The sequence below is a fragment of the Bombina bombina genome, chromosome 3 (assembly GCF_027579735.1).
Source record: "Bombina bombina isolate aBomBom1 chromosome 3, aBomBom1.pri, whole genome shotgun sequence".
Taxonomy (NCBI): domain Eukaryota; kingdom Metazoa; phylum Chordata; class Amphibia; order Anura; family Bombinatoridae; genus Bombina; species Bombina bombina.
In genome coordinates, this window is record NC_069501.1 from 1,181,145,377 (window position 1) to 1,181,289,555 (window position 144,179).

The following is a 144,179-nucleotide window of genomic DNA, read 5'->3' on the forward strand; positions in this document are numbered from 1 at the left end:
CCTAAATCCTGCATTTAACAAGATCTAATGGTATGAGTGCCACAGCTTATGGTTTCACCAAGACCATATAGAATACAGCATTTTCAAAATCCATAAGTACAGCTGACTGATGGGAACATTTGTACACTATATTGGAAGTGGTGCTCTTGGTTGGGGAAAATGGGGGAAACACAAACAAACATATGTCACCCTTTTAAAAGTACTTTTCTTCATCTAGCCATCTACCCAGATCATTAATTTACAATTTTGAATTCACTGAATTATTTTTGTTTACACATTTACAAATATGATTCTTTAAAAAGTGAACTCTTAATTTCTGCAATTGTCTGTTCCTTTTTAGGACATTTTGACCTTACTACTGATTATTCACATCTTTCTACAGACTTTGAGACTGAGACCTTTACGGAAGTCACCAATCCACCATTTAACCTTTAAATTATTGTTTAGTCAGTTCAGGGCCCTTCCTTTCAGCCACTGCATGCTGTTGTCATCATTTAGTTGTCATCTTCCTTTACAAAAAGATAATCAGAACTCCATATTTTGTTTTCTAAATCTCCTTTTTTTAACAAAACTGTAGTCTACCTCATTACTTGTCAGGTCAATGTAATCAAGTGCTGAGGGTCTGTTTGGGTGTTTGTGTCTGAGTGTGTTTCTTTGCGTGTCTGCTAGAGTGTCTATGTGTGAATCCTTATGTGTGAGTGTGTGTGTTTCACTGTATGAGTGTGTCTGTGTGTTTGTATGTTACTACCTTTACAACGTTTTCAAGTTTAAATAGACACTTAAGAATAAAGTGCATATACGTTTTAGTCACTTGGTCAAAAATTGCACATGTCAAAGGGGGGGGGGGGCCCTGATCAATGGTTAAGTCAGGGGCCCCACAATTTCTAGTGGCGGCCCTGACTGTTACACACACAGTCACACACACACACACACAAACACTGTTATACACAGTCACATACACACACAGTCACACACAGTTACACACACACAAACACTGTCACACAGTCATATACACACACACACAGTTACACACACAATTAAGCACACACAGTTACACACACGCACACACAGTTACACACCCACAAACACTGTCACACACAGTCAAACACACAGAAACACTGTCACACACACAAACACTGTTACACACACAGTCACACACACACACTATCACACACACAAACACTGTTACACACACAGTCACACACACACAGTCACACAAACAAACACTGTCACACACAAGCACTGTTACACACACAGTTACACACACTGTCACACACACACAGTTACACACAAACACTGTCACACACACAGTCACATGCAGACAAACATATCAGCTTGAGCTTACACCACTTTTCACAAAACTTCCAGTGAAGTGAAAGAAAGTCATAGAAAAAGGGAGTGGGCATAGAAACATGTCAGATTAAACCAGTGATTTGCAACCTTTTTTTTTGCCGTGGCACACTTTTTTACATTAAAAAATCCTGCGGCACAGTACCATCCCAACATTTTACAAAATCACACATTGTAGCCTAATACAGGATATATATATATACATGCACACTGTACTGTGCTGTCATGTCATGCCTCCTACAAACTATACATGACATACTGACATTCATTCACAATAATAATGATTGTCTGTGAATGAATGTCAATGTCATGGTTGTAAATGATGCCTAATGAGCCTGTGACATACCTCCCAATATTTCAAAAATTTGAAAAAGGGACACCCCTGCACTGTTGTCAGTCTGCCACGGCACACCTGAGGATCACTGACGGCACACTGGTTGAAAAACACTGGATTAAACAACCAATGAGAAGCAGTATTTAATAATGTAAGCAGGAAAGATTACAACTTAAAACAGTAGGTATTGGAGGGAACTAGCACAAGTAAGTTTACAAGCTAAATACATAAATTCAGAACAGCAACACAAAGGACCTGTACTAGTCTCTGCAAAGGACCTTTATTATTTTCTGCAATCAAAAAACAACAAAACCCTCAAACATATCTCTTGAAAATTAATATAAGCAAATCACTTAATTTGTTCTTAATTAAAGGGACACTGAACCCAAATGATTCTTTCGTGATTCAGATAGAGCATGCAATTTTAAGCAACTTTCTAATTTACTCCTATTATCAATTTTTCTTCGTTCTCTTGCTATCTTTATTTGAAAAAGAAGGCATCTAAGCTTTTTTTCTTGGATCAGGACTCTGGACAGCACTTTTTTATTGGTGGATAAATTTATCCACCAATCAGCAAGGACAACCCAAGTTGTTCAACAAAAATGGGCCGGCATCTAAACTTACATTCTTGCATTTTAAATAAAGATACCAAGAGAATAAATAAAAATTGATAATAGGAGTAAATTAGAAAGTTGCTTAAAATTTCATGCTCTGTCTGAATCACAAAAGAAAAAATTTGGGTTCAGTGTCCCTTTAATGTAGAAAGCCTGTTCTATCCTTGTTTATTGCCATCTGTGGAGTGAGCAGTCTGCAAGTGTCAGTTCCGCACTGGGGCAGTGAGAAGGGGGAGGTGACTGCAAATGTGCAGTTCCTAAGAAGCTGAAAAACAGTTTTAGGAAGGCTGGGGGCGGGGCTATTTTATATTCCCAGCAATAATCTAACACGGGGACCAAAAAAATAAAAATAAATGCCCAGTCCACACATTTTTCTGTCTCAGCAGAAAGCTCTATGTTAATGGCTGGACCCACATCTGCCTCTTTGCGCCCCCCCGAAAGGATACAAGAAACTGCTTCAACAGTATCACAAACTCTTTACACATTTTGCAAATTCCTACCTTAGTTGCAGATCGAATGCCCTGACTTGCTATCCCTCTGCACTTACAGCGCAAACTAGGCATGTGCACTCTCTTGGCTGCGTGCGCACTCCTAAGAGGTAACACCCACCTCCTCCCAGTTCTCAGACTTCAGAGCAGTACATACTAGAGCTAGACAAACAAGACTGTTAGCTGCTGACTCACAGCACGATTTCCCTCCCCATTCCTCCACGGTCCAACCCCCTCCTGCTAGTAACCTTTAAAAAAAAATGAATATTTACTCTGCTGTGCTGAGTGCTGTGCAGCGGTCGTTAGGTTCAGGAGAGCTGCCGGGACATGAGCAGTTATTTCCGGGACCCGGGACATACCACTTCATTCTGGGGCTGTCCCGGTGATACCGGGGCAGGTGGCAACCCTACACGTATACCAAGTAAATGTGAAACAAGTAACTTTGTGATGAAACTATTAAGGTTGAATCTGCATAAAATACATTATCTTGCACAGGTCAGCATTCTGCAGAGAATCCGGCCTGCTGACCATAAATTGATAGACCTACAGACACCAGCATAGTAACAGACTGCACATACTATTGGTGTATAAAATAAAGTAGTTGGTCTTTTCCTACTTCAAGATGTTTTACAAACACATTTGCAAGAACTATTTTCCTTTGTGTGTACACATATATTTGCCTTGAAAACCTCATCCAAGCTATATCTGGAATAACTCAAAGGAATTCCAATCATAGAGAAAGCAGGAAGCTGGAAGAAAATTACACTTCCCTGCTTGATGAGCACAATTTTTCTTTGATAAAACACTGAACTTTATAAAATACACTTTAAAATAACTAGACACACATGAATGCCTGTTTAATGTCAAGATTCAGGGTGTCCATACTTTGTTTTTAACTCACATGGTGCATAGCCATCTTAGCTTCAGTTCCTCACATCTCCTTCCTTTCAAAGGTAAGCTGAGACTCTATGTGTCTGACAGCAACTCCAGACTCCTCCTCTGCCACAGAGTCTCACCGACTAAAGGTGCAATAGTCATATTTATGCTAAGGGGAGCTAAATAACACCAAAGCAATCCACACAAAATTGTAATAAAGCACCATTTGTACCACATAGTGCAGGGTGATCACACAGCAGGACCACTTACAGGCTTGCATTTAGTCTATTGTAGGAAGTGTTACTGCCCATTATAAGAGGATCTCACTGTCCCTCTAACCAGACTGTGCTGCAGCAGCTTTTACCAGCAGCAGCAATGTTTATTGAAGCATGTCTGCTCTCTGTCTAGTGGGAACTTAGTTCCTCCTGCAAAAATAGTGCAGGAACTCCGTTCCCATGCGTTCCCGCTCGACTTGACCCCTGTGTGTGTGTTGATCTATTTATTAAACATTTTTTGGTCCTATATATTTTAAACATTGTTCCTGTTTGTTTGTGATGTTCATTTAAATTCCACACCTATATTACAGGGTCTGCAGTGCAGCATTTAAAGAATTTTATGGATGCAAATTAAAAGGGTCTGATTTCTGCTGACCCCACCTTATAATAAAATGAGAATGTCTTAGTTCAAAGGTTTATTTATCTAGAAAGTGCAAAGTACAATTGTAAGAATATAAGATATTGCAGTTTTTTCCACAACATAGTTTCACAGAATTCTTCTACATGTCGTTAATTTTAATATGCCCTTATGTGACATAAAAATGTTTTTTTTTTATTGTTAGGTGGTTTAATTTCCACATCAAACTCACTAGAAAGATCATTTTATTGTTTATTTTTTAATGTATATCTTTAATGAGGTCTTAGTAACAATATTATATTGAAGCATGAAATATATATTAGTATTTCTCTATATAAAAAGATTACTGTTTTTTTTTTTAATTAAAACGTACATATATGATATTGAAATTATATATAAATTATTTGTGTGATTTAAATAATATTTAGGTATTTTACATATTTTAAAAGTATTTTACCACAAATCTTTGTTAATTAAAAAGACATTGTTAACATGTCTATGTGTTTATCTAAAAGAGGACATTTTAAAATGTATATATACTGTATATATTTTTTATTTACACTGCATGTTTCTGGCCTAAATTATTTTTTCCTGACACATTTGCAGTGGCCTATGCTCCTCCGGTAAAGCAGAGGCCATTGTGTTCACCAGCCAGTGATTAGTAGGAAGTGCCAACAAATAATGCAGTATCAGTTTCAATTAAAACCACTTTACAGAACATTTGTTTCAGGCAATGTTTTAGACATGTGTAAATGCATAATAGAAAATGCTGACATTCCTTTATGACTTCCTTGTGAACTGAGAGAAAATGTTCACACCTCCCATTGACTTCAACGGGAGCAAAGAACAACCATTAAATTACAGTAAATCAATTGTGAAACAATAAATCTAAAATGAGTAGTACCACTGTGAAACTAAGGGTCCGATTATCTAAACCTCACCAGATCAGAGGTGGTTTTCATGCTGAAGGGGCTGTCGTGGTGGAATTATTGTAAAAAAGGGGCAGTTCCTGCTAGTGGCGAGATGGCTTCTATACAAAGTAATGGAGCAAAATGGAAAGGTAGCAGGGGGGCACTTTAAAAAGTAAATCCTAAAACCAATATAAATCACATTACGCTACTTTCTGCATATAGCATCTTACAATTGCTTCTACTTTCGTGCACATGTTTTTTTTTATTAGGGTATTAAGTATTTTGAGTATTTTGAGAAAAGCTTGCCAGCTTCTAACTGGTGAGAAAAAACAGTGAGATCTGCAGTGCATAAATCTTTACAGAATTACTCTGCAATTTAAGAGACAATTTCATATACGCCCCTGGAAGGCTTATGTTCATAAAAATAGGTATAAGGTGCGCTAGGACCTAAAGAAACCAAACTCCCCTTAAATGACAATATCCCTATAAATGTCACAAGTAGGCTATAGAAAAGTAAAAGAGAATAAGGGAAGCGCTATAACAAAGCCAAAGGTTCCAATCACTTAAAATAATTATACATTTATTAAAACATACATATATATATATATATATATATATCTTACATAAAAGGGACGTCTCCCCAGATATCACTGTATAAAATAGTTTAAAATCAGACACTAAAACGGTTGAAATTATGTATGGACTGCTACAATAAAATCTATGTGCACTTTGTATATGGCTCTATCAAAAACAATAAGTTCAGTATATAGTCACTTATATTTCGAATACAGTCCAAGAGAATATAGAAAGTTATGCCACCAAGCTGCCAATAAAAAATGAGGTAGAAATGCCAATCAGAAGTTCTCTGAAAAATCCACAATTCTTTATGTGAGATTGATACCCAGCGTTATATCAGAGGTAATAAGAGTTAAGTTCTAGGCAATTTACTTTACCCACGATCTCCTGATCGTATATGGTTCACCTTCCCTATTCGGTATCCTCCTCGAGTGGCTCCGACTGGGGCTTCTCGGCGTCTGACGTCACTGAATAGAGTTCCGGTAAGAGGAAAGCAGCCAGAACTTTGCACTTCTTGTAAACTTCACAGGTACGGTTCTCTCACATCCACCCTGCACTTAGTGCTTGATGCACGCAAGGGTATAGACAAATCTTGTAGAACGGTGGGCACTGTGGTGAATATTCAAACTTCATTCAAACCACATGCCATAACAGATACTCCAATTCGGAAAACAAAGTTCCAATACTATAACCCGGGTTAAGATTAGAAAATCCAAAAGGTATAGATATATTGCAAATAATACATGCCAAAAGTGTAGTCCTGCCAACACAGCCGACGCGTTTCGCCCACTTATGGGCTTTATCAAGATAGTGATGGCAAGTCTGGATCTCTTTATTTAAAGGGGTATCTTCAATTTGATTGGTGCTGGTTTAGATTGACAATCTCTTTTAAGGTGGTATTTTGCTCTATCTGCAGCTTCTTCTTCTTAAGGTGGTATTTTGATATTTCAAAAGTGCAACATAGATAGACCTTAGTGCATCTATACAATTATAATTGCTCTATTTCACAATGGAAATCCTAAATTGATTATCTATTCCCCATAGGGATGAACTTAGATACGTTTATGGTGATAGTTCAAATATATTCTAAATCTCATGTATCAAACATATACAAATATAGATACAGCTAGTATATAACTAGCATTAAAAGTGCATACATATAAATATAAATATAAAGTTTATTTGTGATAGTCTTAAAAGTGCTACGTGAATAAATAAAAACAGATAAAAAAACATAATTTATGCTTACCTGATAAATTTATTTCTCTTGTAGTGTATCCAGTCCACGGATCATCCATTACTTATGGGATATTAACTCCTCCCCAACAGGAAGTGCAAGAGGATTCACCCAGCAGAGCTGCTATATAGCTCCTCCCCTAACTGCCATTACCAGTCATTCGACCGAAAACATGCAGAGAAAGGAAAACCATAGGGTACAGTGGTGACTGTAGTTTAATGGAAAAATTACCTGCCTTAAAGTGACAGGGCGGGCCGTGGACTGGATACACTACAAGAGAAATAAATTTATCAGGTAAGCATAAATTATGTTTTCTCTTGTTAAGTGTATCCAGTCCACGGATCATCCATTACTTATGGGATACCAATACCAAAGCTAAAGTACACGGATGACGGGAGGGACAGGCAGGCTCTTTATACGGAAGGAACCACTGCCTGAAGAACCTTTCTCCCAAAAACAGCCTCCGAAGAAACAAAAGTGTCAAATTTGTAAAATTTGGAAAAAGTATGAAGAGAAGACCAAGTTGCAGCCTTGCAAATCTGTTCAACAGAAGCCTCATTCTTAAAGGCCCAAGTGGAAGCCACAGCTCTAGTAGAATGTGCTGTAATTCTTTCAGGAGGCTGCTGTCCAGCAGTCTCATAGGCTAACCGTATTATGCTACGAAGCCAAAAGGAGAGAGAGGTAGCCGAAGCTTTTTGACCTCTCCTCTGACCAGAATAAACGACAAACAGGGAAGACGTTTGTCGAAAATCCTTAGTTGCCTGTAGATAAAATCTCAGGGCACGGACTACATCTAGATTGTGTAGCAGACGTTCCTTTTTCGAAGAAGGATTAGGACACAAAGATGTAACCACAATCTCTTGATTGATATTCCTGTTAGTGACCACCTTAGGTAGGAACCCAGGTTTAGTACGCAGAACTACCTTGTCTGAATGAAAAATCAGATAAGGAGAATCACAATGTAAGGCAGATAACTCAGAGACTCTTCGAGCCGAGGAAATCGCCATTAAAAACAGAACTTTCCAAGATAACAACTTGATATCAATGGAATGAAGGGGTTCAAACGGAACCCCCTGTAAAACATTAAGAACTAAGTTCAAACTCCATGGTGGAGCAACAGTTTTAAACACAGGCTTGATCCTAGCTAAAGCCTGACAAAAAGCTTGAACGTCCGGAACTTCTGACAGACGTTTGTGTAAAAGAATGGACAGAGCTGAAATCTGTCCCTTTAAGGAACTAGCGGATAAACCCTTTTCTAAACCTTCTTGTAGAAAAGACAATATCCTCGGAATCCTAACCTTACTCCATGAGTAACTCTTGGATTCGCACCAATATAAGTATTTGCGCCATATCTTATGGTAAATCTTTCTGGTAACAGGCTTCCTAGCCTGTATTAAGGTATCAATAACTGACTCAGAAAAACCACGTTTTGATAAAATCAAGCGTTCAATTTCCAAGCAGTCAGCTTCAGAGAAATTAGATTTTGATGTTTGAAGGGACCCTGGATCAGAAGGTCCTGTTTCAGAGGTAGCGACCAAGGTGGACAGGATGACATGTCCACTAGATCTGCATACCAAGTCCTGCGTGGCCATGCAGGCGCTATTAGAATCACTGATGCTCTCTCCTGTTTGATTCTGGCAATCAATCGAGGAAGCATCGGGAAGGGTGGAAACACATAAGCCATCCCGAAGGTCCAAGGTGCTGTCAAAGCATCTATCAGAACCGCTCCCGGATCCCTGGATCTGGACCCGTAACGAGGAAGCTTGGCGTTCTGTCGAGACGCCATGAGATCTATCTCTGGTTTGCCCCAACGTCGAAGTATTTGGGCAAAGACCTCCGGATGAAGTTCCCACTCCCCCAGATGAAAAGTCTGATGACTTAAGAAATCCGCCTCCCAGTTCTCCACTCCCGGGATGTGGATTGCTGACAGGTGGCAAGAGTGAGACTCTGCCCAGCGAATTATCTTTGATACTTCCATCATTGCTAGGGAGCTTCTTGTCCCTCCCTGATGGTTGATGTAAGCTACAGTCGTGATGTTGTCCGACTGAAACCTGATGAACCCCCGAGTTGTTAACTGGGGCCAAGCCAGAAGGGCATTGAGAACTGCTCTCAATTCCAGAATGTTTATTGGTAGGAGACTCTCCTCCTGATTCCATTGTCCCTGAGCCTTCAGAGAATTCCAGACAGCGCCCCAACCTAGTAGGCTGGCGTCTGTTGTTACAATTGTCCAGTCCGGCCTGCTGAATGGCATCCCCCTGGACAGATGTGGCCGAGAAAGCCACCATAGAAGAGAATTTCTGGTCTCTTGATCCAGATTCAGAGTAGGGGACAAGTCTGAGTAATCCCCATTCCACTGACTTAGCATGCACAATTGCAGCGGTCTGAGATGTAGACGTGCAAAGGGTACTATGTCCATTGCTGCTACCATTAAGCCGATCACCTCCATGCATTGAGCTACTGACGGGTGTTGAATGGAATGAAGGACACGGCATGCATTTTGAAGCTTTGTTAACCTGTCTTCTGTCAGGTAAATCTTCATTTCTAGCGAATCTATAAGAGTCCCCAAGAAGGGAACTCTTGTGAGTGGAAAGAGAGAACTCTTCTTTTCGTTCACCTTCCATCCATGCGACCTTAGAAATGCCAGTACTAACTCTGTATGAGACTTGGCAGTTTGAAAGCTTGAAGCTTGTATCAGAATGTCGTCTAGGTACGGAGCTACCGCAATTCCTCGCGGTCTTAGTACCGCCAGAAGAGCACCCAGAACCTTTGTGAAGATTCTCGGAGCCGTAGCCAATCCGAATGGAAGAGCTACAAACTGGTAATGCCTGTCTAGAAAGGCAAACCTTAGATACCGGTAATGATCTTTGTGAATCGGTATGTGAAGGTAAGCATCCTTTAAATCCACTGTGGTCATGTACTGACCCTTTTGGATCATGGGTAAAATTGTCCGAATAGTTTCCATTTTGAACGATGGAACTCTTAGGAATTTGTTTAGGATCTTTAAATCCAAGATTGGCCTGAAAGTTCCCTCTTTTTTGGGAACCACAAACAGATTTGAGTAAAACCCTTGTCCTTGTTCCGACCGCGGAACCGGATGGATCACTCCCATTAATAAAAGATCTTGTACGCAGCGTAGAAACGCCTCTTTCTTTATTTGGTTTGTTGACAACCTTGACAGATGAAATCTCCCTCTTGGGGGAGAGAATTTGAAGTCTAGAAGGTATCCCTGAGATATGATCTCTAACGCCCAGGGATCCTGGACATCTCTTGCCCAAGCCTGGGCGAAGAGAGAAAGTCTGCCCCCCACTAGATCCGTTCCCGGATCGGGGGCCCTCGATTCATGCTGTCTTAGGGGCAGCAGCAGGTTTCCTGGCCTGCTTGCCCTTGTTCCAGGACTGGTTAGGTCTCCAGCCTTGTCTGTAGCGAGCAACAGCTCCTTCCTGTTTTGGTGCAGAGGAAGTTGATGCTGCTCCTGCTTTGAAATTACGAAAGGAACGAAAATTAGACTGTCTAGCCTTAGGTTTGGCTCTGTCTTGAGGCAGGGCATGGCCTTTACCTCCTGTAATGTCAGCGATAATTTCTTTCAACCTGGGCCCGAATAAGGTCTGCCCTTTGAAAGGTATATTAAGCAATTTAGATTTAGAAGTAACGTCAGCTGACCAGGATTTTAGCCACAGTGCTCTGCGTGCCTGAATGGCGAATCCGGAAATCTTAGCCGTAAGTTTAGTTAAATGTACTACGGCATCTGAAATAAATGAGTTAGCTAACTTAAGGGCTTTAAGCTTGTGTGTAATCTCATCTAATGGAGCTGATTCAAGTGTCTCTTCCAGAGACTCAAACCAAAATGCTGCTGCAGCCGTGACAGGCGCAATGCATGCAAGAGGATAGTGGTACGCTTAGCTAAAGTAGAAACTGCTCCCTCCACCTTAGGGACCGTTTGCCATAAGTCCCGTGTGGTGGCGTCTATTGGAAACATCTTTCTAAATATCGGAGGGGGTGAGAACGGCACACCCGGTCTATCCCACTCCTTAGTAACAATTTCAGTAAGTCTCTTAGGTATAGGAAAAACGTCAGTACTCGCCGGTACCGCAAAATATTTATCCAACCTACACATTTTCTCTGGTATTGCAACTGTGTTACAATCATTCAGAGCCGCTAACACCTCCCCTAGTAATACACGGAGGTTTTCCAGCTTAAATTTAAAATTTGAAATATCTGAATCCAGTTTGTTTGGATCAGAACCGTCACCCGCAGAATGAAGCTCTCCGTCCTCATGTTCTGCAAATTGTGACGCAGTGTCTGACATGGCCCTAATATTATCAGCGCACTCTGTTCTCACCCCAGAGTGATCACGCTTACCTCTTAGTTCTGGTAATTTAGCCAAAACTTCAGTCATAACAGTAGCCATATCCTGTAATGTGATTTGTAATGGCCGCCCAGATGTACTCGGCGCTACAATATCACGCACCTCCCGAGCGGGAGATGCAGGTACTGACACGTGAGGCGAGTTAGTCGGCATAACTCTCCCCTCGTTGTTTGGTGAAATATGTTCAATTTGTACAGATTGACTTTTATTTAAAGTAGCATCAATACAGTTAGTACATAAATTTCTATTGGGCTCCACTTTGGCTTTAGCACATATAGCACAGATATCTTCCTCTGAATCAGACATGTTTAACACACTAGCAAATAAACTAGCAACTTGGAAATACTTTTCAAGTAATTTACTATAATATGAAAACGTACTGTGCCTATAAGAAGCACAGAAAAAGTTATGACAGTTGAAAATTAATAAACTGAAAAGTTATAGCATCAAATCTTTGTAAAAAACACAATTTTAGCAAAGGATTGCTCCCATTAGCAAAGGATAACTAACCCTGATAGCAGAAAAAAAAAAATACAGAAATAAACGTTTTTTTATCACAGTCAACTACAATCTCACAGCTCTGCTGTGAGTGATTACCTCCCTCAAAACAAGTTTTGAAGACCCCTGAGTTCTGTAGAGATGAACCGGATCATGCAGGGAAGACAATAAACTTCTGACTGAATTTTTTGATGCGTAGCAAAAGCACCAAAAAAGGCCCCTCCCCCTCACACATAACAGTGAGAGAGATCAGTAAACTGTCATAAATTAAATAAAACGACTGCCAAGTGGAAAAAAATAGTGCCCAAAACATTTTTTCACCCAGTACCTCAGAAAATTAAACGATTTTACATGCCAGCAAAAAACGTTTAACATTATTAAATTGAGTGTTATTAAAAAGCCTGTTGCTAGTCCCTGCAAATTAGGCTAAAGTTTTATGCATACAGTATAATTCCAGTGAAGTGCCATTCCCCAGAATACTGAAGTGTAAAATATACATACATGACAGCCTGATACCAGTTGCTGCTACTGCATTTAAGGCTGAGTTTATATTATATCGGTATGGCAGAATTTTCTCATCAATTCCATTGTCAGAAAATAATAAGCTGCTACATACCTCTTTGCAGATTAATCTACCCGCTGTCCCCTGATCTGAAGTTTACCTCTCCTCAGATGGCCGAGAAACAGCAATATGATCTTAACTACTCCGGCTAAAATCATAGAAAAACTCAGGTAGATTCTTCTTCAAATTCTACCAGAGAAGGAATAACACACTCCGGTGCTATTATAAAATAACAAACTTTTGATTGAAGGTATGAAACTAAGTATAATCAACCACAGTCCTCTCACACATCCTATCTATTCGTTGGGTGCAAGAGAATGACTGGTAATGGCAGTTAGGGAAGGAGCTATATAGCAGCTCTGCTGGGTGAATCCTCTTGCACTTCCTGTTGGGGAGGAGTTAATATCCCATAAGTAATGGATGATCCGTGGACTGGATACACTTAACAAGAGAAATGTATATAAAACTGTGTTACTCAAATAGGAAAGGGGACAAATCTAATTCCGAATTCAGCCCTTTGGGGTATAAAGTATCATACTTATAAATGTATTCGGCCTCCCTTATTAGGAGCATTTTTTCAATATTCCCACCCCTCCAGTGATTTTTTATCTTGTGTATCCCCCAATATTTTAAATCCTTAGTGTTACCCCCGTGAACCTCCTTAAAGTGCTTGTATAAATGTGTGTCTTCTTTCTCTTTTTCTATACATAAAAGATGTTCCCTTATTCTATCCCGGAGACTTCTTTTAGTCTCTCCGAAATAGAATAAGTTACATGTGCATTTAAGTACATAAATAACATTCTTGTGGGTGCATCTTATTAATTCCTTAATTGTGATATCTTCACCTAAATTATTAATCCTGAGACTGTTTAATTTAGAACTATGTGTGCACGCTTTACAAGTGTAGCAGGGGAAATATCCTGCTATCCTCTTACCCTCCAGGTCTAACTGCTTGGTATTTCTAGTTTTATGGCGTATTTCACTAGGAGCCAAAATGGTTTTGAAATTTTTAGCTTTCTTAAAGATAAAGGTTGGTTTGTCCGCCAGCTGGTCACCTATAATATTTTCTTCCTTCAATAAGTGCCAATTTCTCTTTATAATTTTTTTAATTAGATAGTGGTCTGCATTATAGTCTGTCACAAAGGGAACAATAATTTTATCTGTTTTGATAGGTTATTTCATTCTGTAATTTAACAGGTCGTCCCTATTTTTCTTTTTCGCTTTCTGTATTGCTTCTGAGATATTATTTTCTTCATAACCCTTTACAGCGAATTTTTCTGCTAGCCTCACTACCTGCCTTTCAAAGTCCTCGACTCTTGAACAGTTCTTTCTAATACGTAGGCTCTGGCCAAAGGGGATGTTATTCTTCCATAATTGCAAATGACAGCTATCCGCATGTAGCAGATTATTGCAATCCACCTCTTTGAAATGGGTTTGTGTTTCAAATTTCTCATTTAACACCATAATCTCCAAATCTAGGAACACCACTTTTTCTTTACTGTAGTTACTTATAAATTTAAGACCGTAGTTATTAACGTTCATCTCCTCAAATAGTTTAACCAACTCTTGTTCAGGTCCCTTCCATACTATTAATAGGTCATCTATATAACGCTTATAGAGTACGAGGTTTGCACCGAGATCACTTCTATTGAAAAAATTTTCTTCCCAAACACCCATAAAGAGGTTTTCATAACTCGGTGCAAACCTCGTACCCATCGCGGTCCCTTCTATTTGTAGGAAGAATTTATTGTCAAACGCAAAATAGTTGTGCTCCAGTATATATTTAATATTATTTAAAATAATTTTTTTCTGGTCATCCTTCATATTGGGGACTTTTTCTAAATAATGTCTGACAGCATTTAGGCCATGTTCATGCTTAATTATAGTATATAATGACGACACGTCATAGGTCTCCATTATCATATCATTACTCCATTCTATCAATTTTAAAGAGTTTAAAACTTGAGTGGAGTCTTTGAGGTAAGAGTCTAGATTAGATACATAAGGTTGAAGAAATTTATCGATATATTGAGATACATTCGCTGTAATAGAGTTTATCCCAGAGACTATTGGTCTCCCCGGGGGGGGTTAACCAAGCACTTGTGGATCTTCGGTAAAAAATAAAAAATAGGGATCCTGGGGTGATCTGATGTTAAGTATGCAAACTCTTTATCATTTAAAATTCCCTTTTTGTGACCCTCTATTAAAATCGTATCCAGAATGGCTTTATATCTTTTTGTTGGATCATTTGTTAATAGTCTATAAGTTTTCTAATCGTTAAGGAGTCTGTAGGCTTCTGTCATATACTTAGTAGTGTCCATCACTACTACCCCCCCCTTGTCCGCTGGCTTTATGGTAATGTGATTGTTAGTTTGTAACTCGCTAAGAATCTCTCTTTCTTTTTTACTTTGCATACAAAGAGAGAAGCGCTCTACCAGGAACGAACAACAGCTCAGTGGCTTGTTCTATGGCGATTTACCACCCGGAAGCAGCCTCTTTTAGACTAGTGTGCTTATCACAGAAGAAAACTTTCCTGAAGTATATCAGTCTGATCCTGCCAAGTAAGGTCAGTCCAGCCCCGAAATACCAGGCAATTCTCCTCTGAACAAGGAACATGACAACCCCAGATGATCGTTTCGGCCTCCTATGGGCCTCGTCAGTGAGGTGCAGCCACATTCCTCTAAGCACACTGGGCAAGGAGTCCACGTCTGGTTTCCCCCATCACCCATAGGGAGACTTCCCCAGGGTCATAATAATTTGCATACAAAGAGAGAAGCGCTCTACCAGGAACGAACAACAGCTCAGTGGCTTGTTGTATGGCGATTTACCACCTGGAAGCAGCCTCTTTTAGACCAGTGTGCTTTTCACAGAAGAAAACTTTCCTGAAGTATATCAGTCTGATCCTGCCAAGTAAGGTCAGTCCAGCCCCGAAATACCAGGCAATTCTCCTCTGAACAAGGAACATGACAACCCCAGACGATCGTTTCGGCCTCCTATGGGCCTCGTCAGTGAGGTGCAGCCACATTCCTCTAAGCACACTGGGCAAGGAGTCCACGTTTGGTTTCCCCCATCACCCATAGGGAGACTTCCCCAGGGTCATAATAATTTGCATACAAAGAGAGAAGCGCTCTACCAGGAACGAACAACAGCTCAGTGGCTTGTTCTATGGCGATTTACCACCCGGAAGCAGCCTCTTTTAGACCAGTGTGCTTATCACAGAAGAAAACTTTCCTGAAGTATATCAGTCTGATCCTGCCAAGTAAGGTCAGTCCAGCCCCGAAATACCAGGCTATTCTCCTCTGAAAAAGGAACATGACAACCCCAGACGATCGTTTCGGCCTCCTATGGGCCTCGTCAGTGAGATGCAGCCACATTCCTCTAAGCACACTGGGCAAGGAGTCCACGTCTGGTTTCCCCCATCACCAATAGGGAGACTTCCCCAGGGTCATAATAATTTGCATACAAAGAGAGAAGCGCTCTACCAGGAACGAACAACAGCTCAGTGGCTTGTTGTATGGCGATTTACCACCCGGAAGCAGCCTCTTTTAGACCAGTGTGCTTATCACAGAAGAACACTTTCCTGAAGTATATCAGTCTGATCCTGCCAAGTAAGGTCAGTCCAGCCCCGAAATACCAGGCAATTCTCCTCTGAACAAGGAACATGACAACCCCAGACGATCGTTTCGGCGTCCTATGGGCCTCGTCAGTGAGATGCAGCCACATTCCTCTAAGCACACTGGGCAAGGAGTCCACGTCTGGTTTCCCCCATCACCCATAGGGAGACTTCCCCAGGGTCATAATAATTTGCATACAAAGAGAGAAGCGCTCTACCAGGAACGAACAACAGCTCAGTGGCTTGTTCTATGGCGATTTACCACCCGGAAGCAGCCTCTTTTAGACCAGTGTGCTTATCACAGAAGAAAACTTTCCTGAAGTATATCAGTCTGATCCTGCCAAGTAAGGTCAGTCCAGCCCCGAAATACCAGGCAATTCTCCTCTGAACAAGGAACATGACAACCCCAGACGATCGTTTCGGCCTCCTATGGGTCTCGTCAGTGAGGTGCAGCCACATTCCTCTAAGCACACTGGGCAAGGAGTCCACGTTTGGTTTCCCCCATCACCCATAGGGAGACTTCACCAGGGTCATAATAATTTGCATACAAAGAGAGAAGCGCTCTACCAGGAACGAACAACAGCTCAGTGGCTTGTTCTATGGCGATTTACCACCCGGAAGCAGCCTCTTTTAGACCAGTGTGCTTATCACAGAAGAAAACTTTCCTGAAGTATATCAGTCTGATCCTGCCAAGTAAGGTCAGTCCAGCCCCGAAATACCAGGCAATTCTCCTCTGAACAAGGAACATGACAACCCCAGACGATCGTTTCGGCCTCCTATGGGCCTCGTCAGTGAGGTGCAGCCACATTCCTCTAAGCACACTGGGCAAGGAGTCCACGTCTGGTTTCCCCCATCACCCATAGGGAGACTTCCCCAGGGTCATAATAATTTGCATACAAAGAGAGAAGCGCTCTACCAGGAACGAACAACAGCTCAGTGGCTTGTTCTATGGCGATTTACCACCCGGAAGCAGCCTCTTTTAGACCAGTGTGCTTATCACAGAAGAAAACTTTCCTGAAGTATATCAGTCTGATCCTGCCAAGTAAGGTCAGTCCAGCCCCGAAATACCAGGCAATTCTCCTCTGAACAAGGAACATGACAACCCCAGACGATCGTTTCGGCCTCCTATGGGCCTCGTCAGTGAGGTGCAGCCACATTCCTCTAAGCACACTGGGCAAGGAGTCCACGTTTGGTTTCCCCCATCACCCATAGGGAGACTTCCCCAGGGTCATAATAATTTGCATACAAAGAGAGAAGAGCTCTACCAGGAACGAACAACAGCTCAGTGGCTTGTTCTATGGCGATTTACCACCTGGAAGCAGCCTCTTTTAGACCAGTGTGCTTATCACAGAAGAAAACTTTCCTGAAGTATATCAGTCTGATCCTGCCAAGTAAGGTCAGTCCAGCCCCGAAATACCAGGCAATTCTCCTCTGAACAAGGAACATGACAACCCCAGACGATCGTTTCGGCCTCCTATGGGCCTCGTCAGTGAGGTGCAGCCACATTCCTCTAAGCACACTGGGCAAGGAGTCCACGTCTGGTTTCCCCCATCACTCATAGGGAGACTTCCCCAGGGTCATAATAATTTGCATACAAAGAGAGAAGCGCTCTACCAGGAACGAACAACAGCTCAGTGGCTTGTTCTATGGCGATTTACCACCCGGAAGCAGCCTCTTTTAGACCAGTGTGCTTATCACAGAAGAAAACTTTCCTGAAGTATATCAGTCTGATCCTGCCAAGTAAGGTCAGTCCAGCCCCGAAATACCAGGCAATTCTCCTCTGAACAAGGAACATGACAACCCCAGACGATCGTTTCGGCCTCCTATGGGCCTCGTCAGTGAGGTGCAGCCACATTCCTCTAAGCACACTGGGCAAGGAGTCCACGTTTGGTTTCCCCCATCACCCATAGGGAGACTTCCCCAGGGTCATAATAATTTGCATACAAAGAGAGAAGCGCTCTACCAGGAACGAACAACAGCTCAGTGGCTTGTTCTATGGCGATTTACCACCCGGAAGCAGCCTCTTTTAGACCAGTGTGCTTATCACAGAAGATAACTTTCCTGAAGTATATCAGTCTGATCCTGCCAAGTAAGGTCAGTCCAGCCCCGAAATACCAGGCAATTCTCCTCTGAACAAGGAACATGACAACCCCAGATGATCGTTTCGGCCTCCTATGGGCCTCGTCAGTGAGGTGCAGCCACATTCCTCTAAGCACACTGGGCAAGGAGTCCACGTCTGGTTTCCCCCATCACCCATAGGGAGACTTCCACAGGGTCATAATAATTTGCATACAAAGAGAGAAGCGCTCTACCAGGAACGAACAACAGCTCAGTGGCTTGTTCTATGGCGATTTACCACCCGGAAGCAGCCTCTTTTAGACCAGTGTGCTTATCACAGAAGAAAACTTTCCTGAAGTATATCAGTCTGATCCTGCCAAGTAAGGTAAGTCCAGCCCCGAAATACCAGGCAATTCTCCTCTGAACAAGGAACATGACAACCCCAGACGATCGTTTCGGCCTCCTATGGGCCTCGTCAGTGAGGTGCAGCCACATTCCTCTAAGCACACTGGGCAAGGAGTCCACGTTTGGTTTCCCCCATCACCCATAGGGAGACTTCCCCAGGGTCATAATAATTTGCATACAAAGAGAGAAGAGCTCTACCAGGAACGAACAACAGCTCAGTGGCTTGTTCTATGGCGATTTACCACCTGGAAGCAGCCTCTTTTAGACCAGTGTGCTTATCACAGAAGAAAACTTTCCTGAAGTATATCAGTCTGATCCTGCCAAGTAAGGTCAGTCCAGCCCCGAAATACCAGGCAATTCTCCTCTGAACAAGGAACATGACAACCCCAGACGATCGTTTCGGCCTCCTATGGGCCTCGTCAGTGAGGTGCAGCCACATTCCTCTAAGCACACTGGGCAAGGAGTCCACGTCTGGTTTCCCCCATCACTCATAGGGAGACTTCCCCAGGGTCATAATAATTTGCATACAAAGAGAGAAGCGCTCTACCAGGAACGAACAACAGCTCAGTGGCTTGTTCTATGGCGATTTACCACCCGGAAGCAGCCTCTTTTAGACCAGTGTGCTTATCACAGAAGAAAACTTTCCTGAAGTATATCAGTCTGATCCTGCCAAGTAAGGTCAGTCCAGCCCCGAAATACCAGGCAATTCTCCTCTGAACAAGGAACATGACAACCCCAGACGATCGTTTCGGCCTCCTATGGGCCTCGTCAGTGAGGTGCAGCCACATTCCTCTAAGCACACTGGGCAAGGAGTCCACGTTTGGTTTCCCCCATCACCCATAGGGAGACTTCCCCAGGGTCATAATAATTTGCATACAAAGAGAGAAGCGCTCTACCAGGAACGAACAACAGCTCAGTGGCTTGTTCTATGGCGATTTACCACCCGGAAGCAGCCTCTTTTAGACCAGTGTGCTTATCACAGAAGATAACTTTCCTGAAGTATATCAGTCTGATCCTGCCAAGTAAGGTCAGTCCAGCCCCGAAATACCAGGCAATTCTCCTCTGAACAAGGAACATGACAACCCCAGACGATCGTTTCGGCCTCCTATGGGCCTCGTCAGTGAGGTGCAGCCACATTCCTCTAAGCACACTGGGCAAGGAGTCCACGTCTGGTTTCCCCCATCACCCATAGGGAGACTTCCCCAGGGTCATAATAATTTGCATACAAAGAGAGAAGCGCTCTACCAGGAACGAACAACAGCTCAGTGGCTTGTTCTATGGCGATTTACCACCCGGAAGCAGCCTCTTTTAGACCAGTGTGCTTATCACAGAAGAAAACTTTCCTGAAGTATATCAGTCTGATCCTGCCAAGTAAGGTAAGTCCAGCCCCGAAATACCAGGCAATTCTCCTCTGAACAAGGAACATGACAACCCCAGACGATCGTTTCGGCCTCCTATGGGCCTCGTCAGTGAGGTGCAGCCACATTCCTCTAAGCACACTGGGCAAGGAGTCCACGTCTGGTTTCCCCCATCACCCATAGGGAGACTTCACCAGGGTCATAATAATTTGCATACAAAGAGAGAAGCGCTCTACCAGGAATGAACAACAGCTCAGTGGCTTGTTCTATGGCGATTTACCACCCGGAAGCAGCCTCTTTTAGACCAGTGTGCTTATCACAGAAGAAAACTTTCCTGAAGAATATCAGTCTGATCCTGCCAAGTAAGGTCAGTCCAGCCCCGAAATACCAGGCAATTCTCCTCTGAACAAGGAACATGACAACCCCAGACGATCGTTTCGGCCTCCTATGGGCCTCGTCAGTGAGGTGCAGCCACATTCCTCTAAGCACACTGGGCAAGGAGTCCACGTCTGGTTTCCCCCATCACCCATAGGGAGACTTCCCCAGGGTCATAATAATTTGCATACAAAGAGAGAAGCACTCTACCAGGAACGAACAACAGCTCAGTGGCTTGTTCTATGGCGATTTACCACCCGGAAGCAGCCTCTTTTAGACCAGTGTGCTTATCACAGAAGAAAACTTTCCTGAAGTATATCAGTCTGATCCTGCCAAGTAAGGTAAGTCCAGCCCCGAAATACCAGGCAATTCTCCTCTGAACAAGGAACATGACAACCCCAGACGATCGTTTCGGCCTCCTATGGGCCTCGTCAGTGAGGTGCAGCCACATTCCTCTAAGCACACTGGGCAAGGAGTCCACGTCTGGTTTCCCCCATCACCCATAGGGAGACTTCACCAGGGTCATAATAATTTGCATACAAAGAGAGAAGCGCTCTACCAGGAATGAACAACAGCTCAGTGGCTTGTTCTATGGCGATTTACCACCCGGAAGCAGCCTCTTTTAGACCAGTGTGCTTATCACAGAAGAAAACTTTCCTGAAGTATATCAGTCTGATCCTGCCAAGTAAGGTCAGTCCAGCCCCGAAATACCAGGCAATTCTCCTCTGAACAAGGAACATGACAACCCCAGACGATCGTTTCGGCCTCCTATGGGCCTCGTCAGTGAGGTGCAGCCACATTCCTCTAAGCACACTGGGCAAGGAGTCCACGTTTGGTTTCCCCCATCACCCATAGGGAGACTTCCCCAGGGTCATAATAATTTGCATACAAAGAGAGAAGAGCTCTACCAGGAACGAACAACAGCTCAGTGGCTTGTTCTATGGCGATTTACCACCTGGAAGCAGCCTCTTTTAGACCAGTGTGCTTATCACAGAAGAAAACTTTCCTGAAGTATATCAGTCTGATCCTGCCAAGTAAGGTCAGTCCAGCCCCGAAATACCAGGCAATTCTCCTCTGAACAAGGAACATGACAACCCCAGACGATCGTTTCGGCCTCCTATGGGCCTCGTCAGTGAGGTGCAGCCACATTCCTCTAAGCACACTGGGCAAGGAGTCCACGTCTGGTTTCCCCCATCACTCATAGGGAGACTTCCCCAGGGTCATAATAATTTGCATACAAAGAGAGAAGCGCTCTACCAGGAACGAACAACAGCTCAGTGGCTTGTTCTATGGCGATTTACCACCCGGAAGCAGCCTCTTTTAGACCAGTGTGCTTATCACAGAAGAAAACTTTCCTGAAGTATATCAGTCTGATCCTGCCAAGTAAGGTCAGTCCAGCCCCGAAATACCAGGCACTTCTCCTCTGAACAAGGAACATGACAACCCCAGACGATCGTTTCGGCCTCCTATGGGCCTCGTCAGTGAGGTGCAGCCACATTCCTCTAAGCACACTGGGCAAGGAGTCCACGTTTGGTTTCCCCCATCACCCATAGGGAGACTTCCCCAGGGTCATAATAATTTGCATACAAAGAGAGAAGCGCTCTACCAGGAACGAACAACAGCTCAGTGGCTTGTTCTATGGCGATTTACCACCCGGAAGCAGCCTCTTTTAGACCAGTGTGCTTATCACAGAAGATAACTTTCCTGAAGTATATCAGTCTGATCCTGCCAAGTAAGGTCAGTCCAGCCCCGAAATACCAGGCAATTCTCCTCTGAACAAGGAACATGACAACCCCAGATGATCGTTTCGGCCTCCTATGGGCCTCGTCAGTGAGGTGCAGCCACATTCCTCTAAGCACACTGGGCAAGGAGTCCACGTCTGGTTTCCCCCATCACCCATAGGGAGACTTCCCCAGGGTCATAATAATTTGCATACAAAGAGAGAAGCGCTCTACCAGGAACGAACAACAGCTCAGTGGCTTGTTCTATGGCGATTTACCACCCGGAAGCAGCCTCTTTTAGACCAGTGTGCTTATCACAGAAGAAAACTTTCCTGAAGTATATCAGTCTGATCCTGCCAAGTAAGGTAAGTCCAGCCCCGAAATACCAGGCAATTCTCCTCTGAACAAGGAACATGACAACCCCAGACGATCGTTTCGGCCTCCTATGGGCCTCGTCAGTGAGGTGCAGCCACATTCCTCTAAGCACACTGGGCAAGGAGTCCACGTTTGGTTTCCCCCATCACCCATAGGGAGACTTCCCCAGGGTCATAATAATTTGCATACAAAGAGAGAAGAGCTCTACCAGGAACGAACAACAGCTCAGTGGCTTGTTCTATGGCGATTTACCACCTGGAAGCAGCCTCTTTTAGACCAGTGTGCTTATCACAGAAGAAAACTTTCCTGAAGTATATCAGTCTGATCCTGCCAAGTAAGGTCAGTCCAGCCCCGAAATACCAGGCAATTCTCCTCTGAACAAGGAACATGACAACCCCAGACGATCGTTTCGGCCTCCTATGGGCCTCGTCAGTGAGGTGCAGCCACATTCCTCTAAGCACACTGGGCAAGGAGTCCACGTCTGGTTTCCCCCATCACTCATAGGGAGACTTCCCCAGGGTCATAATAATTTGCATACAAAGAGAGAAGCGCTCTACCAGGAACGAACAACAGCTCAGTGGCTTGTTCTATGGCGATTTACCACCCGGAAGCAGCCTCTTTTAGACCAGTGTGCTTATCACAGAAGAAAACTTTCCTGAAGTATATCAGTCTGATCCTGCCAAGTAAGGTCAGTCCAGCCCCGAAATACCAGGCAATTCTCCTCTGAACAAGGAACATGACAACCCCAGACGATCGTTTCGGCCTCCTATGGGCCTCGTCAGTGAGGTGCAGCCACATTCCTCTAAGCACACTGGGCAAGGAGTCCACGTTTGGTTTCCCCCATCACCCATAGGGAGACTTCCCCAGGGTCATAATAATTTGCATACAAAGAGAGAAGCGCTCTACCAGGGACGAACAACAGCTCAGTGGCTTGTTCTATGGCGATTTACCACCCGGAAGCAGCCTCTTTTAGACCAGTGTGCTTATCACAGAAGATAACTTTCCTGAAGTATATCAGTCTGATCCTGCCAAGTAAGGTCAGTCCAGCCCCGAAATACCAGGCAATTCTCCTCTGAACAAGGAACATGACAACCCCAGATGATCGTTTCGGCCTCCTATGGGCCTCGTCAGTGAGGTGCAGCCACATTCCTCTAAGCACACTGGGCAAGGAGTCCACGTCTGGTTTCCCCCATCACCCATAGGGAGACTTCCCCAGGGTCATAATAATTTGCATACAAAGAGAGAAGCGCTCTACCAGGAACGAACAACAGCTCAGTGGCTTGTTCTATGGCGATTTACCACCCGGAAGCAGCCTCTTTTAGACCAGTGTGCTTATCACAGAAGAAAACTTTCCTGAAGTATATCAGTCTGATCCTGCCAAGTAAGGTAAGTCCAGCCCCGAAATACCAGGCAATTCTCCTCTGAACAAGGAACATGACAACCCCAGACGATCGTTTCGGCCTCCTATGGGCCTCGTCAGTGAGGTGCAGCCACATTCCTCTAAGCACACTGGGCAAGGAGTCCACGTCTGGTTTCCCCCATCACACAAAGGGAGACTTCACCAGGGTCATAATAATTTGCATACAAAGAGAGAAGCGCTCTACCAGGAATGAACAACAGCTCAGTGGCTTGTTCTATGGCGATTTACCACCCGGAAGCAGCCTCTTTTAGACCAGTGTGCTTATCACAGAAGAAAACTTTCCTGAAGTATATCAGTCTGATCCTGCCAAGTAAGGTCAGTCCAGCCCCGAAATACCAGGCAATTCTCCTCTGAACAAGGAACATGACAACCCCAGACGATCGTTTCGGCCTCCTATGGGCCTCGTCAGTGAGGTGCAGCCACATTCCTCTAAGCACACTGGGCAAGGAGTCCACGTCTGGTTTCCCCCATCACCCATAGGGAGACTTCCCCAGGGTCATAATAATTTGCATACAAAGAGAGAAGCACTCTACCAGGAACGAACAACAGCTCAGTGGCTTGTTCTATGGCGATTTACCACCCGGAAGCAGCCTCTTTTAGACCAGTGTGCTTATCACAGAAGAAAACTTTCCTGAAGTATATCAGTCTGATCCTGCCAAGTAAGGTAAGTCCAGCCCTGAAATACCAGGCAATTCTCCTCTGAACAAGGAACATGACAACCCCAGACGATCGTTTCGGCCTCCTATGGGCCTCGTCAGTGAGGTGCAGCCACATTCCTCTAAGCACACTGGGCAAGGAGTCCACGTCTGGTTTCCCCCATCACCCATAGGGAGACTTCACCAGGGTCATAATAATTTGCATACAAAGAGAGAAGCGCTCTACCAGGAATGAACAACAGCTCAGTGGCTTGTTCTATGGCGATTTACCACCCGGAAGCAGCCTCTTTTAGACCAGTGTGCTTATCACAGAAGAAAACTTTCCTGAAGTATATCAGTCTGATCCTGCCAAGTAAGGTCAGTCCAGCCCCGAAATACCAGGCAATTCTCCTCTGAACAAGGAACATGACAACCCCAGACGATCGTTTCGGCCTCCTATGGGCCTCGTCAGTGAGGTGCAGCCACATTCCTCTAAGCACACTGGGCAAGGAGTCCACGTCTGGTTTCCCCCATCACCCATAGGGAGACTTCCCCAGGGTCATAATAATTTGCATACAAAGAGAGAAGCGCTCTACCAGGAACGAACAACAGCTCAGTGGCTTGTTCTATGGCGATTTACCACCCGGAAGCAGCCTCTTTTAGACCAGTGTGCTTATCACAGAAGAAAACTTTCCTGAAGTATATCAGTCTGATCCTGCCAAGTAAGGTCAGTCCAGCCCCGAAATACCAGGCAATTCTCCTCTGAACAAGGAACATGACAACCCCAGACAATCGTTTCAGCCTCCTATGGGCCTCGTCAGTGAGGTGCAGCCACTTTCCTCTAAGCACACTGGGCAATCTTATCCAGAATGGCTTTATATCTTTTTGTTTTCTTATCGTTAAGGAGTCTGTAGGCTTCTGTCATATACTTAGTAGTGTCCATCACTACTACCCCCCCCCCCCCTTGTCCGCTGGCTTTATGGTAATGTGGTTGTTAGTGTGTAACTCGCTTAGAATCTCTCTTTCTTTTTTACTGATATTCTGCTTTCTTAATTTAGGGAGATTGCATTTTCTTACATCATTTGTTACTATTTTCTCAAAGGTTTCCAAAAAATTGCCTTTGGCAAAAGTAGGGTTAAATTTAGATTTTAACTTCAGATTAGTATGTTGAAAATGATCTGTATTTTCATGGTCATTTATTACTTGTCTCTCCAAAGGGGTTTTCATGAAATATCTTTTTATAGTTAAATTTCTGACAATTTTTTTTATGTGGATATGAGTATTAAATTTACTCATCCTCACCGTGGGGGCATAGGATAATCCCAGATTTAACAGTTTCACTTGTTCACTATTTAGTTTACACTGACTTAAATTAAAAATACTTTTCTTTTCAATCTCAACTATCTTATTCTTTTGGCTATGTTTGTGTGTTCCTCCTCCTCTCTTTCCTCGTACCCTCTTTTTCTTCTTTGAGATTTTTCTAGATTGAACCTTATTGTATCTTTTGATGTGCCCTCTCTTGGAGGGCTGTAATCTAAAAAAGATTTTTCCTCAGTGGTTAAAATTTCAGTATCGGTAGGCTCAGTTCTTAGAGGAGCAAATCTGTTGTATGTTGGTGTTTGTTTCTCCTTATAATCCTGCCTATAGTCTCTTTGTCTCACAGTATTTCTGTGTCTGGGATATTCCCATTCGTTATGTCTTGAATAATTATCTCTTTGATGTGAATTATTATAATAATCATCATGGTTATATCCCTGTTGGGAATAATATCTATTTTGATACTGGTTGTACCCATAATTATTATAATTCCTGTTATAACCTCTATTGTAATAGTTGGTTCTATAATTATCCCTATTGTAATTATATCCATTCTTTCTCTCCTGAAAGTTACGCTCTTGATAGTTTCTACTATAGTTATAGGGTTGTTTGGAATTAGGGTTATCATTAGCTTTACTCGTATATGTATGTGTACCTTGCAACTTTGTACTAGTTTTCTTGCTAGTACTGTTTTGTTCCTTCTTAGATTCAGTTCTTTCTGTGCTCTCTTTAATGTCCCTTTCCATCTTGCCCCATTTTGATCGTGGGTAAAGTAAATTGCCTAGAACTTAACTCTTATTACCTCTGATATAACGCTGGGTATCAATCTCACATAAAGAATTGTTGATTTTTCAGAGAACTTCTGATTGGCATTTCTACCTCATTTTTTATTGGCAGCTTGGTGGCATAACTTTCTATATTCTCTTGGACTGTATTCGAAATATAACTGACTATATACTGAACTTATTGTTTTTGATAGAGCCATATACAAAGTGCACATAGATTTTATTGTAGCGGTCCATACATAATTTCACCCGTTTTAGTGTCTGATTTTAAACTATTTTATACAGTGATATCTGGGGAGACGTCCCTTTTATGTAAGATATATATATGTATGTTTTAATAAATGTATAATTATTTTAAGTGATTGGAACCTTTGGCTTTGTTATAGTGCTTCCCTTATTCTCTTTTACTTTTCTAAGTCTTATGTTCAGCCCATTTTTAGCAAAAACAATTACACTTTTTGTACTTATAAGTACGAATTACTATGTTTTTTTGCATATCCAGTGAACTTACGATTTACACTGTGCGTATTTAATACAATGATTTCTTGTGTAATTTACATACAAATTTAGATTTATTTTTTTTTTTATATATTTTTTTTATTGAGGTTTAGCATGATAAACATAAAACATAATACGCCTTTTTGATATAAGAAAAAGGTACAAACAAAAATGAGTGTAACAATTCGGTAGTTATACATAACAATGGTAGCAGGCTAATGACACCTCGATTTTTTTGATAGAATAGCATAAATGACCAACCTATTGGTACCAGATTTCTAGACCCAATGGGCCACAATAATACAGAGTAATTAATGACCGAGTACATAGGTCGGAAGAATCTCCTGAAGGAGAACACATATATAGTAATAGGAAGGGGGGGGATATTCAGCGGGTAAGCACCGCTATGCATATTGGGGAGGGGGTGGAGGGCGGAGCCAGATATAAATAACTATACAGATGTATTTGGGTGGTAGCTTGGTCACATATCCTAATCGTGCTAGCAAAACCAGATAGACGTGCAATGGGGATGTGCTATCTAACTGACTGTTATGGGCCATGCGTAATCATGTTGGGGGTATACAGAAGGATATTTTAGTATTAGCAAGTGGGTTAAATAATCTATTGGGAAGCCGACAATATATATTGTGCTAGTTTCTTAACTTAGGTGAGAAAGAGGGCTATATTAAGATGATTTGCTTAATATCAAATGGGGGTAGTTAGGACCTCCGGTATGTCTTTCCTGAATGTGACTTATAGGCTAGGTAAGAAGATTGCGCAAGCATAAATATAGTAAATTTAAAAAATTTAAAGGCATAGTATATGCGCCAGGAGGTGCCACTATATCGGGAGCATGTTGAACAGTGCATTATGAACAGGCACTTAGATGGATTAAGCTAGCCTAACTGGCCATGTTATCTTGTTTAGATAGTGACATCAGGTAGTAAACTTGACTTCTATGCTCATGAGATGTTATAGTCTTATCCTGCACACAAGGTCAAAACATGCTGAAACTTAATAAATAAATAATAATTCAGCACAAGTGAAATAGACTGGCAGGAGTACATAAAACATGTAACCAAGCAGCCCATCTAGCTTAGTAAATATACTAAATATTTTAAACTTATCTAAAATTGAGAATACATGAGAGAACAATAAAAAAACAGATAACATGTACTATAAGAATAGCATAACATTTAGTCGGCAGAAACATATTCCTGTAAACCTAAAAACAGTAGTGTGCCTATATAGAAAACCAGTTGCATACTGTCATATAGAGAGACTTTCTGCAGATGGCTAGTTAGTTGATTTACTGAAAAAAAAAAAAAAAAAAAAAATAATTACTGCTTAATAGCAGGATTGTGACTCCTCTGGCCATAAAAAGCGTAGTGAGTAGCAGTTTGTAACAAAAGCTGAGGATAGCCTTTAAAGGAGCATATGTATATAGATCTGGTGTAAAGGGCTTCTAGAGGGCTATTATAAACATCCATGCTATAAATAACGGTTTTTAGAAATAAGCGAAGTGGAATATGGAGTAATTACATTTAGACCAAGGGGAGTCTAATTGAATATATCTTACGCAAACTGGAATCCAGACCTATATAACTATAGCTTAGTGTCTCTGAGTTCTGCCACAATGCTACTATATATATTGATATATAAGCATGGAAGATAAGTACAAGCAGCTTAACTAGCTTACTAAACATTTAAACTACAGAGCAGATTATAGCCCTATCTTGTAATATTAAGGATCCTCTGACAAGCTAAAGTGGTGGTAGGTTAGAGTAATATGGCGCACATTGCCAATTTTAAGGAGCACTAGAATAATTAGGTTTATGAAGTGAACAAAAACAGAATAAATATCTAGCATGTAGAGCAGGAAGGCATAAACCTGTTTAGTAGCCATGTTAATGTTAGAGACCCATATTGCTATATAGATGTTCTTATAGGCTGTTATCTCTATAAGATGAAAAAGGTATCCCAAACAGTGTATATAACAAACTTTCTTTACATATTATCCACCAACTGCCCATAATACGCAGTTATTACAAGGGTCACTTTAGGTGTTAATAAGGATCCTGTCTGTACATCAAAAAAAGCTGCAACTGCAAAGGTAAATAAAAATAAATATTAAATGTAGAGCATATTCTCTATGCAGACAGGATAAATTTAGCCAGTTAGTGGAAACTCCATGGGAGACTAGAGCCTGAGTAAGCATAAGAGAGATCAGTTAAACATTTCCCAACTTGTATAAAATGTATAATAGTGGATTATTTTATATTCTCAAATATTAAACTGAAACTATAGAGGTTGGGCATTAAAATTCACATCCTCTAACTTGTATTATGTACATACAGCATAAAAAAGAACAACTATCTTCAGTATACACTCTTTACCCATAACATTTGTGTAAACCGTGGAAGCCATAGAAATCAATAAACATCAAGAGGCCCTCAATCTCTAACGTAACATGTAGAGCAATAAAAATACTATAAGGCCATAGGGCCTCTCTGTCAAAATAAGAATACATTCAGCCGATACCCAATTTGTGAGGATTATCGTCTGTATCATGGAGTGAAAGAACATCCCTTGTGGAAGAAGAAAGAGAGACAGCTTGTAGATTATGTTCCGTAATGTTGCAGATGAGAGGTTATGACAAGAAGTGCTAAGTCCCAATACCAATAGTTTAGTGGAGGAGCAGTCGTAGTAAGAAAAGCACCATGTTTGTTTTGATAGTCTCTTCACTGGGTGCATGGTAAGCTCCAACTCTAGCTCTTTGTTTGACCCGCTAGTGTTATGTATCTCCAGTCCCGTGTATTCAGGCAAGTTGTCCCCTGACCCCAGTGTGACAGCTCTATGATCAAGCTGGAGACTAACCCGCATCTTCTAGTGTAGTTTCTATCTGCTGGGGATATAGAGTCCCAGGAGCATGGCAATTCCGTTGGGGGTCCAAACTGGGGCCCTTTGACAGCACCTCCAGCAGGCAGCATGTCGGGACCATAAACGGATAAGATATTCACAGATATTGCCACCGGAGGGCCAACAGCTGCCCTTAAGATCTGTACTAGTTCCTCGTGCTGGGCATCAAGGCGATTGCAGAGAGCTCTCAGCAAATAAGTAGCTGCCTTCATGTTTAAGTTCTGGAACGGAAGGTGCCGTATTTATTTTGTAAACCCGGTCCAGCAAAGGTGTCCTGCTATAGTCCGCCGATGCGGATTGTTTAAATTATAATTCCGGCCGTGCTAACAGCTTATCGGTCCCCACTGTGTTACTCACAGAAATTTCTTCTCTGCCAATCAAAGATGGCGGGCAGTTCGCGGGCTTATCTCCCGTTCCTTTCCAGTCAAGCTGACACAATAGGATAGCTTAAGGTGTCTCCGGAGCACATTACTCACAACCGGAGGCTGTAGAAACAAGTGTCGAGGTGATAGACTATGCACCTAAGTTCCATAGTGTTATGAATTTGCGTATGCGGCTGTAGTTCCCTCTGTGTACATCAGACCAATAAAGTACTTTTAGCCACTCTAAATTAGGGCATTATCAGTGAAATACAGGTGAATAGGACCTTTAGGGCATACTTGAGAAATAGTAGGACGCTTCAATAAGTTATATAGCTCAAAAAAAAGGGTTATTTAGTCCATTTGTTCTGGGAGCTTAAGTTTTCAGCGTCTGATCAGTTCACTTGCTGGCTCCGCCCCCCCCAAATTTAGATTTTTTGATAAGTGATTTTTGATGAAGAATTTTGTTACAAATTTTGCGGGAGCGCGATAATTTAGCTCTCCAGCCCATAATATATCAAAAGATAGCGGTCCATACATAATTTCACTCGTTTTAGTGTCTGATTTTAAACTATTTTATACAGTGATATCTGGGGAGACGTCCCTTTTATGTAAGATATATATATGTATGTTTTAATAAATGTATAATTATTTTAAGTGATTGGAACCTTTGGCTTTGTTATAGCGCTTCCCTTATTCTCTTTTACTTTTCTATAGCCTACTTGTGACATTTATATTGATATTGTCATTTAAGGGGAGTTTGGTTTCTTTAGGTCCTAGCGCACCTTATACCTATTTTTATTAATATCGATTTATATCCCTTTTTTGGTTGCTGCTTCAGGCCACACTTATTGCATTTATAGGGTAGATACCTCAATATATTATTATTATTATTTCTAAAATGGAGGATCTATTTGTTTTTAGAGATAAGATCTATCTAGATGTGGATGGGGAGAGTAATACAGGGGTCCCCATGGTGGAGAGTATCTCTAACCTCTCAGATATTATGCATAATCTTGAAATTGCAATGACTAAAGAGCTCAAGCAAAAAATGGAGCTAGTTTTTTTAAACAGATATACAAATAAAGGATTAATACCCAAAGGCTTACAATTTAACAAAAGCTGCACTTTCACTTTAAGCCAGAAATTACAGGGAGAATGGTCTGATACTTTGAAAAAGGCATCAAATAATTTATTAGACATTTTGAAAAGGTCACGGAAAGAGTCCCTACAAACTATTGAAAATGAAATACTCAGTCTAAAAGAACAATTAGAGGGAATGAAGGAGGATGGAGAATTTAAAGAAAACTGAAAAGTCATTATCAATAAATTAGACAATTTAAACAAAGATTTACTAAAATCAAAATGGGGCAAGATGGAAAGGGACATTAAAGAGAGCACAGAAAGAACTGAAGCTAAGAAGGAACAAAACAGTACTAGCAAGAAAACTAGTACAAAGTTGCAAGGTACACATACATATACGAGTAAAGCTAATGATAACCCTAATTCCAAACAACCCTATAACTATAGTAGAAACTATCAAGAGCGTAACTTTCAGGAGAGAAAGAATGGATATAATTACAATAGGGATAATTATAGAACCAACTATTACAATAGAGGTTATAACAGGAATTATAATAATTATGGGTACAACCAGTATCAAAATAGATATTATTCCCAACAGGGATATAACCATGATGATTATTATAATAATTCACATCAAAGAGATAATTATTCAAGACATAACGAATGGGAATATCCCAGACACAGAAATACTGTGAGACAAAAAGACTATAGGCAGGATTATAAGGAGAAAGAAACACCAACATACAACAGATTTGCTCCTCTAAGAACTGAGCCTACCGATACTGAAATTTTAACCACTGAGGAGAAATCTTTTTTAGATTACAGCCCTCCAAGAGAGGGCACATCAAAAGATACAATAAGGTTCAATCTAGAACAATCTCAAAGAAGAAAAAGAGGGTACGAGGAAAGAGAGGAGGAGGAACACACAAACATAGCCAAAAGAATAAGATAGTTGAGATTGAAAAGAAAAGTATTTTTAATTAAGTCAGTGTAAACTAAATAGTGAACAAGAGAAACTGTTAAATCTGGGATTATCCTATGCCCCCACGGTGAGGATGAGTAAATTTAATACTCATATCCACATCAAAACAATTGTCAGAAATTTAACTATCAAAAGATATTTCATGAAAACCCCTTTGGAGAGACAAGTAATAAATGACCATGAAAATACAGATAATTTTCAACATACTAATCTGAAGTTAAAATCTAAATTTAAACCCTACTTTTGCCAAAGGCAATTTTTTGGAAACCTTTGAGAAAATAGTAACAAATGATGTAAGAAAATGCAATCTCCCTAAATTAAGAAAGCAGAATATCAGTAAAAAAGAAAGAGAGATTCTTAGTGAGTTACAAACTAACAACCACATTACCATAAAGCCAGCGGACAAGGGGGGGGGGGGTGGTAGTAGTGATGGACACTACTAAGTATATGACAGAAGCCTATAGACTCCTTAACGATAAGAAAACTTATAGGACTATTAACAAATGACCAACAAAAAGATATAAAGCCATTCTGGATAAGATTTTAATAGAGGGTCACAAAAAGGGAATTTTAAATGATAAAGAGTTTGCATACTTAACATCAGATCACCCCAGGATCCCTATTTTTTATTTTTTTTACCGAAGATCTACAAATGCTTCGTTAACCCCCCCCCGGGGGAGACCAATAGTCCTCTGGTATAAACTCTATTACAGCGAATGTATCTCAATATATCGATAAATTTCTTCAACCTTATGTATCTAATCTAGACTCTTACCTCAAAGACTCCACTCAAGTTTAAACTCTTTAAAATTGATAGAATGGAGTAATGATATGATAATGGCGACCTGTGACGTGTCGTCATTAATATACTATAATTAAGCATGAACATGGCCTAAATGCTATCAGACATTATTTAGAAAAAAAACCCAATATGAAGGATGACCAGAAAAAAAATATTTTAAATAATATTAAATATATTCTGGAGCACAACTATTTTGCGTTTGACAATAAATTCTTCCTACAAATAGAAGGGACCGCGATGGGTACGAGGTTTGCACCGAGTTATGCAAACCTCTTTATGGGTGTTTGGGAAAAAATTTTTCAATAGAAGTGATCTCGGTGCAAACCTCTTACTCTATAAGCGTTATATAGATGACCTATTAATAGTATGGAAGGGACCTGAACAAGAGTTGGTTAAACTATTTGAGGAGATGAACGTTAATAACTACAGTCTTAAATTTATAAGTAACTACAGTAAAGAAAAAGTGGTGTTCCTAGATTGGAGATTATGGTGTTAAATGAAAAATTTGAAACACAAACCCATTTCAAAGAGGTGGATTGCAATAATCTGCTACATGCGGATAGCTGTCATTTGCAATTATGGAAGAATAACATCCCCTTTGGCCAGAGCCTACGTATTAGAAAGAACTGTTCAAGAGTCGAGGACTTTGAAAGGCAGGTAGTGAGGCTAGCAGAAAAATTCGCTGTAAAGGGTTATGAAGAAAATAATATCTCAGAAGCAATACAGAGAGCGAAAAAGAAAAATAGGGACGACCTGTTAAATTACAGAATGAAATAACCTATCAAAACAGATAAAATTATTGTTCCCTTTGTGACAGACTATAATGCAGACCACTATCTAATTAAAAAAATTATAAAGAGAAATTGGCACTTATTGAAGGAAGATAATGTTATAGGTGACCAGCTGGCGGACAAACCAACCTTTATCTTTAAGAAAGCTAAAAATTTCAAAACCATTTTGGCTCCTAGTGAAATACGCCATAAAACTAGAAATACCAAGCAGTTAGACCTGGAGGGTAAGAGGATAGCAGGATATTTCCCCTGCTACACTTGTAAAGCGTGCACACATAGTTCTAAATTAAACAGTCTCAGGATTAGTAATTTAGGTGAAGATATCACAATTAAGGAATTAATAAGATGCACCCACAAGAATGTTATTTATGTACTAATATGCACATGTAACTTATTCTATTTCGGAGAGACTAAAAGAAGTCTCTGGGATAGAATAAGGGAACATCTTTTATGTATAGAAAAAGAGAAAGAAGACACACATTTATACAAGCACTTTAAGGAGGTTCACGGGGGGTAACACTAAGGATTTAAAATATTGGGGGATACACAAGATAAAAAATCACTGGAGGGGTGGGAATATTGAAAAAATGCTCCTAATAAGGGAGGCCGAATACATTTATAAGTATGATACTTTATACCCCAAAGGGCTGAATTCGGAATTAGATTTGTCCCCTTTCCTATTTGAGTAACACAGTTTTATATACATTTTTTATCTGTTTTTATTTATTCACGTAGCACTTTTAAGACTATCACAAATAAACTTTATATTTATATGTATGCACTTTTAATGCTAGTTATATACTAGCTGTATATATATTTGTATATGTTTGATACATGAGATTTAGAATATATTTGAACTATCACCATAAACGTATCTAAGTTCATGCCTATGGGGAATAGATAATCAATTTAGGATTTCCATTGTGAAATAGAGAAATTATAATTGTATAGATGCACTAAGGTCTATCTATGTTGCACTTTTGAAATATCAAAATACCACCTTAAGAAGAAGCTGCAGATAGAGCAAAATACCACCTTAAAAGAGATTGTCAATCTAAACCAGCACCAATCAAATTGAAGATACCCCTTTAAATAAAGAGATCCAGACTTGCCATCACTATCTTGATAAAGCCCATAAGTGGGTGAAACGCGTCGGCTGTGTTGGCAGGACTACACTTTTGGCATTTATTATTTGCAATATATCTACACCTTTTGGATTTTCTAATCTTAACCCGGGTTATAGTATTGGAACTTTGTTTTCCGAATTGGAGTATCTATGTTATGGCATGTGGTTTGAATGAAGTTTGAATATTCACCACAGTGCCCACCATTCTACAAGATTTGTCTATACCCTTGCGTGCATCAAGCACTAAGTGCAGGGTGGATGTGAGAGAACCGTACCTGTGAAGTTTACAAGAAGCGCAAAGTTCTGGCTGCTTTCCTCTTACCGGAACTCTATTCAGTGATGTCAGACGCCGAGAAGCCCCAGTCGGATCCACTCGAGGAGGATACTGAATAGGGAAGGTGAACCATATATGATCAGGAGATCGTGGGTAAAGTAAATTGCCTAGAACTTAACTCTTATTACCTCTGATATAACGCTGGGTATCAATCTCACATAAAGAATTGTGGATTTTTCAGAGAACTTCTGATTGGCATTTCTACCTCATTTTTTATTGGCAGCTTGGTGGCATAACTTTCTATATTCTCTTGGACTGTATTCGAAATATAACTGACTATATACTGAACTTATTGTTTTTGATAGAGCCATATACAAAGTGCACATAGATTTTATTGTAGCGGTCCATACATAATTTCACCCGTTTTAGTGTCTGATTTTAAACTATTTTATACAGTGATATCTGAGGAGACGTCCCTTTTATGTAAGATATATATATGTATGTTTTAATAAATGTATAATTATTTTAAGTGATTGGAACCTTTGGCTTTGTTATAGTGCTTCCCTTATTCTCTTTTACTTTTCTAAGTCTTATGTTCAGCCCATTTTTAGCAAAAACAATTACACTTTTTGTACTTATAAGTACGAATTACTATGTTTTTTTTGCATATCCAGTGAACTTACGATTTACACTGTGCGTATTTAATACAATGATTTCTTGTGTAATTTACATACAAATTTAGATTTTTTTGATAAGTGATTTTTGATGAAGAATTTTGTTACAAATTTTGCGGGAGCGCGATAATTTAGCTCTCCAGTCCATAATATATCAAAAGATTGTTTAATGAAGATAATTCAAAATGTATCCATCCATCCGAAAACTGGATTTCAGTTTTTTAGGGCTGTTCCTCTTCATATGGTGTGGGAACCTTAGACAGATCACTAGTAACAAAACACAAAAGGACATCTCATAGTGTAGACTGTATATTTAAAAGGAAAAATTAAATATCCCAAATGGGTAACTCACAATCAGGGTGGCACTACCAAAACAATAGTGCATGTAAGGCAGGCTGGATGTCACAGTCACCAGCGGACTTAACCACGTTGTTCTTTCTAGCGAATATAAAAGCCTCCTTTTAGGATCCCTGGAAATCAAACATAGAAGTACATGTCTGTCTATCAGGGATGTGCATTCCTTTTCGTAAATTAATAAACCAAAGAAATGTAAAGAAAATTAAAAAATGTATTTGTTTCCTTTAAATATATTTTTAAGGCTTTATACTTACCTTAATGTGCTGCAGAGAGAGCGCTAACCTCTTCTTGCCAAAGCCCTAGTCGTGCTAACAGGAGGCCTAGCACAATTGGCACCCTGCACTAACTTTAGGGCAGATTGTGGGAGACAAACCACATAGGACCATAGGATCGGATTAGCTCTCTCCAGAGCTCATTAGGGTTAGTATATAGCCACAAGTGAACTTTTCACCTGTAGCTTCTAAACATTTACATTAATTTTAACAAATACTGATGTAAATGCTTATTGAAAATTAGATTTTCCTTTTCTTTTAAACTAAACAAAAACTGAATATTTTTTTTTATTTCAGTTTTTTAGGGCTGCTCCTCTTCATATGGTGTGGGAACCTTAGACAGATCACTAGTAACAAAACACAAAAGGACATCTCATAGTGTAGACTGTGGCCTCTAGTTATCAAGGTCTGTAAAGAGCAGTTATGAAGCAGCGGTTACAAAGACCGCTGCTCCATAACCTGTCTGCATGCTCTGAGCAGGCGGACAGACATCGCCGGAAATCAACCCGATCGAGTACGATCGGGTTGATTGACACCCCCTGCTGTCGGCCTATTGGCCCTGAGTCTGCAGGGGGCGGCGTTGCACCAGCAGCTCTTGTGAGCTGCTGGGGCAATGATGAATACGGCGAGCGTATTGCTCGCCGTATTCAGCGAGGTCTGTTGGACCTGATCTGCACTGTCGGATCAGGTCTGACAGACCTTGATAACTTGGGACCTGTATATTCAAAAGGAAAAATTAAATATCCCAAATGGGCAACTTACAATCAGGGTGGCACTACCAAAACAATAGTGCATGTAAGGCAGGCTGGATGTCCCAGTCACCAGCGGACTTAACCAAGTTGTTCTTTCTGGCGAATATAAAAGCCTCCCTTTAGGATCCCTGGAAATCAAACATAGAAGTACATGTCATAGTGTAGGCTGTACTTTTATATAGTGACAAGCTCAAAAGATTCCAAGTGGGTATCTCACAATGTTGTTGGCACTATAGGAGTAATAGTGCATAAGGGCATGCTGGATATTCTAGTCTTCAGCTGACTTTCTCCTCTGGTACACTCTTCTGCTGGAGTTCCTGATTGCAGGCAAATGCCAAAATGATACATAAGCAAGAGGATAGAGAAAAAGCACCCACAAAGCACTCCAAAAGAATAAACATAAAGAGCCAATCATATTAGGTCTCAACCCACAAGAGAGAATGATAATTAAAACTAATTTTTATTATAGATAAGAGATAAAAAATAAAAAATAATTGGATACAACACCAGGGCCTTCTTCTTTCATTTTTTCTGCAGGACAGTTAAGTAAGGTCTGGTCCGACACATGTTAAAAATCTTGTTTTACAGCCCAGGTGGGGTCAGGCTAATTTTCTTTTTTTTTGTATGTCTGTACATTATTATGAACATAATATGATTTACCAGCTTGGATATGTTTAAGACACCCTGCGAGGTGAACCAAAACTGTAATGATGATATGTTTCTCTAAATTGTTGGATTATAAATAAAGAATTAAAAAAAAAAACACCATTAAAAGAAACTAAAAAAATATATATCATATGTACAGACATTAAACAAATTAAATTCTATAGTATCCAATTAAATATCAAAAAAGGCCAAATATCAGGCAAGTAAAATATGGGTAACTATCCCCATTGAACTGTGTTACACGAAACAAAAAAAGCCCCTAACTACAGCCTATCAGTGACTCATAAGCCTCCCAAGGGAGCATAATAGAATGGCGATCTGCTATATTCATGTGTAACTCCAGTGCAATACCACAATGGAAGGAGAAAATAATAAAGGAGCTGTCTAAGTTAAAGGTAACTAGATTAAAACTTTAATAAAAATTGCAATTAATAAAAATTATACAACGCGTTTCTCGGCTATCAACAGGCTGTTTTAAATTACCATCAATATTTTGGTTTTTTTACAGTGATTTTTCTAGTATAATTGATCTCTAACTCCCCTTTCGGACAATTTTATAGATTATGATTCAAGCCTGACCTCTTGCTGTGTTACCTGTGCTCTGCTGATTTTCAGGGTACTTATTTATGAAACTGTTTATGCAACAATTCTACTGGATCTTCTCTTTGTGTTGCTTCATGGTTTCTGACTGATAGTCTGGTTCCTAACTTCAGCTTTGTCCCTGACTATCCCTCTGGTGTACTGCTGTGTACTTCTATCTGCTTTCTGACTATTCTTCCACTTCCTGACTTCAGCTTGTCCCTGATCTATGCTCTCTATCCATCCTCTGCACACCTGTATCACAAGAACAGGAACCTTTACAACTTTATATCCGATTTGACGTTATCGGAAACCATGAAGCATAAGAGGGTGGAAATCCTTAAGTGTCACATTTAATGGCAATACAATCAGAATTTATTACATTGTAAAGGAATACAAATCATAACAGATATGAATAAAAGGGTAAAAAGCACCATTGGTGCAGCGGGTGCAGTGGCACCGGGCCCAAGTGCTGGGGGCCCCATAGCAGTCAGTCTATACATAGGTATGTGCAGAATGTATACAATCCTAATGCAGGGAAACCTATTAGTGCAGATCTATCTATCTGTCTGTCTATCTACCTATCTATCTATCTATCTATCTATCTGTCTGTCTATCAGGGATGTGCATTCCTTTTCGTAATATCCAAATTAATAAACCAAAGAAATGTAAAGAAAATTAAAAAATGTATTTGTTTCCTTTAAATATATTTTTAAGGCTTTATACTTACCTTAATGTGCTGCAGAGAGAGCGCTAACCTCTTCTTGCCAAAGCCCTAGTCGTGCTAACAGGAGGCCTAACGCAATTGGCACCCTGCACTAACTTTAGGGCAGGTCATGGGAGACAAACCACATAGGACCATTAAGGTAGGAAAATTCTGATTGGCTGATGGAATCAGCCAATCAGAATCAAGTTCAATCCGATTGGCTGATCCAATCAGCCAGTCAGATTGAGCTTGCATTCTATTGGCTGATCGGAACAGCCAATAGAATGCAAGCTCAATCTGATTGGCTGATCGGATCAGCCAATCGGATTGAACTTGATTCTGATTGGCTGATTCCATCAGCCAATCAGAATTTTCCTACCTTAATTCCGATTGGCTGATAGAATCCTATCAGCCAATCGGAATTCAAGGGACGCCATCTTGGATGACGTCCCTTAAAGGAACCGTCATTCTTCAGTTGGACGTCGTCGGAAGAAGATTGATCCGCGCTGGAGGTCTTCACGATGGAGCCGTTCCTCATCGGATGAAGATAGAAGATGCCGCTTGGATCAAGATGGTTGCCGGTCTGGATCGCCTCTTCTTCCCGGATAGGATGAAGACTTTGGAGCCTCTTCTGGACCTCTTCAGCCGCAGGATTATGGATCGCCAGCCCCCGCTTGGGTTGGATGAAGATTTTGGAGCCAGGACCGATCGGTGATACCCGGTGAGGTGAAGATAAGGTAGGAAGATCTTCAGGGGCTTAGTGTTAGGTTTATTTAAGGGGGGTTTGGGTTAGATTAGGGGTATGTGGGTGGTGGGTTGTAATGTTGGGGGGGGGTTATTGTATGTGTTTTTTTACAGGCAAAAGAGCTGAATTTCTTGGGGCATGCCCCGCAAAGGGCCCTGTTCAGGGCTGGTAAGGTAAAAGAGCTTTGAACTTTTGTAATTTAGAATAGGGTAGGGCATTTTTTTATTTTGGGGGGCTTTGTAATTTCATTAGGGGGCTTAGAGTAGGTGTAATTAGTTTAAAATTGTTGTAATATTTTTCTAATGTTTGTAAATATTTTTTTATTTTTTGTAACTTAGTTCTTTTTTATTTTTTGTACTTTAGTTAGTTTATTTAATTGTAGTTATTTGTAGGTATTGTATTTAATTAATGTACTGATAGTGCAGTGTTAGGTTTAATTGTAGGTAATTGTAGGTATTTTATTTAATTAATTTATTGATAGTGTAGTGTTAGGTTTAATTATAGATAATTGTAGGTATTGTATTTAATTTATTTATTGATAGTGTAGTGTTAGGTTTAATTGTAACTTAGGTTATGATTTATTTTACAAGTAATTTTGTAATTATTTGAACTATTTTAGCTATTAAATAGTTCTTAACTATTTAATAGCTATTGTACCTGGTTAAAATAAATACAAAGTTACCTGTAGAATAAATATAAATCCTAAAATAGCTATAATATAATTATAATTTATATTGTAGCTATATTAGGGTTTATTTTACAGGTAAGTATTTCGCTTTAAATAGGAATAATTTATTTAATAATAGTTAATTTATTTTGTTAGATTTAAATTATATTTAACTTAGGGGGGTGTTAGGGTTAGGGTTAGACTTAGCTTTAGGGGTTAATCCATTTATTACAGTAGCGGCGAGATTAGGTCGGCAGATTAGGGGTTAATAATTAAAGTTAGGTGTCGGCGATGTTAGGGAGGGCAGATTAGGGATTAATACTATTTATTATAGGGTTATTGAGGCGGGAGTGAGGCTGATTAGGGGTTAATAACTTTATTATAGTAGTGGTGCGGTCCACTCGGCAGATTAGGGGTTAATAAGTGTAGGCAGGTGGAGGCAACATTGAGGGGGGCAGATTAGGGGTTAATAAATATAATATAGGGGTCGGCGGTGTTAGGGGCAGCAGATTAGGGGTACATAAGTATAACGTAGGTGGTGGTCGGCAGATTAGGGGTTAAAAAAATTTAATAGAGTGGGGGGACCTCGGTTTAGGGGTACATAGGTAGTTTATGGGTGTTAGTGTACTTTAGAGCACAGTAGTTAAGAGCTTTATAAACTGGCGTTAGCCCAGAAAGCTCTTAACTACTGACTTTTTTCTGCGACTGGAGTTTTGTCGTTAGATTTCTAACGCTCACTTCAGCCAAGACTCTAAATACCGGCGTTAGAAAGATCCCATTGAAAAGATAGGATACGCAATTGACGTAAGGGGATCTGCGGTATGGAAAAGTCGCGGCTGAAAAGTGAGCGTTAGACCCTTTAATGACTGAAATACCAGAGGGTGGTAAAAACCAGTGTTAGGAGCCTCTAACGCTGGTTTTGACGGCTACTGCCCAACTCTAAATCTAGGCCATACGCCTAGATTTAGAGTTCTGCGGCCAAAGGGGTGCATTAGCTACGCTGGCTTTTTTCTGGCCGCACCTTTTAAATACCGCTGGTATTTAGAGTTCACAGAATGGCTGCGTTAGGCTCCAAAAAAGGAGCGTATAGCATATTTACCGCAACTTCAAATCTCGATACCAGCGGTGCTTACGGACGCGGCCAGCTTCAAAAACGTGCTCGTGCACGATTCCCCAATAGAAAACAATGGGGCTGTTTGAGCTGAAAAAAAACCTAACACCTGCAAAAAAGCCGCGTTCAGCTCCTAACGCAGCTCCATTGTTTTCTATGTGGAAACACTTCCTACGTCTGCACCTAACACTCTAACATGTACCCCGAGTCTAAACACCCCTAACCTTACACTTATTAACCCCTAATCTGCCGCCCCCGCTATCGCTGACCCCTGCATATTATTTTTAACCCCTAATCTGCCGCTCTGTACACCCCTGCCACCTACATTATCCCTATGTACCCCTAATCTGCTGCCCTAACATCGCCGACCCCTATATTATATTTATTAACCCCTAATCTGCCGCCCCCAACGTCGCCTCCACCTAACTACACTTATTAACCCCTAATCTGCCGACCGGACCTGAGCGCTACTATAATAAATGTATTAACCCCTAATCCGCCTCACTCCCGCCTCAATAACCCTATAATAAATAGTATTAACCCCTAATCTGCCCTCCCTAACATTGCCGACACCTAACTTCAAGTATTAACCCCTAATCTGCCGACAGGAGCTCACCGCTACTCTAATAAATTTATTAACCCCTAAAGCTAAGTCTAACTTTAACCCTAACACCCCCCTAAATTAAATATAATTTAAATCTAACGAAATAAATTAACTCTTATTAAATAAATTATTCCTATTTAAAGCTAAATACTTACCTGTAAAATAAACCCTAATATAGCTACAATATAAATTATAATTATATTATAGCTATTTTAGGATTTATATTTATTTTACAGGTAACTTTGTATTTATTTTAACCAGGTATAATAGCTATTAAATAGTTAAGAACTATTTAATAGCTAAAATAGTTAAAATAATTACAAAATTACCTGTAAAATAAATCCTAACCTAAGTTACAATTAAACCTAACACTACACTATCAATAAATAAATAAATTAAATAAAATACCTACAATTACCTACAATTAAAACTAACTCTACACTATCAATACATTAATTAAATACAATACCTACAAATAACTACAATTAAATAAACTAACTAAAGTACAAAAAATAAAAAAGAACTAAGTTACAAAAAATAAAAAAATATTTACAAACATTAGAAAAATATTACAACAATTTTAAACTAATTACACCTACTCTAAGCCCCCTAATGAAATTACAAAGCCCCCCAAAATAAAAAAATGCCCTACCCTATTCTAAATTACAAAAGTTCAAAGCTCTTTTACCTTACCAGCCCTGAACAGGGCCCTTTGCGGGGCATGCCCCAAGAAATTCAGCTCTTTTGCCTGTAAAAAAACACATACAATACCCCTCCCCAACATTACAACCCACCACCCACATACCCCTAATCTAACCCAAACCCCCCTTAAATAAACCTAACACTAAGCCCCTGAAGATCTTCCTACCTTATCTTCACCTCACCGGGTATCACCGATCGGTCCTGGCTCCAAAATCTTCATCCAACCCAAGCGGGGGCTGGCGATCCATAATCCTGCGGCTGAAGAGGTCCAGAAGAGGCTCCAAAGTCTTCATCCTATCCGGGAAGAAGAGGCGATCCAGACCGGCAACCATCTTGATCCAAGCGGCATCTTCTATCTTCATCCGATGAGGAACGGCTCCATCGTGAAGACCTCCAGCGCGGATCAATCTTCTTCCGACGACGTCTAACTGAAGAATGACGGTTCCTTTAAGGGACGTCATCCAAGATGGCGTCCCTCGAATTCCGATTGGCTGATAGGATTCTATCAGCCAATCGGAATTAAGGTAGGAAAATTCTAATTGGCTGATGGAATCAGCCCATCAGAATCAAGTTCAATCCGATTGGCTGATCCGATCAGCCAATCAGATTGAGCTCGCATTCTATTGGCTGATCGGAACAATTGGTAGGTATTTTATTTAATTTATTTATTGATAGTGTAGTGTTAGGTTTAATTGTAACTTAGGTTAGGATTTATTTTACAAGTAATTTTGTAATTATTTTAACTATTTTAGCTATTAAATAGTTCTTAACTATTTAATAGCTATTGTACCTGGTTAAAATAAATACAAAGCTACCTGTAAAATAAATATAAATCCTAAAATAGCTATAATATAATTATAATTTATAATGTAGCTATATTAGGGTTTATTTTACAGGTAAGTATTTAGCTTTAAATAGGAATAATTTATTTAATAAGAGTTAATTTATTTCGTTAGATTTAAATTATATTTAACTTAGGGGGGTGTTAGGGTTAGACTTAGCTTTAGGGGTTAATCCATTTATTACAGTAGCGGCGAGATTCGGTCGGCAGATTAGGGGTTAATAATTGAAGTTAGGTGTCGGCGATGTTAGGGAGGGCAGATTAGGGGTTAATACTATTTATTATAGGGTTATTGAGGCGGGAGTGAGGCGGATTAGGGGTTAATAACTTTATTATAGTAGCGGTGCGTTCAGCTCGGCAGATTAGGGGTTAATAAATGTAGGTAGGAGGAGGCGATGTTGAGGGGGGCAGATTAGGGGTTAATAAATATAATATAGGGGTCAGCGGTGTTAGGGCAGCAGATTAGGGGTACATAAGGATAACGCAGGTAGCGGCGCTTTGCGGTCGGCATATTAGGGGTTAATTATTGTAGGTAGCTGGCGGCGACGTTATGGGGGGCAGGTTAGGGGTTAATAAATATAATAACATAATTTATGTAAGAACTTACCTGATAAATTCATTTCTTTCATATTAGCAAGAGTCCATGAGCTAGTGACGTATGGGATATACATTCCTACCAGGTGGGGCAAAGTTTCCCAAACCTCAAAATGCCTATAAATACACCCCTCACCACACCCACAAATCAGTTTAACGAATAGCCAAGAAGTGGGGTGATAAGAAAAAAGTGCGAAAGCATAAAAAACAAGGAATTTGAATAATTGTGCTTTATACAAAAAAATCATAACCACCACAAAAAAGGGTGGGCCTCATGGACTCTTGCTAATATGAAAGAAATGAATTTATCAGGTAAGTTCTTACATAAATTATGTTTTCTTTCATGTAATTAGCAAGAGTCCATGAGCTAGTGACGTATGGGATAATGACTACCCAAGATGTGGATCTTCCATGCAAGAGTCACTAGAGAGGGAGGGATAAAATAAAGACAGCCAATTCCGCTGAAAAATAATCCACACCCAAAATAAAGTTTAAATCTTATAATGAAGAAAACTGAAATTATAAGCAGAAGAATCAAACTGAAACAGCTGCCTGAAGTATTTTTCTACCAAAAACTGCTTCAGAAGAAGAATACACATCAAAATGGTAGAATTTAGTAAAAGTATGCAAAGAAGACCAAGTTGCTGCTTTGCAAATCTGATCAATCGAAGCTTCATTCCTAAACGCCCAGGAAGTAGAAACTGACCTAGTAGAATGAGCTGTAATCCTTTGAGGCGGAGATTTACCCGACTCGACATAAGCATGATGAATTAAAGATTTCAACCAAGATGCCAAAGAAATGGCAGAGGCCTTCTGACCTTTCCTAGAACCGGAAAAGATAACAAATAGACTAGAAGTCTTTCGGAAATTCTTAGTAGCTTCAACATAATATTTCAAAGCTCTAACTACATCCAAAGAATGCAATGATCTCTCCTTAGAATTCTTAGGATTAGGACATAATGAAGGAACCACAATTTCTCTACTAATGTTGTTAGAATTCACAACCTTAGGTAAAAATTTAAAAGAAGTTCGCAACACCGCCTTATCCTGATGGAAAATCAGAAAAGGAGATTCACAAGAAAGAGCAGATAATTCAGAAACTCTTCTAGCAGAAGAGATGGCCAAAAGAAAACAAAACTTTCCAAGAAAGTAATTTAATGTCCAGTGAATGCATAGGTTCAAACGGAAGAGCTTGAAGAGCCCCCAGAACCAAATTCAAACTCCAAGGAGGAGAAATTGACTTAATAACAGGTTTTATACGAACCAAAGCTTGTACAAAACAATGAATATCAGGAAGAATAGCAATCCTTCTGTGAAAAAGAACAGAAAGAACAGAGATTTGTCCTTTCAAGGAACTTGCAGACAAACCTTTATCCAAATCATCCTGAAGAAACTGAAAAAATTCTCGGAATTCTAAAAGAATGCCAGGAAAAATGATGAGAAAGACACCAAGAAATGTAAGTCTTCCAGACTCGATAATATATCTTCCTAGATACAGATCTACGAGCCTGTAACATAGTATTAATCACAGAGTCAGAGAAACCTCTTTGACTAAGAATCAAGCGTTCAATCTCCATACCTTTAAATTTAAGGATTTGAGATCCTGATGGTAAAAAAGGACCTTGTGACAGAAGGTCTGGTCTTAACGGAAGAGTCCATGGTTGGCAAGAAGCCATGCGGACAAGATCCGTATACCAAAACCTGTGAGACCATGCTGGAGCCACCAGCAGAAAAAACGAGCATTCCTTCAAAACTTGGAGATTACTCTTGGAAGAAGAACTAGAGGCGGAAAGATATAGGCAGGATGATACTTCCAAGGAAGTGACAATGCATCCACTGCTTCTGCCTGAGGATCCCTGGATCTGGACAGATACCTGGGAAGTTTCTTGTTTAGATGAGAAGCCATCAGATCTATTTCTGGAAGTCCCCACATTTGAACAATCTGAAGAAACACCTCTGGGTGAAGAGACCACTCGCCCGGATGTAACGTTTGGCGACTGAGATAATCCGCTTTCCAATTGTCAATACCTGGGATATGAACCGCAGAGATTAGACAGGAGCTGGATTCCGCCCATACCAGTATTCGAGATACTTCTTTCATAGCCAGAGGACTGTGAGTCCCTCCTTGATGATTGATATATGCCACAGTTGTTACATTGTCTGTCTGAAAACAAATGAACGATTCTCTCTTTAGAAGAGGCCATGACTGAAGAGCTTCTGAAAATTCCAAAATATTGATTGGTAATCTCACCTCCTGAGATTTCCCAAACCCCTTGTGCTGTCAGAAACCCCCATACAGCTCCCCAACCTGTTAGACTTGCATCTGTTGAGATCACAGTCCAGGTTGGAAGAAAAAAAGAAGCCCCCTGAACTAAACGATGGTGGTCTGTATCACGTCAGAGGGTGTCGAACAATCAGTTTTAAAGATATTAAATGAGATATCTTTGTATAATCCTGGCACCACTGGTTCAGCATACAGAGCTGAAGAGGTCGCATGTGAAAATGAGCAAAGGGGAACACATCCAATGCAGCAGTCATAAGAACCTAGAATTTCCATGCATAAGGCTACCGAAGGGAATGATTGAGACTGAAGGTTTCGATAAGCTGAAACCAATTTCAGACGTCTCCTGTCCAACAGAGACAGAGTCATGGACACTGAATCTATCCGGAAATCTAAAAAAGGTTACTCTTGTCTGAGCAATCAACAAACTTTTTGGTTAATTGATCCTCCAACCATGTTCTTGAAGAAACAACACTCATAAAAAGCTGGAAAAGATCTTTCCATTGAAAATGAGCAAAGGGAATTGAATCCAATGCTGTTAAAACTTCTATGCATATATAGCAACTGAAGGAAATAATAGAGACTAAAGGTACCGACAGACGGAACCCAATACAAATTGTCCCTTGTCTGATAGAGACAAAGATAGTGACATAAACCATCTGGAAACCTAAAAAAAGGTGACCCTTGCGTGAGGAATCAAGAGCTTTTGAAAAAAGATCCTCTAACTATGTCCTGAAGAGCAAGTGAAACATATGAGATTCCGCATCCTCAGGAAATAATCTGAATGAAAACAGAAAAATGAAGAATACGCATTTATTGTATCTAAAGAAAATAAATAATGCTATCAATGACCACAAAAAGGCCGAATAGTTTGAATAAAACTCCAAAACCCAGTTCCTAGAAAAGGAACTGGAATAAAAACCCCAGAAGATTCCAGGTCTGAGCAGCGCTTGAACCCCATGGGTACCCAGCCATGCCTCAACAGTATCCAAAATATATAGGACAGAAACACAATGAAAGAAAGTGTTAGCCTTACTGGAATAAAATCAAAGAAATTTGGACAAAATAGAACCAAATAAATTTCAAAGAAGTCTTAACCTGCCCCTTACAAGCCAAGCTGGAATACGGCACGTGCATCGCAACATTAGGGAGCTAATTTCGAACCCCAATTAAAAACATGTTACTTTGGAAAGAACTCAGGATTTGTTCCTTAATAAGAAAAACCAAACTAGTATAAGCTTAAAGTTTTAGTCTTAGAACTCAATCTTGAAGCCCATAGTAACAGTTAAGAATTGAATCCAATTATAATTGATTATCTTAGAACAAAAGAAATATGGATTTTCTTTTTTTTTTTTTTTTTTTAAAAATCACAGAATTCTTCTAGCTAAAATAGCAAAAGTCATAGATTAACCCTAATTTGCGAATATATTCAATAAAATGAAGACACAAATGAAATCATTAGCATGATAGTCCAGTTTAAAGGACCAGTCAAAACAGAGGACTTGCAAAATGCAAAACAACAAGACAAATGCAACGGCACCTAGTCTAGTAAATGTTGTCCCTTAACAATGCTAAAATAAATCATGATCTGATACTTGATCTTAAAGTAAACAGAAAAAATGAAGCAATTGCAATATCACAGGACCAAGAAAAGTACCTGAAACTAAATAATTTTCCAAAAATAAGATACAACTATATAAAGGAAAATAAATACTATTTTGCTATAAAAACAATAGCATAATTAGTAGGAGTAGAGATAGCTCCAATAAATTGGAGAACCCTCCAAATTGAATTTAACTGCTGACAAAGAATATAGTTTAAAAATAAAAGAAAATTCTCAGCCTATTCCATTCCCTAGTATGGGGAATTGGAAAGAAGACCTCTGAAATCACAGAAGAAATAAAAAGGCAGAAATAGTGTCAGCTAGTCTTAAAGAACTAGTTACCTTAATATCCAAAATAATCAACACCTCTTCAACAAAGAACAAATGTACTTTAATAATAAAAAAATTATATAAAAAAGTAGATTTGTTAGTGTCAATATCTGATGAAGAGAATTTCTGAAAGAGAAAAAAACATCATCAGAGAAGGATAAATCAGTATGTTGTTGGTCATTTGAAACTTCAATAATTAAAAAAGAAGTGAAAAAGACCTAAAAATCGTATTAGAAGGCACGAAGTCAGACATAGCCTTAATCAGAAAAAATATTTCTTATAAATCTTCTAAACATTTCTTGCACTTAAGAATGGAAATGTATAAAGCATAAATACTAATGGAATCTGCATGTAAAAGTATATCATAATAACTTATTACAAACCATAGCTAAAGATAAACATTTATAACATTTAAAATAAATTAACTTAGCTTTGGTAGAACTGAAACTCAGTTAAGCATTTTTCCAGAAGTGGCTTCTGACTCAGGGACAAACGGAGACATCTTGCAATATGTAATAGAAAAAACAACATATAAAACAAAATTGATCAAATTCCTTAAATGACAGTTTCAGGAATGGGAAAAAAATGCCAGTGAACAAGCTTCTAGCAAGCAACCAGAAGCAATAAATAATGAGACTTAAATAATGTGGAGACAATTGTGACGCCCATATTTTTTAGCGCCAAAAAAGACGCCCACATTATTTGGCGCCTAAATGCTTTTGGCGCCAAAAATGACGCCACATCCGGAACGCCGACACTTTTGGCGCAAAAAAACATCAAAAAAATGACGCAACTTCCGGCGACACGTATGACGCCGGAAACAGAAAAAAAATGTTGCGCCAAAAAAGTCCGCGCCAAGAATGACACAATAAAATGAAGCATTTTCAGCCCCCGCGAGCCTAATAGCCCACAGGGAAAAAGTCAAATTTCAAGGTAAGAAAAAAATTGATTAATTCATATGCATTATCCCAAATATGAAACTGACTGTCTGAAATAAGGAATGTTGAACATCCTGAGTCAAGGCAAATAAATGTTTGAACACATATATTTAGAACTTTATATAAAAGTGCCCAACCATAGCTTAGAGTGTCACAGAAAATAAGACTTACTTACCTCAGGACACTCATCTACAAGTAGTAGAAAGCCAAACCAGTACTGAAACGAGAATCAGTAGAGGTAATGGTATATATAAGAGTATATCGTCGATCTGAAAAGGGAGGTAAGAGATTAATCTCTATGACCGATAACAGAGAACCTATGAAATAGACCCCGTAGAAGGAGATCATTGAATTCAAATAGGCAATACTCTGCTCACATCCCTCTGACATTCACTGCACGCTGAGAGGAAAACCGGGCTCCAACCTGCTGCGGAGCGCATATCAACGTAGAATCTAGCACAAACTTACTTCACCACCTCCATAGGAGGCAAAGTTTGTAAAACTGATTTGTGGGTGTGGTGAGGGGTGTATTTATAGGCATTTTGAGGTTTGGGAAACTTTGCCCCTCCTGGTAGGAATGTATATCCCATACGTCACTAGCTCATGGACTCTTGCTAATTTCATGAAAGAACTAGGGGTCGGCGGTGTTAGGGGCATCAGATTAGGGGTACATAAGTATAACGTAGGTGGCGGTCGGCAGATTAGGGTTTAAAAAAATTGAATAGAGTGGCGGTGATGTGGGGGGACCTCGGTTTAGGGGTACATAGGTAGTTTATGGGTGTTAGTGTACTTTAGAGTACAGTAGTTAAGAGCTTTATAAACCGGCGTTAGCCCAGAAAGCTCTTAACTACTGACTTTTTTCTGCGGCGGGAGTTTTGTCGTTAGATTTCTAATGCTCACTTCAGCCAAGACTCTAAATACCGGTGTTAGAAAGATCCCATTGAAAAGATAGGATATGCAATTGACGTAAGGGGATCTGCGGTATGGAAAAGTCGCGGCTGAAAAGTGAGCGTTAGACCCTTTAATGACTGACTCCAAATACCAGAGGGCGGTAAAAAACAGCGTTAGGAGCCTCTAACGCTGGTTTTGACGGCTACCGCCCAACTCTAAATCTAGGCCATAGTTTCTAATTCCAGGAAGCTCCAAGAATAAATCCTTCCATTACAAGTGTTTTATTTATGCAACAAATATATCACCCTGTATGTTCATAAGGATATATGCTTAAGGCTATTGTCAGAAGAGAAACTTCAGTGTGTCATCATTTATTCCATTTCAATACCTCAACTGCATTTTATTTTTTTATCATGGCTATCAAAACGATTACAATGTTGATTAAATAAAAATTCATATCCTGTTGGCGCAACAGTAAATGTTCCTTTTAAATGTTTAACAGACATAAACTTCCATCCCAGAGATTACGTACAAATTCCCTTCTTTTACTGTATTTATCTCCTTTAATAGGTTCCACAAGTAGTGTTAAGGAAATTCAGCACCTGGGAGCAATAGGTGTGCAAATAAAAGGGGCTCTGCACAATCCCCCAGAAATAGCGACTATGTGTAAACTTACTGTGTGCATTATGGTAGTTAGTTTTATACATAACATGACCACTAGATGGAGGTGTGATGAATAGGTAGATTGTGTACAGCAGGGGTGCCCACACATTTTTGTGTTGGGTTCTACTTTTCAAATGACCAGCTCAACGAGATCTACCCACTTAAAATGAGCCGGCTCCTAGACTTACATTTCTGCTTTTTCAAATAAAGATACCAAGAGCATGCAGACCATTTCTTACTGGGTCAACACATTCATTTGCCAGATGTCAATCAGACTTGTTCCTTTTGCATAGCACAGAAGCTTTGCCTTTACTTTTTCTATTTATTAACGCTTACCCTCTTAACTATACTATACCGCAATATCCATTGGCAGAGTATTCACTCAATCATGCTTTTGATAGGCCAAGTGTGTTTTCATTCAAAAATGTTCTAGATTGATTGGTTGAAATCGAGGCCCCTCAAGATCCAATCCTATAGCACTTTTCATGTATGACCATCAGATTGTTTAACCTGCCCTTTTACACACTGTGGTAGATTAATGGGTATCCCTAGCAACCATACTCTACTCACACTCCAGTGTTGAGATTGCGTAACTTGATCACATTATTTTGATCACATCGGCTGCGACCTACCAGCAGTGCTTTTGGGATCTAATGGTAGATCCTGATCTACCTATTGGGCACCCCTAATGTACAGGTAACTTGAGTTTGGGGGTGTGGTCTATATAGGTATTTAAAGATGAGGTCAGTGCCTGTTTAACCATACATGACTAAGGACATCTGTTCGATACATTGTTGATTTGCAGTCTGGCTCAATAAAGTACTTGTAATATTTTGAACCTTGGTGGTGCTCGTTCCACAAATAGTCATATTTGTACTCCTGGAAAAACGTCATTCTGCTCCAAAAGAGTATATGACCAGTGATTGAGCATACACACGTATACTTGTTTCTAATTGCCTTAAAGGGATAGTCTACACCAGAATTGTTATTGTTTTAAAAGATAGATAATCCCTTTATTACCCATTCCCCAGTTTTGCATAACCAACACAGGTATACAGGGAGTGCAGAATTATTAGGCAAGTTGTATTTTTGAGGATTAATTTTATTATTGAACAACAACCATGTTCTCAATGAACCCAAAAAACTCATTAATATCAAAGCTGAATAGTTTTGGAAGTAGTTTTTAGTTTGTTTTTAGTTATAGCTATTTTAGGGGGATATCTGTGTGTGCAGGTGACTATTACTGTGCATAATTATTAGGCAACTTAACAAAAAACAAATATATACCCATTTCAATTATTTATTTTTACCAGTGAAACCAATATAACATCTCAACATTCACAAATATACATTTCTGACATTCAAAAACAAAACAAAAACAAATCAGTGACCAATATAGCCACCTTTCTTTGCAAGGACACTCAAAAGCCTGCCATCCATGGATTCTGTCAGTGTTTTGATCTGTTCACCATCAACATTGCGTGCAGCAGCAACCACAGCCTCCCAGACACTGTTCAGAGAGGTGTACTGTTTTCCCTCCTTGTAAATCTCACATTTGATGATGGACCACAGGTTCTCAATGGGGTTCAGATCAGGTGAACAAGGAGGCCATGTCATTAGATTTTCTTCTTTTATACCCTTTCTTGCCAGCCACGCTGTGGAGTACTTGGACGCGTGTGATGGAGCATTGTCCTGCATGAAAATCATGTATTTCTTGAAGGATGCAGACTTCTTCCTGTACCACTGCTTGAAGAAGGTGTCTTCCAGAAACTGGCAGTAGGACTGGGAGTTGAGCTTGACTCCATCCTCAACCCGAAAAGGCCCCACAAGCTCATCTTTGATGATACCAGCCCAAACCAGTACTCCACCTCCACCTTGCTGGCGTCTGAGTAGGACTGGAGCTCTCTGTCCTTTACCAATCCAGCCACGGGCCCATCCATCTGGCCCATCAAGACTCACTCTCATTTCATCAGTCCATAAAACCTTAGAAAAATCAGTCTTGAGATATTTCTTGGCCCAGTCTTGACGTTTCAGCTTGTGTGTCTTGTTCAGTGGTGGTCGTCTTTCAGCCTTTCTTACCTTGGCCATGTCTCTGAGTATTGCACACCTTGTGCTTTTGGGCACTCCAGTGATGTTGCAGCTCTGAAATATGGCCAAACTGGTGGCAAGTGGCATCTTGGCAGCTGCACGCTTGACTTTTCTCAGTTCATGGGCAGTTATTTTGCACCTTGGTTTTTCCACACGCTTCTTGCGACCCTGTTGACTATTTTGAATGAAACGCTTGATTGTTCGATGATCACGCTTCAGAAGCTTTGCAATTTTAAGAGTGCTGCATCCCTCTGCAAGATATCTCACTATTTTTTACTTTTCTGAGCCTGTCAAGTCCTTCTTTTGACCCATTTTGCCAAAGGAAAGGAAGTTGCTTAATATTATGCACACCTGATATAGGGTGTTGATGTCATTAGACCACACCCCTTCTCATTACAGAGATGCACATCACCTAATATGCTTAATTGGTAGTAGGCTTTCAAGCCTATACAGCTTGGAGTAAGACAACATGCATAAAGAGGATGATGTGGTCAAAATACTCATTTGTCTAATAATTCTGCACACAGTGTATAAATACACTGTTTACCTCTGTGATTACCTTGTAACTAATCCTCTGCAAACTGCCCCCTTATTTCAGTCCTTTTGACAGACTTGCATTTTAGCCAATCAGTGCTGACTTCTAGGTAACTCCCTGAGCACAATGTTATCTATATGACACACATGAACTAATACCCTCTAGTGATGAAAAACTGTAAAAATATATTTGGATAAGAGGTGGCCTTCAAGGTATAAGAAATTAGCATATGAACCTTCTAGGTTTAGCTTTCAACTAAGAATACCAAGAGAACAAAGCAAAATTGGTAATAAAAGTAAATTGGAAAGTTGTTTGAAATTACACTCTATATCTGAATTATGAAAGTTTATTTTGGACTAGACTTTTCCTTTAAAAATTATATGTTCATTTGCTTGCCACATGAGCACAATGTTGACAGTTTTTTTTTAAACTCTTTTGCAGGGGTAAACTCAGAAAAATGATCTAACAAAAAGAGAATTCTATTATTACACTAAAATCACCATTTAAATGGACATTAAAGGGACACTGAACCCAATTTTTTTCTTTTGTGATTCAGATAGAGCATTTTAAGCAACTTTCTAGTTTACTCCTATTATCAAATTTTCTTCATTCTCTTGGTATCTTTATTTGAAATGCAAGAATGTAAGTTTAGATGCCGGCCCATTTTTGGTGAACAACCTGGGTTGTTCTTGCTGATTGGTTGATAAATTCACCCACCAATAAACAAGGGCTGTCCAGCAATCTGAACCAAAAAATAGCTTAGATGCCTTCTTTTTCAAATAAAGATAGCAAGAGAACAAAGAAAAAAATGATAATAGGAGTAAATTAGAAAGTTGCTTAAAATTGCATGCTCTATCTGAATCATGAAAGAAAAAAAATGGGTTCAGTGTCCCTTTAAGCACCTGTTGATTTTGTCTAGAAAAATGTGCTTTATTCAATGTTCCCAAGAGACGCCATTAAAGTTGAATCTGTAAAGTAGGTTTCAAAATGTTGCCAAAATTTCATTGACAGCATTTGCTGTTTACAGAATTCACGTTTTGGCCTCTCTAGGAAGCGTGGAACAAGCTTTACAAAAAAAAATCAAGAAAAGTTTAATGTAATTTTAAATTATACAGAATTCATCCTCCCAATATATTATTGTTTAACCCCCTCTGTCTAAGATCTACCAGGTCTACTGTGTGCACATGTGTATTCAGCATTCCAGTCACTTGTATCATTCCTGCTGTTTAAATTATATTTTGCAAAACTAATGACAGCTAGTTTCCACAAAGTTAATTTTTTAAGGTTATTTTTTATTGTTTTTAAAAAAAACAAAAACAAAGTTGTTATGTTTAAGAGGTATATCGTATGGTTTACATTAAGGATGGCCAACTAGATGCCCAGGGGTCACATGCAGCCCTTCTAGACTAGACTAGTGTTTATGACCCACAAGAAAAAACAGAAATAAGAATGTGTACCATGGTTTTTGTGTCACTAGGAAAAAAGTGGATTTAAAATAAATTGGGCTTTGTGTACTTGTGGTGTGCAGAAAACGAGCCCACATAAGAAAGAACAGTAAATGGACCATACCCTGTAACCATACCCTACTGAGAGTTACATATATATATATAATATAGAAATATCATCAATACAGGAAAGTGATTTCTATTTGCCCACATAACAAATGGCACAGCAGGGCTACAGTGACCGTCATTTATTTTGAGAAACATTAAAACCCCAAATTATTTAATTACTACAATAATGGAGGTAGCTAAAAGCTATGCAGAACACCCATTTTGAAGGATTGTCACAGTTCCTGTATAACCTCCTGCAGCTACCATAGACCTTATAAAATTTCCATGATGCCAAGAAGGACCTATCCATACAGGATCCCCTCACTTCCCTCTATGCTATGCCCAACTACCCACCCAGCTCCACTCACTCTCTGCCCAACTTCATCCCTGATATTGGGCCCCATTAATTAAGCTGCAAAAGTAGCTTCAGGAGCTCAGCCTGTAAGCGTCGCCTGAAACACTAGTTAAGTAACTGATTAACCTCTCAGTGACCTAAAATGTGGGGGAGTGAAATCATCCCGATCTGATCAGGATGGCTGACAGCCCCTGCTAGCAGGGGGCAGCATTGCACAATTCTGTCCACAACCTAAAATGTTCTTAACCTCTCCGACACCTAAAATAAGGAGGAGTGAAATCCCCCTGAACCAATCACGATGATTGACAGCCACAGCGAAGAGGGGGTGGCATTGTACAAGCAGCTCGCTTGCAGCGAGATCCAGCGAATCATGTAACTAGAGCCCATTATGTAACTCCTCTAGATATGCCATCATTTCACCCCTGAACCTCCCTAACTAAGCCAAAAGCCTCACTATCCTGTGTAATCTCTTGGAACCGTTGAGCGGTATGGCTATGTATTACAAAAGCTTTATGCTTTATGCCTAACCATGTTATATTATAGCGGAAGCACAGGTGCTGAAACATGATTATCAGTGTCAATATACATATTCTTGAATCTAAGAATCTTAGTGTCATGAGATGCAGGACACAGCATAGAAGGTACAAAACTATTTTATTGCAGAGCATAGAAGTATACAGCTTGTACAACACATCTCACTTGGTAACTGTGACATAGACAATAACAGCGCAAAAACCACGCCCCCATCCAGTGACGTCACTTCCCACTCTCATCACATCTTCCCCCTCTCCAAAGGACAGAGCATTTTTTTTAATGCATCAAATAAGAAGGTATACAAGAAGCATACAGAAATAGTTTTGTTTAGTATACAACAAATAACAAGTTAAAGAGAATATATATAAACAACATGAAATGACTTGACATCGGGGTAGACTACCCTAGTCCACAGTGACCATGGGATTATTCTGCCCATACTTACGGTCACTGCTCTAACTAGTGCTAATCCCGATATCGGGCTGGAAGTTTCACCACCCTTCCACTTGATGTCATTTTACATGAAATGTCCTCTGATACAGAAGAAGGTTATTGAGAGTCTGCTGGAAGCAGAGAAGTATCCCCACTGTGATCTTGCTGAGGGGAAGGCACACCTCTTAAAATAGGGGATCCCACCGGGAGTGGTATTGAGGCATCCATTCCCAAACTCTCAGGTACTGACTGAAGATGTCTTTGATTTCGACGTGTGACTATCCCTCCATCAGTAAGGACTACATAAGACCTTGGTTCTGGAGACCGTCCAATTACGTTGGCAGGAATCTTCCATTTCTTCTCATCATCCAGTTTAACTCTGACACTTTGCCCCACATTCAGCTCCTGCTAGGGCCTCACAGAGTGTTTCCTGTCGTAGAAGAATCGATAGCCCCTTTTAGCCTCTTCATCCCTCTTAAGGACCTCGTCCCGAGGAACAGAGCTAGTTGGCTGGAAGACACCCACAGAGGGTAAAGTGGTGCAAATCTGACGTCCTAAGATCAGCTGTGCCAGGCTAAAACCCATTGCTTGAATGGGAGTCGCCCTATAGGCCAAGAGGGCATGGTACAGCTCAGATTGCTTCAAAATGAACTTTGTTGTTTGAACTGCCCTTTCAGCCATTCCATTGGCCTACGGGTAATGTAGACGCGACGTAGAATGGACAAAATCATATTCACTGCTGAAAGAACTGAACTCAGTGGAAGCAAACTGCATTCCGTTATCACTCACTAACTCCATTGGTATGCCCCACCGGGCGAACAAGCTCTTGAGACGAGTGATAACGGCTTGACTTGTGATCTCATTCAAGGGTGCAATCTCCAAATACCTGGAATAGTAGTCAATCAAGACTAGGTACTTTTTCCTGTGCAGTTCGCACAAATCAGCAGCTATTTTGTGCCACTGGCCTGCAGGCAGTGGAGTAGAAATCAAGGGTTCCCTTCTCTGAGTAGGCCGGCGTTCCCAGCAAAAGGCACATTTTGACACATGGCTTGCAATGTCAGAACTTATCCCAGGCCACCATACTGCCATAGCTGCCCTTTCTCTGCACTTTGTAATGCCCAAGTGGCCATCATGAATCCTGCTTAACATCTCCTGCTGCATGCTAATAGGAATAACAATGCGGTCCTGGAACAGCACCAACCCACCCAGCTCTGTGAGCTGCGACATTTCTGACTGGTAAGAACTTAAAGACATCCAGGCTGCCGGCTCTCGGGCCAACCTTCTTTTATGTACTTAATAACTTCTTGAAGGTCAGCATCTAAATATGTCTCCTTTCTTATTTGCTCTAGTTTCCCTGACGAAATGGATTTGGATGCCAGAACTGAATCTACATACACTTTCACATCTGATTCCGTTGAAGATTCTTCATCAGCTGCCAGTGGGAGCCTGGAAAGTGCATCTGCCACTACCAGATGTTTCCCCGGCACATGCACTGCCTGAACGTTGAACCTGAGCAGCCTCATCAGAAGTCTCTGGCATCTAAGGGGTGTTTTGTCAATATCATAGGAGTTGATTAGAGGGACTAGAGTTTTATGGTCAGTCTTCAGACTAAATTTCTCTAAACCCACTAGGTAACGCTGGAAGTGCTCACAGGCCACAACTGCAGCCAGACACTCTTTCTCAATTTTGGTGTATTTCCACTGAGCAGCCGTCAGTGTACGGGAACAGTAGGCGATGGGCTGTAGTTTGTTCTCATTCAACTGCAGGAGGGCGGCCTCTAACCCATAACTGCTTGCATCAGCACTAACCACAGTCTTTTTAGAAGGGTCATAGAACCCCAACACTGGGGCAGACCCCAGCAGGGACTTGACCTGCACAAAAGATTCTTCCTGTGAAGTTCCCCAGACCCAGGCAACATCTTTCTTTAGCAACTCTGTGATAGGGTGTAGTATTGTGGATACACCTGGAAGGAACCTGCCCACATAATTCACAAGGCCCAATATTTGTCTCAACTCATGTACATCAGAAGGACTTTTCATCTGTTCAATAGCAAGGATTTTATCAGGGTCCAGCTTGATGCCATCCCCATTGGTAATATGCCCTTCCTAAAATGGCATTTCTCCTTATTTAATTTCAGCCCGGACTCTCTAATGGTCTGCAGCACGCAGCTCAATCACTGATCATGTTCTTCCAATATAGACCCATACACCAAAATGTCGTCCATGACGACTGCCGTGCCCTCGTGATCCCTTAGGAGAGAACTCCTCTCTGTTTGAAAAATTTCAGGAGCAGAGGATATTTCCGAAGGGGAGTCTGCAGAAGAAAAACCGACCTACCTGTATAATGAAGGTAGTCAGTTTGCGGCACTTTGGATCTAGAGGTATCTGCCAGAAGCAGCTGGAATCATCCAGTGTAGAGAAGAGCTTCCCCCCAGCCAATTTCAGAGCTATGTCTTCAAGTGTCGGCAGCACATATCTCTCTCTCTTTACCGCCTCATTCAGCCTTTTCAAGTCTACACAGATGGTTACCTTCCAGTTTTTCTTTGCAACAGGCACAATGGGGTCACACCAATCAGTTGCTTCAACAACCTCTTCAATAACTCCCATATTCTTCATACGCAGAAGTTCCTTCTCCACTTGAGGCATGAGCGGGAAAGGAATTCCACGAGGAGTGGTAATGCTGTATGGGACTGCGTCATCTTTAAGTGATATTCGGACTTGTTTGCAATTCAGTAGGCCCAATTCACCAAACATGTCTTCTGAAATCTCATTCACTCTGGCAACCAGGCCCAAACCACAGGCTGCTTTTCTGCTCAATAGGTTGTTAACACACTGACCTCTAATCACATGTACCCACATGGTGAATTTCCTCTGCTTGTACTCGCAGCTGGCAAGAAATTTTGCTGCAAATTTCCCCGCACAATCGATGCGGCCACCAGGACTTTGAACTTTTATTGTAACTTTCGCCAGCGGAGACTGTCGAGGCAGTTTTATAAATGCTGCAAGGGACATAACAGTGATGTCTGCTCCTGTGTCAATCTTAAAGGCAACTTTGGCTACCATTACAGTAAGAGTAACCCGCCAATCTTCATCTGAACCAGACCGTTCAACAACAAACCCTACAAAGGACACTTCTTGACCCTCCTAGTCACTATCCACCTGCATCTCCTTAATGTATTCAGTTTTAAACGAAACTTCAAAATGGCCCATTCGGTTTCATTTTCTACATCTTTTGTCTTTAGCAGGGCATACGACACTCTGAGCATGGGTATGGTTACACTGCGTGCAGCGAGCATGCTGAGCCCATCCGCTTCTGGGCCTATCTGTTGCCCTTGGTCTACCGCTCGCACTGTACCTTTCACTAGCAGCTCTCCTGAACTGCTGCACTTCATCCACAATACTCTCAGACCTCAGATCAGCACTTTGCTTTTTCACCAGTTCACTCTGGCGGGTCATCCTAATAACCCCATCCAATGTTAAATCAGCCTCCAACTGTAGCTTCAGTGAGATTTCAGCATCTGCAATTCCTATGACTATTCTGTCTCTGATTTGCTCCTCTTTAGCAACACCAAACTCACAGAATTCCGCTAGTTCATATAAGCTGCGCACAAATGACTCCACAGATTCTCACACACGCTGAGCACGTTTGTGAAAACAAGCCCTCTCATGAATTACATTTCTTTTGGGCACAAAGTGAGTACTGAGTTTGTTCATAACTATTTCAAAGTCAAATTCTTCCCCTTCTTGGAAAGTAAAGGCATTGAACACTGGCACCACATCTTTCCCCATAGAGTATAAAACTTAATTTATTAACTTGTTAAATAAAACTTAAACTTATTAACTTGTACTTCGCCACTCTCTTTGTCCAGCTTGGAAGCAATCCTGAAGCGTTGAAAACGCTGACGCCATGTGGGCCAAGCTGCAGGCTGAGAGAAATCAAAAGGCTCAGGTGGGGTAAACTTCAACATCCTCATTAATCAGGAAACAGAAGCGCAGGTAAGTACTTCTGACACCATGTCATGAGATGCAGGACACAGCCTAGAAGGTACAACGCTATTTTATTGCATAGAACTATACAGCTTGTACAACACATCCAACTTGGTAACTGCAACATAGACAATAACGGCCCTAAACCACGCCCCCATCCAGTGACATCACTGCCCACTCTTAGCTCATAGATTATACTGTGTTTTTAATAAAGTTTTATCTGGTCTCTGTCCAATATAGTATAAAAATAAGGGTTACATGAACAGAAAAGAGATCTGCTATGTTTCAAACAAGCAAACGCTACATGAACAGAACGAATAAATAAATAATGAATAAGTAATAAAAGCTCAAATATAACAGAGCAATTAACACAGAGCTTTTAACCATATATTAAGCAGTTTATCAATAATTCTACAACATGCTGAGCTAAACATTATATAACCATCATAAGACCTCTGAAAGCTTCAAACTCAGCATAGTCGTAAACAGAGGTATTTGAAGTAATCTATCTAAATTAGAGACTCTCCAGGAGGCTCTATTAAAAATGTTGCAACAGGAGGATGAGCAATAAAGTTTCTAGGAGGGGAAAAATATTTAATTAAATATTATTCATTTACTTCTGGCAAATTTTACATTGAGAGCTTTGTATCAGTGTATTGCCTTCATTTCTGTACACGGGAGAGACACATACATTAAAATATGCAATTTAAAAATTGTATTTAAAGTAAAAAAGTAAACCTGTAAATAAATTATGCATTAATAACACTCATTATAAAGTTCTTATTAAAAGTATGCAGCTAAATATGAATTTAAAGGGACATAAAACACACATTTTTTCTTTCGTAATTCAGTTAGAACATACAATTTTAAACAATTTTCCAATAGACTTCTATTGTTAACATGTCTTTGTTCTCTTGGTATCGTTTGTTTAAAAGTAGGGAGGGAAAGCTTAGGAGAGTGCACGTGTCTACAGCACTATATGGCTGCAGTTTTGCAACAATGTTATACATTAGCAGGTGCACTAGATGTCATATTGTACTCCAGACTTGTGCAGGCTACCGATCTCGATATCTTTTCAGCAAAGAATAATATGAGAACAAAGCAAGTTTAATAATAGAAGAATCGGAAACTTTTTAAAAATGGTATGCTCTGTCTGAATTACGAAAGAAAAAAATTAGGTTTCATATCCCCTTAAATTATACAGTAAAATGTTTATTTAAAGTATATTGAATAAAATCAAGTTTTATTCGTTCTCTTGGTATTTTTTATTTGAAAAGCAGGAATGTAGCTTTTTGGTTCAGCACCTGGGTAGCGCATGCTGATTTGTGGCCACATTCTCTATCTGAATAATGAAAGAAGAAAATTGGGTTTCATATCCCTTTAAGTTCTGTGATGAGGCTGAAAGTCAAAGTTATATTGTCCAAATGTAAATCCATTTTTGATGGATGCGATGGGTTAAATTGATATTACTGTTATAAATTGTTTAAAGGGACATGAAACTCAATTTTTTTTCTTTCATGATTCAGATAGAGAATATGATTTTAAACAACATTCCAATTTACTTCTATTATCTAATTGGCTGCATTCTTTAGATTTTTGTTGAAGAAATAGCAATGCGCATGGGTTAGCTAATCACTCGAGGCATCTATGTGCAGCCACCTATCAGCAACTACCGAGCCTATCTAGATATGCTTTTAAACAAATTATAGCAAAAGAATGAAGCACATTTGATAATAGAAGTAAATTGGAAAGCTGTTTAAAACTGCATTGTCTATCTGAATCATGAAAAAAAAAATGTGTTTCATGTGCCTTTAAGTTCTCTTTATTTTAAGCAACCAAAACCACAGCTTGTTATGGGCTCCATTCAGGAAATCCCTGTTTAAAGATTTACACATTGCTCTCTGGGAAAAATGACAAGTTCTCAACCCTTTTGTGAACTGTTTTCAGTTATCCATTTTTTACTATTATTCTATTTTCATCTAACCTATCAATATCTCATAATAAACATTGTGCTTCTGTGGATTATGTTATTATTTTCCAATAGGCATGTCAATTAATTGCTGATTCAACATTTATTGGCCTATGCATTATAGACACCAATCAGAAAGTGCTACCCAGGTTCTGAACCAAAAATGGGCCGTCTCCTATGCTTACATTCTTGCTTTTATAAAATAAAGGTACCAAGAGAATGAAGAAAAATTGATAATAGGAGTGAATTCGAAGTTGCTTAAAATTGCATGCTCTTTCTGAATCATGAAAGTTTAATTTTGACTAGACTATCCCTTTAAATAGAAATTATATTTAAAATATAAAAATAGCAAGAAAAAATAAGAAGTAATGTTACAGTATGTGGTGCAGGCCTAAAGAACAAACACTGCATATGTTTCCCTTTTTTTGTTCATTTTCAGCTGAACATGTTTTTTGTGCATTTTTTTGCATATGCAAATTATACTGGATTTCATCACTTAAAGGGACAGTTTACTCAAAAATTTTCTCCCCTTTAATTTGTTCACAATGATCTACTTTACCTGCTGGAGTGTATTAAATTGTTTACAAGTAGCTCCTTTACCCTTATATTGGCATTTGAAATTGTTGATTTAGCATGTGGTATCCCCACCTATTCTGAAAGTTTGTGGCCGCGCGTACCAGCTATAGATAAGCTTTGTAAACACAGCCAGCAGAAGAAATTACACTCCCAGTGGAGCAATAAGAGGAAACCAGACATGTTATTTAGATGCTCAGTACTCCTCACTAATGTGGCCAAGAAATGCAAAAACATGCATCTAAAGTTGTGTTGCTTTCACTATCAGGTGGGAATTGCTTGATATTTTGGGGCTGGACTGTCTTTTAGGACCAGATCAGACTAATATACTACAGGGTATTTTCCCTCTGTGATGGGTAAAGTCATGTAAAAGAGACTAATCACTACACCCTGATTGGTGTTGGCCTATTGAACAAGCACAGAATTTTCCTAGCCATTGTTCATTCTCAGGTGAGGCTGTCTTTCCTTTATCTATTTGCTAATGATAAATGTGGACAGATGCTTCAGATATGGCTATGTCAGAGACAAAATAAGCAGGTTTACATATTGGTTGGGGGGAGGGTGGTAGCAGATATTTCCAATGGAGTAATTGTTTATTGTATGGACATTGACGACTTTCAAATCTTCAGATTTTCTGTCTATAAGCTCTAAGGATCTCCATTTTTTCCTTTAAAGTTAAAATATTTTATGATTAGTGGTCTTGGTTTATGTTTTCTTGTGCGTTCTTGCTGTTCAGGTCCCAATCTGTGAGCCTACTTAGGTATGTTATTCAACAAAGGACACCAATAGAATGAAGCAAATAAGATGAAATAAGTAAACTGGAAAGTTGTTTAAAATCACATGCTCTCTCTGAATCTTGAAAGTTGAATTTTGATTTTACTGTCCCTTTAACTCCAGTCCTCATATATGACTTACATTTCAGATTCTAAGGATGTCACTACCTGAGTACAGGTGAGTCAGAGACAGTGAGTGACCAGCTGATAAGTCCAGATAGGGCCTGTAAGGGGCGCTTGAGGGTAGAACACCTTTTTAAGGATTCATTGAATGATTACCTTAGCTGAATCAAGGCATAAATAATGAAAGGACAGGTGCTAGACAAGCCCTTCCCAATGCTCCAGGTACCCCCAGGGGGGGGGGGGTATACAAAAGGCTGAGAAACAAGAACCTAGGTGACATTATGGAAGATTCTACTTGAACATACTTTTTGAGTGTTAAATGTGGTGAGTCACTATTTAATATATTTTGACAGACTTAAAGGGACATGAAACACATTTTTTTTCTTTCATGATTCAGATAGAACATGTAATTTTAAACATATGTCTAATTCGCTACTATTATTTCATTTGCTTTCTTCTTTTGGTATCCTTTGTTGAAAGAGCACTAATGCACTACTAGGAGGTAGTTAGAAACCAATGACAAGAAGCATATATGTGCAACCACCAATCAGCAGTTTCTAAGCCTACCTAGGAATACTTTTCATCAAAGGATACAACAAATAAGATATTAGAAATAAATTGGAGATCATTTTTAAATTACATGCTTTATCTTAATCATGAAAGAAAAATATTGGGTTTCATATCCCTTTAATGATTCTGAAAATGGGAACTGTTGTTTACTGTTTAGACAGTAAAATGTTTTGAAAATATCCAGGCCCTCTCCTTTTTACTAGATAATATTATTACAGATGTTTTATGAATTCTATATTTAATTAATCTATAAAATATATATTTTAATAATTTTTTAATTTGTTTCAAATATAAACTTGTTAGATGTTTGAAAATAGACGTTATTAATATTGATGTTCTATAAGTAATATAAAAAGTATTTTCTGCACAGTTTCCTCAATTCTGCATTATTATCTTTTTTTCTAATTATCTTATGTTTGCACAGTTGGTTAACATTCCCGGGCTGCACCAAGATTAATCCCATAGGTGTGTCCTAATCTAATATATTTATATAAGATATGCAAATAAATTCAGTCATACTGAATGATGCACATTTATTAACCCCTGGTTGGTATAAAATGTGACTGAAATATGTTCTTGCATCCAATCATTTATCTTGGCATTGTGAGCAGGGGTCCTTTTCTGTATATAATAAAACCGTGCAGGTTAATAATTTGCAGTTTTATTGATAGTAAATAAATCATTAAGGACTAGATTACAAGTGAAGTGCAAATAAATATTAGATCTGTTGAGCACTAACACCACTTGGGGGAATGAAAGGTAGCAGAGTCTCCTGTAATGGAGTTAAGGGATGAGCTGACAGGCTAGTGGAAAATCCCAGTGCAGTGTAGTAGCAACAATGTTGCAAAGTGAGGGGAGGTCTTAGGCTTACCTCATATAAGGGAAGTTCTGGAACAATCTGGCCTCTTCCACCTGGGATTTTTCAAGGAGAAAGTTTTGTGCCATTCTTCAAGCGAAGATGTCTCGGTCCAAGAGAATTGCTGCGGTGCCCATTCGCTTCAGGGAGTCCCCTGGGAGATCCTTGAGGAGTACACCTGTAATAGAGGAAGAGAATGAGGATGTGGTGCCACCAACTCCGGCAGAAACAAGGCCAGTATTGTCTGCTTTACCACCTAATCCTGTAATAATTAGTCCCCCACCCCCTGAGCCTGCAACCACCGGGCCCGGTACTGTTATGGTTGCGGGACAGGCGGGTGCAGTGAGCGCAGGCCCATCCAATCTGGACAGAGCTTTGGAGGCAGGCCTGGGGGCCCTCACGGCCTCCGGAATGTCTCCTGAGGCGGCGGCGGCCATTATGTGCATGTTTAAGGCCCTTACGGCCTCCGTTCTGCCTCCGGTGGTAGGCCAGGTGGAACCGGGGCCTAGCGCCCCTCATCACCAGCCTGCATTATCCCATGTGGGCCCGGGGCCTAGCAACCTTCATCAGGCAGGGCCTAGTGTTTCCCCTCATCTGGCTGGGTCCCTAGGGCCCGGCCCCAGATGCCCCATTGGTGGCTCAGTCTGCTGCTGGAGTGGGGCCTATGGGTCCTCGCCCGCTTACCGGACCGCATCAAACATTGGTGGCTCAGTCGGAGCCTGCTACTTCCAGTGCAGGCTCCGGTTGAGGCCTCGCGTCCGCCACGCCCATTTCCGGCCAGTCAGGTGACACGCGTAACGTCACTTTCGGCGCCGCGGTAGTCAGATGGCCGGAACATGGAGCGGATGGACGCGTTCCTGGGGCACGAAAGAGGCCTGGCCGGGTACTCTCCGCAGGTGAGGGGGGAGTATCCGGGCGGGCCCGCTCCGCAACACTCTGCAGCATCTGGCATTGCGAACAGGGCCAACATATTGCAGAGGGGCCGCGGCATGCAAAGGGGAAGGCTCATGGGATCCAAGGTTACCAGGCAGGCATATGGGAGAGCAAGAAGTGCATTGATGGGGCGCCAGTGGACTAACAGGGGGGGTGCCAGCAATACTTATGTACCCCAAATCGGGGAGAATGCGCTCACAGATGGGGCACAGGGCGAGTCACTACAACCAATAGCTGCAGGGGTTCAGGGAGGCAACGGACTTGTTATTGTAGGTGCTCAGAGCGTACACTCAGTCAGGGAGCGCGTGGTCAGTGCATCGCCCGCTGTTGCAGGGTCAGTGAATGAATGGAGTGGTGATATGGATGACGAGAGGGCTAGAGGGGTCCCAACTAGGGCTGGGGTCAGTACTTCTACCCCGGTTGGGGGTGGCAGGCAGTGGGGCCGCATGGCTGGCCTGGATACTCCCCTCTTGTTTGTTTCTCCTCCACAGGACATGCTGGCTGCACCGCCGAGGACAGAGGTCTCTGGTACAGCAGGAGCTGGACTATCAGTACAGCCGTCAGGAGGATCAGTGGCAGCAGCACCCGGAAAATCTACACCTTCCACATCGGCAGTTGGTGAGAGAAATTTATTTAATTTGTCACGCACCATTGACACCGACTGATTCAGACTCAGATGGTGGGAAGAAATTAGGGCTAAATAGCAAGGGGCAGCGCCGCATGTTCAAAATGTTGAAGCTGCTGGTGGCTGAGCGTAATCAGGCTAAGGGTTTAGGTAGCATGGAGCAGCCTGCGCTGCTGGCGGGGCAAAGCACTGCGTCAGCCTCTGCCGGCAGTGCTCAGGGAGGCGAGAGCGCTGCGTAGCCGCAGGACATACCAGTTAATGCCAGGAGGGTAGCTCTGCAGGGGGATTCTTATCCCTGCAAGATCCACTGCCTGCATGCGCATCTCAAACCCAAACGGTACAGAAAATTCGCAATCATAAATACGTCAATATGTTTGAGCTGTCCCTAGAGGCGCAGCGTGACAAAGAGTGTAGTGAGGATGAGGACCAAAGAAGATCCAGCGCCCAGATACATTTGAAGAGTGGAGGCAGTGCTTTAGGGTATTCTCCTCCTGCTACATTGAACAGAGGCCGGAGGCCGTGGTAGATGTAATCAAGTACGCAGAGATAATAGAATGTATCTATAATAGATACGGGGAAGGCATGTGGCGTGCTTATGATAGTGAATTTAGGAGGAAAATGGTCGGTAACCCAGTTTTGAACTTTGGGGTGAAAGACTTGGACCTGTGGTCCCTGCTCATACCAGAAAAGGAGGGGGGGGCAGGGGGATCGCTGCTGCGGACCGGGCCTCGTCAAGCGTCGGGGCAGGGAGTGTTGGAAGTACAACGAGAAGCAGTGTGACAAAGGTGCTTCCTGATCCTTTCGGCATGCCTGCATGTACTGCAGCGGTCAACACCCGGGAGTTGAGTGCCCCAAGCGGAGGGACGGCGGAGCCTTCCGTGGGGCAAAATCGGGGGGGGGCTGGACAAAAGAGCTCCAACACCCCTGAAGCTGGACACTATTAGGCCTTGGCTAGCAGCCTACCCAGATAGGGTGGCGGCTGCCAACCTATTGGCGGGGATTGGAGAAGGATTCAAGATACCAACATTGGGGTTGGTAATGGGGTCTGCCTCGCATAAGAATTTAAAGTCAGCTTATGAAATGCCGGGCGAAGTTAGGGCGAAATTGAGCAAAGAAATTGCTCTGGGGAGGTTTGCTGGTCCATTTGAACAACCTCCCATCCCTGACCTGGTTATATCACCTTTAGGGGTGGTCCCTAAAAAGGAACCAGGGAAATTCCGCCTGATTCAGCATTTGTCTTATCCAAAAGGCGGTTCCGTCAATGACGCAATAGACCCCCTGATAAGCTCGGTGTCGTACCAATCGTTTGACCATGCGTTGGAGTTGGTAGTTGCGGCGGGTCCGGGCGCGCTGCTAGCCAAAATGGACATCGAGTCTGCCTTTCGGCTACTCCCCATACACCCATCATCGTTCAGACTGATGGGGTGTAAATTCGAAGGAAATTATTTTATTGACAAATGCTTGCCCATGGGTTGCTCGCTATCGTGTGCTTATTTTGAGGAATTTAGCTCATTCTTACATTGGGCTATCATCGCGGCGGCCGGCGGGGGAATAGTCGCTCATTACCTGGATGACTTCCTGCTGGTCGGCACCGCGAATACACGCGAGTGCGATCGGCTGATCGCAGTAATGCGAGGGCTAATGTCGAAATTTGGAGTGCCACTAGCTGAGGAAAAAACACAGGGCCCCTGTACAAGGCTCACGTACTTGGGGATCGAAATTGACACTGCTGCAAGGCTATGTCGTCTTCCAACCGACAAGGTGGAAGCCATGCTCTCAGCGGTACGCAAAGCTGGGGCAGCAAGGAGCATGCCCCTGAGGGAGTTGCAGTCAGTGCTAGGCTGCGTGCAAAATTATACCCATGGGCCGCGTGTTCAACAGGAGGATGGAAGCTTTGTTTTCCACTCCTCATGGTGTACGTAAAGTGTCGGTTTCTGAGGACATGCGGGAAGACCTAAGGGTATGGGAGCACTTCCTGACAGACTTCAATGGAACGCTGCTTTGGCGCGCTCCTAGGGTTTCCAGTCAGACAGTGCACCTGCTGACGGATGCAGCTGGAGCGGTGGGTTATGGCGCTTACCTGGATGGGCAATGGAGCATAGAGCCATGGCCCCTGTCATGGGTCCAAGTCGGTCTGACAAGGAACTTGACACTACTGGAGCTCTTTCCCATAGTCGTGGCGATGGAGCTCTGGGAGCCGGCGTTAAAGGACCGGTATATCGTGTTTTGGACGGACAACGCTAGCGTTGTGTTCGCAATAAATAGGTTGTCTGCGTCGTCACCGGTAGTGGTTAGGTATTTGCGCCAGCTGGTGCTAAGGTGCTTGCAATACAATATTCAGTTTGCTGAGAGACACGTCCCCGGGGTCAACAACACCCTGGCGGACGCACTCTCAAGGTTCCAATGGGAGCAGTTTTGCAGGCTGGCTCCTAACGCAGCAGCAGTTGGCTTACCTTGTCCCCACTCTATTTGGCAGTTGGCGGGGCATGGAGGTCCATAGGGCACCTAGTGAGGGCGTCCCTGGCGCCGAATACCTGGAGAGCTTATTCACAGCACTGGGGCGAGTGGGTAAGTTATTGTCAGGAACGGGGCGCAGCGGCAGGAGAAGCCCTGAGGGATCTGTTCTTGGAGTGGCTGGCAGAGAAACACGGGCAAGGAATTTCGAAGGGCGCTATATCCAATAGGATAGCTGCTGTCTCCTTCTTTTGCAACATGTTAGAGTGGCCCAACATCACTAAGGGTTTCCTGGTGAGGCAAGTGATTAAGGGCTGGGGTAGGCTCGAAGGTAGATCGAAAGATGCGCGTGAACCAGTGACGTTTTGCAGATTAGCCAAGCTGCTGGACGCCACCGGGGGCATTTGCGTCGAACCCGGGGAAAGAGAGCTGTTTCAGTGCGCATTCTCTTTGGCATTCTTTGCTGCCCTTAGGCCGGGGGAGCTGGTCGCAGCTTCAAAGGACGCGGTTAACTTGGGTATGCAGTTGGCTCATGTCAAATGTGCGGGTGATAATTTGTTATTGTTTATCCCGCACTCAAAGACAGACCAGGATGGGAGAGGAGTGTAGGTCACTCTGACGCCCTCAGCCTCGGGAGTCTGCCCGGTTTTGAGTACAAGGGCTTATATGGTGCAGCGACCGTGAGGCCCCGTTCAGTTCTTAGTGCATTCCGACGGATCAAATCTGTCTCGGTACCAGTTCGCAGCGGTGCTCAAAAAGGTAGCGCTTGCCGCAGGCTTGGGGAACTGTAGAATCACCCCCCATTCCTTCCGAATAGGGGCTGCTACCAGCGCTGTGGCGCTGGGATGGAAGGGGGAACACATCCAGAAGTTGGGAAGATGGAGGTCCCAATGTTATAAGTCTTACGTGCGCCCGACAGCAGAGGCGTATTGGGTAATCGGGGCATGAGTAAGAAAACATGCGCTTTGCAGTTGTTCTGGTTGTGTTGTCTGTCGTTGGCTTCTGGTGATTGACTATGTAATCCGTTTTTTAGGTGTGGCTACAGGTCCTTCTCGAATCTGGATAATAGGGCACTCTTACGTGCACTGGGCGGCACTGAGGGCCCATTCTCTTCCTGAGGGGCAGCAGTTGGGTCTTCCGACGTCAAAGGCATAAATACGGTGGCTGGGCCGTAGAGGCTTACAGTGGGATGGTTTGCCTGCCCTCCTCCAGAATGTTAGACATAGATGGGGACAGCCCCACATCATCCTCCTTCACATGGGGGGAAATGATATAGGGAGTGCACCGGCTTTGGACCTCATCAATGCGATGAGGTCCGATGTCAAGTGGATCTGTACCACGTTCCCGGGGGTTAGGTTGTCTTGGTCCAACATAATCCCCCGGCTGCGTTGGAGATATTTTCCCACACCTAGAGTAGCTTATAGGGTTAGAAAAAAAGTTAACAGGGAGCTGGGTAGAGCAGTACTAGCGGTAGGGGGTTTTGTGGTCCGCCATGAACTGATCTCAGCGGACAAGAAAGGGCTGTATCGCCCGGACGGGGTGCACCTGTCCGATGAAGGGCTGGCGATCTTCTTGGCGGACCTCAAAATGGCTCTGGTTAGTAATATTTAGCGGGTGGCGGCAAGAGCCCGGTTTTTGTGGGAGTGCCTGTCTCTTGCGGCGGGAGGTCGTAGCCATCAACAATTGAGGGCGGAGTCTGCAGAGGTGACAGTCGGGCTAATGGGCGGTGGTGATGTCCTCAGGTCGTGACCCGCGGGACTGCTGGCTGAAGATCCTTTAGGACGTCCGAGCCTATTAGACGGAATGGGGTGGGGCCACATTTGCGGCCCACCCTTGGCATTTGCAATTCCACAACATCTGGCTGTGACCTCTTGTCATATGGAGCTAATAGTATAATTTTACTAGGCCTCGAATTCCGCCACAGGTTAAATATTTGAAGTGACTTCCGTTGAAGTCAAGTTAATATTTGTTAATAAATATGACCATTGTCATGGTCTTTAAATCCCAGCTATTCTGTGTCATGTGTTTATTTATAGGATAAGTAGTTATTTTAAGTGGTTTTGTAAGGGGTTGGAACTATCAAATACAGCATCAGCCCTTAGGGGAATGAAAGGTAGCAGAGTCTCCTGTAATGGAGTTAAGGGATGAGCTGACAGGCTAGTGGAAAATCCCAGTGCAGTGTAGTAGCAATAATGTTGCAAAGTGAGGGGAGGTCTTAGGCTTACCTCATATAAGGGAAGTTCTGGAACAATCTGGCCTCTTCCACCTGGGATTTTTCAAGGAGAAAGTTTCCCTCCCTTCCAACCCTATTGTTAGTGGTTATTAAGTAGTTGTTAATGCAACGTTCATGGCGTCATTCAGGCAGATGGCTTCCCGGATGGGTTGCTGGTCCTTAGATGCGAAAGGCAGGGATGGGGTTAGTTGACCTAGTCTTGGTAAGACCTTAGCCGTAATTTATTTGCTTCCTGGATAAGCATTGCTGCAGGGCTTTGCTATACCAGTGCCTTAGAGGTTGAAGCGCATCATAACATCCACGTATCTCCTAATGGCGAGAGGTCGTAGCCATCAACAATTGAGGGCGGAGTCTGCAGAGGTGACAGTCGGGCTAATGGGCGGGGGTGATGTCCTCAGGTCGTGACCTGGGGGGCCCCGCCCCGCGGGTCTGCTGGCTGAAGATCCTTTAGGACGTCCGAGCCTATTAGACGGAATGGGGTGGGGCCACATTTGTGGCCCACCCTTGGCATTTGCAATTCCACAACATCTGGCTGCGACCTCTTGTCATATGGAGCTAATAGTATCATTTTACTAGGCCTCGAATGCCGCCACAGGTTAAATATTTGAAGTGACTTCCGTTGAAGTCAAGTTAATATTTGTTAATAAATATGACCATTGTCATGGTCTTTAAATCCCAGCTATTCTGTGTCGTGTGTTTATTTATAGGATAAGTAGTTATTTTAAGTGGTTTTGTAAGGGGTTGGAACTACCAAATACAGCATCAGCCCTTATTAAATCAATAGCGCTCTCATTCTTGTGCTTATGTTACAAATTGAAAGTAAAAAAACAAACAGTGTATATCTGTCGCTGTATATCTATAGTCACACAGTGCTAAATCTTGTAATCAGTTCGGTATTAGAGGATGTTTATCTTTAAAGGGATTGGCATTCCCTGTAAAACAGGAAGCATCAAAAGCAAGGAGGAGTCTATAGTTACACTTCAAATATTTTACTGGATCTTAGCCCACACTGCATCTTCGGTACTACTAACCATCATTATGGTGGGCAATTAATAAATTTAATTATTTTACTAGTATCATCAAATAAGGGTACATTTTCATGGGCATCTATGCCGGCTGGGAATATATATTTTATGAATATATATATATATAAATATATGATGTATAGAGAGCACTCTCACTTTCAAAGTTCTTTAATGCCAGGGTGCCAGCAGGTAAGTATACAATGTAAAGGAAGGCACTCACTGGTCTTTTCATTAAATATTTATTATCAATGAAAGCGTATTCTTATATGTACCATGCTAAAATGAAATCTACATGTGTTACAAATACCCATGTGTCCCCAGTGAGTGCCTTCCTTTACATTGTATATATATAAATATATATATATATATATATATATATATATATATATATATATATATATATACAGTATATATAAAATATGGTTCTTATCACTGCCTCTCCTCCTGTGTTTCTAATTCTCACTGCCTCTACTCCTGTCTGTGTCCCTATCACTGCCTCTCCTCCTGTCTGTGTCCATATCACTGCCTCTCCTCCTGTCTGGGTCCCTATCACTGCCTCTTCCCCAATCTGGGTTCCTATCACTGCCCCTCCCCCTGTCTGGGTCCCTATCGCTGCTCCTCCCCCTGTCTGGGTCCCTATCACTGTCCCTCCCTCTGCCTTGTTTTCTGTCACTGCCCCTCCCCCTGTCTGGCTTCCTATCACTGTTCCTGCCCCTGTCTGGGTCCCTATCACTGCTTCTCCTCCTGTCTTGGTTCTTATCACTGCCTCTACTCCTGCCTGGGTCCCTATCACTACCCCTCTCCCTGTCTGGGTTCCTTTCTGCCCCCCCCCCCTCCTGCCTGGGTTCCTATCAATGCCCCTCCCCCTATCTGGCTCCCTATCACTTCCTCTCTTCCTGCCTGTGTCCCTCTCACTGCCTCTCTTCTATTGTGTATATTAAAGAGCAGCAGTTGAAGAAAGGATAAGAAAAAAATTATTCTGAAACTAATGTACATGATTGTTTAGTCCTGTCCTGGAACTCTTGCTCATTGGCTGATAGGGACAACTCACAAAGTGCTATATTTCATTCTCTTTTAGATGCAACAAAGAGGCATTTTGAGTACCATGTCCATTTAACATAAAAAATGTGCACCTTAATAAAAATGATAACAAAAAAGTGTTGTGTTTTGAAAAAATATAGGAAATCCTATCATAAGGATTAATTTAGAATATAGTTTTCTATATACAGTTATTTATATGGTGATCTATCATTGCAGAAAACCAAAAACAAATAGTCACAAAACTTAATTTCAAACAATAAACGTCATACACTTCAGTAAAACAATAGAGACCTAGATTACAAGTGGAGCATTAATGATAGCGCAGGATGCATTATTCATATTGCGGCCCTGTGTAAGAATAGCGCACAATCTGGCGTTGCGAATCAAATGTAAAAAGTTTTGCTAGAGAATGAAATAAAAAATAAAAGTAAAACAAAACACATGTATAATATATGAAAATAAAGTATATATATATATATATATATATATATAGATAGATAGATAGATAGATAGATAGATAGATAGATATATGTGTGTGTTGTACTATTAGGGTTGTTAGGTGTCCAGTATTCCACCGGACAATCCAGTATTTTAGCTGTCCAGTAAAATCTTCACAAAAATACTGGACACATAAATGGGCAGTTTTTTTAAAGTCCATGAGTGTTAGCTAAATTATATATTAAGAAGCAGTCAAGGGGGTCAAATTGCTAAGGTTTATGTTTGTTATTGGCAGCTAAACAGATAAAGTTATTGATTGGTTTGTTACTCACAGGGGTACAACTGCTAAGTTATGAAAAATATACATGGCAGAATCATAAATGGTGACTAAAGTTCAGTTTTTGTAAGGAGAGCATTGTGTGACCTGACCTATCGTGCCCTATCACCTACAGAATGCCCAGTATTTTTGAAGGGGAAAGCTGGCAACCCTATATACTGCATGTTGTATATATGCAGTAAATTGTATATATAAAATAGAGATGTGCATTTGATTTGAATCCTTCGTGAGAATCTAAATGCGGAATTAGATCTAAGAACTGTGCAAAAGATCCGAAAGGTATGAGCAGCCAATTAATTCCACATTCGACCCTCATTAAGGAACTGAATGCACATTTTTTTAAATAACAAACCTCTATTTTACGTGTGTGTATATATATATATATATATATATATATACTGTATATAATATATATATATATACATATATATATACTGTACAAACACACGTAAAATAGAGGTTTATTATTTTTTTTTTTTAAATGTTAAAAGGGATATGATGCATTACAACGTGTTGGACTGGGAAGGGCTTTAAAGATATACTGTATATATATATATAATGTATATACAGTATATATACAGTGCTTGAAATTTCAAGTGGTCCAATAGTCCCAGATGACTTAGAAATTGCAGCAGATGAGTGAACTTGTAACTTTTTCCCTCTGGGCTTTTAATCCCTAACTAGTAAACCACAGTCAGATTTTCAGGATTACATTGGGAGAGAGAGGGTAAAATAACCATGTTTACTAATCAGCAGATTATTTTACATGTGCTGCAGTTCAGATATCCTCAAATTCTGGCCTCTTAGGGAAGCCTGAGGACAGGTTTTAAGACCAGTGGTCTACAGCAGGGGTCAAGTCCAGTGGGAAAGCATGGGAATGGAGTTCCTGCACTATTTTTTGCAGGTGGAACAGAGACTAGAAACACTTTAGTAATCACTGCTACTGCTAGGGGGAGGAGCTGGATCACAGTCTGGTTAGAGGGATAGTGAGATCCTCTAGTAATGGGATGTAACACTTCATACAATACACTAAGGCCTAGATTTGGAGTTTGGCGGTAGATGGGCTGTTAACGCTACGCGGGCTTTTTTCTGGCCGCACCATAAAATTAACTCTGGTATCGAGAGTTCAAAAAAATGCTGCGTTAGGCTCCAAAAAAGGAGCGTAGAGCATTTTTACCGCAAATGCAACTCTCGATACCAGAGTTGCTTACGGACGCGGCCAGCCTCAAAAACGTGCTCGTGCACGATTCTCCCATAGGAAACAATGGGGCTGTTTGAGCTGAAAAAAAACCTAACACCTGCAAAAAAGCAGCGTTCAGCTCCTAACGCAGCCCCATTGTTTCCTATGGGGAAACACTTCCTACGTCTGCACCTAACACTCTAACATGTACCCCGAGTCTAAACACCCCTACCCTTACACTTATTAACCCCTAATCTGCCGCCCCCCGCTATCGCTGACCCCTGCATTATATTATTAACCCCTAATCTTCCGCTCCGTAAACCGCCGCAACTTACATTATCCCTATGTACCCCTAATCTGCTGCCCCTAACACCGCCGACCCCTATATTATATTTATTAACCCCTAACCTGCCCCCCACAACGTCGCCGCCAGCTACTTACAATAATTAACCCCTAATCTGCCGAGCGGACCTGAGCGCTACTATAATAAAGTTATTAACCCCTAATCCGCCTCACTAACCCTATCATAAATAGTATTAACCCCTAATCTGCCCTCCCTAACATCGCCGACACCTAACTTCAATTATTAACCCCTAATCTGACGACCGGAGCTCATCGCTACTATAATAAATGGATTAACCCCTAAAGCTAAGTCTAACCCTAACACTAACACCCCCCTAACTTAAATATAATTTAAATCTAACGAAATTAATTAACTCTTATTAAATAAATTATTCCTATTTAAAGCTAAATACTTACCTGTAAAATACATCCTAATATAGCTACAATATAAATTATAATTATATTTTAGCTATTTTAGGATTAATATTTATTTTACAGGCAACTTGGTAATTATTTTAACCAGGTACAATAGCTATTAAATAGTTAAGAACTATTTAATAGCTACATAGTTAAAATAATAACAAAATTACCTGTAAAATAAATCCTAACCTAAGTTATAATTAAACCTAACACTACCCTATCAATAAATTAATTAAATAAAATACCTACAATTACCTACAATTAACCTAACACTACACTATCAATAAATAAATTAAATACAATTGCTACAAATAACTACAATTACATAAAATAACTAAAGTACAAAAAATAAAAAAAAACTAAGTTACAAAAAATAAAAAAATATTTACAAACATAAGAAAAATTTTACAACAATTTTAAACTAATTACACCTACTCTAAGCCCCCTAATAAAATAACAAAGACCCCCAAAATAATAAAATGCCCTACCCTATTCTAAATTAATAGAGTTAAAAGCTCTTTTACCTTACCAGCCCTGAACAGGGCCCTTTGCGGGGCATGCCCCAAGAAAATCAGCTCTTTTGCCTGTAAAAAAAAACATACAATACCCCCCCCCCAACATTACAACCCACCACCCACATACCCCTAATCTAACCCAAACCCCCCTTAAATAAACCTAACACTAAGCCCCTGAAGATCTTCCTACCTTGTCTTCACCATCCAGGTATCACCGATCCGTCCTGGCATCCGGTGCTGAAGAGGTCCAGAAGAGGCTCCAAAGTCTTCCTCCTATCCGGCAAGAAGAGGACATCCGGACCGGCAAACATCTTCTCCAAGCGGCATCTTCGATCTTCTTCCATCCGGTGCGGAGCGGGTCCATCTTGAATCAGCCGACGCGGATCCATCCTCTTCTTCCGGCGTCTCCCGACGAATGACGGTTCCTTTAAGGGACGTCATCCAAGATGGCGTCCCTCGAATTCCGATTGGCTGATAGGATTCTATCAGCCAATCGGAATTAAGGTAGGAATATTCTGATTGGCTGATGGAATCAGCCAATCAGAATCAAGTTCAATCCTATTGGCTGATCCAATCAGCCAATCAGATTGAGCTTGCATTCTATTGGCTGTTCCGATCAGCCAATAGAATGCGAGCTCAATCTGATTGGCTGATTGGATCAGCCAATCGGATTGAACTTGATTCTGATTGGCTGATTCCATCAGCCAATCAGAATATTCCTACCTTAATTCCGATTGGCTGATAGAATCCTATCAGCCAATCGGAATTCGAGGGACGCCATCTTGGATGACGTCCCTTAAAGGAACCGTCATTCGTCGGGAGACGCCGGAAGAAGAGGATGGATCCGCGTCGGCTGATTCAAGATGGACCCGCTCCGCACCGGATGGAAGAAGATTGAAGATGCCGCTTGGAGAAGATGTTTGCCGGTCCGGATGTCCTCTTCTTGCCGGATAGGAGGAAGACTTTGGAGCCTCTTCTGGACCTCTTCAGCACCGGATGCCAGGACGGATCGGTGATACCTGGATGGTGAAGACAAGGTAGGAAGATCTTCAGGGGCTTAGTGTTAGGTTTATTTAAGGGGGGTTTGGGTTAGATTAGGGGTATGTGGGTGGTGGGTTGTAATGTTGGGGGGGGTATTGTATGTTTTTTTTTACAGGCAAAAGAGCTGATTTTCTTGGGGCATGCCCCGCAAAGGGCCCTGTTCAGGACTGGTAAGGTAAAAGAGCTTTTAACTCTATTAATTTAGAATAGGGTAGGGCATTTTTTTATTTTGGGGGTCTTTGTTATTTTATTAGGGGGCTTAGAGTAGGTGTAATTAGTTTAAAATTGTTGTAATATTTTTCTTATGTTTGTAAATATTTTTTTATTTTTTGTAACTTAGTTATTTTTTATTTATTGTACTTTAGTTAGTTTATGTAATTGTAGTTATTTGTAGCAATTGAATTTAATTTATTTATTGATAGTGTAGTGTTAGGTTAATTGTAGGTAATTGTAGGTATTTTATTTAATTAATTTATTGATAGGGTAGTGTTAAGTTTAATTATAACTTAGGTTAGGATTTATTTTACAGGTAATTTTGTTATTATTTTAACTAGGTAACTATTAAATAGTTCTTAACTATTTAAAGGGACAGTCTAGGCCAAAATAAACTTTCATAATTCAGATAGAGCATGTAATTTTAAACAATTTTCCAATTTACTTTTATCACCAATTTTGCTTTGTTCTCTTGGTATTCTTAGTTGAAAGCTTAACCTAGGAGGTTCATATGCTAATTTCTTAGACCTTGAAGCCCACCTCTTTCAGATTGCATTTTAACAGTTTTTCACCACTAGAGGGTGTTAGTTCACGTATTTCATATAGATAACACTGTGCTCGTGCACGAGAAGTTATCTGTGAGCAGGCACTGATTGGCTAGACTGCAAGTCTGTCAAAAGAACTGAAAAAAGGGGCAGTTTGCAGAGGCTTAGATACAAGATAATCACAAAGGTTAAAAGTATATTATTATAACTGTGTTGGTTATGCAAAACTGGGAAATGGGTAATAAAGGGATTATCTATCTTTTAAAACAATAAAAATTCTGGTGTAGACTGTCCCTTTAATAGCTATTGTACCTGGTTAAAATAATTACCAAGTTGCCTGTAAAATAAATATTAATCCTAAAATAGCTACAATATAATTATAATTTATATTGTAGCTATATTAGGATGTATTTTACAGGTAAGTATTTAGCTTTAAATAGCAATAATTTATTTAATAAGAGTTAATTAATTTCGTTAGATTTAAATTATATTTAAGTTAGGGGGGTGTTAGTGTTAGGGTTAGACTTAGCTTTAGGGGTTAATCCATTTATTATAGTAGCGATGAGCTCCGGTCGTCAGATTAGGGGTTAATAATTTAAGTTAGGTGTCGGCGATGTTAGGGAGGGCAGATTAGGGGTTAATACTATTTATGATAGGGTTAGTGAGGCGGATTAGGGGTTAATAACTTTATTATAGTAGCGCTCAGGTCCGCTCGGCAGATTAGGGGTTAATAAGTGTAGGCAGGTGTCGGCGACGTTGAGGGGGGCAGATTAGGGGTTAATAAATATAATATAGGGGTCGGCGGTGTTAGGGGCAGCAGATTAGGGGTACATAAGGATAACGTAGGTGGCGGCGCTTTGCGGTCGGCAGATTAGGGGTTAATTATTGTAAGTAGCTGGCGGCGACGTTGTGGGGGGCAGGTTAGGGGTTAATAAATATAATACAGGGGTCGGCGGGGTTAGGGGCAGCAGATTAGGGGTACATAAGTATAACGTAGGTGGCGGTCGGCAGATTAGGGGTTAAAAAAATTTAATCGAGTGGCGGCGATGTGGGGGGACCTCGGTTTAGGGGTACATAGGTAGTTTATAGGTGTTAGTGTACTTTAGGGTACAGTAGTTAAGAGCTTTATGAACCGGCGTTAGCCCAGAAAGCTCTTAACTCCTGCTTTTTTCCTGCGGCTGGAGTTTTGTCGTTAGATGTCTAACGCTCACTTCAGAAACGACTCTAAATACCGGAGTTAGAAAGATCCCATTGAAAAGATAGGATACGCAATTGACGTAAGGGGATCTGCGGTATGGAAAAGTCGCGGCTGAAAAGTGAGCATTAGACCCTTTAATCACTGACTCCAAATACCGGCGGTAGCCTAAAACCAGCGTTAGGAGCCTCTAACGCTGGTTTTCACGGCTAACGCCAAACTCCAAATCTAGGCCTAAATGTATTCAGAGGTACTGCTGTGTGATCACCCCGCACTGTGTGGAACACATGGTGCTTACATTTCTGTGTGGCTTGCTCTGGGGTTATTTAGCTCTCCTCAGCAGAAGTAGTGGGTGAGACTATGTGACAAAGGAGGAGTCTCAGGCCCAAAGGCAACCATTTAATCCTTCATTGGTTTTAATTTGCTTTCATTACCCAAAGTGTATAAATGATATACATAAAATACAGTGTGTGTAAAAAACAATATTAATTGTGAAGGGGCTGGAAGTCTTGGTGAGTTCCCACCTTTTTTTTTGTAAGATTTGACTCCTGGTCTACAGTAATGACAATTATTGTGAATTTATATATGGCAAACAACTCATTGGTTTGCTTGTTATTTCTGTGTGTCCTTTGAAAATAATATTTCTTACTTTCTGTCTTACTGAGCAATTAATTAAATTACAAATGTGTTAAAGGGACACTAAAGCCCAAAAAATTATTTTGTGATTCAGATAGAGCATGCAATTTTAAACAACTTTCTAATTTACTCCTATTATCACATTTTCTTCATTCTCTTGGTATCTTTATTTGAAAATCAAGAATGTAAGTTTAGATGCCGGCCCATTTTTGGTGAACAACCTGGGTTGTTCTTGCTGATTGGTGGATACATTTTTCACATTTGTAGGCACATTAATGTTACCAGTCTTTTAAGAGTTTGTCTATGGACACACAGAAAAACATACATATAAAATAATGTTTGCTATACAAAACAAATTAGCATTTACTGCACACATTGTTTCTCTTTTTCCTTGTTCTCATATTTCCATGGCTACAAAGAAAATTCCCAGAGACCACAAGGGAAATGCTCACATTCCTCCGACGCTATTTGAAATATATTTGCATGCTGTCATTAACCATAAAAGAAATAGGGAAATCACTGAGAAAAAGGAGAAATAAGGTTTTAAAGGGATAGTGATCTCAAAAGAAGGAAATCACAATTAAAGGGATAAACCCAATTTTTTTCTTTCATGATTCAGATAGAGCATGCAATTTTAAGCAACTTTCTAATTTACTCCTATTATCAATTTTATCCATTCTCCTTGTATCTTTATTTGAAAAAGCAGGAATGTAAGCTTAGAAGCCATTCCATTTTTTAGTTCAGGACCCTGTGTAGCGATGGCTGATTGGTGGATACACCAATCAGAAAGCACTACCCAGGTCTGAACCAAAAATGGTCCGGATCCTAATCATAGATTCCTGCTTTTCAAATAAAGATACGAGGGGAGAGAGTGTTAGCATTGAAAATAAATTTTAGAAAAGAGGTGTCATTATATTCAGATTGTATTCACACTCAACTGGTAAAATAAGTTATTGCAGGACTACCATAAGTTATTGCAGGACTACAGAAAAGTATTTGTATGTATATAGATATGTTGATATTTGTTTACGTATGTATTTGTATGTGTATAAATGTATTTATAGACATATATACACATAAATACATATGTACACATATATAGACATATATGTAAGTGCATTAGAGACCTTTGCAGTTAAGTAGATGAAAACATGTAAAAGCATATTTATTCAATATTCATATTTAATAAAGTGCTATACTGTGTATGTACTATAAATATTTTACATTCCAATGTTCTGCACATAGCAGAATATGACCTTTGTATTTTTAAAGATATATTCCTTTATATATCTGTATATATCTATACCTATATATAATTTTATATATATATATATATATATATATATATATATATATAGGTATAGATATATATTGTACCAAAATACCATCAGATATATGAAGAAATATGTATTTCTAAAAAATAAATTGAACATATTCTTCTATGAGAAGTAGACTGGAATGTGAAATATTCATATTTTCATGTCAGATATACGCACATTAGAATCTACGATCGGGTATGCGCACATTAGAATATGCGATCGGGTATGCGCACATTCGAATATGTGATTAGGTATGCACATAAGTGAATATGCGATTGGGTATATGCATATGAAAGCATGTGATCGGGTTTGCCCACGAGTAGGGTGTTAGTTTTTTTTCCACTTTTTTTCTCTATTGACTTCTATGAGGGAAGAGGTTATTGTTTGCTCGATAGTCTAAGCGCGCTAGAAGTGAGCTGTTTGTGCTCGTCGGGTTAGTGCGAGAGAGGAATCTTGTTATTTCAAATCATAATACCAGCGTAACCCGACGAACACAAAAAGTTTACTTCTAGCGCAATTAGCACTCTAGCATACGCGTTAAATAGCTCTCCACTTGTAATCAGGCCCTTCATGTCCACAAGTGCCCTCTGGGCAAACTCCCATGCTAATTTTAATTTTAGTATTTCTCAGTCTTGACACAAAGTCAGTTTTATCTCATACACAGCATATTGTTCATAAACAGCATATTGTCCATACACGGCATATATTGTTTATATACAGCATATTGTTTATACACAGCATATTGTTTATACACAGCATATTGTTCATACACAGCATATTGTTCATACGCAGCATATCATTAGTGCACTGTCAGGTCTCATACAGGATCCCTAGCTATAAAGCAAATTCTAATTGGGTCTCACACAGAATCTCTAGTCACACAGGCAATTCTAATTTGGTCAAACACAGAATCTCTAGTCACACATGCAATTCTAATTTGGTCTCACACAGAATCTCTAGTCACACAGGCAATTCTAATTTGGTCTCACACAGAATCTCTAGTCACACAGGCAATTCTAATTGGGTCTCACACAGAATCTCTAGTCACACAGGCAATTCTAATTGAGTCTCACACAGAATCTCTAGTCACACAGGCAATTCTAATTGGGTCTCACACAGAATCTCTAGTCACACAGGCAATTCTAATTGGGTCTCATACAGAATCTCTAGTCACACAGGCAATTCTAATTGGGTCTCACACAGAATCTCTAGTCACACAGGCAATTCTAATTGGGTCTCACACAGAATATCTAGTCACACAGGCAATTCTAATTGGGTCTCACACAGAATCTCTAGTCACACAGGCAATTCTAATTGGGTCTCATACAGAATCTCTAGTCACACAGGCAATTCTAATTGGGTCTCACACAGAATCTCTAGTCACACAGGCAATTCTAATTGGGTCTCACACAGAATCTCTAGTCACACAGGCAATTCTAATTGGGTCTCACACAGAATCTCTAGTCACACAGGCAATTCTAATTGGGTCTCACACAGAATCTCTAGTCACACAGGCAATTCTAATTGAGTCTCACACAGAATCTCTAGTCACACAGGCAATTCTAATTGGGTCTCACACAGAATCTCTAGCTACAGAGATATTTCTAATTGAGTCTCACACAGAATCTCTAGTCACACAGGCAATTCTAATTGTGTCTCACACAGAATCTCTAGTCACACAGGCAATTCTAATTGGGTCTCACACAGAATCTCTAGTCACACAGGCAATTCTAATTGGGTCTCACGCAGAATCTCTAGCTACAGAGACATTTCTAATTGAGTCTCACACAGAATCTCTAGTCACACAGGCAATTCTAATTTGGTCTCACACAGAATCTCTAGTCACACATGCAATTCTAATTTGGTCTCACACAGAATCTCTAGTCACACATGCAATTCTAATTTGGTCTCACACAGAATCTCTAGTCACACAGGCAATTCTAATTTGGTCTCACACAGAATCTCTAGTCACACAGGTAATTCTAATTGGGTCTCACACAGAATCTCTAGTCACACAGGCAATTCTAATTGAGTCTCACACAGAATCTCTAGTCACACAGGCAATTCTAATAGGGTCTCACACAGAATCTCTAGTCACACAGGCAATTCTAATTGGGTCTCATACAGAATCTCTAGTCACACAGGCAATTCTAATTGGGTCTCACACAGAATCTCTAGTCACACAGGCAATTCTAATTGGGTCTCACACAGAATATCTAGTCACGCAGGCAATTCTAATTGGGTCTCACACAGAATATCTAGTCACACAGGCAATTCTAATTGGGTCTCACACAGAATCTCTAGTCACACAGGCAATTCTAATTGAGTCTCACACAGAATCTCTAGTCACACAGGCAATTCTAATTGGGTCTCACACAGAATCTCTAGTCACACAGGCAATTCTAATTGGGTCTCATACAGAATCTCTAGTCACACAGGCAATTCTAATTGGGTCTCACACAGAATCTCTAGTCACACAGGCAATTCTAATTGGGTCTCACACAGAATCTCTAGTCACACAGGCAATTCTAATTGGGTCTCACACAGAATCTCTAGTCACACAGGCAATTCTAATTGAGTCTCACACAGAATCTCTAGTCACACAGGCAATTCTAATTGGGTCTCACACAGAATCTCTAGCTACAGAGACATTTCTAATTGAGTCTCACACAGAATCTCTAGTCACACAGGCAATTCTAATTGGGTCTCACACAGAATCTCTAGTCACACAGGCAATTCTAATTGGGTCTCACACAGAATCTCTAGTCACACAGGCAATTCTAATTGGGTCTCACACAGAATCTCTAGCTACAGAGACATTTCTAATTGAGTCTCACACAGAATCTCTAGTCACACAGGCAATTCTAATTGTGTCTCACACAGAATCTCTAGTCACACAGGCAATTCTAATTGGGTCTCACACAGAATCTCTAGTCACACAGGCAATTTTAATTGAGTCTCACACAGAATCTCTAGTCACACAGGCAATTCTAATTGGGTCTCACACAGAATCTCTAGTCACACAGGCAATTCTAATTGGGTCTCATACAGAATCTCTAGTCACACAGGCAATTCTAATTGGGTCTCACACAGAATCTCTAGTCACACAGGCAATTCTAATTGGGTCTCACACAGAATCTCTAGTCACACAGGCAATTCTAATTGGGTCTCACACAGAATCTCTAGTCACACAGGCAATTCTAATTGAGTCTCACACAGAATCTCTAGTCACACAGGCAATTCTAATTGGGTCTCACACAGAATCTCTAGCTACAGAGACATTTCTAATTGAGTCTCACACAGAATATCTAGTCACACAGGCAATTCTAATTGTGTCTCACACAGAATCTCTAGTCACACAGGCAATTCTAATTGGGTCTCACACAGAATCTCTAGTCACACAGGTAATTCTAATTGGGTAGCACACATAATCTCTAGTCACACAGGTAATTCTAATTGGGTCTCACACAGAATCTCTAGTCACACAGGCAATTCTAATTGGGTCTCACACAGAATCTCTAGTCACACAGGCAATTCTAATTGGGTCTCACACAGAATCTCTAGTCACATAGGCAATTCTAATTTAGTCTCACAGAGAATCTCTAGCTACAGAGACATTTCTAATTGGGTTCTCACACAGAATCTCTAGTCACACAGCAGGCAATTCTAATTGGGTCTCACACAGAATCTCTAGTCACGCAGGCAATTCTAATTGGGTCTCACACAGAATCTCTAGTCACACAGGCAATTCTAATTGAGTCTCACACAGAATCTCTAGTCACACAGGCAATTCTAATTGGGTCTCAAAAAGAATCTCTAGTCACACAGGCAATTCTAATTGGGTCTCATACAGAATCTCTAGTCACACAGGCAATTCTAATTGGGTCTCACACAGAATCTCTAGTCACACAGGCAATTCTAATTGGGTCTCACACAGAATATCTAGTCACACAGGCAATTCTAATTGGGTCTCACACAGAATATCTAGTCACACAGGCAATTCTAATTGGGTCTCACACAGAATCTCTAGTCACACAGGCAATTCTAATTGAGTCTCACACAGAATCTCTAGTCACACAGGCAATTCTAATTGGGTCTCACACAGAATCTCTAGTCACACAGGCAATTCTAATTGGGTCTCATACAGAATCTCTAGTCACACAGGCAATTCTAATTGGGTCTCACACAGAATCTCTAGTCACACAGGCAATTCTAATTGGGTCTCACACAGAATCTCTAGTCACACAGGCAATTCTAATTTAGTCTCACAGAGAATCTCTAGCTACAGAGACATTTCAAATTGGGTCTCACACAGAATCTCTAGTCACACAGGCAATTCTAATTGGGTCTCACACAGAATCTCTAGTCACACAGGCAATTCTAATTGGGTCTCACACAGAATCTCTAGTCACACAGGCAATTCTAATTGAGTCTCACACAGAATCTCTAGTCACACAGGCAATTCTAATTGGGTCTCACACAGAATCTCTAGCTACAGAGACATTTCTAATTGAGTCTCACACAGAATATCTAGTCACACAGGCAATTCTAATTGGGTCTCACACAGAATCTCTAGTCACACAGGCAATTCTAATTGTGTCTCACACAGAATCTCTAGTCACACAGGCAATTCTAATTGGGTCTCACACAGAATCTCTAGTAACACAGGCAATTCTAATTGGGTCTCACACAGAATCTCTAGCTACAGAGACATTTCTAATTGAGTCTCACACAGAATATCTAGTCACACAGGCAATTCTAATTGGGTCTCACACAGAATCTCTAGTCACACAGGCAATTCTAATTGGGTCTCACACAGAATCTCTAGTCACACAGGCAATTCTAATTGGGTCTCACACAGAATCTCTAGTCACACAGGCAATTCTAATTGGGTCTCACACAGAATCTCTAGTCACATAGGCAATTCTAATTTAGTCTCACAGAGAATCTCTAGCTACAGAGACATTTCTAATTGGGTCTCACACAGAATCTCTAGTCACACAGGCAATTCTAATTGGGTCTCACACAGAATCTCTAGTCACGCAGGCAATTCTAATTGGGTCTCACACAGAATCTCTAGTCACACAGGCAATTCTAATTGGGTCTCACACAGAATCTCTAGTCACACAGGCAATTCTAATTTGGTCTCACACAGAATCTCTAGTCACACAGGCAATTCTAATTGGGTCTCACACAGAATCTCTAGTCACACAGGCAATTCTAATTGAGTCTCACACAGAATCTCTAGTCACACAGGCAATTCTAATTGGGTCTCAAAAAGAATCTCTAGTCACACAGGCAATTCTAATTGGGTCTCATACAGAATCTCTAGTCACACAGGCAATTCTAATTGGGTCTCACACAGAATCTCTAGTCACACAGGCAATTCTAATTGGGTCTCACACAGAATATCTAGTCACACAGGCAATTCTAATTGGGTCTCACACAGAATATCTAGTCACACAGGCAATTCTAATTGGGTCTCACACAGAATCTCTAGTCACACAGGCAATTCTAATTGAGTCTCACACAGAATCTCTAGTCACACAGGCAATTCTAATTGGGTCTCACACAGAATCTCTAGTCACACAGGCAATTCTAATTGGGTCTCATACAGAATCTCTAGTCACACAGGCAATTCTAATTGGGTCTCACACAGAATCTCTAGTCACACAGGCAATTCTAATTGGGTCTCACACAGAATCTCTAGTCACACAGGCAATTCTAATTTAGTCTCACAGAGAATCTCTAGCTACAGAGACATTTCAAATTGGGTCTCACACAGAATCTCTAGTCACACAGGCAATTCTAATTGGGTCTCACACAGAATCTCTAGTCACACAGGCAATTCTAATTGGGTCTCACACAGAATCTCTAGTCACACAGGCAATTCTAATTGAGTCTCACACAGAATCTCTAGTCACACAGGCAATTCTAACTGGGTCTCACACAGAATCTCTAGCTACAGAGACATTTCTAATTGAGTCTCACACAGAATATCTAGTCACACAGGCAATTCTAATTGGGTCTCACACAGAATCTCTAGTCACACAGGCAATTCTAATTGTGTCTCACACAGAATCTCTAGTCACACAGGCAATTCTAATTGGGTCTCACACAGAATCTCTAGTAACACAGGCAATTCTAATTGGGTCTCACACAGAATCTCTAGCTACAGAGACATTTCTAATTGAGTCTCACACAGAATATCTAGTCACACAGGCAATTCTAATTGGGTCTCACACAGAATCTCTAGTCACACAGGCAATTCTAATTGGGTCTCACACAGAATCTCTAGTCACACAGGCAATTCTAATTGGGTCTCACACAGAATCTCTAGTCACACATGCAATTCTAATTTGGTCTCACACAGAATCTCTAGTCACACATGCAATTCTAATTTGGTCTCACACAGAATCTCTAGTCACACAGGCAATTCTAATTTGGTCTCACACAGAATCTCTAGTCACACGTGCAATTCTAATTTGGTCTCACACAGAATCTCTAGTCACACAGGCAATTCTAATTTGGTCTCACACAGAATCTCTAGTCACACAGGTAATTCTAATTGGGTCTCACACAGAATCTCTAGTCACACAGGCAATTCTAATTGAGTCTCAAACAGAATCTCTAGTCACACAGGCAATTCTAATTGGGTCTCATACAGAATCTCTAGTCACACAGGCAATTCTAATTGGGTCTCACACAGAATCTCTAGTAACACAGGCAATTCTAATTGGGTCTCACACAGAATCTCTAGCTACAGAGACATTTCTAATTGAGTCTCACACAGAATATCTAGTCACACAGGCAATTCTAATTGGGTCTCACACAGAATCTCTAGTCACACAGGCAATTCTAATTGGGTCTCACACAGAATCTCTAGTCACACAGGCAATTCTAATTGGGTCTCACACAGAATCTCTAGTCACACATGCAATTCTAATTTGGTCTCACACAGAATCTCTAGTCACACATGCAATTCTAATTTGGTCTCACACAGAATCTCTAGTCACACAGGCAATTCTAATTTGGTCTCACACAGAATCTCTAGTCACACGTGCAATTCTAATTTGGTCTCACACAGAATCTCTAGTCACACAGGCAATTCTAATTTGGTCTCACACAGAATCTCTAGTCACACAGGTAATTCTAATTGGGTCTCACACAGAATCTCTAGTCACACAGGCAATTCTAATTGAGTCTCAAACAGAATCTCTAGTCACACAGGCAATTCTAATTGGGTCTCATACAGAATCTCTAGTCACACAGGCAATTCTAATTGGGTCTCACACAGAATCTCTAGTCACACAGGCAATTCTAATTGGGTCTCACACAGAATATCTAGCCACACAGGCAATTCTAATTGGGTCTCATACAGAATATCTAGTCACACAGGCAATTCTAATTGGGTCTCACACAGAATCTCTAGTCACACAGGCAATTCTAATTGAGTCTCACACAGAATCTCTAGTCACACAGGCAATTCTAATTGGGTCTCACACAGAATCTCTAGTCACACAGGCAATTCTAATTGGGTCTCATACAGAATCTCTAGTCACACAGGCAATTCTAATTGGGTCTCACACAGAATCTCTAGTCACACAGGCAATTCTAATTGGGTCTCACCCAGAATCTCTAGTCACACAGGCAATTCTAATTTGGTCTCACACAGAATCTCTAGTCACACAGGCAATTCTAATTGGGTCTCACACAGAATCTCTAGTCACACAGGCAATTCTAATTGAGTCTCACACAGAATCTCTAGTCACACAGGCAATTCAAATTGGGTCTCACACAGAATCTCTAGCTACAGAGACATTTCTAATTGAGTCTCACACAGAATCTCTAGTCACACAGGCAATTCTAATTGTGTCTCACACAGAATCTCTAGTCACACAGGCAATTCTAATTGGGTCTCACACAGAATCTCTAGCTACAGAGACATTTCTAATTGAGTCTCACACAGAATCTCTAGTCACACAGGCAATTCTAATTGGGTCTCACACAGAATCTCTAGCTACAGAGACATTTCTAATTGAGTCTCACACAGAATCTCTAGTCACACAGGCAATTCTAATTGGGTCTCACACAGAATCTCTAGTCACACAGGCAATTCTAATTGGGTCTCACACAGAATCTCTAGCTACAGAGACATTTCTAATTGAGTCTCACACAGAATATCTAGTCACAAAGGCAATTCTAATTGAGTCTCACACAGAATATCTAGTCACACAGGCAATTCTAATTGGGTCTCACACAGAATCTCTAGTCACACAGGCAATTCTAATTGAGTCTCACACAGAATCTCTAGTCACACAGGCAATTCTAATTGTGTCTCACACAGAAACTCTAGTCACACAGGCAATTCTAATTGGGTCTCACACAGAATCTCTAGTCACACAGGCAATTCTAATTGGGTCTCACACAGAATCTCTAGTCACACAGGCAATTCTAATTGGGTCTCATACAGAATCTCTAGTCACACAGGCAATTCTAATTGGGTATCACACAGAATCTCTAGTCACACAGGCAATTCTAATTGGGTCTCACACAGAATCTCTAGTCACACAGGCAATTCTAATTGGGTCTCACACAGAATCTCTAGTCACACAGGCAATTCTAATTGGGTCTCACACAGAATCTCTAGTCACACAGGCAATTCTAATTGAGTCTCACACAGAATCTCTAGTCACACAGGCAATTCTAATTGGGTCTCACACAGAATCTCTAGCTACAGAGACATTTCTAATTGAGTCTCACACAGAATATCTAGTCACACAGGCAATTCTAATTGTGTGAAAGATAAAAAAAGAAGGCGCCACCATGGTGCACAATCAGATGATTCAAACACGCCAAATCTACAAGTAAGACCGTACTTACAAGCTGTATGACACTTGAGAAGTGTCACAAATGCCTTCTGGACTGTTGGGAGTCGTCCAGCTAACTCACACTGATGGATGTCAGATGTCAGAGCAACTCTGGAGCAAGGGAGCAGCGACAGGCAAACAGCATGCAGTGACCAGCCACAAGCTTAGCACCAAGCCGGATCGTCCACTTGTGTTGATGGATACACCAGTGACAGTAGATACACTATTGGATACAATGTATCAAAAGGACTCCAAATGTTAAATAAAGTTGTACAGTATATGATTGAATAAAGATGATGATTCGTGGCAAAAGTCTAGTAAAAACAAACAGACTTTATTTACAGTATAGCAGCACAACGTTTCTCGGTCTTTCCTGACCGTTTCCTCAGGTGCAATATACCAAATGATTAAAACCACGAACTTTTATTGCCGAGTTTTCGGCGTCTTCTAGAATGAACAGCGCATGCGTGGAGGTGTGACCACTACAAGAGCTACCATTGGTTGTCATTTATCCAATGTTAGACCTCTATGCGAAGTATACAGCATGGGTAAAAAACTGCCACTCGTATTATATATACAAAAATCGTGCAGGATTATATTTAACCAGCACATTTAAAAGGAGTATTTAAAATGCACATAGATGAAATAAGTATATGTACATATATGTAGTATAAATGCGAGTACGAAAATAAATGGTGATATATACAATGGGAGACTCTTAGTAGTGACACCAATCGCGCACGCAAAAAAACAAACATAAAACAAGTAAAACTAGAATATCTATCAATCAGAATACAAATAATACAATATTTGCAGAATAATACATCAAAATGTTATATACATTAGCCTAATATAAGAGACCTAAAGTTATAGATGTCTATAGCATAAAACGTAAATAAATCATTATGAAATGTACACCTAAATAAATTGTGAGACTAAATAATTAAATGGATGGTAAGGATAAAACCTAATGATAAAACATATTGTAAATGGCCATCTGTACATGTATATATGCACCTATGCACGTTTACATATCTAATAAGTAAGGCAGAAACCACAACCCATAAGGTATCCCACATGAACTAAGATATATCTATCCCTTGTCAATCATGTCATATCTATATTAGTTATCACATAAAGTACGAATAATACCTACTTGTAAAACATATTTATAAAAAATATATATGCAAAAAAAAAAAAATATCTAGCTTTACATGCATACACGTCACATATCCCATGAATATGGCTGAAACCACAACCCATAAGGCATCAAACATGGAATACGATATATCTATCCATCGCCAATCATAATATATCTATGTTTATTTCCACATAAGGCAATGGTAGTAGAAGTCACCATAAAGATACCATCAAAAATATATGTTAAAATATATTAAAAAACTAGTTAAAAGCTGCCATATCGATATTGGCATTGAGACCACCAGGGGACAGACTTTTGAGTTTCCAAATCCAAAAGGTCTCCCTCTGTCTCAAATGTAAAAACCTGTTCCTGCCCCACTTGGGTAGGATCTGTTCTAATGGGAATATAGAAAAACAATCAGTAGGTGAAGAGTGGCAAAGACTGGCATGTTTGGGAATACTATGGTTTTTGATATTGTTTTCTATGTTTCTTTTGTGTTCCCCCCACCTCTTTTTTAGGGGCCTGGAGGTCCTCCCCACGTATTGGAGTCCACATACACATTCTAATAGGTAGACAACAAAGGGAGAATCACACGTGAAATGTGAATTAATGTTAAATTTTTCTTTTGTGATAAATGAACTAAATTCAATTCTATTTGGATTTGTGAAAACACATAGGCCACAGTGTGCACGATTGCATTTATAAAAACCTGGTTTTCCTAGTAGTGTAGAATCCCTATTTTTAGGGGTAAAACCATTTATTTTGGGCTGATGTACTTTCATGACTACCTTGCTGGGTGCCAGCTTATTTTTTAAGGTGGGAGCTCTTCTGTATGTACATATTGGTTGCTTACTCAAAGTGTTGGTAAGAAATGGATCATTTTCTAGGATGTACCAATATTTTTCTAAAATGCCTTTGATCTTTTTGTGGTTGTTATTAAATTGTGTTACAAATCTAACCCCAGTATTATTAGACTCCCCGGGATTTTTGGATTTTTCTTCTTTATCGGTCACATGGTTGTCCCTTGTGTATTTAGAGAAAAAATCTTCTCTGCATTTCCTTCTGGCCTCAAGGAAGCTAGTCTCAATTAAGCTACTCGGAAAATTCTTTTCCAAAAACCTTTCTTTTAAAAGGTCAGCCTGTATATCAAAAGTTTTCAAATCAGTGCAGTTTCTGCGCAACCTACAGAACTGGTTGTATGGTATATTCTTTTTCCACGGTAAGTGGTGGTTGCTTTTGAAATTAAGATAGCTGTTTGCATCCACTGGTTTGAAAAAAGTTTTAGTAATGATGTTACCCAAATTGTCCCATTCTAATATCAAATCCAAAAAATCTATACTTGTTTCATCCATTTTGGATGAAAACTGCAGCCCCATATCATTGTCATTTAATTTATCAACAAAATTTTGAGCTTCTATAGTGCTGCCTTCCCAAATAAACAGGAGGTCATCAATGAAACGGCCATAAAAGACCAGACTCGCCACCGAGTCAGAGGAATAGATGTATCTATCCTCAAACATGCCCATAAATAAATTGGCAAAACTCGGGGCGAATCTGGTCCCCATGGCCGTTCCCTTGATCTGCAAAAAGAATTTTTCTTGATAGACAAAATAATTATTCTTAAGAACAAATAAGATACACTCCAAAAGAAATTTCCTTTGTTTCTCTGGCATATACATGTCTTGTTTTAAGTAGTATTCAATGGCATTTATGCCTAAATCATGGGCTATATTAGAATACAAAGCCGAGACATCACAAGTAAGCCATAAAAGTTTCCTGTTTTCCTTCTTAATTTTAGATATCTTATAAATGAGATCCGGAGTGTCTTGAATATATGAAGTTAGAGTGACTACTGATTTTTTTAGGAATTGATCCACATATTCGGATAAACTACATGTGAGATTACCAATACCCGAAATGATAGGCCTCCCAGGAGGATCCACCAAATTTTTGTGGATCTTTGGGAGATGGTAATAATAAGCCAAATTCGGATTAGTAGGGATTAAAAAATCCCTTTCTTTTTTAGTTAGAATACCTTCTAACCAGCCTCGGTCAACCATTTGGACCAGACTGGCCAGAAATTTATTCGTGGGATTGAAAGTAAGGATCTTATAATACTGTTTATCGTACAGAATCCTATCGGCTTCTCTTATGTAGTCTACACGATTCTGTATGATAATTCCTCCACCCTTATCCGCTTCTCTAATTATTATGTTGTTATTAGAAGCTAGTCTGGATAGGGCCTTCACTTCATAAATGTTCAAATTGGAATCTTTGGAATCTTTGGTTCTAGCTCTTGGTAGTTTTCCAAAATCTTCTAGTACTAGTTTTTGAAATAGTTCAATATTTAAACCTGCATTGGGTGGATTAAAATTAGATTTGGGCATTAGATTTGAATGTATACAATCTTCAAAAAGATCAGCATAAAGAGTATCTGGATCAAAATATATAATGTCAGTGGAAGGACGTTCACTCATGTCATTAGTTAAAATTGGTCTATGGCCTGAATCTTTTAGTTTCTTTTCACAGAAGTAACGCTGCAAAGATAGTTTGCGAACAAACTTGTTCAAATCAACAAACAAGTCAAATAAATTGTGTTGGTTTGATGGACAAAATGATAAGCCCCTATTTAAAACACAAATTTCTTCGTTGGAAAGAACATGATTGGATAGATTATATATATTCTTACTCATGCGTTTAAGTTTCTCTTTTTTGGAAGTCTTACCTCTCCCTCTGCTGCCACGTTGGCGTAAGATCTTTTTCTTGGTGTAGTGGTAGCCATTTTTTCCCCCTCTTGGGCCCTTTCTAATTGTTTTAATCTGATTGGTGCATGTCTGAGGTGTGGCGGGGTGTACATCTGTTTTTGTTCGTACTGAAAAACCTGAGATTTATTAATCTGTCTGTTTTCATCTCTTCGATGGCTATTATTGTAATTAGTTTCATTTGGTTGAACTCTAGAGTAGTTCCCATGGTGCTCGTTTTGAAACCCACGATTATTGTATTCTATCTCTTCTTCCCTATAGTGTTGTTGATTGTTATTTTGATACTGATTATATCTATATGTGTGTGGACTGTTATTAAAATCCTCTCTTTCCCAGTTAGAGGTAGAGGGTCGACCATATTCTCTATGATTGGAACTAGAAGGGGTATTATTTTGGTTTCTAAAACTCAAATTTTTCTTTTTATCTCTGGGTTTCTTATAATTAACTTTCACCCATGGTTTCTCTTGGGGTGTATCAGTTTCCAGTGGGCCACTATTGTGTTCACTTTCTAAAGTTCCCTTTTGAAAATCATATACTTTGCCTTCCAGATAATCTTTCTCATCTCTAGCTAGTTTTTTGATTTTGGTGTGTATAATTTTCTTTTGGAATGTATCTGATTTTTCTTGTACTTCTTTTATGTGTTTATTGTAGTCAGTATTAGATTCATGTTTGATTAAAATATTCTGAATCTCCTCAATATCAGACTCTGTTTTGTTCAAAAGAGTTGTTCTAAACTCAATTAGTAAATCTATGAGTTTTAGTGAACAGTCTGTCAGAGTAGCCTGCCATTTTTCAGTCAACTCTACATCTTGTTTGAAGGAACATAATTTTAAAATTCTGAGACCTCTAGGGATCTGACCTCTCTCTTTATACTTTTTAAGTGTATCTATATCCCACCAATGTCTGTGTTCATTTTTTAAGGCATCCTCTAATTTGTGGAATAATTGTACCATGGAGAGATCATCTATGATTTCATCTGACATATCTTGTATATTCTCATGGTTACTCAGGGCTTCCCTATGTTTAAGTCTCTGATCTCTGTTTTGCATAATGAATGTATTGAAAAATGGCAATTACTAGAGCAAATACGTTGATATCAGTAAATCACAATAATCTGGTAACCCAGTGATATGATATTAGTGTATAAAAATAATGATACAATAATAATAAAATAATATTGGATAAAATCACATGTGGTACATGGTGTATATATATATTCTGTAAGTGTAACAGTGCAGTAGTTGCAAACGGGATATATGAACCACTGTTCCAATTAGTGTGAAGGTATGCAAGTGTGCACACAAAAATAAATGATTTAAAATAATATATGTGTACAAAATGATGCAGTAAAAGGTATAACTACCGTATAACCAAATATATAGTGGCCGGTATAGTGATATATTATAAGTAGTCGCTAACTGGTCATACCCAAAGAACAAAAAGAATATTGAATGTGAAAAAAAACCAGTGCGCCAAATACCTGTGTATAAAAAGTGAAGATGTCAACATATCGTGTAATGCTATAATAAAAAACCCCTATGTGTAAATACGGGAGTGAACATTACAAAATAAATATACAGAGTAATAAAAAGTCCCAATCAAACCAATCTGGTCGATGGTGGTTATGTGAAATTTGGACAGTTCGTCTAGTCCATAATCCAGATACAAATGTCTGGAACAGATGGCAGGCTGCTTCTTCGAAATTCTTGTTGGTGTCCCAAGATGTTATGATCTGTAGATGTGAAAGATAAAAAAAGAAGGCGCCACCATGGTGCACAATCAGATGATTCAAACACGCCAAATGTACAAGTAAGACCGTACTTACAAGCTGTATGACACTTGAGAAGTGTCACAAATGCCTTCTGGACTGTTGGGAGTCGTCCAGCTAACTCACACTGATGGATGTCAGATGTCAGAGCAACTCTGGAGCAAGGGAGCAGCGACAGGCAAACAGCATGCAGTGACCAGCCACAAGCTTAGCACCAAGCCGGATCGTCCACTTGTGTTGATGGATACACCAGTGACAGTAGATACACTATTGGATACAATGTATCAAAAGGACTCCAAATGTTAAATAAAGTTGTACAGTATATGATTGAATAAAGATGATGATTCGTGGCAAAAGTCTAGTAAAAACAAACAGACTTTATTTACAGTATAGCAGCACAACGTTTCTCGGTCTTTCCTGACCGTTTCCTCAGGTGCAATATACCAAATGATTAAAACCACGAACTTTTATTGCCGAGTTTTCGGCGTCTTCTAGAATGAACAGCGCATGCGTGGAGGTGTGACCACTACAAGAGCTACCATTGGTTGTCATTTATCCAATGTTAGACCTCTATGCGAAGTATACAGCATGGGTAAAAAACTGCCACTCGTATTATATATACAAAAATCGTGCAGGATTATATTTAACCAGCACATTTAAAAGGAGTATTTAAAATGCACATAGATGAAATAAGTATATGTACATATATGTAGTATAAATGCGAGTACGAAAATAAATGGTGATATATACAATGGGAGACTCTTAGTAGTGACACCAATCGCGCACGCAAAAAACAAACATAAAACAAGTAAAACTAGAATATCTATCAATCAGAATACAAATAATACAATATTTGCAGAATAATACATCAAAATGTTATATACATTAGCCTAATATAAGAGACCTAAAGTTATAGATGTCTATAGCATAAAACGTAAATAAATCATTATGAAATGTACACCTAAATAAATTGTGAGACTAAATAATTAAATGGATGGTAAGGATAAAACCTAATGATAAAACATATTGTAAATGGCCATCTGTACATGTATATATGCACCTATGCACGTTTACATATCTAATAAGTAAGGCAGAAACCACAACCCATAAGGTATCCCACATGAACTAAGATATATCTATCCCTTGTCAATCATGTCATATCTATATTAGTTATCACATAAAGTACGAATAATACCTACTTGTAAAACATATTTATAAAAAATATATATGCAAAAAAAAAAAAATATCTAGCTTTACATGCATACACGTCACATATCCCATGAATATGGCTGAAACCACAACCCATAAGGCATCAAACATGGAATACGATATATCTATCCATCGCCAATCATAATATATCTATGTTTATTTCCACATAAGGCAATGGTAGTAGAAGTCACCATAAAGATACCATCAAAAATATATGTTAAAATATATTAAAAAACTAGTTAAAAGCTGCCATATCGATATTGGCATTGAGACCACCAGGGGACAGACTTTTGAGTTTCCAAATCCAAAAGGTCTCCCTCTGTCTCAAATGTAAAAACCTGTTCCTGCCCCACTTGGGTAGGATCTGTTCTAATGGGAATATAGAAAAACAATCAGTAGGTGAAGAGTGGCAAAGACTGGCATGTTTGGGAATACTATGGTTTTTGATATTGTTTTCTATGTTTCTTTTGTGTTCCCCCCACCTCTTTTTTAGGGGCCTGGAGGTCCTCCCCACGTATTGGAGTCCACATACACATTCTAATAGGTAGACAACAAAGGGAGAATCACACGTGAAATGTGAATTAATGTTAAATTTTTCTTTTGTGATAAATGAACTAAATTCAATTCTATTTGGATTTGTGAAAACACATAGGCCACAGTGTGCACGATTGCATTTATAAAAACCTGGTTTTCCTAGTAGTGTAGAATCCCTATTTTTAGGGGTAAAACCATTTATTTTGGGCTGATGTACTTTCATGACTACCTTGCTGGGTGCCAGCTTATTTTTTAAGGTGGGAGCTCTTCTGTATGTACATATTGGTTGCTTACTCAAAGTGTTGGTAAGAAATGGATCATTTTCTAGGATGTACCAATATTTTTCTAAAATGCCTTTGATCTTTTTGTGGTTGTTATTAAATTGTGTTACAAATCTAACCCCAGTATTATTAGACTCCCCGGGATTTTTGGATCTTTCTTCTTTATCGGTCACATGGTTGTCCCTTGTGTATTTAGAGAAAAAATCTTCTCTGCATTTCCTTCTGGCCTCAAGGAAGCTAGTCTCAATTAAACTACTCGGAAAATTCTTTTCCAAAAACCTTTCTTTTAAAAGGTCAGCCTGTATATCAAAAGTTTTCAAATCAGTGCAGTTTCTGCGCAACCTACAGAACTGGTTGTATGGTATATTCTTTTTCCACGGTAAGTGGTGGTTGCTTTTGAAATTAAGATAGCTGTTTGCATCCACTGGTTTGAAAAAAGTTTTAGTAATGATGTTACCCAAATTGTCCCATTCTAATATCAAATCCAAAAAATCTATACTTGTTTCATCCATTTTGGATGAAAACTGCAGCCCCATATCATTGTCATTTAATTTATCAACAAAATTTTGAGCTTCTATAGTGCTGCCTTCCCAAATAAACAGGAGGTCATCAATGAAACGGCCATAAAAGACCAGACTCGCCACCGAGTCAGAGGAATAGATGTATCTATCCTCAAACATGCCCATAAATAAATTGGCAAAACTCGGGGCGAATCTGGTCCCCATGGCCGTTCCCTTGATCTGCAAAAAGAATTTTTCTTGATAGACAAAATAATTATTCTTAAGAACAAATAAGATACACTCCAAAAGAAATTTCCTTTGTTTCTCTGGCATATACATGTCTTGTTTTAAGTAGTATTCAATGGCATTTATGCCTAAATCATGGGCTATATTAGAATACAAAGCCGAGACATCACAAGTAAGCCATAAAAGTTTCCTGTTTTCCTTCTTAATTTTGGATATCTTATAAATGAGATCCGGAGTGTCTTGAATATATGAAGTTAGAGTGACTACTGATTTTTTTAGGAATTGATCCACATATTCGGATAGACTACATGTGAGATTACCAATACCCGAAATGATAGGCCTCCCAGGAGGATCCACCAAATTTTTGTGGATCTTTGGGAGATGGTAATAATAAGCCAAATTCGGATTAGTAGGGATTAAAAAATCCCTTTCTTTTTTAGTTAGAATACCTTCTAACCAGCCTCGGTCAACCATTTGGACCAGACTGGCCAGAAATTTATTCGTGGGATTGAAAGTAAGGATCTTATAATACTGTTTATCGTACAGAATCCTATCGGCTTCTCTTATGTAGTCTACACGATTCTGTATGATAATTCCTCCACCCTTATCCGCTTCTCTAATTATTATGTTGTTATTAGAAGCTAGTCTGGATAGGGCCTTAACTTCATAAATGTTCAAATTGGAATCTTTGGAATCTTTGGTTCTAGCTCTTGGTAGTTTTCCAAAATCTTCTAGTACTAGTTTTTGAAATAGTTCAATATTTAAACCTGCATTGGGTGGATTAAAATTAGATTTGGGCATTAGATTTGAATGTATACAATCTTCAAAAAGATCAGCATAAAGAGTATCTGGATCAAAATATATAATGTCAGTGGAAGGACGTTCACTCATGTCATTAGTTAAAATTGGTCTATGGCCTGAATCTTTTAGTTTCTTTTCACAGAAGTAACGCTGCAAAGATAGTTTGCGAACAAACTTGTTCAAATCAACAAACAATTCAAATAAATTGTGTTGGTTTGATGGACAAAATGATAAGCCCCTATTTAAAACACAAATTTCTTCGTTGGAAAGAACATGATTGGATAGATTATATATATTCTTACTCATGCGTTTAAGTTTCTCTTTTTTGGAAGTCTTACCTCTCCCTCTGCTGCCACGTTGGCGTAAGATCTTTTTCTTGGTGTAGTGGTAGCCATTTTTTCCCCCTCTTGGGCCCTTTCTAATTGTTTTAATCTGATTGGTGCATGTCTGAGGTGTGGCGGGGTGTACATCTGTTTTTGTTCGTACTGAAAAACCTGAGATTTATTAATCTGTCTGTTTTCATCTCTTCGATGGCTATTATTGTAATTAGTTTCATTTGGTTGAACTCTAGAGTAGTTCCCATGAGGGGGAAAAAATGGTTTGATTGGGACTTTTTATTACTCTGTATATTTATTTTGTAATGTTCACTCCCGTATTTACACATAGGGGTTTTTTATTATAGCATTACACGATATGTTGACATCTTCACTTTTTATACACAGGTATTTGGCGCACTGGTTTTTTTTCACATTCAATATTCTTTTTGTTCTTTGGGTATGACCAGTTAGCGACTACTTATAATATATCACTATACCGGCCACTATATATTTGGTTATACGGTAGTTATACCTTTTACTGCATCATTTTGTACACATATATTATTTTAAATCATTTATTTTTGTGTGCACACTTGCATACCTTCACACTAATTGGAACAGTGGTTCATATATCCCGTTTGCAACTACTGCACTGTTACACTTACAGAATATATATATACACCATGTACCACATGTGATTTTATCCAATATTTTTTTATTATTATTGTATCACATCATTATATTTTTATACACTAATATCATATCACTGGGTTACCAGATTATTGTGATTTACTGATATCAACGTATTTGCTCTAGTAATTGCCATTTTTCAATACATTCATTATGCAAAACAGAGATCAGAGACTTAAACATAGGGAAGCCCTGAGTAACCATGAGAATATACAAGATATGTCAGATGAAATCATAGATGATCTCTCCATGGTACAATTATTCCACAAATTAGAGGATGCCTTAAAAAATGAACACAGACATTGGTGGGATATAGATACACTTAAAAAGTATAAAGAGAGAGGTCAGATCCCTAGAGGTCTCAGAATTTTAAAATTATGTTCCTTCAAACAAGATGTAGAGTTGACTGAAAAATGGCAGGCTACTCTGACAGACTGTTCACTAAAACTCATAGATTTACTAATTGAGTTTAGAACAACTCTTTTGAACAAAACAGAGTCTGATATTGAGGAGATTCAGAATATTTTAATCAAACATGAATCTAATACTGACTACAATAAACACATAAAAGAAGTACAAGAAAAATCAGATACATTCCAAAAGAAAATTATACACACCAAAATCAAAAAACTAGCTAGAGATGAGAAAGATTATCTGGAAGGCAAAGTATATGATTTTCAAAAGGGAACTTTAGAAAGTGAACACAATAGTGGCCCACTGGAAACTGATACACCCCAAGAGAAACCATGGGTGAAAGTTAATTATAAGAAACCCAGAGATAAAAAGAAAAATTTGAGTTTTAGAAACCAAAATAATACCCCTTCTAGTTCCAATCATAGAGAATATGGTCGACCCTCTACCTCTAACTGGGAAAGAGAGGATTTTAATAACAGTCCACACACATATAGATATAATCAGTATCAAAATAACAATCAACAACACTATAGGGAAGAAGAGATAGAATACAATAATCGTGGGTTTCAAAACGAGCACCATGGGAACTACTCTAGAGTTCAACCAAATGAAACTAATTACAATAATAGCCATCGAAGAGATGAAAACAGACAGATTAATAAATCTCAGGTTTTTCAGTACGAACAAAAACAGATGTACACCCCGCCACACCTCAGACATGCACCAATCAGATTAAAACAATTAGAAAGGGCCCAAGAGGGGGAAAAAATGGCTACCACTACACCAAGAAAAATATCTTACGCCAACGTGGCAGCAGAGGGAGAGGTAAGACTTCCAAAAAAGAGAAACTTAAACGCATGAGTAAGAATATATATAATCTATCCAATCATGTTCTTTCCAACGAAGAAATTTGTGTTTTAAATAGGGGCTTATCATTTTGTCCATCAAACCAACACAATTTATTTGACTTGTTTGTTGATTTGAACAAGTTTGTTCGCAAACTATCTTTGCAGCGTTACTTCTGTGAAAAGAAACTAAAAGATTCAGGCCATAGACCAATTTTAACTAATGACATGAGTGAACGTCCTTCCACTGACATTATATATTTTGATCCAGATACTCTTTATGCTGATCTTTTTGAAGATTGTATACATTCAAATCTAATGCCCAAATCTAATTTTAATCCACCCAATGCAGGTTTAAATATTGAACTATTTCAAAAACTAGTACTAGAAGATTTTGGAAAACTACCAAGAGCTATAACCAAAGATTCCAAAGATTCCAATTTGAACATTTATGAAGTTAAGGCCCTATCCAGACTAGCTTCTAATAACAACATAATAATTAGAGAAGCGGATAAGGGTGGAGGAATTATCATACAGAATCGTGTAGACTACATAAGAGAAGCCGATAGGATTCTGTACGATAAACAGTATTATAAGATCCTTACTTTCAATCCCACGAATAAATTTCTGGCCAGTCTGGTCCAAATGGTTGACCGAGGCTGGTTAGAAGGTATTCTAACTAAAAAAGAAAGGGATTTTTTAATCCCTACTAATCCGAATTTGGCTTATTATTACCATCTCCCAAAGATCCACAAAAATTTGGTGGATCCTCCTGGGAGGCCTATCATTTCGGGTATTGGTAATCTCACATGTAGTTTATCCGAATATGTGGATCAATTCCTAAAAAAATCAGTAGTCACTCTAACTTCATATATTCAAGACACTCCGGATCTCATTTATAAGATATCTAAAATTAAGAAGGAAAACAGGAAACTTTTATGGCTTACTTGTGATGTCTCGGCTTTGTATTCTAATATAGCCCATGATTTAGGCATAAATGCCATTGAATACTACTTAAAACAAGACATGTATATGCCAGAGAAACAAAGGAAATTTCTTTTGGAGTGTATCTTATTTGTTCTTAAGAATAATTATTTTGTCTATCAAGAAAAATTCTTTTTGCAGATCAAGGGAACGGCCATGGGGACCAGATTCGCCCCGAGTTTTGCCAATTTATTTATGGGCATGTTTGAGGATAGATACATCTATTCCTCTGACTCGGTGGCGAGTCTGGTCTTTTATGGCCGTTTCATTGATGACCTCCTGTTTATTTGGGAAGGCAGCACTATAGAAGCTCAAAATTTTGTTGATAAATTAAATGACAATGATATGGGGCTGCAGTTTTCATCCAAAATGGATGAAACAAGTATAGATTTTTTGGATTTGATATTAGAATGGGACAATTTGGGTAACATCATTACTAAAACTTTTTTCAAACCAGTGGATGCAAACAGCTACCTTAATTTCAAAAGCAACCACCACTTACCGTGGAAAAAGAATATACCATACAACCAGTTCTGTAGGTTGCGCAGAAACTGCACTGATTTGAAAACTTTTGATATACAGGCTGACCTTTTAAAAGAAAGGTTTTTGGAAAAGAATTTTCCGAGTAGCTTAATTGAGACTAGCTTCCTTGAGGCCAGAAGGAAATGCAGAGAAGATTTTTTCTCTAAATACACAAGGGACAACCATGTGACCGATAAAGAAGAAAAATCCAAAAATCCCGGGGAGTCTAATAATACTGGGGTTAGATTTGTAACACAATTTAATAACAACCACAAAAAGATCAAAGGCATTTTAGAAAAATATTGGTACATCCTAGAAAATGATCCATTTCTTACCAACACTTTGAGTAAGCAACCAATATGTACATACAGAAGAGCTCCCACCTTAAAAAATAAGCTGGCACCCAGCAAGGTAGTCATGAAAGTACATCAGCCCAAAATAAATGGTTTTACCCCTAAAAATAGGGATTCTACACTACTAGGAAAACCAGGTTTTTATAAATGCAATCGTGCACACTGTGGCCTATGTGTTTTCACAAATCCAAATAGAATTGAATTTAGTTCATTTATCACAAAAGAAAAATTTAACATTAATTCACATTTCACGTGTGATTCTCCCTTTGTTGTCTACCTATTAGAATGTGTATGTGGACTCCAATACGTGGGGAGGACCTCCAGGCCCCTAAAAAAGAGGTGGGGGGAACACAAAAGAAACATAGAAAACAATATCAAAAACCATAGTATTCCCAAACATGCCAGTCTTTGCCACTCTTCACCTACTGATTGTTTTTCTATATTCCCATTAGAACAGATCCTACCCAAGTGGGGCAGGAACAGGTTTTTACATTTGAGACAGAGGGAGACCTTTTGGATTTGGAAACTCAAAAGTCTGTCCCCTGGTGGTCTCAATGCCAATATCGATATGGCAGCTTTTAACTAGTTTTTTAATATATTTTAACATATATTTTTGATGGTATCTTTATGGTGACTTCTACTACCATTGCCTTATGTGGAAATAAACATAGATATATTATGATTGGCGATGGATAGATATATCGTATTCCATGTTTGATGCCTTATGGGTTGTGGTTTCAGCCATATTCATGGGATATGTGACGTGTATGCATGTAAAGCTAGATATTTTTTTTTTTTGCATATATATTTTTTATAAATATGTTTTACAAGTAGGTATTATTCGTACTTTATGTGATAACTAATATAGATATGACATGATTGACAAGGGATAGATATATCTTAGTTCATGTGGGATACCTTATGGGTTGTGGTTTCTGCCTTACTTATTAGATATGTAAACGTGCATAGGTGCATATATACATGTACAGATGGCCATTTACAATATGTTTTATCATTAGGTTTTATCCTTACCATCCATTTAATTATTTAGTCTCACAATTTATTTAGGTGTACATTTCATAATGATTTATTTACGTTTTATGCTATAGACATCTATAACTTTAGGTCTCTTATATTAGGCTAATGTATATAACATTTTGATGTATTATTCTGCAAATATTGTATTATTTGTATTCTGATTGATAGATATTCTAGTTTTACTTGTTTTATGTTTGTTTTTTGCGTGCGCGATTGGTGTCACTACTAAGAGTCTCCCATTGTATATATCACCATTTATTTTCGTACTCGCATTTATACTACATATATGTACATATACTTATTTCATCTATGTGCATTTTAAATACTCCTTTTAAATGTGCTGGTTAAATATAATCCTGCACGATTTTTGTATATATAATACGAGTGGCAGTTTTTTACCCATGCTGTATACTTCGCATAGAGGTCTAACATTGGATAAATGACAACCAATGGTAGCTCTTGTAGTGGTCACACCTCCACGCATGCGCTGTTCATTCTAGAAGACGCCGAAAACTCGGCAATAAAAGTTCGTGGTTTTAATCATTTGGTATATTGCACCTGAGGAAACGGTCAGGAAAGACCGAGAAACGTTGTGCTGCTATACTGTAAATAAAGTCTGTTTGTTTTTACTAGACTTTTGCCACGAATCATCATCTTTATTCAATCATATACTGTACAACTTTATTTAACATTTGGAGTCCTTTTGATACATTGTATCCAATAGTGTATCTACTGTCACTGGTGTATCCATCAACACAAGTGGACGATCCGGCTTGGTGCTAAGCTTGTGGCTGGTCACTGCATGCTGTTTGCCTGTCGCTGCTCCCTTGCTCCAGAGTTGCTCTGACATCTGACATCCATCAGTGTGAGTTAGCTGGACGACTCCCAACAGTCCAGAAGGCATTTGTGACACTTCTCAAGTGTCATACAGCTTGTAAGTACGGTCTTACTTGTACATTTGGCGTGTTTGAATCATCTGATTGTGCACCATGGTGGCGCCTTCTTTTTTTATCTTTCACATCTACAGATCATAACATCTTGGGACACCAACAAGAATTTCGAAGAAGCAGCCTGCCATCTGTTCCAGACATTTGTATCTGGATTATGGACTAGACGAACTGTCCAAATTTCACATAACCACCATCGACCAGATTGGTTTGATTGGGACTTTTTATTACTCTGTATATTTATTTTGTAATGTTCACTCCCGTATTTACACATAGGGGTTTTTTATTATAGCATTACACGATATGTTGACATCTTCACTTTTTATACACAGGTATTTGGCGCACTGGTTTTTTTTCACATTCAATTCTAATTGTGTCTCACACAGAATCTCTAGTCACACAGGCAATTCTAATTGGGTCTCACACAGAATCTCTAGTCACACAGGCAATTCTAATTGGGTCTCACACAGAATCTCTAGCTACAGAGACATTTCTAATTGAGTCTCACACAGAATATCTAGTCACACAGGCAATTCTAATTTGGTCTCACACAGAATCTCTAGTCACACAGGTAATTCTAATTGGGTCTCACACAGAATCTCTAGTCACACAGGCAATTCTAATTGAGTCTCACACAGAATCTCTAGTCACACAGGCAATTCTAATTGGGTCTCACACAGAATCTCTAGTCACACAGGCAATTCTAATTGGGTCTCATACAGAATCTCTAGTCACACAGGCAATTCTAATTGAGTCTCACACAGAATCTCTAGTCACACAGGCAATTCTAATTGGGTCTCATACAGAATCTCTAGTCACACAGGCAATTCTAATTGGGTCTCACACAGAATCTCTAGTCACACAGGCAATTCTAATTGGGTCTCACATAGAATCTCTAGTCACACAGGCAATTCTAATTGGGTCTCACACAGAATCTCTAGTCACACAGGCAATTCTAATTGGGTCTCACACAGAATCTCTAGTCACACAGGCAATTCTAATTGAGTCTCACACAGAATCTCTAGTCACACAGGCAATTCTAATTGGGTCTCACACAGAATCTCTAGCTACAGAGACATTTCTAATTGAGTCTCACACAGAATCTCTAGTCACACAGGCAATTCTAATTGGGTCTCACACAGAATCTCTAGTCACACAGGCAATTCTAATTGTGTCTCACACAAAATCTCTAGTCACACAGGCAATTCTAATTGGGTCTCACACAGAATCTCTAGTAACACAGGCAATTCTAATTGGGTCTCACACAGAATCTCTAGCTACAGAGACATTTCTAATTGAGTCTCACACAGAATATCTAGTCACACAGGCAATTCTAATTGGGTCTCACACAGAATCTCTAGTCACACAGGCAATTCTAATTGGGTCTCACACAGAATCTCTAGTCACACAGGCAATTCTAATTGGGTCTCACACAGAATCTCTAGTCACACATGCAATTCTAATTTGGTCTCACACAGAATCTCTAGTCACACATGCAATTCTAATTTGGTCTCACACAGAATCTCTAGTCACACAGGCAATTCTAATTGGGTCTCACACAGAATATCTAGTCACACATGCAATTCTAATTTGGTCTCACACAGAATCTCTAGTCACACATGCAATTCTAATTTGGTCTCACACAGAATCTCTAGTCACACAGGCAATTCTAATTGTGTCTCACACAGAATCTCTAGTCACACAGGCAATTCTAATTTGGTCTCACACAGAATGTCTAGTCACACCTGCAATTCTAATTTGGTCTCACACAGAACCTCTAGTCACACCTGCAATTCTAATTGGGTCTCACACAGAATCTCTAGTCACACAGGCAATTCTAATTGGGTCTCACACAGAATCTCTAGTCACACAGGCAATTCTAATTGGGTCTCACACAGAATCTCTAGCTACAGAGATATTTCTAATTGAGTCTCACACAGAATATCTAGTCACACAGGCAATTCTAATTGTGTCTCACACAGAATCTCTAGTCACACAGGCAATTCTAATTGGGTCTCACACAGAATCTCTAGTCACACAGGTAATTCTAATTGGGTAGCAAACAGAATCTCTAGTCACACAGGTAATTCTAATTGGGTCTCACACAGAATCTCTAGTCACACAGTCAATTCTATTTGGGTCTCACACAGAATCTCTAGTCACACAGGCAATTCTAATTGGGTCTCACACAGAATCTCTAGTCACATAGGCAATTCTAATTTAGTTTCACAGAGAATCTCTAGCTACAGAGACATTTCTAATTGGGTCTCACACAGAATCTCTAGTCACACAGGCAATTCTAATTGGGTCTCACACAGAATCTCTAGTCACACAGGCAATTCTAATTGGGTCTCACACAGAATCTCTAGCTACAGAGACATTTCTAATTGAGTCTCACACAGAATATCTAGTCACACAGGCAATTCTAATTGGGTCTCACACAGAATCTCTAGTCACACAGGCAATTCTAATTGGGTCTCACACAGAATATCTAGTCACACATGCAATTCTAATTTGGTCTCACACAGAATCTCTAGTCACACATGCAATTCTAATTTGGTCTCACACAGAATCTCTAGTCACACAGGCAATTCTAATTGTGTCTCACACAGAATCTCTAGTCACACAGGCAATTCTAATTTGGTCTCACACAGAATGTCTAGTCACACCTGCAATTCTAATTTGGTCTCACACAGAACCTCTAGTCACACCTGCAATTCTAATTGGGTCTCACACAGAATCTCTAGTCACACAGGCAATTCTAATTGGGTCTCACACAGAATCTCTAGTCACACAGGCAATTCTAATTGGGTCTCACACAGAATCTCTAGCTACAGAGATATTTCTAATTGAGTCTCACACAGAATATCTAGTCACACAGGCAATTCTAATTGTGTCTCACACAGAATCTCTAGTCACACAGGCAATTCTAATTGGGTCTCACACAGAATCTCTAGTCACACAGGTAATTCTAATTGGGTAGCAAACAGAATCTCTAGTCACACAGGTAATTCTAATTGGGTCTCACACAGAATCTCTAGTCACACAGTCAATTCTATTTGGGTCTCACACAGAATCTCTAGTCACACAGGCAATTCTAATTGGGTCTCACACAGAATCTCTAGTCACATAGGCAATTCTAATTTAGTTTCACAGAGAATCTCTAGCTACAGAGACATTTCTAATTGGGTCTCACACAGAATCTCTAGTCACACAGGCAATTCTAATTGGGTCTCACACAGAATCTCTAGTCACACAGGCAATTCTAATTGGGTCTCACACAGAATCTCTAGCTACAGAGACATTTCTAATTGAGTCTCACACAGAATATCTAGTCACACAGGCAATTCTAATTGGGTCTCACACAGAATCTCTAGTCACACAGGCAATTCTAATTGGGTCTCACACAGAATCTCTAGTCACACAGGCAATTCTAATTTGGTCTCACACAGAATCTCTAGTCACACAGGCAATTCTAATTGGGTCTCACACAGAATCTCTAGTCACACAGGCAATTCTAATTGAGTCTCACACAGAATCTCTAGTCACACAGGCAATTCTAATTGGGTCTCACACAGAATCTCTAGTCACACAGGCAATTCTAATTGGGTCTCATACAGAATCTCTAGTCACACAGGCAATTCTAATTGGGTCTCACACAGAATCTCTAGTCACACAGGCAATTCTAATTGGGTCTCACACAGAATCTCTAGTCACAAAGGCAATTCTAATTGGGTCTCACACAGAATATCTAGTCACACAGGCAATTCTAATTGGGTCTCACACAGAATATCTAGTCACACAGGCAATTCTAATTGGGTCTCACACAGAATCTCTAGTCACACAGGCAATTCTAATTGAGTCTCACACAGAATCTCTAGTCACACAGGCAATTCTAATTGGGTCTCACACAGAATCACTAGTCACACAGGCAATTCTAATTGGGTCTCATACAGAATCTCTAGTCACACAGGCAATTCTAATTGGGTCTCACACAGAATCTCTAGTCACACAGGCAATTCTAATTGGGTCTCACACAGAATCTCTAGTCACACAGGCAATTCTAATTGGGTCTCACACAGAATCTCTAGTCACACAGGCAATTCTAATTGGGTCTCACACAGAATCTCTCGTCACACAGGCAATTCTAATTGAGTCTCACACAGAATCTCTAGTCACACAGGCAATTCTAATTGGGTCTCACACAGAATCTCTAGCTACAGAGACATTTCTAATTGAGTCTCACACAGAATATCTAGTCACACAGGCAATTCTAATTGGGTCTCACACAGAATCTCTAGTCACACAGGCAATTCTAATTGGGTCTCACACAGAATCTCTAGTCACACAGGCAATTCTAATTGGGTCTCACACAGAATCTCTAGTCACACAGGCAATTCTAATTGTGTCTCACACAGAATCTCTAGTCACACAGGCAATTATAATTGGGTCTCACACAGAATCTCTAGTAACACAGGCAATTCTAATTGGGTCTCACACAGAATCTCTAGCTACAGAGACATTTCTAATTGAGTCTCACACAGAATATCTAGTCACACAGGCAATTCTAATTGTGTCTCACACAGAATCTCTAGTCACACAGGCAATTCTAATTGGGTCTCACACAGAATCTCTAGTCACACAGGCAATTTTAATTGAGTCTCACACAGAATCTCTAGTCACACAGGCAATTCTAATTGGGTCTCACACAGAATCTCTAGTCACACAGGCAATTCTAATTGGGTCTCATACAGAATCTCTAGTCACACAGGCAATTCTAATTGGGTCTCACACAGAATCTCTAGTCACACAGGCAATTCTAATTGGGTCTCACACAGAATCTCTAGTCACACAGGCAATTCTAATTGGGTCTCACACAGAATCTCTAGTCACACAGGCAATTCTAATTGGGTCTCACACAGAATCTCTAGTCACACAGGCAATTCTAATTGAGTCTCACACAGAATTTCTAGTCACACAGGCAATTCTAATTGGGTCTCACACAGAATCTCTAGCTACAGCGACATTTCTAATTGAGTCTCACACAGAATATCTAGTCACACAGGCAATTCTAATTGTGTCTCACACAGAATCTCTAGTCACACAGGCAATTCTAATTGGGTCTCACACAGAATCTCTTGTCACACAGGCAATTCTAATTGGGTCTCACACAGAATCTCTAGCTACAGAGACATTTCTAATTGAGTCTCACACAGAATATCTAGTCACACAGGCAATTCTAATTGTGTCTCACACAGAATCTCTAGTCACACAGGTAATTCTAATTGGGTCTCACACAGAATCTCTAGTCACACAGGCAATTCTAATTGGGTCTCACACAGAATCTCTAGTCACACAGGCAATTCTAATTGGGTCTCACACAGAATCTCTAGTCACATAGGCAATTCTAATTTAGTCTCACAGAGAATCTCTAGCTACAGAGACATTTCTAATTGGGTCTCACACAGAATCTCTAGTCACACAGGCAATTCTAATTGGGTCTCACACAGAATCTCTAGTCACACAGGTAATTCTAATTGGGTCTCACACAGAATCTCTAGTCACACAGGCAATTCTAATTGGGTCTCACACAGAATCTCTAGTCACACAGGCAATTCTAATTGGGTCTCACACAGAATCTCTAGTCACACAGGCAATTCTAATTGGGTCTCACACAGAATCTCTAGCTACAGAGACATTTCTAATTGAGTCTCACACAGAATATCTAGTCACAAAGGCAATTCTAATTGAGTCTCACACAGAATATCTAGTCACACAGGCAATTCTAATTGGGTCTCACACAGAATCTCTAGTCACATAGGCAATTCTAATTTAGTCTCACAGAGAATCTCTAGCTACAGAGACATTTCTAATTGGGTCTCACACAGAATCTCTAGTCACACAGGCAATTATTATTGGTTTTCACACAGAATCTCTAGTCACACAGGCAATTCTAATTATGTCTTACACAAAGGGGCCGAATTATTAAGCTCCGAATGGAGCTTGATGTCCCTGTTTCCACGAGAGCCTTCAGGCTCAACGGAAACAGCAGTTATAAAGCAGCGGTCTAAAGACCACTGCTCCATAACTGGTCCGCCTGCTCTGAGGCTGCGGTCTGCAATCCGCCCGATCCTATACAATCTGGCTTATTGACAACCCTACTAGCGGGCGACTGGCCGCGAATCTGCAGAGGCGGCATTGCACAAGCAGTTCACCAGAACTGCTTGTGCTATAGATAAATGCCTACAACGTATGCTGTCGACATTCATCGATGTCTGTCGGACATGATACGCTGAGTGGATCATTTCGGACAGACCAATGATAAATGGCCCCAAAATCTCTAGATACACAGACAATTCTAATTGGGTAAAAGCGGACAGAGAGATGCAGGCACTACTAGGTTATTAAATATTAAAACGTACCTTTATTGTAAACATTAAAAAAACAGAAGTGTATCCCATACAGAGGGCAGACAAAGACAGTGGCAGTCTGACGCTTTTCGCGCCCCCTAGTGGCACTTCCTCATAGACTAGTGTGTATAGAGAGATCCTAATGATTTATACCCTCAGACAAAATCAATTAACCCATTCTAGGTAATACACCATATGGGACATACTAATCATATGCATCTCCTTAATTTTTTAAATGATCTATGACACAAGGTATACAAGGTATTTTTAACACATTATATTGCTTTGTACATACGAATTGTGTATCCTTGCCCTATTTGTTTCCTGTTTTTTATGGGAAAGGATTGTCCATCCTCTTTGATGAAAGTGTCCTTCTAGGCAAATGATGTTTTCTATGGGAATGATGTATTTAGTGTTGGCATTGGAATAATCTTCATGACTATGATATTCCTCCTAACCATATGATTTAGTCCTCCTGCCTGGTAACAATCATTCTTAGACACAATCTCCCTGGAGGTGTCTATTGGTATTCTATCAATTAATTTGCCAAACATATATATATATAGATTTTTCTTTAATATATTTGGCCAAACTAGCAGTCTCATTTTCTGCTACCAAAAATACTTATCCAATGCAATCTATATTTTATTATTATTGTTGTTTTTACATCACTTTCAATGTTTGTTTTTTAATTTTGAATTGGTATAGAAGGGGTTAATTGATTTTGTCTGAGGGTATAAATCATTAGGATCTCTCTATACACACTAGTCTATGAGGAAGCGCCACTAGGGGGCGCGAAATGCGTCAGGCTGCCACTGTCTTTGTCTGCCCTCTGTTTGGGATACACTTCTGTTTTTTTAATGTTTACAATAAAGGTACGTTTTAATATTTACTAACCTAGTAGTGCCTGCATCTCTCTGTCCGCTTTTGGTTTATTACGGCCTGATCAGCCATTCAGCTACGGCACTCCAAATCTCTTTGTAGCAGAGTATTCTACAATTTTTGTATTTTCCCTGTATGCACGGACCGATGGTTTTGACCGTGTTCCGGATACCCCTGTCTGCTGCAATTCTAATTGGGTCTCACACAGAATATCTAGCTACACAAACATTTTTAATTGGGCCTCACACAGAATCTCTAGCTACAGAGACATATCTAATTGGGTCTCAAACAGACGCCATTTTTTTGTCCGGTTTTGCTATCACATATACAGCGCTGCATATAAATGTGGCGCATATATTTCACCCGTCGCCTGCTATTTTTACTCCCGTAAGGCAACATAGAACCGCATCGCAAATTGGTATCACATATTCAGTGCAAGGAATTACGCAGTGAAAATGGAGAAATTTTACTTCATTTTTACCTCGCCACACATAGGCAAGCACAGCAAGCCTTGCGCTGAAAATGTGAGCACCGTAACTCCCTGAAAATAATAACTAACACCTAACGCATGCGCAATATCTATCTACCTGTCAACTGTCAACCCCCACCACAATAATTAATAAAGTATATTAATTCCTAATCCACCAACCCCCACATCACAAATCATTTAATTAACCTATTAACCTCTTATCCACCAACCCACCACAACGCTATATACCTAATAAAGTGATTAACACCTAAACCGCCATCACCCCACAACGCAATATACCTTAATAAACTATTAACCCCTAATCGCCATTCACCCACATCACAAAAAAACCTATCTAAACTATTAATCCCTAAACTGCCATCCCCCACCAAAGAAATAAACTTAATTAACCTATTAACCCCTAATATGCCAACCCCCCACAACGCATTAAACCTAATTAACCTATTAACTCCTAATCCACTAACCCCCCACAACGCAAATAACTAATTTAATTACTAAGCCCCCTAACCTAACACGCCCCTAAATTAACCCCAATTACATTAAATTAAAAAAAATACTAATTTACAATTAAATAAAAAAACTAACATTACTTTAAAAATAAAAAATGCTAAAATTAAATTAATGAGTACCTATTTGGGGGTTAGATTTAGGCTTATTTTTTGAGGTTATTTTATTTTTTAGATTAGGGATTTCATGGGCACTTGTAAAAGAACTGAATTCCCTTTTAAGGGCAGTAAAATAGCTGAATGCCCTTTTAAGGGCAATGCCCATACAAATGCCCCTTTAAGGGCAATGGGTAGTTTAGGTTTTTTGAGTGTTAGTTTGGGGGGTTTTACTGTTAGGGGGGGACGTAGTATTTTTTAGAGGTAAGAGGGACTTAGTATTTTTTAGAGGTAAAAGAGCTGTTTAACTTAGGGCAATGCCCTACAAAATGCCCTTTTAAGGGCTAATGGTAGTTTAGATTAGATTAGGGGATGTTTTTATTATGGGGGTCTTTTTTATTTTCATAGGGATTAGGTTTAATTTTTTTTATTTTTGATAATTTGGTTTATTATTTTCTGTAATGTTAGACTTTTTTATTTTTTGTAATTTTAGATTAATTTAAATTTAGTTTTTTATTTTTAAAATAATGTTAGGTTTTTTATTTTTATTGTAATTTAGTATTTTTAAATTTTAGGTAATTGGGGTTAATTTAGGGGGTGTTAGATTAGGGGGCTTAGTAATTGAATTAGTTATTTGCATTGTGGGGGGTTGGCGGTTTAGGAGTTAATAGATTTAATAGATTTATTGCGTTGTGGTGGGTTGGCGGTTTAGGGGTTAATAGATTTATTAGATTTATTGCATTGTGGGGGTTTGGCGGATTACGGGTTAAAATGTTTATAAGAAACTTTGCGATGTGGGGGTTGGTGGATTAGGGGTTAATAGGTAGATTGCGATGTGGGGGTTTGGCGGATTAGGAGTTAATACATTTATTAGTTAGATTGCTATGTGGGGGGTTGGCGGATTAGGGGTTAATACATTTATTTTTAGTTCTGATATGGGGTAATGGCGGATATAGGGGTTTTACATGTCGGATTTATTTTTGGGAGGTGGGTTGAACTTTTACGGGAGAATTTACTTTTTTTTATTTTCTGAGGCTCCGGCAGTTTCTAAAGTGCCATAAGTCACTGGCGACTCCAGAAATTTATATTTGCGCACATTTCTGGACATCGCTAGTTTATCCGGCTTACAGCAGTTTATGAACTGCCGGCGGGGTTTATGTGATTTCCCGATGTGCCGGGTGAAATTACGGGCGACGTGGGTTTCAGCAGTTACGATGAAGCTTGCGCCGTATCTCGCCCAGAATTTCTTAGTCAAATTGCAACTAACACAGTAAGTTTATTAGCAGCGTCACACAGATCCTCACTAAACAGCCACACAGGAATGCAGTATTTTCTAATTTATCCTTGCAAGATTACAGAGAAATAGCCAATAATCTTGCTGAAAAAGATGCTGTCACTTGGGGATAACTTTCACAGACACAGAGTCTCAGTTCACCATATTTCCCCAAGATAATGGCATCCCATTCATTGTTGCCATCAAAAAGGAACAAGATTATTTTATAAAGGCAAGATTATTGTTGCACATTATACAAACAATTGCAGGGAGAATAAAAAATGATTCTGCCTTGCACTGAAACTACACAGTTTACATACATTTACAGACCACACTAGAAGCTTTCATGGCTACAGCATACAGTTAAAAATAACATATATTAATACATCTGATAGTATAGGAGTTTCTGTTTACAATACTGTACTTACAAACCATGTCAGACATTCATGTATAGACACCTGCCTTCTATATTATAAAAAAAAAAATCTACCAACAAGAATTAATTCACAAAAGTTCAGTCTGCAAATTAAATGTGGAAAAGGGAATCACATCACATAGCACAGTAACACACTTGAATTAAGTAGAAAGAAGCTTTCACATACAGGTTCTGCAGGTTCTGTACAGCCAGTTTGGGACATCACAGTCTACCAGCTGCATGGATCAAGCGGTCTAACAGGAACCAGAAGATCTGCTGCTGATCTATAGAGAAGGGTCCACAGGAGGAAAAAATCCAAAGCAGATGCAAGCACTAAAATGTATTCATAAAAGCATGTAAAAACAAGCAACGTTTCATTAGCCCATGTAGATGAGTTAGAAACACATTGCTTGTTTTTTATGCTGTTATGCAGGGCCACCTTTAGCATCTTGTGTAAGACAAATTGTGGGGCCGCTCAGCCCAGCCCTCTTGTTCCCCTCCCCCTGTATGCCCTGCCTGCTGTATGGCCTGCCCTGTCCCAACATTCAATGTGTCCAATATAAACAATTCTTTATAAACTAAATGCAGAATGTTCATTGAACTTTCACAAACACTCACCCCTGGCAGTACGGGGCCCCTCTAAAGGGTGGGGCACAGGACGTGTGCCAGTCTCAGCCTGCTCAAAGGGCTGCTTTTATGAATACATTCTATGCAATGTGGCACCCTTGAGTACTTGTGATTTGTAGGCTAATCTTTAGGAGGTGGGCCATTATTTCAATAAAAGGAGCAGCCCGGGCTTTGAGTAGAGACTGAATCAAAAATAGGAGAACATTGTTTGAACCACTTATCTATGGTGGGTGGTATAAGATACACAAGAATATGTTTATATTGGACTGGACTCACATAGTTTTATATGGATTTGTAATATAATTTATTTTACCTCTTCTTATGAAGCATAAACTGTTTGTGAATGGTGCCACTTGTTTGGCTTAGTGGGAGGTTGAAAATTACCCCATCATTTCTCAGTCCTTATCTCCATAGCTGCCCCACCATACCATCAACTATTTAGCTGCACCACCCAACTTTTTCCAATGCAACACCCATGGTACACTTTCAGTCCTCAGACCCCCCCCCCCCCCGTCCAAGTCATCAATGTATGGTTAAGTAACTATTTACAACCACCAAATTCTAGAACAGACCCTAACAGGCTGGAGCTGCTATATTATTTATAAAGCTGACAACATCCTTCAACAATGTATTAAACATTATAACTGTGTATATCATTAAACTGTTCCTTATAATATTCATATAATATTTGTGTCCATTCTGTTAATTAATAAAGTCCAAGTGTTGAAAGAGCCAGTGTCTCTGAGAGAGTCCTTGTATCATCTTCTTTTCCATTTTTACTTTAATGCTAATCCTATTGAGTTTTTGAAGAAAAAAAAAAAAAAAAGCAAATAGAGGGGCCATTTATGTGCAGATCATCCAATGGTGTCTCACATAAATGGGAATTGGGTAAGTTAAGCAAAATGGGTACTCACAATTAACAAGAGCACCCTGATGTGCTAGTAGTAGCAGGCTGATATCCCAGGGTATATCAGCTCACCCACACCTGGTGTCAGGAACAGACCAGATCTTTAGATTGTATTCAAAACCAATACTATGTCCAACCAAGGAGTATATTGCTCAGAACAAAATGTGCTATCACTATGTGCTAAGTTAAAACTTATTTATTTAGAAACAAATTAAAAACATAAGCATCAAGTGATCAGGGGCTTATATAAGACCCCTTTTACATGCAATGAGTTTCTCAGCTTGTGAACAGCAGTTTCATCAGGCATTTCAGATTATTTTTTTCTATGTTATAGATTAAAAGCAGTGCAGGTCTTGGGGCATGCTTTACATGAACACAACTGCTTGAGGGTAACGATCAACTTGAAGATTACAGGTGGTTGTTAACCAATATCGGCAAAGTTATTATTTTAGTAATGGATAGCTCAGGATTATTAAATCCTGGTATTTGTGGAGCTATATTAAAGTCCCTGCCTAATAAGATAGGGGCATGTGCAAGATGCAAAAGCTTAGTTCGAAAGTTACTACGTAACTCCTTTTTGTCAGTTTGCAGTCCAACCCCCCCCCATTAAAAAAATGGGCTCTGTTCTTGCCCCACTGTGTCTACCACATACCTCATTTCCAGATCTAAGATAGTTTATGTGATTTTATAGTCAAGGTTTTTTCCAAAAGAGGATAGCTATACCTCTGGGCCTTTTACTTTTATACAGGGTGTAAATGATCTCTCACCACATTCCTGCTTTATCTTTTTTATTTTCACTGGGAGTTAGGTGAGTTTCCTCTAAAATCACTATGAGGCCGAATTATTAAAGTCTGGCGGACATGATACACTGTAGCATATCATGTCCGCCAGACATCGCTGAATGCGGACAGCATACGCTGTTGGCATTCAGCATTGCACAAGCAGTTCTAGTGAACTGCTTGTGCAATGCCGCCCCCTGCAGATTTGCGGCCAATCGGCCGCTAGCAGGGGGTGTCATTCAACCCGATCGTATTCGATCAGGTTGATTGCTGTACGCCGCTCAGAGGTCGTGGATACAGTTATGGAGCTTCTTAACTCCTGTTTCCGGCGAGCCTGAAAGCTCTCGCGGAAACAAGGCGAGTTGGCCCCATTCGGGGCATAGTAAATCGGCCCCTATGTCTGCTTTTTTAATATTTAGGCATCTCAGAATCACTTTTCTCTTTATGAGCAATGTAATGCTACTCCCTTTCCAGGAAATAATCTGCATTGATACTGCCACTATTGTATCAGCGTAAGAGACAAATAGAGAGGTACCGTCTCTAAAAACCTATTCCCCTACCTCTAATAAGAGTTTAGAATACAGGTGTACTGACAAATATTTCTGTCTGCTACTAGTTAATGTGAACACGTACAATACTAGCTTTATTATGTTACTCACGGTTTGGCACCCTCAGAGCTGCTATATTGATTGGAAAATAAACTTAAAAGTACAACGCTGTTATTGCACTTCTCCGTCTTTTAAGTATTCATGCTCCCTTTGTGTTATTGCTGTCATCCCTCAACAACACAAATATTGCACTGGTTTTGTATCTTTAAATAGTGCATTAAAAATAAGACTTAATGTGACATTAGAAATAATATTGAAACGTGTTCCATTTATTCTTTCTCTAAGAGGTATTAAAAAATCATAAGCAAGTTTACTTGACTAAAAGTAAAGCAAAAGACGACAGAGCGCACAGTTAATCCGTATTACTTCATTTAATTGTCAACATTTTCCAGTTAAGACAAGGATTAATGAGCACAGATTACAAATTGTAGCATTTTGCAGGAAAAAAGTACATAACCTCAATCAGCAAGCATTTTTGGAAATGGGTCATTTTGAAATGCAATTAAAATTTATGGCTCTGGCATGTGTTTGATTGGCCCTAAGGGTGCAGATAAGACAGCTTTTTTACTTGGAAAGAAGGTAAAATAGATTGGAATATTAAAGTATTAAGCATCTGTCAGGACTTAACAGAAATCAAAATATTGTAAAGGGGAAAAAGTGCAGTGACATAAAAACTAAAGTTTTTGATTTAGTTAAATATGTCTGTGTAGTGTGTGAGTGTCTATGTAGTGTGTGTACTGTTTGTGTCATTTCTGTGTGTCTATGTAGAGTGTGTCTGTGTAGCATGTGTTTAGTGTCTGTGTGTTTATGTAGTGCGTGTCTGTGTAGTGTGCATTTTTGTCTATGTAGTGTGTGTCTGTGTATTGTGTGTGTCATACTTGTGTGTCTATGTAGTCAGTGTCTATGGAGTGTGCATGGTGTGTGTAATGTCTCTGTTTCTATGTAGTGTGTATGTAATAATGTAGTGTGTATCTATTTGTAGTGTGTGTCTGTGAAGTGTGTGTCTGTGTAGTGTGTGTGTGTTATGCGTGTGTGTCTATGTAGTCTGTGTCTATGAAGTTTGCATTCGTGTGTCTATGTAGTATGTGTAGTGACTGTTTCTTCATAGTGTGTGTATGTGTTAGTGTAGTGTGTGTGTGTCTATATGTAGTGTGTGTTTGTCACGTCCATGTGCCTATGTAGTTTTTATGTGTCTGTGTATGTAGCTGCTTCTTTTGTGTATATTTTGTGGAACACTATGGTGGATTTTTGTTTTGGGGTTAGCTGCCTCTGTTGGATATGCATTCAGATTTTCAGAGACCAAAGAGAGTATTTCTCTTGTAAGGTGTATCCAGTCCACGGATCATCCATTACTTGTGGGATATTCTCATTCCCAACAGGAAGTTGCAAGAGGACACCCACAGCAGAGCTGTCTATATGGCTCCTCCCCTAACTGCCATATCCAGTCATTCTCTTGCAACTCTCAACAAACATGGAGGTAGTAAGAGAGAAGTGGTGAAATGTAGCTGTTATTTTACTTCAATCAAAAGTTTATTATTTTTAAATGGTACCGGAGTTGTACTATTTTGTTCCAGGCAGAAAAATAGAAGAATCTGCCTGTGATTTCTATGATCTTAGCAGGTTGTAACTAAGATCCATTGCTGTTCTCACACATGACTGAAGAGAGAGATAACTTCAGCGGGGGAATGGCGTGCAGGTTATCCTGCTATGAGGTATGTGCAGTTAAGATTTTTCTAGAAGATGTGAATGCTAGAAAATGCTGCTGTTGCCAAATTTATGTAAGGTAAGCCTGAATACAGTGATTTAATAGCGACTGGTATCATGCTTATTTTCTGAGGTAATACTCTTTTATATTTGCAATATAAAACGTTTGCTGGCATGTTTAAACGTTTTTATATATACTTTGGTGATAAAACTTTATTGGGGTCTAGTTTTTTCCACATGGCTGGCTTAAATTTGCCTAGAAACAGTTTCCTGAGGCTTTCCACTGTGTTAAGGCCCACAGCAAGGCTGTGGCAGTTTGGTGTGACTGTTTAAAAATGTCTAGATTGTTTTTTTTAATCTGGTTTTTGAACTAAGGGGTTAATCATCCATTTGCAAGTGGGTGCAATGCTCTGTTAGCCTATTATACACACTGTAAAAATTTTGTTTGATTTACTTCCTTTTTTCACTGTTTTTCAAATTCTGACAAAATTTGTTTCTCTTAAAGGCACAGTACCGTTTATTATATTTGCTTGTTAACTTGATTTAAAGTGTTTTCCAAGCTTGCTAGTCTCATTGCTAGTCTGTATAAACATGTCTGACATAGAGGAAACTCCTTGTTCATTATGTTTAAAAGCCATTGTGGAGCCCCCTCTTAGAATGTGTACCAAATGTACTGATTTCACTTTAAGCAATAAAGATCATATTCTGTCTTTAAAAAATTTATCACCAGAGGAATCTGACGAGGGGGAAGTTATGCCGACTAACTCTCCCCACGTGTCAGATCCTTTGACTCCCGCTCAAGGGACTCACGCTCAAATGACGCCCATAGCGTTTACTTTACAAGACATGGCGGCAGTCATGGATAATACACTGTCAGCGGTATTAGACAGACTACCTGATTTTAGAGGAAAGCGAGATAGCTCTGGAGTTAGACGAAATACAGAGCATACTGATGCTTTAAGAGCTATGTCTGATAATGCCTCACAATATGCAGAAGCTGAAGAAGGAGAGCTTCTTTCTGTGGGTGAGATTTCTGGCTCAGGGAAGATGATGCAACCTGATTCTGATATTTCTACATTTAAATTTAAGCTTGAGCACCCCCGCGTGTTACTCAGGGAGGTTTTAGCTGCTCTGAATGACTGTGATACAATTGCAGTGCCAGAGAAATTGTGTAGACTGGATAAATACTATGCAGTGCCGGTGTGTACTGATGTTTTTCCAATACCTAAAAGGTTTACAGAAATTATTACTAAGGAATGGGATAGACCAGGTGTGCCGTTCTCTCCCCCTCCTATTTTTAGAAAAATGTTTCCAAAAGACGCCACCACACGGGACTTATGGCAGACAGTTCCTAAGGTGGAGGGAGCAGTTTCTACTCTAGCAAAGCGTACTACTATCCCTGTTGAGGACAGTTGTGCTTTCTTAGATCCAATGGATAAAAAGTTAGAGGGTTACCTTAAGAAAATGTTTATTCAACAAGGTTTTATCCTACAGCCCCTTGCATGCATTGCTCCTGTCACTGCTGCTGCGGCGTTCTGGTTTGAGTCTCTGGAAGAGGCTCTACAGGTAGCGACTCCATTGGATGACATACTTGACAAGCTTAGAGCACTTAAGCTAGCCAATTCTTTTGTTTCTGATGCCATTGTTCATTTGACTAAACTAACGGCTAAGAATTCTGGTTTTGCTATCCAGGCGCGCAGAGCGCTATGGCTTAAATCATGGTCAGCTGACGTTACTTCAAAATCTAAGCTGTTTAACATTCCCTTCAAGGGGCAGACCCTATTTGGGCCTGGTTTGAAGGAGATTATTGCTGATATCACTGGAGGAAAAGGTCATGCCCTTCCTCAGGAAAGGTCCAAATCAAGGGCCAAACAGTCTAACTTTCGGGCCTTTCGAAACTTCAAGGCAAGTGCGGCATCAACTTCCTCTAATGCAAAACAAGAGGGAACTTTTGCTCAGTCCAAGACGGTCTGGAGACCTAACCAGACCTGGAACAAGGGTAAGCAGGCCAAAAAGCCTGCTGCTGCCTCTAAGACAGCATGAAGGAACGGCCCCCTATCCGATAACGGATCTAGTAGGGGGCAGACTTTCGCTCTTCGCCCAGGCGTGGGCAAGAGATGTTCAGGATCCCTCGGCGTTGGAAATTATATCCCAGGGATATCTTCTGGACTTCAAGGCTTCCCCCCCAAAAGGGAGATTTCACCTTTCACAATTATCTGCAAACCAGATAAAGAGAGAGGCATTCTTACACTGTGAACAAGACCTCCTAGTTATGGGAGTGATCCATCCAGTTCCAAAGGAGGAACAGGGACAGGGATTTTACTCAAATCTGTTTGTAGTTCCCAAAAAAGAGGGAACCTTCAGACCAATTTTGGATCTAAAAATCTTAAACAAATTCCTCAGAGTTCCATCATTCAAGATGGAGACTATTCGTACCATCCTACCTATGATCCAGGAGGGTCAATACATGACTACAGTGGATTTAAAGGATGCTTATCTTCACATTCCGATACACAAAGATCATCATCGGTTTCTCAGGTTTGCCTTCCTAGACAGGCATTACCAGTTTGTAGCTCTTCCCTTTGGGCTAGCTACAGTCCCAAGCATTTTTACGAAGGTTCTGGGGTCGCTTCTGGCGGTCCTAAGGCCGCGGGGCATAGCAGTGGCCCCTTATTTAGACGACATCCTAATTCAGGCGTCAAACTTCCAAATTGCCAAGTCTCATACGGACATAGTGTTGGCATTTCTGAGGTCGCATGGGTGGAAGGTGAACGAGGAAAAGAGTTCTCTATCCCCCCTTACAAGAGTTTCCTTCCTAGGGACTCTGATAGATTCTGTAGAAATGAAAATTTACCTGACGGAGTCCAGGTTATCAAAACTTCTAAATTCCTGCCGTGTTCTTTATTCCATCCCTCGCCCTTCGGTGGCTCAGTGCATGGAAGTAATCGGCTTAATGGTAGCGGCAATGGACATAGTGCCGTTTGCATGCCTACATCTCAGACCGCTGCAACTCTGCATGCTCAGTCAGTGGAATGGGGATTACACAGATTTGTCCCCTCTACTAAATCTGGATCAAGAGACCAGGGATTCTATATCGGGTCCATCTGTCTAAAGGTATGACCTTTCGCAGGCCAGATTGGACAATTGTGACGACAGACGCCAGCCTTCTAGGTTGGGGTGCAGTCTGGAACTCCCTGAAGGCTCAGGGATCGTGGACTCAGAAGGAGTCACTCCTTCCAATAAACATTCTGGAACTAAGAGCGATATTCAATGCTCTTCAGGCTTGGCCTCATTTAGCGACAATGAGGTTCATCAGATTTCAGTCGGACAACATCACGACTGTGGCTTACATCAACCATCAAGGGGGAACAAGGCATTCCCTAGTGATGTTAGAAGTCTCAAAGATAATTCGCTGGGCAGAGATTCACTCTTATCAGCTATCACCACCTATCAGCTATCCATATCCCAGGTGTAGAGAACTGGGAGGGGGATTTTCTAAGTCGTCAGACTTTTCATCCGGGGGAGTGGGATCTCCATCCGGAGGTGTTTGCTCATTTGGTTTATCCTTGTGGCAAACCAGAACTGGATCTCATGGCGTCTCGCCAGAACGCCAAGCTTCCTTGTTACGTATCCAGGTCCAGGGACCCCAAGGCAACGCTGATAGATGCTCTAGCAGCGCCTTGGTCCTTCAACCTGGCTTATGTGTTTCCACCGTTTCCTCTGCTCCCTCGTCTGATTGCCAAAATCAAGCAGGAGAGAGCATCAGTGATCGTGATAGCACCTGCGTGACCACGCAGGACTTGGTATGCAGATCTGGTGGACATGTCATCCTTTCCACCATGGACTCTGCCGCTGAGACAGGACCTTCTACTTCAAGGTCCTTTCAACCATCCAAATCTAATTTCTATGAGGACTGCCTGGAGATTGAACGCTTGATTTTATCAAAGCGTGGTTTCTCCGAGTCAGTCATTGATACATTAATTCAGGCATGAAAGCCTGTCACCAGGAAAATCTATCATAAGATATGGCGGAAATATCTTTATTGGTGTGAATCCAAGGGCTACTCATGGAGTAAAGTCAGGATTCCCAGGATATTATCTTTTCTCCAAGAAGGATTGGAGAAAGGATTGTCAGCTAGTTCCTTTCAACCATCCAAATCTAATTTCTATGAGGACTGCCTGGAGATTGAACGCTTGATTTTATCAAAGCGTGGTTTCTCCGAGTCAGTCATTGATACATTAATTCAGGCATGAAAGCCTGTCACCAGGAAAATCTATCATAAGATATGGCGGAAATATCTAGTTCCTTAAAGGGACAGATTTCTGCGCTATCTATTCTTTTGAACAAGCGTCTGGCGGATGTCCCAGACGTTCAGGCATTTTGTCAGGCTTTAGTTAGAATCAAGCCTGTGTTTAAACCTGTTGCTCCACCATGGAGTTTAAATTTGGTTCTTAAAGTTCTTCATTCCATAGATATCAAACTTTTATCTTGGAAAGTTCTTTTTTTGGTAGCTATTTCCTCGGCTCGTAGAGTTTCCGAGTTATCTGCCTTACAATGTGATTCTCCTTATCTGATCTTCCATGCAGATAAGGTAGTTCTGCGTACCAAACCTGGGTTTTTACCTAAAGTGGTATCTAATAGAATATCAATCAAGAGATTGTTGTTCCGTCTTTGTGTCCTAATCCTTCTTCAAAGAAGGAACGCCTATTACACAATCTGGACGTGGTTCGTGCTTTAAAGTTTTACTTACAAGCTACTAAAGATTTTCGTCAAACATCTGCTTTGTTTGTTGTCTACTCTGGACAGAGGAGAGGTCAAAAGGCTTCGGCAACCTCTCTTTCTTTTTGGCTAAAAAGCATAATCCGCTTAGCTTATGAAACTGCTGGCCAGCAGCCTCCAGAAAGGATTACAGCTCATTCTACTAGAGCTGTGGCTTCCACATGGGCCTTTAAAAATTAGGCTTCTGTTGAACAGATCTGCAAGGCGGCGACTTGGTCTTCGCTTCATACTTTTTCAAAATTCTACAAATTTGATACTTTTGCTTCTTCGGAGGCTATTTTTGGGAGAAAGGTTTTACAGGCAGTGGTACCTTCCGTTTAAGTACCTGCCTTGTCCCTCCCTTCATCCGTGTACTTTAGCTTTGGTATTGGTATCCCACAAGTAATGGATGATCCGTGGACTCAGCCAATCAGAATCAAGTTCAATCCGATTGGCTGATTGGATCAACCAATCGGATTGAACTTGATTCTGATTGGCTGATCCCATCAGCCAATCAGAATATTCCTACCTTAATTCCGATTGGCTGATAGAATCCTATCAGCCAATCGGAATTCGAGGGACGCCATCTTGGATGAAGTCATTTAAAGGAACCGTCATTCGTCGTCTAGTCGTCAGAGAAGAAGGATGGATCCGCGATGGAGGTCTTCAAGATGGAGCCGGTCCTCATCGGATGAAGATAGAAGATGCCGCTTGGAAGATGATGGTTGCCGGTCCGGATCTACTCTTCTTCCCGGATAGGATGAAGACTTTGGAGCCTCTTCTGGACTTCTTCAGCCGTCGGATGATGGATGTCTAGCCCCCGCTTGGGCTTAGATGAAGATTTTGGAGCCAGGACCGATCGGTGATACCCGGTGAGGTGAAGATAAGGTAGGAAGATCTTCAGGGGCTTAGTGTTAGGTTTATTTAAGGGGGGTTTGGGTTAGATTAGGGGTATGTGGGTGGTGGGTTGTAATGTTGGGGGGGGGTAGTGTATGTTTTTTTTACAGGCAAAAGAGCTGAATTCTTTGGGGCATGCCCCGCAAAGGGCCCTGTTCAGGGCTGGTAAGGTAAAAGAGCTTTGAACTTTAGTAATTTAGAATAGGGTAGGGCATTTTTTATTTTGGGGGGCTTTGTTATTTTATTAGGGGGCTTAGAGTAGGTGTAATTAGTTTAAAATTGTTGTAATATTTTTCTTATGTTTGTAAATATTTTTTTATTTTTTGTAACTTAGTTCTTTTTTATTTTTTGTACTTTAGTTAGTTTATTTCATTGTAGTTATTTGTAGGTATTGTATTTAATTAATTTATTGATAGTGTAGTGTTAGGTTTAATTGTAGGTAATTGTAGGTATTGTATTAAATTAATTTATTGATAGTGTAGTGTTAGGTTTAATTGTAACTTAGGTTAGGATTTATTTTACAGGTAATTTTGTAATTATTTTAACTATTTTAGCTATTAAATAGTTCTTAACTATTTAATAGCTATTGTACCTGGTTAAAATAAATACAAAGTTACCTGTAAAATAAATATTAATCCTAAAATAGCTATAATATAATTATAATTTATATTGTAGCTATATTAGGATTTATTTTACAGGTAAGTATTTAGCTTTAAATAGGAATAATTTATTTAATAAGAGTTAATTAATTTCGTTAGATTTAAATTATATTTAATTTAGGGGGGTGTTAGTGTTAGGGTTAGACTTAGCTTTAGGGGTTAATACATTTATTAGAATAGCGGCGAGATTCGGTCGGAAGATTAGGGGTTAATAATTGAAGTTAGGTGTCGGCGATGTTAAGGAGGGCAGATTAGGGGTTAATAAATATAATATAGGGGTCGGCAGTGTTAGGGGCAGCAGATTAGGGGTACATAGCTATAATGTAGGTGGTGGCTCTTTGCGGTCGGCAGATTAGGGGTTAATTATTGTAGGTAGGTGGCGGCGACGTTGTGGGGGGCAGGTTAGGGGTTAATAAATATAATATAGGGGTCGGCGATGTTAGGGCAGCAGATTAGGGGTACATAGCTATACGCTGTCAGAATTTAACATTGCACAAGCAGTTCCGGTGAACTGCCCCCTGCAGATTCTCGGCCAATTGACCACTAGCAGGGGGTGTCAATCAACCCGATCGTATCTAATCGGGTTGACTGCTGTCCACCGCTGAGAGGTGGCGGACCAGTTAAGGAGCGACGGTCTTAAGACCGCTGCTTCTTAACTGCTGTTTCCGGCGAGCCTGAAGGCTCACGCGGAAACAGGGGGATCAGGGGCCTTTCGGCCCTTGATAATTCGGCTTCTGAGAGTGCATAGACCCTTCCTCAGACTTACAGAAAATGTGATCCATACAAATTTAAAAAAACCTTAAGACCCTCACACTTTTCAGAAAAACATTGTAAAATGTTGCTAGATAATACTTAATTAGATCAATTCATAAATAACATATCTTGGTACATAATGGGCCAGATTACAAGTTTCAAGCTAAATTACTTTTTCACTTGCGTGCTAACTGCATTCAAAGGGGTAAATTTATCATATGTCAAGCGGACATGATTAGCTGTAGCGAATCATGTCCGCCCGACATCGCTGTCGGCATTTATCATTGCACAAGCATTTCTAGTGAAATGCTTGTGCAATGCCACCCCCTGCACATTTGCGGGCAATCGACCGCTAGTAGGGGGTGTCACTTATCCTGATCATAAAAGGTGGCGGACAAGTTATGACCGCTGCTTCTTTAAGGGACAGTCTACACCAGAATTTTTATTGTTTTAAAAGATAGATAATCCCTTTTATTACCCATTTCCCAGTTTTGCATAACCAACACAGTTATAATAATATACTTTTAACCTCTGTGATTATCTTGTATCTAAGCCTCTGCAAACTGCCCCTTTTTTCAGTTCTTTTGACAGACTTGCAGTCTAGCCAATCAGTGTCTGCTCCCAGATAACTTCTCGTGCACAAGCACAGTGTTATCTATATGAAATACGTGAACTAACACCCTCTAGTGGTGAAAAACTGTTAAAATGCAATCTGAAAGAGGTGGGCTTCAAGGTCTAAGAAATTAGCATATGAACCTCCTAGGTTAAGCTTTCAACTAAGAATACCAAGAGAACAAAGCAAAATTGGTGATAAAAGTAAATTGGAATTTTTTTTAAAATTACATGCTCTTTCTGAATCATGAAAGTTTATTGTGGCCTAGACTGTCCTAAGTTTCAGGTGGACCTGAAACCTCGGGTGTAGAAAGCAGCATCCGCTGCTTGATAAATCTACCCCAAAGTATTATTGCGTCTACATTATTGCTGGTATTATTATTATTTATTTTTTTTGTAAAATTTATATGTATAGCTATATATCTATTTAAAAATAATAAGAACATTTTCTTCTAAGTGAAGAACATAGGAATTTTCAATTTGACTGGGAAGGGCACAAAGTGCATACATACGTCTGAACACAGAGGGCAAGGTTACAAGAGTCGTGCTAACTTTTGTGTGCAAGCAATATGTTGTTTTTTTCAGTTTTTTGCACATGACGGAAAGAGCTCTCGTATTACAAGTTGAAAGTAAACTCGAATGCGAGAGCGCAATCAAATTGATATATTATTATATTATTATACTTTATTTATAAAGAGCCAACAAATTCTGCAGTGCTGTCCATGGGTACATAAGAGAAAAGACAATGCAGTATTTTTCAGAGACAGGACAACATGTATCAAACAAATGCAGGAGGAATTGAGGACACTATTCCCATGGAAACTTACAATCTAGAAGGGTAGGAGTTGTTTGAGATATATATATATATATATATATATATATATATATATATATATATATATATATGCATATATATATATAGTATAGTAGAAATTTAACTGTGGCAAGTAGTGAAAGACAGTGAGTGAATGTTAAATCATCATTCACTGACTACTGAAGGCTGGGCATGTAGATCTAGCAGTGAATGTAAAGATGAAGCGTTGGCTTGAAGATGCCGTGCAGTTGCATCGCTGTGGAGCTGCTGAGAAGAAGCACGGGTGATATGCAGAGGGTGAGGCATCGTCAACCATCGTCAACAGGGGTGTGGTTTATGTGAGATAAGTAGGGCTCTGATATGGCTGATTTGAGGCCTGGGGGAAATACAAGATGATGGAATAGAAGGCCATATATAAATAGAAAAGGCTGGTTGGTTGTCTTCAGAAACAAAGGTAGCTTAAGAGATTTTGAGGGCTTTTCTGAGATTTTTTTCTTTAGCCAGGTTGCAGAGTAGGGGAATCTGTTTAAAACATTAATTTAAAGGAATATTGTGGCAAAACAAGAAATGCTCTGTAGGCATAGAACAGTTAATTTATTTATTTTTTTAGAAGACAAAATCAGCTATATTAAATGTTTGTCCCTTTTATCAAAGCAAAAGGCCATCCATTGTTAGTTGTCCAGGTTACTACCCACGCAAAATAAAAATATAAAAAGCAAATTGGAAACTAAGCAGATTTGTTTCATATCCCTGCTGCTGTAGATTGAACCTGTCCTGGTTTACACAACTTTGCATCATGTGAGAGGGATATAAATACTGTCTAGTCACTGCAAAATGTATAGCAAATGTATATAATTTGTAATAATTGTATTAAAAGGACTTAATTTGTTATGGTTTAAAAAAAAAATAATTAAAAAATGACTTCACAATAAGGTGCTTCAAAATAACTGAACATATGCAAAGAGGGTGTGGGGTAGTGGGTGTCATTTTTGACGCTGATGGGTGGGATCAGTGATGAGCAATAATTTGACCTGGCTAGAAGCTTAGGACTTTTTCTTGTACTTAAAAATGTTGGTTATAACTGGGGTTAACTGCCTGTGGCTCTGGTGACATCACAGCTTTTTTGGAGTGCTATTTAGCACCCAGGGCTGGATGTTGCTGAGTCACAGGATGTGTACCTGATCCGGTCTTGGAGTGCAGTTCCCTTCCATGTTTTGTATTTTCTATGGGTGATTACAGCCACCTGTGCACCCCTTCTTTGTTCTCAGTTTGTTTGGCTCTGTGAGCTCGCATGATGGTGTGCCTGTGTTAGGGACTCAGGCTATGGAAAGGACCTTGACGTGGTGCCTGAGCTTTCCCATTTGGCCAGATGCGGTGACTAACCTTTCCAGTTGTGATTTTATCTTAGCTGTGAGCTAGCTGGTGAGTGCTGGGTGTTTCTATGTGTTGTATTACTTTTTATTTGTAATCTCCCTCGGTTCTTGCACCCATTCCGGACTGGGGTTAACTGCCTGTGGCTCTGGTGACATCACAGCTTTTTTGGAGTGCTATTTAGCACCCAGGGCTGGATGTTGCTGAGTCACAGGATGTGTACCTGATCCGGTCTTGGAGTGCAGTTCCCTTCCATGTTTTGTATTTTCTATGGGTGATTACAGCCACCTGTGCACCCCTTCTTTGTTCTCAGTTTGTTTGGCTCTGTGAGCTCGCATGATCGTGTGCCTGTGTTAGGGACTCAGGCTATGGAAAGGACCTTGACGTGGTGCCTGAGCTTTCCCATTTGGCCAGATGCGGTGACTAACCTTTCCAGTTGTGATTTTATCTTAGCTGTGAGCTAGCTGGTGAGTGCTGGGTGTTTCTATGTGTTGTATTACTTTTTATTTGTAATCTCCCTTGGTTCTTGCACTCATTCCGGACTGGGGTTAACTGCCTGTGGCTCTGGTGACATCACAGCTTTTTTGGAGTGCTATTTAGCACCCAGGGCTGGATGCTGCTGAGTCAAAGGATGTGTACCTGATCCGGTCTTGGAGTGTAGTTCCCTTCCATGTTTTGTATTTTATATGGGTGATTACAGCCACCTGTGCACCCCTTCTTTGTTCTCAGTTTGTTTGGCTCTGTGAGCTCGCATGATGGTGTGCCTGTGTTAGGGACTCAGGCTATGGAAAGGACCTTGACGTGGTGCCTGAGCTTTCCCATTTGGCCAGATGCGGTGACTAACCTTTCCAGTTGTGATTTTATCTTAGCTGTGAGCTAGCTGGTGAGTGATGGGTGTTTCTATGTGTTGTATTACTTTTTATCTGTAATCTCCCTTGGTTCTTGCACCCATTCCGGACTGGGGTTAACTGCCTGTGGCTCTGGTGACATCACAGCATTTTTGGAGTGCTATTTAGCACCCAGGGCTGGATGTTGCTGAGTCACAGGATGTGTACCTGATCCGGTCTTGGAGTGCAGTTCCCTTCCATGTTTTGTATTTTCTATGGGTGATTACAGCCACCTGTGCACCCCTTCTTTGTTCTCAGTTTGTTTGGCTCTGTGAGCTCGCATGATGGTGTGCCTGTGTTAGGGACTCAGGCTATGGAAAGGACCTTGACGTGGTGCCTGAGCTTTCCCATTTGGCCAGATGCGGTGACTAACCTTTCCAGTTGTGATTTTATCTTAGCTGTGAGCTAGCTGGTGAGTGCTGGGTGTTTCTATGTGTTGTATTACTTTTTATTTGTAATCTCCCTTGGTTCTTGCACCCATTCCGGACTGGGGTTAACTGCCTGTGGCTCTGGTGACATCACAGCTTTTTTGGAGTGCTATTTAGCACCCAGGGCTGGATGTTGCTGAGTCACAGGATGTGTACCTGATCCGGTCTTGGAGTGCAGTTCCCTTCCATGTTTTGTATTTTCTATGGGTGATTACAGCCACCTGTGAACCCCTTCTTTGTTCTCAGTCTGTTTGGCTCTGTGAGCTCGCATGATGGTGTGCCTGTGTTAGGGACTCAGGCTATGGAAAGGACCTTGACGTGGTGCCTGAGCTTTCCCATTTGGCCAGATGCGGTGACTAACCTTTCCAGTTGTGATTTTATCTTAGCTGTGAGCTAGCTGGTGAGTGCTGGGTGTTTCTATGTGTTGTATTACTTTTTATTTGTAATCTCCCTTGGTTCTTGCACTCATTCCGGACTGGGGTTAACTGACTGTGGCTCTGGTGACATCACAGCTTTGTTGGAGTGCTATTTAGCACCCAGGGCTGGATGTTGCTGAGTCACAGGATGTGTACCTGATCCGGTCTTGGAGTGCAGTTCCCTTCCATGTTTTGTATTTTCTATGGGTGATTACAGCCACCTGTGCACCCCTTCTTTGTTCTCAGTTTGTTTGGCTCTGTGAGCTCGCATGATGGTGTGCCTGTGTTAGGGACTCAGGCTATGGAAAGGACCTTGACGTGGTGCCTGAGCTTTCCCATTTGGCCAGATGCGGTGACTAACCTTTCCAGTTGTGATTTTATCTTAGCTGTGAGCTAGCTGGTGAGTGCTGAGTGTTTCTATGTGTTGTATTACTTTTTATTTGTAATCTCCCTTGGTTCTTGCACCCATTCCGGACTGGGGTTAACTGCCTGTGGCTCTGGTGACATCACAGCTTTTTTGGAGTGCTATTTAGCACCCAGGGCTGGATGTTGCTGAGTCACAGGATGTGTACCTGATCCAGTCTTGGAGTGCAGTTCCCTTCCATGTTTTGTATTTTCTATGGGTAATTACAGCCACCTGTGCACCCCTTCTTTGTTCTCAGTTTGTTTGGCTCTGTGAGCTCGCATGATGGTGTGCCTGTGTTAGGGACTCAGGCTATGGAAAGGACCTTGACGTGGTGCCTGAGCTTTCCCATTTGGCCAGATGCGGTGACTAACCTTTCCAGTTGTGATTTTATCTTAGCTGTGAGCTAGCTGGTGAGTGCTGGGTGTTTCTATGTGTTGTATTACTTTTTATTTGTAATCTCCCTTGGTTCTTGCACCCATTCCAGACTGGGGTTAACTGCCTGTGGCTCTGGTGACATCACAGCTTTTTTGGAGTGCTATTTAGCACCCAGGGCTGGATGTTGCTGAGTCACAGGATGTGTACCTGATCCGGTCTTGGAGTGCAGTTCCCTTCCATGTTTTGTATTTTCTATGGGTGATTACAGCCACCTGTGCACCCCTTCTTTGTTCTCAGTTTGTTTGGCTCTGTGAGCTCGCATGATGGTGTGCCTGTGTTAGGGACTCAGGCTATGGAAAGGACCTTGACGTGGTGCCTGAGCTTTCCCATTTGGCCAGATGCGGTGACTAACCTTTCCAGTTGTGATTTTATCTTAGCTGTGAGCTAGCTGGTGAGTGCTGGGTATTTCTATGTGTTGTATTACTTTTTATTTGTAATCTCCCTTGGTTCTTGCACCCATTCCGGACTGGGGTTAACTGCCTGTGGCTCTGGTGACATCACAGCTTTTTTGGAGTGCCATTTAGCACCCAGGGATGGATGTTGCTGAGTCACAGGATGTGTACCTGATCCGGTCTTGGAGTGCAGTTCCCTTCCATGTTTTGTATTTTCTATGGGTGATTACAGCCACCTGTGCACCCCTTCTTTGTTCTCAGTTTGTTTGGCTCTGTGAGCTCGCATGAGGGTGTGCCTGTGTTAGGGACTCAGGCTATGGAAAGGACCTTGACGTGGTGCCTGAGCTTTCCCATTTGGCCAGATGCGGTGACTAACCTTTCCAGTTGTGATTTTATCTTAGCTGTGAGCTAGCTGGTGAGTGCTGGGTGTTTCTATGTGTTGTATTACTTTTTATTTGTAATCTCCCTTGGTTCTTGCACCCATTCCGTACTGGGGTTAACTGCCTGTGGCTCTGGTGACATCACAGCTTTTTTAGAGTGCTATTTAGCACCCAGGGCTGGATGTTGCTGAGTCACAGGATGTGTACCTGATCCGGTCTTGGAGTGCAGTTCCCTTCCATGTTTTGTATTTTCTATGGGTGATTACAGCCACCTGTGCACCCCTTCTTTGTTCTCAGTTTGTTTGGCTCTGTGAGCTCGCATGATGGTGTGCCTGTGTTAGGGACTCAGGCTATGGAAAGGACCTTGACGTGGTGCCTGAGCTTTCCCATTTGGCCAGATGCGGTGACTAACCTTTCCAGTTGTGATTTTATCTTAGCTGTGAGCTAGCTGGTGAGTGCTGGGTGTTTCTATGTGTTGTATTACTTTTTATTTGTAATCTCCCTTGGTTCTTGCACCCATTCCGTACTGGGGTTAACTGCCTGTGGCTCTGGTGACATCACAGCTTTTTTAGAGTGCTATTTAGCACCCAGGGCTGGATGTTGCTGAGTCACAGGATGTGTACCTGATCCGGTCTTGGAGTGCAGTTCCCTTCCATGTTTTGTATTTTCTATGGGTGATTACAGCCACCTGTGCACCCCTTCTTTGTTCTCAGTTTGTTTGGCTCTGTGAGCTCGCATGATGGTGTGCCTGTGTTAGGGACTCAGGCTATGGAAAGGACCTTGACGTGGTGCCTGAGCTTTCCCATTTGGCCAGATGCGGTGACTAACCTTTCCAGTTGTGATTTTATCTTAGCTGTGAGCTAGCTGGTGAGTGCTGGGTGTTTCTATGTGTTGTATTACTTTTTATTTGTAATCTCCCTTGGTTCTTGCACCCATTCCGGACTGGGGTTAACTGCCTGTGGCTCTGGTGACATCACAGCTTTTTTGGAGTGCTATTTAGCACCCAGGGCTGGATGTTGCTGAGTCACAGGATGTGTACCTGATCTGGTCTTGGAGTGCAGTTCCCTTCCATGTTTTGTATTTTCTATGGGTGATTACAGCCACCTGTGCACCCCTTCTTTGTTCTCAGTTTGTTTGGCTCTGTGAGCTCGCATGATGGTGTGCCTGTGTTAGGGACTCAGGCTATGGAAAGGACCTTGACGTGGTGCCTGAGCTTTCCCATTTGGCCAGATGCGGTGACTAACCTTTCCAGTTGTGATTTTATCTTAGCTGTGAGCTAGCTGGTGAGTGCTGGGTGTTTCTATGTGTTGTATTACTTTTTATTTGTAATCTCCCTTGGTTCTTGCACCCATTCCGGACTGGGGTTAACTGCCTGTGGCTCTGGTGACATCACAGCTTTTTTGGAGTGCTATTTAGCACCCAGGGCTGGATGTTGCTGAGTCACAGGATGTGTACCTGATCCGGTCTTGGAGTGCAGTTCCCTTCCATGTTTTGTATTTTCTATGGGTGATTACAGCCACCTGTGCACCCCTTCTTTGTTCTCAGTTTGTTTGGCTCTGTGAGCTCGCATGATGGTGTGCCTGTGTTAGGGACTCAGGCTATGGAAAGGACCTTGACGTGGTGCCTGAGCTTTCCCATTTGGCCAGATGCGGTGACTAACCTTTCCAGTTGTGATTTTATCTTAGCTGTGAGCTAGCTGGTGAGTGCTGGGTGTTTCTATGTGTTGTATTACTTTTTATTTGTAATCTCCCTTGGTTCTTGCACCCATTCCGGACTGGGGTTAACTGCCTGTTGCTCTGGTGACATCACAGCTTTTTTGGAGTGCTATTTAGCACCCAGGGCTGGATGTTGCTGAGTCACAGGATGTGTACCTGATCCGGTCTTGGAGTGCAGTTCCCTTCCATGTTTTATATATATATATATATATATATATATATATATATATATATATATATATATATATATATATATATATATATATGATTAATGATTTTCAGCTATTATTAAGAGGATACTAAACCTACATTTTTTCTTTCAAGATTCAGATAGAGGGCAAAAAGAGAAGAAAAGATGGACAAGTCTAGAGCTCTCAAAGAGTATGTAATAATCAATAAATTATATAGTGGTAGCAGAAACCACCTACTCAGGAAATAAAGTAAAACATAACATTTAATTATTATTATTAAAAATGTATGAGGTGCAGTACATGCATTAAAACTTAGGTTAAAAATGAAAATATTGAGAGCCAACAACCACAAAGCGCCACTAATAATATATGTCAAATATAGGAACCACACAGACTAATGCACGAAGACAAGCTAATGGGCTGCAGAAGGAACAATAACCTAAAAAAGAGGATTGACCTTACAACAAATTAACCTAAGTACTATGCAGCCAAAAACGGCTATATGTCGTTTAAAGGAGCTATAATACCAACAGAATAATACTATCAATTATTGCGGTTGCTGAACTCAGAAGATACGCCTGATGTGCATTTTGCCGACACACAACAAACTTTTTAAAAGGCTAACCAGAGTCGGGAAAGCCCCCTACCTAAAAGCCGTATAGTGGCCAATCAGGGGAGAGTATCATAACACACCCCTATTCTACACCTATCACATAATCCTCAATATCATTGGCTAGCCTGATGCGCATTTCACTGACACATGGCTTTTTCAAAGGCTAACCAGAGTTGGGAAAGTACCCCTACCTAAAAGCCGTATAGTGGCCAATCAGGGGAGAGTATCGTAACACATCCCTGTTCTGCACCTATCACATAATCCTTAATATTGTTGGCTAGCTAGAACATCATGTGACTGAACACAAAGGAAGCAGCCAATTATGTCAAGCCAAAGCGTAAACAAAAACTCTCTGTGCTTTAACCATCAGTGTAAACCTTATAGCACATAGAAAGCGAGATAGCACTAGTGATATTATTTATATATCACTAAATTTATTGTGATGAAATTGCAAATGGTATGTATAAGATAAGAGCTCAAATCATAAAGCTTATAAATACGGAATCAAAGCTTAGATTGAGTAACTGATATACAGGACTGCAAGGTAATTCACCAAAATAATGATGAGAGTTACAATGATATCATCATATGTCTATATATCAAAATATAACCACAACCTGTGACAGAGGTTTCGCTAGAAAATCTAATACATACATCTACATACATCTATTATATTGTATAACAAAATATTCTAGTAAGACAGCCACAAACTCTTCTGTTAATTATGTCTATTAAATATGTCATGTCATGTTAACTCAGCTGGATATTATAGCACATCCATATGAATGAGATCACTCAGTCTATATAGTGTCCATAGTATTTAACCCCTTAATGACAACTGACGTACCAGGTACGTCATGCATTAACAATCAGTTAATGACAATGGACGTACCTGGTACGTCAGTTGTCTAACAGAGTGCTGGAAGTGATCACAATCACTTCCAGCAGCTCTGAGGGTATTGCAGTGATGCCTCGATATGGAGGCATCCTGCAATACCCCTTTACAAGACTCCGATGCAGAGAGAGCCACTCTGTGGCCCTCTCTGCACCGGTAGTGATGGTGCCGATGGTGCCTCTGACCGGTGGGAGGAGGGAGCGTGTGCGCGCGCGTGCACGATGCGCGCGTGCACAGTGCGCGCGTGCACGTGGGCGCGCGTGCACGTGCACATGCGCACATTAGCCACACTGACACCAATGAAAAAGTAAGGGGAAAAAAAGTTATTTTATTTTTTTTATATTTAAAAGGATCTGTGAGGGGGAGGGGGTGGGGGTATTGTGGGGGGGCTGCTACACTACAGAAATAATTAAACACAAATAACAGTTATAAATACAATTAAAATAAGTTTGGTTTGTGGGGCCAAACTGGGTACTGGCAGACAAGATGGCGGTAATTAGGTAGAGGAGAGGGTTAGAGAGCTGGAGGGGGGGGATCAGGGAGGTTGGTGCTAAGGCAGGGGTCCATCACAACTAAAATATTTTATAATTTTTATTTTAAAAAAAACAAAAAAACTCTTATTTAGTACTGGCAGACTTTCTGCCAGTACTTAAGATGGCGGTAACAATTGTGGGGTGGGGGAGGGAAGAGAGCTGTTTGGGAGGGATCAGGGGGTGGGATGTGTCAGGTGGGAGGCTGATCTCTAAAATTAACCCTGCAAGCTCCCTACAAGCTACCTAATTTAACCCCTTCACTGCTGGGCATAATTCACGTGTGGTGCGCAGCATCATTTATCGGCCTTCTAATTACCAAAAAGCAACGCCAAAGCCATATAAATCTGCTATTTCTGAACAAAGGGGATCCCAGAGAAGCTTTTACAACAATTTCTGCCATAATTGCACAAGCTGTTTGTAAATAATTTCAGTGAGAAACCTAAAATTGTGAAAAATGTAAAGTTTTTTTTTTTATTTGCTCGCATTTGGCGGTGAAATGGTGGCATAAAATATACCAAAATGGGCCTAGATCAATACTTGGGGTTGTCTACTACACTACACTAAAGCTAAAATTAACCCTACAAGCTCCCTACAAGCTCCCTAATTAACCCCTTCACTCCTGGGCATAAAACACGTGGGGTGCGCAGTGGCATTTAGCGGCCTTCTAATTACCAAAAAGCACCCACAAAGCCATATAAGTCTGTTATTTCTGAAAAAGGGGATCCCAGAGAAGCATTTACAACCATTTGTGCCATAATTGCAGAAGCTGTTTGTAAATAATTTCAGTGGGAAACCTAAAGTTTGTGACAAAATTTGTGAAAAAGTGAACTTTTTTTTTTTTTATCGCATTTGGCGGTGAAATGGTGGCATGAAATATACCAAAATGGGCCTAGATCAATACTTTGGGATGTCTTCTAAAACAAAATATATACATGTCAAGGGATATTCAGATATTCCTGACAGATATCAGTGTCCCAATGTAACTAGCGCTAATTTTGAAAAAAAGTGGTTTGGAAATAGCAAAGTGCTACTTGTGTTTATTGCCCTATAAATTGCAAAAAAAGCTAAGAACATGTAAACATTGGGTATTTCTAAACTCAGGACAAAATTTAGAAACTATTTAGCATGGGTGTTTTTTGGTGATTGTAGATGTGTAACAGATTTTGGGGGTCAAAGTTAGAAAAAGTGTGTTTTTTTCCATTTTTTCCTCATATTTTATAATTTTTTTTTTTAGTAAATTATAAGATATGATGAAAATAATGGTATCTTTAGAAAGTCCATTTAATGACGAGAAAAACGGTATATAATATGTGTGGGTACAGTAAACGAGTAAGAGGAAAATTACAGCTAAACGCAAACAGTGCAGAAATGTAAAAATAGCCATTGTCATTAAGGGTAAGAAAATTGAAAAATGGTCCGGTCATTAAGGGGTTAAATATGGATAAAATAAACAATGCCCTAAACACTATTTCATAAGATATTACAATATGCCTCATAGTCACAGATAGGGAAACATAAACATATCAGAAAAAAGACTGATCTTCAGTCGGTGCCAATAAGTCTAGAAGAAATAGAAATTATGATCACATTGTGATTATAATAGATTTGTTTGATAAGATACACTTAGCACTGTTTAAGATGTCAGAACAGATGAAATAGTCCCTATAATGATCTAATAACTATAGAAAGGAGCCATAACCATCCTGTTCATTTAAACTTGCTGGTGTGAGAGTTTTTAACTAAAATATCCACCTACATTTAGCCTGCAGTAGCATGGGTTCTATATTACCACCCCTTATTCCAAGTCTGATAACCTATAAGACAGATACTTTCAATGCTGGTTTTGTTCCATGTGATTTGAGGTAGTGCCTGGCTACAGGAGTCAGATTTTTGTCTTTCTTCTTATCGTTCTCACAGTTTTTAATGCTGTTTATATGTTCGCCCAATCTAGTACGTAATTCACGTGTGGTGATTCCTATGTATCTTTTGCTGCAAATGCAAGACAGGCAATACACCACATTCCTAGTTCTACAATTAGCGAATCCGTACATTTTCTTAATTCCACCTATGAGTGTACTAAATTCTCTCTCATTGATGATATATTTACAAAAACTACACAAACCACATGGGTATGTGCCACAAATATTTTTGTTGTTTATTTTTACCCTTATAAAATGACTCCTGACCAGTTTATTACCGATTGTAGGAGCTCTTCTCCAGCTGGTATGGATCTTTTTGCCCACAAATTGGGATGTCTTTATCAGATTTGAGAATACTAGTCTGTCGATTCAGTATTTCACTTATAACTTGATGCTCTGCATTAAATTTGCTGAGAAATCTCACTTTCTCATCTGTATTGTTAGTTTTCTTTTTAGGTATCAATAGTTGGTCCCTTGGAGTTCTTTTTGCTCTTTGAAAAGCCCTTATGAATTATTTGACGTGGATAGCCGCTCTCTTTTAGACGTAATCTGAGTTCCTTTGCTCTTTCATAGAAAACCATATAATCTGAGCAATGTCTCCTGACCCGTAAGAATTCCCCTGTAGGGATTGCCCTTTTTGTTTGCTAAGTATGGCAGCTATCAAATTTTAGTATAGAATTGGTAGTTGTGTCCTTTCTATATAAATCAATTTTTAACTTATTTCGGGCATCTTTATAGATTCTCATATCCAAAAATTCCACCATTTCGGTGCTCATATTGTATGTCAATCTCAAATTCAAGTCATTCGTGTTTAATATGGTCATGAATTCTCTGAAAATATTTCACTACCTGTCCAAATGGTGAATAGGTCATCTATATACCTACACCACAAACTAATGTGTTGTGTGTATTGATACAAATCATCATGAAAAACAATCTCCCTTTCCCACCAGCCAAGATAGATATTGGCATAGGTGGTGGCACATGATGATTCCATCGCAGTGCCTTGGGTCTGTAGGTAGAAATGATCATTAAACACAAAGTAACTGTGCTTCAAAACGAAATTTAGTAAATATAATATAAACTCATTTTGTTTATGTTTTTCTTCCATGTTTAAAAAAATATTGTACTGCTCCACATCCCTTATCATGCTTAATAGATGTGTACAGGGATTCCACATCACAAGTTATAAGTATGGCATCACATTCCACCGATATATCATTGATTATGCTGAGGATATCCATAGTGTCCCTAATAAAAGATGGTAAGGACCATACTATATCATGTAGACACAGATCGAGAAATCTACTGGCCTGTTCACACAAACTTCCAATGCTAGAGACAATTGATCTCCCAGGAGGCTTATTTCTGTTTTTGTGAACTTTAGGTAGTAAATATAGTGTGTACACTTTTGGATTTTTCACTTGTAAAAATTGCCATTCTTTTTCACTTATGAGCCCTTCAAGATTTGCTTTGCTGATCATAGTATTGTATTTTACCAAGTACTGAGCAGTTGGGTTGGAAAAGAGAGATATAACATTTGTCATCCATCAGTTGTCTCTTAGCCTCTAGAATGTACTGTTCTTTTTCCCAGATTACGATATTCCCCCCCTTATCCGATGGTTTGATAAGGATGTGATCCCATGAGTTAATTTCAATCAAAGCATCAGTATCCTCTTTGCTCATATTAGATACGTTTTTCTCCTTAATTTGTAAGAAATCTTCCATTACCATTTTTAGGAAAACCTCTATTTGGGGAATTTTGTTAAGTTGTGGCATAAACATAGATATTATTTTGAGGTTTTTTTATCTAAAAAGATTTCAGTTTTAGGGGAATCACATTCCTTGCTTTCATTCCATAACTCTATTAGAGTATCAAGAGTCTTAAGTTTATCAGTTACAATATCCCCATGAGTACTATATATATTTTTTAGTGCCAATTTTCTACAAAATAGATGCAGGTCTTTTATTAACTCAAATTTATCCAATTGAGGGGTGGGTGAAAAGGTTAGACCCTTAGATAGAATGTTAAGATATTTGGAAGTGAGGGTTCTTAGATACTTGTAGTTTATCATCATTTGTTACCACTTTTCCTCCAATCTTCCCTCCTCCTGTATTGATTGCCTACTCTGTATCCCCACTTTGACCTGTCCCTCAAAGTCTGAACGCCCCCTTTGCCCCTTCTTGTTGGTCTCGTGTATCTTGGTCTAAAAAACTGCTCCCTGTTGGATTGTTATTAGTATTTTCAAAATCACTTTCCTCAACTGCTGAGGATTCGCAGTCAGACAAAGATATGGTTTTTGTCGATGGGAGGCTGTTTATTTGCCTGCGTCTGGGCTGGTTCCTATATTTGACATATATTATTAGTGGCTTATTTGTTGTGAGGTCAATTCTCTTTTTTAGGTTATTGTTCCTTCTGCAGCCCATTATCTTGTCTTTGTGCATTAGTCTGTGTGGTTCCTATATTTGACAAATATTATTAGTGACGCTTTGTGGTTGCTGGCTCTCAATATTTTAATTTTTAACCTAAGTTTTAATGCATACACTGCACCTCATACATTTTTACTAATAATAATTAAATGTTATGTTTTACTTTATTTCCTGAGTAGGTGGTTTCCCCTACTACCATATAATTTATTGATTATTACATACCCTTTGAGTGCTCTAGACTTGTCCATCTTTTCTTTTTGCCTTGTATATTACTGGACATTGAGCACCCTCCATGACCCTTATAATTATACTGATATTACCTGTACTACTCATATTAGATTTACTAGTGATGGAAAAACCCTTTCCCTAACATTTCATTTTATGATTCAGATAGAGCATGCAATTTTAAGCAACTTTCTAATGTATTCCTATTATCAAACTTTCTTTGTTCTCTTGCTATCTATTTAAAAAAGCAAGAAAGTATGTTTACAAGCTGGCCAATTTTTGGTTCAGCACCTAGGTTGCGCTTACTGATTGGTGGTTAAATGTAGCCACCAAGCAGCAAGCACTATCCAGGGTTCTGAACCATAAATGGGCCATATCCTTAACCCCTTAATGACCAACATCGTACCCTGTACAACGGTTGGTTGTTATGCTCTTAAGGACCAGCGACGTACCCTGTACGTCATTGCAGACCTGGGCTTCTCTCTGCTGCGATCTCGCTCAAAATAGCGAGATTGCACTATTTCTGCATGCACCACAAGTGGGGCACTGAAGTAATAGATTTGCAGAGTTACCTGTCCCTGCATCGGACAGTGGTGGTGCTGATCGTTGGTGGGTGGGAGCCCTTGTAGGGAGGCGGGTGGGCGGCAGTGTTCCCTCAACCACCACACTTTTTGAGCAGCCCAGCAGTGAAACAGTTAATTCCTTGCTGTCTGCATTGGGTAGTGTTTGCTAACTGCTGAGTGTAGTTCTCGAATTAACTGTTTCCCTGTTGGGCCGCACACACAATGTGGCCTTAGAGGGAGCACTAGTGGGCGGCCCATCACAGTTGCGGCATCTGGATCCTCTGTAGCGTAAAGACAAAAAGAAAGACAAAGGCGCCACATGTGTAGATTAATAAAAACCAGATATTCCAGATATGGACAAACACAGGGTACTCACAAGTGAGATGCAAAAAGTCACGAAAGAAAACGGAGCACAGGAAAAAATATTTTTTTCTAAAGCATTTATTTAAACAAGCAGCAATGCAGAGATAAAAAAATATACTTGCAAGTATAAGCTGTCTGGTATGACGCGTTTCGGGCCTAAGCCGTCATCAGATACCTAGATGTAACCAATAGGACCCTTCCTCTCCATACTCACCCCATTGTCAAAATAAAATTTGTGTTAATGTGTATATTACATCTAAAAAACCTAATAGTAAATACTATACAATAGGCCAATAAACTGTGAGCTCAATTGGATAAAGAAAGTGTATAAGTACATAATCGCGATGATACATATATCTACAAAACAAATCTATACTAAATCAATGCATAGAAAAAGATAAGGTTACGTGCTCTAAATGCTAGTGGAGCGGTCTTAAGTTCGCCAC